Here is a 144179-nt window from a genome sequence, read left to right as displayed (position 1 = left end):
TGCAAAATGTGGAAGTGAATTTCATACATTATTTTGTAATGTGAAGGAAGGAAGCTTTAAGCTGTCATAGCCTATGACAGGTATTTAAAACTTCTGTTGCTAGTTCTCAATCTATTATAAATATATTTAATAAAAGCTGACATTTCTGAACTCACTATTTTCCTGATTTCAGCTCCCAAGAATATTTATTGAATTTTTTTTCTTTTTTCTTTTCTTCTTTTTTTTTTTTTTGAGACAGGGTGTCAACTCTGTCACACAGCCTGGAGTGGAGAGGCACGATCTCGGCTCACTGCAACCTCTACCTCTCAGGTTCAAGCAATTCTTTGGCTCAGCCACCTGAGTAGCTGGGATTGCAGGCTCCGGCCAGCACGCTCAGCTAATTTTTGTATTTTTAGTAGAGACAGGATTTCATCATCTTTGCAAGGCTGGTCTTGAACTCCTGACCTCATGATCCACCTGCCTCGGCCTCCCAAAGTGCTGGGATTACAGGCATGAGCCACCACGCCTGGCCAATATTTCTTTTGTTATTTTTATTTTTATTTGAGACAGAGTCTTGCTCACTCGCCCAGGCTGGAGTGCAGTGGCACGATCTCCACTCACTGCAAGCTCTGCCTCCCAGGTTCACACCATTCTTCTGCCTCAGTCTCCGGAGTAGCTGGGACTACAGGCGCCCGCCACCATGCCTGGCTAATTTTTTGTATTTTTAGTAGAGAGGGAGTTTCACCGTGTTAGCCAGGATGATCTTGATCTCCTGACCTCATGATCTGCCCGCCTCGGCCTCCCAAAGTGCTGAGATTACAGGCGTGAGCCACCGCATCCAGCCAATATTTTTTCTTTATTGAATACAAATGTATACTGAAATTGAAATGACTAGAAAAAGTAACTTCTTCAATTGATGTAGTATAATTTAATTTAAATACCAAAAAATGCTTTTTATTTAGTATAATTGGGCAATGCCTAATTTTCAGGATAATAATTTAAAACATAAATCAGCCAGCCCTTCCCTCTAGCTCCAAATAATTGACCCATTGCCAATTTGAAATATTAACAATAGGTAAATTGGCCTATTGTTAGATCTAATATAATGTTGCTTTATGCAAAACAGCATCAATGTCCTCTGTTTGTGTTTTGTGTAGACAGAATTTAGAAAACTTTGATTACAAAATTACATACATAGACATTGGCCTATAAATCGAATGTATATGTTAATTTTAATAGTAATTTTTTTTTTTTTTTTTTTTTTTGAGACAGTCTCACTCTGTAGCCCAGGCTGGAGTGCAGTGGTGCAAGCTCGGGCTCACTGCACTCCACCTCCCAGGTGCCAGTTAAAGCAATTCTCCTGCCTCAGTCTCCTGAGTAGCTGAGATTACAGGCACGTGCCACCATGCCCAGTTAATTTTTGTATTTTTAGTAGAGACGGGGTTTCACCGTGTTGGCCAGGCTGGTCTTGAACTCCTGATCTTGTGATCCACCAGCCTCGGACTTCCAAAGTGCTGGGATTACAGGCATGAGCCACCGCGCCTGGCCAAAAGTGAATTTTTATAAGAAACATTTTAATTCAATATTCGCAAAAGTGTTGTACAACAGTAGAACAAAAGACAAAATTCTAAGAAGCAAAACAGAAAAATCTAATGATTTCAATTAAATAGTTTTAATGACATAATTTATGTTAAAATCTTTGAAGTCATAGCCTAGTTACTCACCCACGTATTTTATTATACTCCAAATGAATCACATAAAACATATAATATTACTATATAATCATATGTACTATATACAATTATATAATGTATGAAATATGCAGTTTAAAATATATAATAGTTAAATAATAAAATATTATAACAAAAACTTTTTTTCAACTTTTATTTTAGGTACAGATTATGCATGTGCAGGTTTGATACATAAGTATTATATATTAGAACCAGGTAGTGAACATAGTGCCTAATGCTATAGTATAAGGTAATTTTTCAACCCATACTCGCCTGTCTCCCTCCTCCTTATAGTAGACCACAGTGTCTATTATTCCCATGTTTATGTCCATGTGTACTGAATGTTTCGTTTCCACTTATAAGTGAGAACATTCAGTATTTGTTTTTCTGTTCCTGCGTTAATTCACTTAGGATAATGGCCTTCTCCTCCAACCATGTTACTGCAAAAAACATAATTTCATTCTTTTTTATGGCTGTGTAGTATTCTGTAATGTATGTGCACACCATTTTCTTTATTCAGTCCAGTTCTGATGGGCACCTAGGTTGATTTCATGTTGTTGCTCTTGTGAATAGTGTGGTGACGAACATATAAGCATATGTGTCTTTTGACTTAATGATCTACTTTTCTTTGGGTATATACCTAGTAATAGGATTACTGTGTCAAATGGTACCTCTTTTTTAATTTATTTGAGAAATCTCCAAACTGCTTTTCACAGAGGCTCAACTAATTTAAATTCCCACCAACAGTGTATAAGCATTCCCTTTGCTCCACGGTCTTGCCCGTATCTGTTTTTGTTTGACACTTTTTGATAATAGCCATTTTGACTGGTATGAGATGGTATCACATTGTAGTTTTGATTTGCATTTCTCTGATGATTAGTAAAAAATGTGCATTTTTTCATGTTTGTTGGCCACTTGTATGTCTTTTTTTGAGAAGTGTCTGTTCATGTCCTTTGCCCATTTTTTAATGGGGTTCTATGGTTTTTGCTTGTTAATTTAAGTTCCGTATGGATCCTGGATGTTAGATTTTTTTCAGATGCATAGTTTTAGAATATTTTCTCCCATTCTATAGGTTGTCTGTTTATTAATAGTTTATTTTGCCATACAGAAGCTCTGAAATTTAATTATGTCCCCTTGCCTTTTTTTTTTTTTTTTTTCTGTTGCAATTTCTTTTGGAGAACTAGCCAAAAGTTCTTTGCCAGGGCCAATGTCAAGAAGGGTATTTCTTAGGTTTTCTTCTAGAATTTAGATAACTTAAGGTCTTACATTTAAATCTTCATTTTGTCTTCAGTTAATTTTTATATGGTGAAAGGTAAGGGTCTAGTTTCATTCTTCTGCATACGGTTAGCCAGTTATCGCAGCACAATTGATCAAATAAGGTGTTCTTTCCCCATTGCATATTTTTATCAGACTTGTCAAAGATCAGTTGATGGTAAGTGTATGGCTTTATTTCTGAGTTTCCTAATCTGTTAAATTGGTTTAGATGGCTGTTTTTGTACCAATACCATGCTTTTTTGGTTACCGTAGCCTTACAATATAGTTTGAAGTTGAATAGTTTGATGTGTCCAGCTTTGTTCTTTTGGGTTACAATTGCTTTGACTATTCAGCCTCTTTTATGGTTCCATTTAAATTTTAGAACAGTTTTTTTTAAAACTCTATGACGAATGGCATTGCTTATTTGATAGGAATAACTTTGAGTCTGTAAATTGCTTTGGACAGTTGGCCAGTTTGATAATATTGCTTCTTTTAATCCATGAACATGGAATGTTTTTCCATTTACTTTTGTTGTCTCTGGTTTTTCTGTTTCCTCTTTCTTTTGAGCTGGAAGTTCTTGGTGACATTTATTGACCGCAGTCTATACACTTGTTTTCTTCTCATGATTTATTTCAGCAATGTTTTATAGTTCTCCTTATAGAGACCTTTCACTTACCTTGGTAGCTGTATTCCTAGGTATTTCATTTTCTTTAAGGCTATTGTAAGTGGGATTGTATTCTTGATTCAACTCTCAGCTTGAACATTATTAAGGTATAGAATTTTTGTACAATTTAAGTAAGATATCCTGAAACCTTACTAAAATTGTTTATCAGTTCTAGAAGTCTTTTGATAATTGTTTAGGGTTTTCTAGATATGGAATCATAACATCAGTGAAGAGAGATAATTTGACTTTTTCTAATCCTATTTGGATGCCTTTTATTTGTTTCTCTTGCCTGATTGCCCTGGCTACAACTTTCAGTAACATGTTAAATAGGAGTCCTGAGAATGTTTTAGTTCTCAAAGGAAACGGTTCCAGCATCTACCTGTTCAATATGATGTTGGCTGTGGGTTTGACATAGATGGCTCTTATAATTTTGAGGTATATTTCTTCAATGCCTACTCTGTTGAGGGTTTTTAATCATAAAAGGATATTGGATTTTATTGTAAGTTTTTGCTGCATCTTTTGAAATAATCATATGGTTTTTGTTTTTAATTCTCTTTCTGTGGCAAATCACATTTATTGATTTGCATATGTTGAACCAGGCTTGCATCCCAGAAGTAAAACCTACGTTATCATGGTGTATTAACTTGATGTGTTGCTGGATTCGGTTTGCTGGTATCTTGTTGAGGATTTTTGCATCTATGTTCTTCAGAAATATTGGCCTGAGATTTTCTCTTTTTATTGTCTCTGCAAGATTTTTGTATTAGGTTGATACTGGCTTCATAAAATGAGTTAAAAAGCTCTTCCTCCTCACCTTATTTTGAATGATTTCAGTAGGATTGGTATAAGTTCTTCTTTCTATATGTAATAGAATTCAGCTGTGAATCCATCTGGTCCAGGGCTTTTTGTGTGTTATCAGGTTTTTTATTACTTATTCAACTTCAGAGATCAATTTTGGTCTTTTCAAGTTTTCAATCTCTTTCTGATTCAATCTTGGTAGTTTGTATGTTTCTAGAAATGTATTTATTTCCTCTAGATTTCTAACTTGTGCACATAGACTTGTTCATAGTAGTTTCTGAGAATCTTCTGTATTTCTGAGGAATAGACTGTACTATCATCTTTGTCATTTCTGATCATACTTATTTGGATTTTCTTTTTTTCTTTGTTAATATAGCTAGCAGTCTATCAATTTTGTTTATTTTTTCAAATAATCAATTCATGATTTTATTGATCTTCTGTATGGATTTTTCATCTCAGTTTTATTCAGCTCCTCTCTAATTTTAGTTATTTCTTTTTTTCTCACAGATTTGAGATTGTATTCTTCTTTTCAATTTTTTCTAGTTCCTTGAGGTACAAAGGTAGATCGTTAATTTGAGATCTTTCTAACTTCATAATGAAGGCATTTGGTGCTAAAAAATTTCCTCTTAAGACTGCATTCCAAGGAGAATGGTATGAACCCAGGAGGCAGAGCTTGCAGTGAGCCGAGATTGTGCCACTGCACTCCAGCCTGAGCTGGAGAGCGAGACTCCTTCTCAAAAAAAAAAAAGACTGCATTCCAGAGATTGTCACAATTTGTGTCCCTATTTTCACTTATAAAATAATGATTTTATTTCTACCTTAATTTCAATGTTGACTTAGCAGTTATTCAGGATCAAGTTAATTTCCATGTATTTGGGGAGTTTTGAGAGATCTGGTATGGATTTCTATTTCTAATTGTATTGTGATCCAAGAGTGTGCTTGATATGATTTTAACTTTTTGAGTGTATTGACATTTGATTTATGGCCGTGCATGTGGTTAATCTTGAAATATGTTCCATGTGCAGATGATAAGAATGTATATTCTGTGGTTCTTGGGTAGAGAATTCTGTAAATGTATATTTGGTCTAATTGGACAAGTCTCAAATTTAAATCCAAATTTTCTTTGTTAGCGTTCTGCCTCAATGATCTGTCCAATGCTGGCAACAGGACGTTGAAGTCTCCCACTATTATTGGTTATCTAAGTCTTTTTGTACACTGAGAAGCATTTGTATTATGAATCTGGGCACGCCGATGTTGGGTGCATACGTATTTAAAATAGTTAAGTCTTTTTGTTGGACTATATCTTTTATCATTATGTAATGTCTTTCTTGAATTTTACTTCTTTAAAATCTGTTTTTCCTGATATAAGAATAGCTACTGCTGCTTTTTTTTTTTTTTTTTTTGATGGAGTCTCACTCTGTCACCAGGATGGAGTGCAGTGGCAAGATCTCAGCTCAATGCAACCTCCACCTCCAGGGTCCATGCAATTCTCCTGCCTCAGCCTCCCAAGTAGCTGGCACTACAGGCACGTGCCACCATGCCTGGATAATATTTTTGTATTTTTAGTAGAGACGGGGTTTCACCATGTTGGCCAAGATTGTCTTGATCTCTTGACTTCATGATCTGCTTGCCTCAGCCTCCCAGAGTGCTGAGATTACAGGTGGCCTCTGAGTATCATTAAATGTGAAATGGACCTCTTGAAGACAGCAGATTGAGACTGATTGGGTCTTTGTCTCAATCCAACGTGCCACTCTGTGCCTTTTAAGAGGGGTGTTTAGCCCATTTACATCCAGGATTAGTATTGATATTTGAGATTTGCTCTTATAATTGTGTTGTTAGCTGGCTGTTATGTAGATTTGATTGTGTCATTGCTTTATAGTGCCTGTGGGCTGTGCTTAATGGTAACAGATGTCATTCTTTTGGTTCCATATTTAGCATTCATTTAAGGACATCTTATAAGGCTGGTCTAGTGGAAATGTATTCCCTCAGCATTGGCTTGTCTGAGGATTTTATTTCTCCCTCGTTTAATGAAGTTAGTTAGTCAGGACATAAAATTTTGGTTGGAATTTCTTTTCTTTAAGGGTGCTGAAAATAGACTCTCAATCTCTCCTGGCTTTAAGGTTTTTCTTTTGTTAACCTTGGTGAATCTAATGACTATATGCCTTGGGGATGGGGTTCTTGTATAATATCTAGCTGGATTTCTCTGTATTTCTTGGATTTGTAAGTCTATCTCGCTAGCAAGATTAGAAAAATTTTCATGAACTATATCCCATTTATTCTCTCTTTTTCTCGCTCAGGAATGCCAATAAGGTATATATTTAGTCTCTTTACGTTATCCCTTATATTTAGAAGTTTGCTCATTTTTAAAAATTCGTTTAAATCTGTTTTTATATGACTGAGTTGATTTGAAGAACTAATCTTCAAAGTCAGAGATTCTTTCCTCAGCGTGGCCTATTCTGCTTTTAATATTTACAATTGTATTCTATAATTCTGCAGTGAATATTTTAGCTCTAGAAGTTTAGCTTGGTTCTTTCTTAAAAAGACTCTTCCATCTTTCAGTTCTTGGATGGCTTTACTGGATTCCTTGGATTCCTTGAGATGGGTTTCAACTTTCTCCTGAATCTCAATGTTTCCTTGCCATCCGTCCAGACTCTGAATTCTGTATTTGTCCTTTCTGTCACTTCAGACTGGTTAAGAACCTTTGCTATGGAGCTAGTATACTCGTATGAAGGTAAAGGGACACTCTGGCTTTTTGAATTGCCAGAGTTCTTGTGCTGGTTCTTTTTCATCTGACATGATTTGTGTTTATTTAACAGTGGTGTAATTTGAGTATAGTCAATTGGCTTCATGTCTAGATGTTTTCACAAGGCCAAGGTTCTGTGCAGGGCTTTTATTTGTGGCTAAATTTGTGTCCTTGGTTTCACAGGGATGTATATTAGCAAGGTATGTTTGGTGCTTTAAAAAAATTAAATATAATAAAATTATTCAAATTTATTTTACTAACTTGTAAAAATAAATGTCAGTTTTCAAACTTGTATGTATTTGCCAGTTTGAAACAACAGTTGCCTGATTTAATGACTTTGAGTAGTGGTGATGATTCACTGCCTTTCCATACAATTACCAAGATAATGTGGGTTGTTTCTGGCTCCCAACGAATAAAAAAACTTATACTCTTTCAAGAAGTATATTTTTTAAATCCCCACCCAAATTTATTATTACTTCTTCTGTAGAAATACATCAGAAAATCAAGAATATGGAAAAATATTCAGATTTAAAAAGGCAGACCCAGAAAAAAAAATATGGGAAAGGTAAACTATTCCCTAAATAGCAAGTATAGAAGACAAGTAATATGTTGAAAAACTTATAAAAGAAGCAGCAATCATTCTTAAACACGACAAGGGCACCTTCTAATAGGCCAGTGCTAGGCATAGATGCCTATGGAAAAGAGAACACATATACTATCCAGGTAGCATTTCTGATGGAGAGTTCCAACGTGTACTCAAATTAAATAAATCCTTCACAAGAATGACAGCACCGTGAAAAAAAAATTTTATTTTGTTTTTCATAATCATATTCCCAGCACCTGGCACCCCACTTGGCATTATAGTTAGCACTGATAAATACTAAATGAATGGACAAATGAATGAACTACTTGAATAGAAGCCACTAATAATTTACACAATGTGGTAAAAATAAAAATTCCATCAGGACAAAGTCATATCCTAAATTTGCGTGATTTAAAGGTACAAATTTTATGAAGTGGTATTCAAAGTGATATTTTTAAAAAGCATGTAAATCACAAAAGAATTCTAGGTTTCCTTGGAGATATAACAGATTCTAGGTCTGGTAGAACAGTACAAGATATGCCTGAAACATTTTTTCAAATAATAATGTAAAGGACCTAATAATATACATTTTTAGTAAAAAATATAAGGGGACAAAATAAAGATTACCACTGATAAATACTGAAATATTTAAAGATAATATAATATAATGTAATATCTACAATGGGCTTCAACATAATCTATTGGGTGTGGGTATAAGGTAGGATTTAGAGATGAAACACAATTGATTCTGAGCTGATAAATGAGAATTAGGTGGTGGGTCCAAGATGGTCCATTATACCAGACACTAGATTTTTGCATATGTAAACTTTCCTTTTATAAAGTTCACCAGTGTACTTGATATGTGATGTATCCTGATGTACAGGTAGCCTTTTTCAAAGATGAAATTTTGTTTTAAATGGTACCTTGTTTCTTCAGGCTGTATATGCTTGATATTCAAGTAAATGTTTAAAAATTAAATAAAATAGGAAAATAAATGTATAGTACACATATTATTTATCCCTTTCTGGCACCTTGGCCAATCTTTTTCTTATAAAATGACCTGTCTTGCTTAGACATAGGTAGGCAAGTCAAGCCAAGTAGACAACTCCTCTGGAATGTTATTCCACAGTTTTGAATAAGCTTAAGCTTAACACTTGTTATTGTCCTTGAAAAGTTAAGATGTATAAGATACCAGTGGCCATGATGTCCGGCAATTAGTAATAACCTGTCCAGGAGATGCAGAGATTAACAGGAATCAGAACAGTCTTTTGAGCATTTGAATTCAGCCATACCTAAATGCCTGTGTGAAAATAAGTGTTGCTTATTTTTTCAATTATTTTAATATTGGATTCTTTAGCCTTTGATCTAAATATATATATGAATAAATATAGGAATAATGAAGCTTAATCACACAGTCAATGGATAAATTATTTGAGATAGTTCATGTAAATAGACTAGTCTCCATACTGTATGTGGAAGGGGCTAGACAAATAGTACATATTTAATCTGATGCAGGAAGGTGAAGATTTAAGCCAAAATGAGGAACAGGCCCAAAACAATTGGCTTAATGGATTAACAAGAATACTGTCAGTGAGTGGACCAGCTGTTTAAGGGAACAAGGTCAAAAGGATAGCCAGGATTACCTTTAGTGCAATGTATATGCAAATACCTTAGATATGTTAAAATTATTGAGCAAGTAAAGTTTTAAAAAATGGGCTCTGAGACACAAAAGAGAAGTAAGGCAGAAAAATCAGAATAATGGTAAGTAGAAAGTGGAAAGAAAACTCCCAGTCATAATTAATATATATTTTTAAGCCAGACTCGCAAATACTTGTCCTCAATTCTGCAGTAAGAAGGAGGTAAAAGTTTAACATCAGAATCACAGTTTAATGTATGAGTAACTATAAATAAATAATAGTATAAAGAAATTTATAATTTTAGAGCATATTCAACCTCAACTTTTTTAAAAGATTAGTTTTATGGAGATAATTTACTTACTTTTTCTCTTCATGTTTTTAATGTCTAGTTTATAAACAATATAAAACTAAACTTCCTGGTCAGTTTTATACACTAAAAAACGTATGAATTTTGAGGCTTTTATATCATTATTGAAGAGCGAGAATTTTCATACTGAGATGAGGTAAAACCATGCACATACACATTAAGGAACAATGCCTTATTAAGCTTCGTTTCTGTTAGTTATGCTATGAAATATAGTAAACATAAAATTCATTGCTAATTATTCTAGAAGGCAATGAATAATTTTTGGAATAAGTAATATTTTAAACTGTAAATGACTGTGTTGCTCTGTTAATATTTTGTTTTACTCTAATAGTATTCAATGTTTGGTTAGAAAAATATAAACAAAAGTTTCAAATAAAATAGTGTTTCCAAGTATAAATTTGTCAACAGAAATGCATTTCCATTTCAAATATAAATGTATGTATATTCTACTTATTTTTATATTCATGGAAATTCTCATTTCCATTTGTACAGATAAGCAAAGCTTAACTTCATTCAATTTTCTATATTTCCCACCTATTTAAAAAAAAAACAGGCTAAAATGTTTTTATTGTTTTCTTTAAAATTGTTAAAAATTACCATAGCAAAATTTTGTGGCTATCTTTCTAACAGTCTCATTTTAATGGATTAATCTATATGGATACTGAAGGACTTAAGGACATAATAACCCCAATATGCCACGACCTGGCGTATAGATTATTTGGAGTTGAAAGCACTTAGGAAGCAGCAGTTGTAGAAAGAGCCATCTGAACTGCCTTTGCTTATCTATAGCAAGCCATAAAAATCCCTGCGAGAAAGCTGCCTTCCCTGCAATAACACTAGAAGATAACCCTTATTGCCAGTGAGACTGAGAATTGATGCTGCAATGGAGCTGTATAAATAAACTTACTAAAATATCCCTTATCTCCCACTAGCTTTACACCTTTCCATGTATCTCTCAATGAATCCCCTGGAATTTATTGCCCCTAGCTCTGACCTCTCTTTCTTGTCATTTCTTCACAAAATTCATCATTTTTTGATGAAAAAGTGTAAAAGCTTTCTGTTTTGGCCATTGCTTTGGATCTCCACTCTGTGAAAATCCCCATGTACTTGTGAAATTAATAAAATGTGTGTTCTAATCCTATCACTCTATCTTTTGTCAATGTAGCTCCTAGACCCAAATGAAGATCTCGCTTAAGAACCAAGATGAGTAAATAGGGATCCTTACAATACTTCACCAATATTTAACATAGTTCCACAGGAAAATTCAAGAAATTAAAACCTTGATATTAATATTTGGAAACCCTCATGATAATGAATTTAAGTGCATAAATGTATGTCTGCTAATTTACAGAAGGACATAAATTTCTCTTCAGAAATTGTCTCTGCAGCTGTTGTCTAATTTTCAAGGAAAGACTTAAATTGAAGACATCTCAGTATGCCTTTGGGAGGTTTTAAATGATTTCTCTGATGGTAATCAAATCAGATAATTAATTACTTAACATACAGAGGTGAAAATCACTTAGGAAACTTTATAAGGCATTGTCTTTAATCGTGTTTTTATTCATTATTTTATTTATTTGACAACTATTTACAAAAGTTTATTACGTGCCTAACCCTTTTGGGTTCCATGTACATGGTAGTGAAAGCAACAGATATAATCTCTCTCCTCTCCTCATATGGGGTTGGAAAAAAAGTCAAAGTCCTAAAATTTATAGAAATTATAAATGCACAGATAACTGCAAAATGTAAAGTGCAGATGGAGGAAACTTACTGGAGGCTATTATAGAGGATTGTGGGAAGTGCACATTCAAAGGTATCACACAAAGGTTAACTGAGGAGATGATATGTAAAGTGAAACCTCCAGAATGATTTATCACCATAGAAGTGCACTCCAGACAGATGACCAGCCTGTCTGATGGCCTTAATGCTGAAAAGTTATTTGTATAGTCATTGAACTATATAAAGGCCATGGTGACATTGGCTGTTGGGGAACAAGTGTTAGAACATCACAAGACTTGGCTGGGTGCTACAGCCCCAGACCAAAGAAAACCCTGTATGCCAGACTAGAAAGTGTAGATTTTATTCTGAATGGAAAATCTCTGCAATATAAAGCAGATGTTTGGGGTGGGGTTGGAAGTGTTTCCTGGTGTTGCTGTTACTTATGCTGTAAAACTATCACTTACATATGTATGAAGAATGCACTGGAGTCTAGAAGTCTAGTGATTATATGTTGGGTATTCCACCTATAAAAATACAATATGGAGAGGTGTGGTGGTTCTCACCTGTAATCCTAACACCAGAAAGTCAAGATGGAAGGATCAGTTGAGCCCAGGAGCTTGAGAATTTCAACACTTTGCCCAGCCCCAGCAACGTAGACTCCGTATAGAAAAAAATTATTTAAAAAATTAAAAATTAGCCTGGTGTGGTGGCACATACCCGTTTTTGCAGCTGCTGGGGAGGGTAAGGCAAGAGGATCATTTGAGCCCAGGAGGTACAGAATGCAGTAAGCCATGATTGCTCTACTGCACTCCAGCCTCACTGACAGAGTAAGAGGCTGTCTCAAAAAAATAAAAATAAAAATAAGAAAAAACATTGGAAGCTCATACAAATAAGTGAGCATTTTCTGTGTATAAACAGAATTATATATAATTATTTGAAGTGACACTTCCAACTTAGGTGAAAATTCTGATATTCAAATGTGTCATTTCTCTGAAAAACTATATACTGAGCTACAGATGAAAACGCGTTTTAACATACTGCAGTTGACACTTCGGGAGCTTGAACCCAGGAGTTTAAGGCTGCAGTGAACTATGACTGTGCCACTGGGCAGCAAAATGAGACCCTGTCTCAAAATTGCATTACATTAAAAAATAAAATAAAAACACTGCATTCTAATCTCTCCTACTACTATTTTTATGTATGTAGTTATTTTTATTCTTGTAAATACATACTTCTGAATTTATTTGTTACATGGGTGGGTGTTCTGTCTCAAGAATAAAGTGGGAGCTAAATATCACATAATGAACAAAGCAACCCACCACAACAAAGGACATTTCAGCCTCAAATCGTGTCAAGTTTGAGAAAGGCTGATATACCAAGACCATGTAAGTAACATAAAATGAGAACAATAAAACATAGGATGTTTTTCTTCCAAAATCTATATATTTTATAATCAAAGATACATTCACAATGATGAATGTCAAGGGTCAATGGTCTTTATTTCAGACTGTCAAAGGGAATGGTATAACTCAGGTATAGACTGTAGTGTACTTGCTCCGATTACGATGGCCCTTCACTTTTAGTCCATTATTTAGGCACACTTAGGCATTTTAGAAATAACAAAAATATAATTGCGATGTCTTAATTTTTAAATGTTGCCAGTAAAACCACATTTGTTTTTAAAGTTGATATGAATTGGCTAAACATGGGACAAACTTCAGGCTTAATTCAGCAGAATTTGGTAATATGGTGGTATTTGATGCTTTTTTATTTTTTTGAGAACTATTTCAGTGTTATATTGGGACTAAAACCTAACTGAAATTGTCTGGGAAGACACAGGGGAGGTGAGGATGCAGATTAACTTTGTATAGATATGGTTTTTGAAAATTTTGCTCTGAAAAGAAATCAGTAATGAGTTTATAGCTAAAAAAAAAAGGCATGGGTTCAAGTTTGAAATATTGTTTAAATTTGCATATATTTTTTATTTTGTGTTGGGAATTTTAGAGCATGTCTGTTTGCTAATAAGTATGATTCAGTAGAGAGTTACCAACTGAAAGCATGAGAGAAAATCAATAATTTCAATAATCAGTCTTGAAAAGATAAAAATAGAATCCAGAGCAAAATGGAAGGCTTGATTCTATAAAGAGAGATTATAAATTCACACTAATAGGGAAGCAAATAAAGATAAGGTAGCTAGTACAGAAAGGATCAGACATTTGGAGGTGAGATTAAAACAAAATCTATTTCTTTTTAGGTTATAGCAGCGTATACTGGCTAAATGTTATTTAAGTATATATACCTGGAATTTCACCTGGCTGTATATTCTGATAATAGCAGTAAATATCTAAAGAAATAAACATTTGATGTGCATTGAATTTCTCTGTATTATACGTGTCCTACTAATACAATTGGTATAATGTCTACAACTTATTTCCATAATCTTTAAAAAATGTGTAGTAGTCTTTGGACATGTTTGTCAATAATTTTTCAAGCAGTCTGATTCACTACAAATCCAGTTATTAATTTTGCATGCATAACTATGCTTCATTATGGTTGACCCCAAAATTGTTGTTCACATGAGAGAAAAATCTCCTAATGGATACAAATACATGAGATATGTTTACACACACATACATATGCATATGTTTATGTCACTCATTTGAAAAAGAACCTATTTAAGAAAAAGAGGGAAAATTAATCCTGAAAGGAATACATAATATTGAGTTAGAAATGTAGACTTAATTGTCAAGTTAATATTGTAGGTAGCAGCATACAACAGCATTTTATTTCTGAATAATTATTTAAATAAAAAAGAAAACCCTGTAATATTTTACTCTTTTCCTTAGCAGTTGCCTTTGCACAGCTGCATGCCATTAGTGTTTTAATCTGCTGATCAACCAAAATGATAACTTGACACAGAAATACTTGCTTCCAGTTATCAACAGTAATAGGATTGATATTGATTCTAATATGTGACAATTTCATAGTCACAATAGTCATATATATGATGTATATATATCATTTGAAATACATATATATGATATATATGTATATATGATATATATATGTGTATATATATGATATATATATGTGTATATATATATATCAGTTGAGAAGCACTACTGGTTTAATGAGTAATAGCACAATATTTTAGTTGCTTTCCAGCATTCATTCTGAAAGTGAGGTTCTTAGGCCACCAGCATAAATTTCACAGAGAAGTTGTTAAATATGTATATTTTGGGGTTTCATTCCAGACCTACTGAATCAGAGTACACACACACACACACACATATATATATATATATACACACACATATATATATACATATATACACATATATACATATATACACATATATATATGCATATATACACATATATATGCATATATACACATATATATACATATATATAACTATTGTGACTATGAAATTGTCATATATATATATGTGGGTTCAGGGTCATACTAATGTCTATCAATATGTTAAAAATTCTTTTTCAAAATGCTTCCATTTGCAATAAATTTGAGTAGTGTTAATATTGTTACCTTTCTAGACATTATTAGTTCAACTTAGTATATTAAAATATGATAAATGTTGCAGTAAATAAAATTCAAATGTTTACCACATTGTCTTGAAATATATTTAGTCACAAAAAATTTATTTGCCCTCAAAGATAACCTACTAACATTCCCTGAGAAATTAGGCACTACTGTTTCAGTCATCAAAGAACAAAATGATGTTTTGGGAAATTTGCCATGCCTTCATGTTTAAGGGGAAGAAAAACTGCCTCTGTAAATACATATACTGATTGATGGCAAAGTTGTGTGTGTGTGTGTGTGTGTGTGTGTGTTTATTTTAATGATGTCCCCTCTATCCTGTTGAGCCAACATTATAGCCAGGAATAAAATAAAAACCCTCTGACAACCTTTAATATAAAATGTCTTTTTATAAAATCAATTCCGCCACTCCTCCATAAATTTATGTCCCCTCAGTCTCCAAGAATCAGAAACTTTCCTCCCTCACTATTCTGTGATTGGATTTGCTAAAGAAGAAGGGGACTTTTTAACAAATTCCAGCAGCCAGGACATGGAAGATTCAGGAGAATTGTGGATTGCATAAGAGAACATTTTAATAGTACTCTTTCATCCTGGATAGTATGCATTTAACTCATAGAAAATTGAATACAAAATGTTAGTGACAACAACTATAGAAAAGCATATTTTATTGTGGCCTGGTTGGCAATAGAGTTGCTTATACCCAGTCATAACTCAGTTAAGCATTTTGTAAAATCACCCGGTGCAGTGCTGAGGCTGGCTCATACCAGCTTACATCAGGTGCATCTCTTCCCAAATTCATGCTCAATGACATCATATGGGTAGCCTGAAATCAGCAATAGCCATCTGCAGCACTAAAATTAGAAACTTTTTTTTCTAGAAAGCCAGTTGAGAAGCACTACTGGTTTAATGAGTAATAGCACAATATTTTAGTTGCTTACCAGCATTCATTCTGAAAGTGAGGTTCTTAGGCCACCAGCATAAATTTCACAGAGAAGTTGTTAAATATGTATATTTTGGGGTTTCATTCCAGACCTACTGAATCAGAGTACATGCAAAGAGCCCAGCAATCTGTTTTATCAAGCCTTTGGGGTGATTGTGATGCACACTAAATACTGTAAACTCCTCTAAGAGGACAAAGTGTGTATGTGAGTGTGAGTATGTGTGTGAATATGCACATGGGTGGTGGGGAAGGAAAAGAGAGAGTATATTGAATGATGAATGAGAAGCCATTTTCTAGATCCAGAACAGGAATTCATCACTGCTTAAAATTTCTGAGGAATTTTTTATGTCACTTTAGAGTGCTTTAGGATAGGAATTAGTATACTACGTCACATGTGTATGTTTAGGTGGCCTTTGTTCCTATCACAGGCATGTCTCACATGAACTTGGGTCAGTTCTTGATTTTAGATCTTTTAGGGAGATTTACTACTGCAACAGGCACTAGGACAAATGGTGATTGAGGTATATGAATTTTACTTTTCTGAATTAGGTCTATGCCTTGATGTTTAGATTCCCTACTGGAGGGGAAATGAACTAGAACTCTTCGTTTGGAGATGGAAGACAGGACTTCATAAAAGCTTTACGGAATAGTGGAGAAACTCCTGGACCTCCACAGTCCTTAGCTTTTACAACTGTAAAATACATTATGAATTAAGAATAAAATAACAAACATTTTGACTGTTTTGTTTGGAAATCACCTTAAAATGAGCTGTAAATGTGCTGAGATTTTTCCAGATACACTTCAAAACACAAAATATGAAAGCAAAAGTAATTCTGTCTTCTAAAAATAATTAATATAAAGAATGTGTTTCATTGCATTGTAATGTTCAAACAAACCACATCTATAATCAATATTATATAGGTGACTGGCCACTAAGTATTATTTTCTCCTTTAAAAATATCCATTTCTAAATAGTAGGATTCCCTTTCTTTTTTCAGTCAGATTTCAGATCTATCTTTCCAAAAGATGAAAGCTAAGAGAGCTGATCTCCTCATTTAACACTAAATTATTCACAATTAATTAGTTATCACATATGTTATCAATTTGTATTTATATTTTATAAGTTTGAATTATGATTTGCTGCATGTAACTTGTTAAATATTAGAACATTTTTTCCTGGATATCCTAAAATATATCTGTAAAGGAAAAATGTTTTACTACTTCCTATAACAACTTGACTCTTCTAGGCAGCGACAACACCCTTTTAGCCCAGGATTTGATACTACGGCATCGCCCAACTTCAGATTGAATCCTGATTCCACCTCTTACTAGCCATGTTTCTATGCCTCAATTTTATTATCTTTAAAGTTGATATGATCATAATACTTACCTCAGAATAATGTTATGAGAATTAAATATAAAAATTCTCAAGATAATGTCTGAATATGTTAAAAGATTCAGTAAATATCATCTATTCATTCTTACATTATCCATCTACTTTGAACTTCACAATGTAATTCACCATACTAACCAACTTAGAGAAGACATATCACATAGAATCTTCATAGAAGTAGAAAAAACTTTTGATAAAATTTAATAACAATTTATGGTTAAAAAATCATCAAACAGAATGTAAAGGAAATTTTTCAACCTTATTAAAGTTTTCTGTTTATTTAAAAGCTAACATCATATTTAATGATGAAAGACTGAATGTTTTCCCCTAACATCAGGAAAAAAAGAAGAATGTGTACTCTCTTCAGTTCTACTGGCATTTTACTAAAAGGTGTAGTCAATATAATTAGTATAGATAACAACAATAATGACATTCAAATTGCAACGAAAAAAGTAGAACTCTGCCCACAGAGAATTTTGGTGAAGACCAATTGATCAGGGTTTCTCTAGAAATAAAATAGATGGGCAGCCTATTGAGTACTGTTTTACCTATGTAAAAAGTCTAGTAGCCAAAAATTTGACTTCAGTCTCTATGCTGAAGAATCATACTTTTTCTCAACTTCCCAGAATGATATACTTTGGCTGTTTCCCCACTCAAATTTTATGTCAAGTAGTAATTTCCAGTGTTGGGGGAGGGACCAATGGAAGGTGATTAGATCATAGAGTGATTTCCTCCTTGCTGCATTCATGACAATGAGTGAGTTCTATAAAGATACCTGAAAATGGTAAAGCAACTTTGGAAATGGATAATTGGCAGAGGTTGGAACAGTTTGGAAAGCTTAGAAGAAGACAGGAAGATGTGGGAAAGTTTGAAACGTCCTAGACACTTGTTGAATGGTTGTGACCAAAATGCTGATATGAACAATGAAGTCCAGACTGAAGTGATCTCAGATGGAGACGAGGAACTTATCAGGAACTGCAGCAAAGTTCATTCTTGTATGCTTTAGCAAAGAGACTGGTGGCATTTTGCCACTGTCCTAAAGATCCAGGGAACTTTGACCTTGAGACAGATGATTTAGGGTATCTGGCAGAAGAAATTTCTAAGCAGCAAAGCATTCAACATGTGACCTGGTTATTTTGGAAAGTGTATACTCATATGCATGAACATAGAGATATCTGAAACTGGAAGGGAAGCAGAGCATAAAAGTTAGGAAAATTTGCTGCCCAGTCATGTGGTAGAAAAGAAAAACCCATTTTCTGGTGAGATATTCAAACCTGCTTCAGAAATTTTCATAAGTAAAGAGGAACCAAATATTGTTAGCCAAGACAATGGGGAAAATGTCTTCATGGAGGGGCTGGGGTCAGAATGATATGGTTTGGCTCTGTGTCCCAACCCAAATCTCATGTCGAATTGTAATCCCCATGTCTTGGAGAGAGGGACCTGGTGGGAGGTGATTGGATCATGAGAGCAGATTGTCGCCATGCTGTTCTCATGATAATGAGTGACTTTTCACAGGATCTAGTTGTTTAAAAGTATGTAGCACTTCCTCCTTCATGCTCTGTCTCTTCTGCTCTGTCATGGTAAGATGTGCTTGTTTCCCTTCTTCTTCTGCCATAATTGTAAGTTTCCTGAGGCCTCCTGGTCATGCTTCCTATGAAGCCAGTGGAACTGTGAGTCAATTGAATAAATCTCTTTTATTCATCAATTACCCAGTTTCGGGTAGTTTTTATAGTAGTATGGAAACAGACTAATACACAGACCTAAGTCAATTCACAGACAAATTGATTCAAGAGAAGGCCTACTTACCCTGAGAAAGGACTTTGTGTTATTACAAGTACAGGTGTCCAAAAGTACCCACCAGAAATATTTCACCAAATATTCAACTGAGATTTGAGGCCATTTATTAAATGGATTTGTTGTTGGGGAGCAGAAAATAATCAGAAGTTTGGAGAATTATTAGATATCAGCTCCGAATGACACTGATTCTTGTAACCTACCACTTTAAGTAGGGCCTTAAAGTGGTCAGCTGATAGATGAGATCTTAACTGAAGTTAACTGAAAATGAATTAACTAGTCAGTCCATTAGCTGAGTTGGAAATTATTGTCCCTAGTTCCAGAAGGTAACATTTTAATAGACATACTTGAAAACTTGAAGAATGAGTTCTGCCAGTTAGTTAATTGAGTTGGATCTCTGAAACATGAGGTATAGATCATTACGGAAAACTAAATGGAAATTCCTGGAACATCCCCTCCCCATAAAGATAGTAAAATTCTGAGAAAATTTTATCAAATAATGCTTCCACCAAAGACTTGAAAGAATAAAAAAGATAAAATAATAACCCCCACATTTAATTCACCAATTTGACCTGAGCAGAAGTGAAATAGGTCTTGGAGAATGACCATTGACTATCATAAACTTAAGCAAGTGGTGACTGCAATTTCAGTTACTTTCCTGATTGTAGTACCTCTACTGGAGCAAAATCAACATTATTCTTGCTACAGTATATGTAACTATTGACCGGACAAATGTCTTTTTAACCAAAAATTTGTAAGGACTATCAGAAGCAATTCACTTTGAGAAAAAACAGTGTACTGTGACAGTGTTGCCTAAGAGTTATTTCAATTCTTATGTTCTTTGCCATAATATATTCTTCAGAGATCTTAAATGTCTTGAGGTTCCACAAACATTATATTGATCCAATAAATTGATAAAATTATGTTAATTATGAGAAAGGAGTAACAAGCAATATAAATGTCTTAGTAAGACCTATGCAAACTACAGGATGGAAAGTAAACCCCATAAAAATTTTGGGCCTGCAACCAAAAAGAAGTCTCTAAAGATTTAATAGTGTTGACAATGTTGAGATATCCCAGCAATATGAAAGTCAAGTTGTTACACTCTATATTATGTATCACGTACAGGAATCACGATTGTTGGAAGAACTTTTTGGATTCTGGAGGCAACATATCACCTTTGAGTGTTTCAATTTGACTTATTTAAAGATCACTGATAAAGCTGCCAGCTTTGAGTGGGGACCTGAGCAAGACAATGCTTTATAGCAAGTTTCTGCTGTAGCACAAAACACTCTACTGGCCCTTATGAATCAGGAAATTTAATTATACCTAAAGTGTTCATTGCAAATAGGTTGCTATAGAACCCTCTGGAAGGAACTAATTGGAAAAATCACGGTACATAAGTCTGGGATTTTGGAGTAAATCTATGTCATCTCCTTCAGATAAGCCATTTCCTTTTGATAAATAGAATCAGGTCTACTAATAAGCTTTGGTAGATAGTAGACACCTAATTATGAGACACTAGGTGACCAAGAAGCCTGACCTTTGCAACATGAAATTCTCTAAGTTAACAGAACTATGTGCTGTGAACCTGGTTAAACACTTGGTTCCAATAGAAAATTGGCCCTAAATCCATTTCTTCTAGATTTTCTAGTTTATTTGCATAGAGCTGTTTCTAGTATTCTCTGATGGTAGTTTGTATTTCTGTGGGATCTGTGGTGATATCTCCTTTATCATTTTTTACTGCATCTATTTGATTCTTCTTTCTTTTCTTCTTTATTAGTCTTGCTAGCAGTCTATCAATTTTGTTGATCTTTTCAAAACACCAGCTCCTGGATTCATTGATTTTTGAAGGGTTTTTTGGATAAATTCCTTGACACATACACCCTCCAAGACTAAACCAGGAAGAAGTTGAATCTCTGAATAGACCAATAACAGGCTCTGAAATTGAGGCAATAATTAATAGCCTACCAACCAAAAAAAGTCCAGGACCAGATGGATTCACAGCCAAATTCTACCAGAGATACAAGGAGGAGCTGGTACCATTCCTTCTGAAACTATTCCAATCGATAGAAAAAGAGGGAATCTTCCCTAACTCATTTTATGAGGCCAGCATCATCCTGATACCAAAGCCTGGCAGAGACACAACAAAAAAAGAGAATTATAGGCCAATATCCCTGATGAACATCGATGCAAAAATCCTCAATAAAATCCTGGCAAACCGAATCCAGCAGCACCTCAAAAAGCTTATCCACCATGGTCAAAGGGGCTTCATCCCTGAGATGCAAGGCTGGTTCAACATATGCAAATCAATAAACGTAATCCAGCATATAAACAGAACCACACGATTATCTCAGCAGATGCAGAAAAGACCTTTGACAAAATTCAACAGCGCTTCATGCTAAAAACTCTCAATAAATTAGGTATTGATGGGATATATCTCAAAATAATAAGAGCTGTCTATGACAAACCCACAGCCAATATCATACTGAATGGGCAAAAACTGGAAGCATTCCCTTTGAAAACTGGCACAAGACACAGATGCCCTCTCTCACCACTCCTATTCAACATAGTGTTGGAACTTCTGGCCAGGCCAATCAGGCAGGAGAAAGAAATAAAGGGTATTCAGTCAGGAAAAGAGGAAGTCAAATTGTCCCTGTTTGCAGATGACATGATTGTATATCTAGAAAACCCCATCATCTCAGCCCAAAATCTCCTTAAGCTGATAATCAACTTCAGCAAAGTCTCAGGATACAAAATCAATGTGCAAAAATCACAAGCATTCTTATACACCAATAACAGACAAACAGGGAGCCAAATCATGAGTGAACTCCCATTCACAGTTGCTTCAAAGAGAATAAAATACCTAGGAATCCAACTTACAAGGGATGTAAAGGACCTCTTCCAGGAGAACCACAAACCACTGCTCAACTAAATAAAAGAGGATGGTCGGGCGCGGTGGCTCGTGTCTATAATCCCTGCACTTTGGGAGGCGGAGGTGGGCCGATCATGAGGTCAGGAGATCGAGACCATACTGGCTAACACAGTGAAACCCCATCTCTACTAAAAATACAAAAAATTAGCCAGGCGTGGTGGCAGGGATCTGTAATCCCAGCTACTTGGGAGGCTGAGACAAGAGAATGGCATGAACCTCGGAGGCGGAGCTTGCAGTGGACCAAGATCACACCACTGCACTCCAGCCTGGGTGACAGAGTGAGACTCCATTGCAAAAAAAAAAAAAAGAAATAAATAAAAGAGGACACAAACAAATGGAAGAACATTCCATGCTCATGGATAGGAAGAATCAATATCGTAAAAATGGCCATACTGCCGAAGGTAATTTATAGATTCAATGCCATCCCCATCAAGCTACCAATGACTTTCTTCACAGAATTGAAAAAAAACTACTTTAAAGTTCACATGGAACCAAAAAGGAGCCTGAATTCCAAGTCAATCCTAAGCCAAAAGACTAAAGCTGGAGGCATCATGCTACCTGACTTCCAACTATACTACAAGGCTACAGTAACCAAAACAGCATGGTACTGGTACCAAAACAGAGATATAGACCATTGGAACACAACAGAGCCCTCAGAAATAATACCATACATCTACAACCACCTGATCTTTGACAAACCTGACAAAAACAAGAAATGGGGAAAGGATTCCCTATTTAATAAATGGTGCTGGGAAAACTGGCTAGCCGTATGTAGAAAGCTGAAACTGGATCCTTTCCTTACACCTTATACAAAAGTTAATTCAAGATGGGTTAAAGACTTAAATGTCAGACCTAAAATCATAAAAACCCTAGAAGAAAACCTAGGCAATCCATTCAGAACATAGGCATAGGCAAGGACTTCATGTCTAAAACACCAAAAGCAATGGCAACAAAAGTCAAAATTGACAAATGGTATCTATTTAAACCAAAGAGCTTCTGCACAGCAAAAGAAACTACCATCAGAGTGAACAGGCAACCTACAGAATGGGGGAAAATTTTTGCAACCTACTCATCTGACAAAGGGCTAATATCCAGAATCTACAATGAACTCAAACAAATTTACAAGAAAAAAACAACCCCATCAAAAAGTGAATGAAGGATATGAACAGACACTTCTCAAAGAACACATTTATGCAGCCAACAGACACATGAAAAAATGCTCATCATCATTGGCCATCAGAGAAATGCAAATCAAAACCATGATGAGATATCATCTCACACCAGTTAGAATGGCAATCATTAAAAAGTCAGGAAACAACAGGTGCTGGAGAGGATGTGGAGAAATAGGAACACTTTTACACTGTTGGTGGGACTGTAAACTAGTTCAACCATTGTGGAAGATAGTGTGGCGATTCCTCAAGGATCTAGAAGTAGAAATACCATTTGACCCAGCCATCCCATTACTGGGTATATACCCAAAGGATTATAAATCATGCTGCTATAAAGACATATGCACATGTATGTTTATTGTGGCACTATTCACAATAGCAAAGACTTGGAACCAACCCAAATGTCCATCAATGATAGACTGAATTAAGAAAATGTGGCACATATACACCGTGGAATACTATGCAGCCATAAAAAAGGATGAATTCACGTCCTTTGTAGGGACATGGATGAAGCTGGAAACCATCATTCTCAGCAAACTATCGCAAGGACAAAAAACCAAACACCGCACATTCTCACTCGTAGATGGGAACTGAACAATGAGAATACTTGGACACAGGAAGGGGAACATCACACACTGGGGCCTGTTGTGGGGTGGGGGAAGCGGGGATAGCATCAGTAGATATACCTAATGTAAATGACGAGTTAATGGGTGCAGCATAGAAAAATGGCACATGTGTACATATGTAACAAACCTGCACATTGTGCACATGTACCCTAGAACTTAAAGTACAGTAAAATAAACATATATATAAAGAAATATACATATATACATACACAGACACACACACACACATATATATATAAAGAAAATTGGCCCTGAATAAGAAGATACACAGTTTCACAGAATGGTTAGTTGGAATCCTGGAAGAAAAAAGATTAGAACATATGGACAAAAAGCTATGGGGAGGAATCAGGTGGATGGACATATGAGAGTAAGCAAAGCATGAAGAATTTTTAGTTGCATATTAGTTTTCAAAAGAGATCATCCTCATAGATGCACTAAAAACAAACAACAACAAAAGAACAGCAAGTAGACAGACTAACTCAACCTGTTAATATTAACCAGCTTCTGTGTTTTCGCCCCTGTCTTTGCCTCCATCGTACCCATGTTGGTAAGATGAAGACATAAATACATTAATTATGAAGGGATGAAGGGTAAATAATATGCAGGAGCTCAAGTACATGGAATCCCCATCACCAACAATGATTTTTTCTCTGGCTGCTACTGAATATTAAATCTATTAGCAGAAGCAACATTAAGCCCCAATGCAACACTATTACTTGAAGCAACCAATGAGTCACTGATTAGCAAATTAATTATTTTAGAGCCCATCTGTGAAGCATAGCTAATAATATTGATTGGAATTAATACAAATTCAAACTATGGAAATTTTATTTATTATTATGTTTATTATTTTGCTTACTAGCCAGTAGCCATCACTAACATCCAAGGGCGTAAAATGCATTTGATATGCTCTCATAAAATACTGATTAACATAGCCTCCCTAACAAGAAGTCCACTTGTTACCAAAGGAAATGTTGAATGGGCCAATCTATTGGTCTTATCATTGTACCCAGAAAGTGCCTGGCTGATAAAACATTGAAATCGCCATTTCTTATGTGCAGCTTAGGAGCTAGCTTGAGTTTATGCACTGGAGTGAGGGGATGTCCATCATATCAAAAAATGTGACGTAAAGTCTAAATCAAAAGCCATCATATGATGTTGTGTCCTAAGCTGGCAGAATATTATCATTTGGGAAATGAGAGATAGAAATGAAATTATTCTCTCCATCACTTCCAGTAATTTAGTTGAACAAAATTTGTTCTCTCTCCATACTCATATATAATGGCTTTATAGGTCTGGAGTTCTTCCTTTCCAGTGGAGGAATGCTTATACATGGCCATATTAAGAATTCTATTAAACTTCAAGTTAAACTGTGACCCATTCATTCCTACCTCCATTTTTACCAAGAAACCAGGAGGCAAGGAAAAAAGTTGCAATCTTGGCATAGGTAATTAATTCCAATTATCAAGTGGTTGCAGAGCTGTTCTAATGTAATGCATACATAATTTGTCATTTCAAAGCCATGATTATTTCATAGAGTAACTATTGGTATTTTTTATAGAGCTTAAAGTAGACAGTAGCATAAATTAAAACTTATGAATGTGGAATCTTAAGTTCTTAATTTTGATGGTAAATTGACAGTGTAGCAGTGAAGAGGTGAGAGGGGTATAATAACCAGAGGCTTAGACACCACTTCATTAATTCTGATTCACCCCACCAGATAAGCAACCTAGAGTAGAGTTGCAAGAAAAAAGTGAGTGGATCATAAGATGGATGGTAAAAGAAGGAGGTGTTGAGTATCAGATAATGCCTCAAAACCAAATGCAGCCTTGGGAGCTATAGTTGTCCCACTGATTTTTCTGAGAAAAGTTTCACAGGAAAGGGAATAAACTAGAATCCCTAAGTAGTCATTACGAAACAGGGATAAACTTTTTCAATAAGTAGATGAATTTCAGCAACTCAAAAGGATTGTAGTTAACGTTGTGGGAAGCCACTAACATATGGCTTTAGGATGAAAGCATTTATTCCTCCATTTCCTGGAAGTGTAGACTGCTTATTGTTCACATCGGAGTCTTTCTTCAGGAACTGTCTCCAGCCAAAGGGAGTTTGGAAACACCACTCTTCCTGGGATCAGAACAGTCTTAACACTGGTTGCTGTGTAGTTATGAAGTTCATCTTCTTGCCTTAATTTGGACAACTCTACTAACTCTAGAAACTTCCATGTTATTAGCCAAATACATGATAGTTCAATCTCTCACTCTCTTGCTCTTTCTCTGATTTCCTCTTCTTATTTTCTCATCAGTATAGTTTTTAAGAACAATTCCTAATAAACTTTTAGCATACAAACTCCAGTTTGGAGTCTGTTGTTTGGAAAAATCTACATTGGAATTGTGGCTCATATTACTTACCTTAAAATAGTAGATTATAATTTGATTATAAATACACTAAAATAAAAATTTATTTGAAATTTGAATTTTAGAATATAAGATAGCAATATCTTCTATAACAAAAAGTTATTTGTGTTAGTTTTATATTGTGTAGCAAATTATGACAACCTCAGTGGCTTATAACAGTATTTGTGTATGATCTCACCGCTTCCACAAATCAGAAGTCCAAGTACAGGTTACTGAGTCTTCTCTTCAGGGTCGCACCAGGCTTTAGTCAAGTTGTTGGCCGGGGCTGTAATCTGATCAGAGGTTTTTAGTCATCTTTCAAGCTCCTGATTGTGGGTAGAGTTCAGTTCTTTGTGTTGTAAGAGAACTTTCCTTTTCTTGTTACTTATCAGTCAATACTACTTGTCAGCCTATGGAGGATGATACCAGGTTATTCCACATGACCCCTTTCATAGGTTCTCCTTCACTGTGATGGCTTACGTACTCAAGGTCCTCAGGTCAAAAGAATTCCTCTGAAGCTTCATCTTTTTTTTTTTTTTTAAGTGCTCTCCTGATTAGGTAAAGCCCACCCAGGAGAATCTTCCTTCTGATTCACTCAAGGCAACTGATGAATAACAAACAACTCACAGGAGAAATATCCCAACCTAGTCATAGTTTTTTTTTTGTTTTTGTTTTTTTGTTTTTGTTTTTTTTATACTCAAGGTGCAGGGAGTGTTTTACACAAGGGGAGAATAACAAAAGTATGAATCATTGGGTGCCAAAATTCTGCCTACCACAATATCTACGTATCTTCCCTTGATCTGATTATTTGATTTTGAAAATGTTGTCCATAATAAGTTAGAGGATATTAAATTTTACAATGAATCACAGAGAGCAAATGGAATGAAAGTGCTCGGCCATTGTTATTGCCATAATTGAACTGTAGGTAAATTTCTCTGAGAAAGAAAGAAAGTAACGGAGAGCAAGAGTGAGGCAGAAAGTAAACAAAGGTAAAGGAGAAAAGGAAGAGAGGAAAAAAGAAACAAAAACTGTTAGACTGAGTTATCTTCTGTAATGCTGTTGCAAAGTTTATTACTTTCCAAGATTGCTTACCCTAGAAAGACAAAAAGCTAGAAGTGGCAACATTTAAGTTTCCAGAAGCAATTTATGATATAGTATAATGTGTCATCCTTCCCATTTTCAGGGTTAATTTTGCAATGTAACAACCAGAGGAAATAAACTCAAACAATTTATTTTGTCTCTTGGTCCCTGCAGTTTATTCCTTACCATAGCATAGGAGTGATTTGACAAGTGAATGAGTTCTGCATAAGAAATTGTGCACGCTCCACCTGTCTCTTCTGGGCACTTGGTGCCAAATTTACCAGCAGGGAGGACATCCCCCTACTCTGATGTGCAGCCCATGAAGGTTTCTGTGTGGCAGGCCTACGGTTGTCCACTGCTCACTAGTTCTCAATTCGGAAAATAGAGACAAAAATACTCATCACTGGCTCCCTAAATTACCAAAACCATTAAAAAAGCATTTAGTGCATGTGCATATATAATTATAAAGGCCAAGTAGAAAATTCCTAGAAGATCAAGTCCACATGCTTTATAATTTTGAGAAAGGTTAATAGCCTTAAAATGTTGTGTCTTTCAATTTCTGAATTCTGTACAATTATTAAAGAGATGCATTTTAATCTTTTAATAGTTTTTTTTTTTTCAACTTTGTTAGTTATGCATGCTTTGCATCTGTTTCCACAGCTGTTAACCACTGTGTCCTCAGATTGCTTTTCTGGACTGCATTTTTTTTTTAAATTATTTTTCTGTGTTCCTCATTTAGTATTCTAATTTTGTGTCATGGAGTGAATTTCCACTTCTGAACTGATGATATGCTAATTTCCAAAGCCCTGGACATAATTTCCAAATCCCAAAGCCGTGAGACTTTTATTCAATGTCATATTTACTGTAAGGCATCAAAGTTTGACTATCAGGTAAATGATTATCTGTTAATATTGGATAAACTAAGTTGCTTTTAGAAGCTTTTTGACATAGCTACTATATCTATATCCTAATTCTATCAAATTCATAGAGAATAGCAAATTGATATCCCCATTGTGTTAACCACATTATTATTTATAGGATTCTATTATATCTCTTCATAAAAGTAACACTAGGTACAGTGATAAACGTGACATAACTATTATTATGCCTACGTAACTGAATATATGGTTAATGCATGGCTATTACAAATTTATATTTTAAAGCTATTTCATATTATTTTTGAATATTTGCAAAGCCTTATCATTACATCAGTTTTTAACAACATTCTAAGTAGCACTGCTTTTTAGAAATTAGTATTTCAAGGCAAAATTTTAGTTATCATCTAGGCTTAGAAAGTGAACCTAATATGGTTTCATACATTTCTCCTTGTTGTCTCATCTTGCTGCAATGATTTATTGATTAAAATACTTGATAGTCTTTGATCTCTTACAACCTCAATTTATTTGTGCTATATGGTTGATTACCTTTTCTCATCAAAGAGCTAGAGAGAGGCATGCTGTACTCGTAATGTATATAATTCCAAATGAAACTATAATGTGAAATTTATAAATAACCTAATAAGTATCTTATAAATTAACATGCTTTATGATATGTGGGTAGTTTACAATTCTAAAATATTTGCATTTAGTAAATTTAATGAAAATTAGGAATTTACTGCATTAATGTATCGTTCATTCAACAAATATATATATATATATATATATATTTTTTTTTTTTTTTGAGACGGAGTCTCGCTTTGTCGCCCAGGCTGGAGTGCAGTGGCGCGATCTCGGCTCACTGCAAGCTCTGCCTCCCAGGTTCACGCCATTCTCCTGCCTCAGCCTCTCCGAGTAGCTGGGACTACAGGCACCCGCCACCACTCCCGGCTATTTTTTTTTTTTTTTTGTATTTTTAGTAGAGACGGGGTTTCGCCGTGGTCTCTATCTGCTGACCTCAAGATCCACCCGCCTTGGCCTCCCGCAACAAATATTTTAACTGTATGTATGATGCTAAAACTGAGGTAAATTACAATACTACATTTCAAAAGTTTTTATATCAAGTGATTTATTCGTCATGCTTACTTTATAAAGATGTATGCTGGCCGGGCACGGTGGCTTACGCCTGCAATCCCAGCACTTTGGGAGGCCGAGGCAGGTGGATCACCTGAGGTCGAGAATTTGAGACCAGCCTGACCAACATGGAGAAACCCTGTCTCTACTAAAAACACAAAAATTAGCCAGGCATGGTGGTGCTTGCCTATAATCCCAGCTACTCCGGAGGCTGAGGCAGGAGAATCACTTGAACCCAAGAGGCGGAGTTTGCGGTGAGCCGAGATCATGCCATTGCACTACAGCCTGGGCAACAGAAGAGAAACACTGTCTCAAAAATAAATAAACAAACAAACAAACAAACAAATAAAATAAAAAATAAAGATGTATGCTCTAATGCACTGTTGTTACTATTTCTGGGTTAAATAAAGTTTTTACTGCATTAAAAAATTACAATTTATATAAAACTCACAACCCTGGAGTCCATGGCAAACTACTTTTGTTGATTCTCATCAAAAGCCCATTCGTTCATTAATGCATATTCATTCAACAAATATGAAGTTTTATTCTGTTCAAGGTATCCCACTAGACATAATGATACAACAGTGAACTACATAGCTGTGGTACTTAATTTCATGACATTTGCAGTAGCTAGTCAAAAAAACTATATTTTACAAATGTGGAACCGCGAGTTTATACTGTTGAAGCCATGTGTTCAATCTCCAAATCGAATACATCCTTTCTTATAATTTTATTTTATTGGCACTCCTAGTGCCATTGAGCAGACCGACCAATTGAGTATGTAATACTAACAGTAAAACTGTTATTTATTCTTCATTTTGTCCCTGAGTCTACTCCTCTATGAAGATATTCAGAGCAATTTCTTCTTTTTAACACATTTAGTCTATGCCCCATACTTCATACTGCTATAGCCTTGCTTATTAATTTACCCAGTTTTTCCATAGATGTGTACCTGGTATGCCTCTCTTTTCCTGCATTAAGACTCTACCTAACTCTCCCAGACAACACACTTCTTCAATCTGCTATCATCACATAAATAGGTATTTTTCTGTCCACGTAGGTAAAATCTACTTTGACCTATTTTTTTTCTCACCTTTTGTGGATTTTTTCTTTACATTTTTTAATCTGCCTGCAAGAAATGGCTTATAGTGTATTAATCAAGAAATAAGGCTTTTCAGGGAAAAAATAATTATAGGTAGTTATGGAAAAATTCATATCCCAATGTGTTTTTTATATATTTTTTATATATTTTTATTCATGCGGTTTATTGATTGTCAACTTACCATGTGAAATCTCAGCATATAAAAACTTTTTAAATCTTTATGTATATATTTATTTTATTTTCCTAATGTATTCATTTCAGAAAATGAGCTCCAATATAGTTGTGGCTTCAGTTATTTTCTTGAGAAAAATTTTCCATAATTCCTAACTCCATTTTGTATTCTAGAGACAAACCACTGGGGGCATACATAGGAATCAGAACCATTTTTTATATATTCAGAGTCAGACTTATAATAGACCTTCTAAGATTGTTTTCATATCAGCTTCCTCTTTGCCAATCCATTTCCATTTTTTCTATTTTGACTATTTGTTCTCATTCACGTCTGCGTAATACTCAGCACCAGCACTTGTCATTTCTTTCTTTATGCGTCTCACCTTATTTATAGCCATGTGTGAACATAAACAATGGATGTTCCACTTTACTAGACATATTTAATTCTAAAAATACATTTCCCCTTTCATAATTTGAATACTTATACTATTTGCTCATTAAACCAAACTCTTCTGGTAACTCTAAAGATACTTTTAAGTAGTTAATAACTCGGTTACTAAAAAGACAGGAGATAAATTAATAAATAATATTTCAAATTTACAGAATTAGATTGTTCTGATGAAAAAACTTACAAAGATAGAGATTAAAAAAACCTAATCATTTTCTTTCTCCTAACTTGAAGATTTTAAATATTTGCTTATGATTATTGAAATATCGTGTCTAATATCCATATAATGAATTTAATATGTTCTCTTTTGTTGTTTTTGGTCTCATTAATAAATACTGGAATAATCGGAAAAATGCATTAGTCTCTTGGATTTACCTAATAATATGTCAGTGATCTTCTGATCCTCTGATTTTCTAGGTTATATTTTGGAAATTTACTTGTAAGTTCAGTCACTGCTTACAGAAAGGGGAATGTATGAGACTTCGAGCCTGATTCCTCTTAAGAATAATGTCTAATTCTTTTTAAAATAATGGAGAAGACATAAACAAGAACATTATAATTTTTGAACAAAATAAATATTTCAATAAGATAGTGAAGAGTAGAATTCATCCTTGGTTGGTTGAATGCACCCTTCCTTTTTCATAGCAACACCATGGATCATTTTTAATTTGTAGATATAAAACAAAATCTTCAATCTAAATGGAAAGATAAAGTGGTTTGCTTAGTAATACGAAACGTTGACTATGGGCAACATTTTATATCTATAATCTGTAAGTTATTCATCTGAAATTTACAATTATGAATGTAGTATTCATTGAACTTGAAAATCATTGCTAATTCTGTGTGTGTGTTGTATGTATGCATTTATGCACTTTCACGGTTGCACAGACCTGTGTATGAGACTGTTTGGGTTCAAAAAATTTCCTGAAGGAGATTAAAAGCACAACTGAAAGAGAGTAAAACAGAAGTGGATATGGATCTTTACTACAAGCTGGTAAAGGAAAAAAAAGAATCTTGTCTTTGATTTTCAAGGTCTAGTGTGGAATCTATGATTAAAGTTCTCAAATATCTATTAGGTATTACACCACAGTGAATAATTATGTATTAATAAAAAAATGCTATTACTTGAATGGTTGTGTCCCCTTACAATGTATATGTTGAAATTCTAACCCCTAGCCGGAGATATTAGGAGGTTGGGCTTTGAGGAAGTGATTAGGTCATGAAGGCAGAGCCCCTTCGAATGGGATTAATGCCCTTATAAAAGAGGCCTAAGGGATCTTATTTGTTCCCTTTCACTATGTCAGGACACAGTGAGAAGGTCTCATTTATGAACCAGGAAACAAGTCTTAACCAGACATCTTGATCATGGACTTCCCAGCCTTCTGAACTCTGAGAATATTAGCACAAATGGAAGTTATGAAAACACATGGTAGTAGATAGAGGTACTCTTGGAAAAAATATATTAACATTATTTTCTGTTTATTATTTCATACTTTGTTATAATCTTAGACAATATAAACATACGTGGACCTTTCATAATATAACTTGACCGTGCTGTGTAGATAAAGTTATAGTAGTAAACTAATTTTATCATTAAAAAGTAAATCTAAGTTTAACTTTTTAAAAATTGATGTTATATATAAATATATGGAAGTTTATAAACTTGCATGTATTCAGTACTGAAAATAGTTTACATATATCATTATGTACATGTTAGATTACGTGTTTGTGCAAAATATAAAAAGTAATATTCTATTATTTCATAATAATGACATAATTTAGTTTACAATGAAAATTTTACAATATACATTCTGAACTACATAGAATCTTCTATTAAAAATAATGCAAAATATGCTTATTATCTCATTAATCCTTAACTTAAACTGATATATTAATATTTATTCAATCCCCTTCTTTTAGAAGTTCTTAAGTTAAAGGTGTATTACATTGTCAGCTAGGTGTGGTGGCTCATGCCTGTAATCCCAGCACTTTGGGAGGCCAGGGCAGGAGGATCATTTGATGTTAGGAGTTCCAGACCAGTCTGGGCAACATGGCGAAACCCCATCTCTACTAAAAATACAAAAATTAACTGGGCGTGGTGGCACATGCCTGTAATCCCAGCTACTTGAGAGGCTGAGGCTGGAGAATCGAATCGCTTGAACCCAGGAGGCAAAGATTGCAGTAAACCAATTATTGCAGCACTGCACTCCACCCTGGGCAACAGAGCAAGACTCTGTCTCAAAACAAAACTCCATCTCAAAAAAAAAGAAAAGATAAGAGAGAAAGACAAAGTATTGAATTCTCAAGTTTGAAAATGTGAATTGACTTACAAAATCAAATAAAAATATTTTGATTCGATATTAAAATCTTCAGTTAAAGCCATTTGAAGAAGATAGGGAATTAATGGAATTAGAAATATTTCAAAAGCAGAGTACTTTTAGAAATAAATTATTGTGATAAATAGTAATAGATAACATTCTCTGATTTTTATGGCAATCATATAAGCAATTTGCTTGTCTCTCTTTTAATTCTGTTTATACACTTTACCCCTCACGCCAATTTTAAAATAGAGATCAAACCTGCTTTTATTAATAATGTGAATGAATGCTTTTCAAAATCACTACACCACACAAAAGTTATGAACGACTGACAAATATTCATGAATTTGACACCATTTTATTACACAAAAAATTTATAGTGTATTCTGAAATTGTTACCATGAAAAGTGCTTTAGGGCCTTTTTTCTCTTATTGTCCATAGGAAAAAAATCTAATATTTAATATACTTATGTCAGGTTTTAAAAATAACAAATAAATTGAACATTAGTGAAATTACATAACTCATGTCTAAATTGTCAATATTGCAAACAATTTTTAATTATTTAAGCACATGTTTACTCTGTTCTTATACTAAAAAGGGTTTTCATTCTCTTGTTTCCATTAAAATAATTCTAATGTATTAAAATTATTTAATAATTTATATGACTTCAGTGTACTTCTATTTTTTAAATGATAAAGAAATATATTTGTCTATGTATAAGGTGGTCTAGATTCATTGGATTAGAATTAAAACACTACTATCATCAGATTCTCTTTCAATAAGCCTTGAAATAAGGCATGCAATGTTTTATAATCAAGTCATCTATTTTCCATAAAATTATGAATTATCAATATCTGAATTTATATCAATTTTAATATAGAACTAGTAGAAATATACTTTATTAAGTATAATAAAATATTCTAACAACAGTTTTGACATTTAATTGGTAATTTGACATAACAAAAAACTATTCAAGAAATACATAAAAATAATTTCAAATTCCCAGAGAGATTTGGAAAAATCAATTACTTACAAAGGACAATAAAAGCTGAATTGAAGGAACAAATGGGAAATAAAACTATTTAATATTATATGTTAAAATCCTGCAAATCATTATGGTTATAAAATCACTAACGAGGGTAGTATATCAGTGTATTGTAGTAAACACAAAGTTATAATTAAAAGTTGAAGAGATACACTATATTTTATCTCTCTGGGGTTTAACTTCGAGTTTTAAAAAATGACTCAGAGCAGCAAAGTTTTTTTGCAATTTTACTTTGTTGGTTGTCCTAAATAAATATCTTCTTTATTGTATACTTGAAGTTTGCTTGCAGAGTAGATTTTAAGTGTTCTCACCACAAAAATGGTGATTATGTAAGGAGATAGATATGTTAATTAACTTGGCTGTGCTAGTCATTCACCATGTATATGCATATCAAAGTAGCATACTGTATACCTTAAATAGATATAATTTCCATTAAAAAAGAAAGAAAAAATGCTCAGAAATAGTTTATTTAAAGAAAAGTATATTTATTAAGATATAAAACATGCAGATAAATATGGCCAAGAAATCTATAAACAAAGTGTTTAGTCAAGCTAAAATTTATGTCAAGTTAATGCTTTACTTGGCTTACATCAGAAAGTCTTAATAGATTTCAAGAAATCTTATTTTAAAAATGAAATGATTATAGAACTTAAATGCTTTAAGCCACTAGAATATTTTACATTATTTTTCAGTTGTGGGTTGTTTTAAATGACAGTTTTATTGAGAAATAATTGTCCCAACATAAAATCTATACTTTTAAACATACAATTCAATTTTGAAAATGTATTCAAAGAGTTGTGTAACCTTCAACACTATGTCACTCTATAAAAATTTTAACACCTGAAAACAAACCCTATACTCCTAGTTTTCCCCTATACCCGTGCCCCATAAATCACTAATCTACTTTCTGTTCCTATGGATTTTTCTATTCTGGACATTTAAATGTAATCATATAACATGAGGCATTTTGTGTCTAGATTATTTCCCTTAGCATAATGACATAATTTGGTTTTAGTTTAATTTAGTTTAAAGTATGGCTATGTTATAGCATGAATATTTCACTCATTTTAATAGACAGAATATTCCATTGTATGGACATACCACGCTTTATGCATAAGTCAGTTTAAAGATATTTGTGTTACTTACACTTTTTGACTATTACAAAGAGTGTGTATATTTTTCTTGGGTATATGCCCGGGGTAGAATTGCAGGGTCATATGGGAAATCTCTGATTAACTTTCATAGAATTTTCAGTTTTTCAAAGTGGCTGCATATTTTCAAAGTGGCTGCATATATCTAGCAGTGTATAATGGGTTCTATTTCTACCAACACTCCTCTACATTTTATTGTTTGTTTTATTTGTTTTAGCCATCCTAGTGTGTGTGAAGTGGTATTTTATTGTGATTTTGATAGTGATATTGAGCTCATTTTCATGGGCTAATGTGCCATTTGTTTGTCTTCTTTGGAATAATGTATATTATTGACATTTAATTGGCAATTTTATTTAACAAAAAACTAAACAAATCTTTTACCCTTCAGGTCATTTACCCAAAAATTGTTGTTGTTTAAGAATTATATATTTTGGAATTAAGTACCTTCGAAAACATTCTTTGTAAATATTTTATCCTATGCTTTGAGCCATCTTTTGATTGTGTAGACTTGTCCTATAAAGCACAAAAGTTGTTTTGCTTTTTTTTCTTAATTTTGGTTATGCCCATTTACCTGTTTTTCTTTTGTCACTTGTACTTTTGATGGCATACATTAAAAAAAAACCATTGCTTAATTCAAAGTCATGAAGATTCACTTTTTTTTTTTTTTTTTTTTGAAGCTTTTTTTAGTCTTAACTCTTACTCTCAGGTCAGTGTTTAACTTTCAGGTGATTTTTGTATATTGTGTGATATACATTGCACATTTAGTCTTTTGCTTGTGGATACTAGATTGTCCCATGATGGTTTGTACAAGATTTGTGCAGAGTGTATTAAAGTATCATACAAATAAATTGGAGAAAACAGAAATAAATGAAAAACTCACAAGATTCATGAATTGGAAAAATTGATATCATTAAGTTGGCAATACTTCTCTAATTGATCTACAAAGTCAAAGCAATTTCTACCAAAATCTCAGATAGTTTGGCAGAAACTGATAAATTAATCACAAATTAGGAAACTCGGGGAACACTAAATATCAAAAATTGACCAAATAACCCTTTAATAAACAAAAATTAGAGTGCTCACACTTCACAAATTCAGAATTTACTTTATGGTTACACTGATTAGGATAGTATGGCACTGAAATTTGGATGGATATATAGAACAATAGAATAGAATTAAGATTCTATTTCTTCTTAGGTCAGTTTTGGCACTAGGTATCTTTGTATAGGTTATTCATATCTTTTAGGTTACCTAATTTGTTAGTATAAAATTGTTCATAAAAATACTGTATAACTTTTTTTATATCTGTAATGTCAGTCGTGATGCCTCCTGTTTTAATCCTGATTGTCTTTCTTTTTTCTTGATCAGTCCAGCTAAAGATTTATTAATTTTCTTGATTTTCCAAAGAATAAAATTTTATTGATTTTTTCTATTATGTATTACTTTCTCTTTTATTTATATGTTTATATTTATACTTTCTTTTTTTCTTGCTTTGTTTTTTTTCTAGTTTCTTAAGTAGGAAGAGTAGAAAGCCACATTTCTTATCATCATTTTAGCTCTATTCTTTAAGTTTTGGTGCATTGTGGTTGTATTCTCATTTATCTCAAAGTATTTTTGAGTTTTACTACTGATTTCTTCTTCGACTCATTTGTTACTTAGTAATATGTTAATTTGTACATTTTTATAAATTTCCAAATGTCTATCTATAATTGATGTCTAATTTCATTTCACTGTGGTTCAAAAACATGCTTTGTATAATGTTAATCCTTTACAATTTTTAATTTATTGAGACCCTTTCTAGTGATTTAACATATGGTCTATGGCAAATATTTCCTGTGCCCTTAAGTGAATGTTTATAACTCTTTTACTGACTGAAACAAAATAAGCCAATTAAGTTTCATTGGTTTATATTGTATCTTAATCTATGTGTGTTGCTGTAAAAGAATATCTGAGGCTGGGTGATTTATATATAAAAGAGGTTTATTTTGCTCACCATTATCTAGGCTGTACAGGAAGGATGGTGATGGCATCTGAATCTGGTGAGAGACTCAGGCTGTTTCTACTCATGGCAGAAGGTGAAGGGGAGCCAGTGTGTGCAAATCATATGGCAAAAGATGAAGCAAGAGCGACAGAGTGGAGATGTCAGACTCTTTTTAACAATTGACTCTCAAGAGAACTAGCATAGTGAGAGCTCACTTACCTCCCACCCCAGGGAAGGAATTAATTTATGAGAATCCAACCCCCCCATAACTCAGACACCTCCCATTAGGCCCCATCTCCAACCTCGAGGAATCAAATTTCAACCTGAGGTTTGGGAAAACAAACATCCAAAATATAGCATATTGCTTTTCGAATCTTGTTTTTCCTCTTTTCTTCCACCTAGTAATTTTTCAAAGTGCATTAGTTAAGCTTCTGTTATGGTTTGTCTGTGTCCCCACCCAAATCTCATCTTGATTTGTACTCCCACAATTCCTACATATTGTGGGAGGGAGCTGGTGGAAGATAATTTGAATCATGGGGACGGTTTCCCCCATATTGTTCTTGTGGTAGTGAATAAGTGTCACGAGATCTGATGGTTTTATCAGGGGTTTCTGCTTTTGCATCTTCCTCGTTTCTCTTGCTGCTGCCATGTAAGAAGTGCCTTTAACCTCCCGCCATGACTCTGAGGCCTCCCCAGCCACGTGGAACTTTAAATCTAATTAAACCTCTTTTTCTTCCTAGTCTCAGGTATGTCTTTATCAGTAGTGTGAAAACAGACTAATACATCCTCCAACTATTACTGTCAAATTGTTTATTTCTCCAATCAATTCTGTCCATTTTTGCTTCATGTATTTTAAGCTTCTGTGGCTAAGTGCATATATCTTCATAATTATAAATTAGAAACTGCTAGTGAATTGACTCCTTGTGATTTGATGCTTTCATCATTTTAAATTTCCTTCTTGGTCTCTAAAACAATAAAACAATGTTTTCCTTAAATGTTACATTTTTCTTGATATTACCATTATTACTCCAGCTCTTTTTTTGTATGTTCCACAGTCTATGATTTTTCAGTTCTTTCATTTTCAACCTATTGAATCTAAAGTTTGTCTCCTGTAGAAAACATATACTTGGGTTATTTTTTCTGATTCTTCCAATCCCTATCTTTCAATTGAAATGTTTAGTTCAATTACATTTAACATAACTATTATTTTGCTATTTGTTTTTTGTATGTCTGATGAATTTTTAAGTGTTATTCCTCCATTACTTCTCTTTTCTTGTGTTAAATAAATATTTATTTTCTAAAATACAATTTTAGTTTCCTTCTTCTTCTTTTACATTTTTGTGAGCTATTTATTTAGTGGCTTTCTTGATAATTAAAATTACCAACTTAGTTTAATCCAATTTCAATTAACACAAACTTAATTTCAAATTATACAAAAAATTGCAGTAGTATAGCTCTATTTCCTCTCTTCTATCATATCATTGTCATGCAAATTATATATTTATGCATTATCAACCTTTCAGCTTAGTTTTATACTTATTACTTTATTATTGTTTTTTAATACAAATAGCAAGATAAATTAGTTACAAACAAAAATACGTTAATATAGTGTTTTATATTTATCTGTGTAATTATACTTTCCAATGCCATTTATGTCTTCATAAAAATTTGAGTTATAGTCTACTGTCCTTTCATTTCAGGAAAAACTGTTTTTAGTATTTCTTGCAGGATGTGTCTTCTAGTGATAGAATCTCTCGGTTTTGTTTATATGGAAATCTTTCTCTCTCTCTCTCTCTCCTCTGTGTGTGTGTGTGTGTGTTATTTTTAAGGATAGTTTCAATGAATAAAGAATTGCTGGTTGGCAGTCTTTTATCATGTGGAATATGTCATCCACTGCATTAGAAAACTGACTGGTTTCTAAAGAAAAGTCAACTGATGACCTAATTGAATTGATAATCTCTTTTAAATGATGAGTTACTTTCTTCAAGTTTTTCTTTTTGTCTTGGCATTTAGCAGCTGACTATGATCTGTATATGTATGGATCTGTTTGTGTTGATCCTATTTGGGGCATCCTGAGCTTCTTTGGTGTACAAATTAATGTATTTTTTTTAATTTGTGAAGAAGTACTGTTATTTTTTTTAAATATTCTTTATCTCCCTTTTTCTCTATCCTCTCCTTTTAAAATTCCCATGATGCCTATGTTAGAACTATTGTTGTTGTCCCAAAGTTCTTGGGCTTGTGTTTTATTATTATTATTCATTCTATTTTTTTTCTCTCCTGTGCATTAAACAAAGTCAATGGACATATTTTGAATATACTGATTCTCTGTTATGTCAATTAGAGTATGCTGTTAGGCCCTTTATTTTCAGTTATTTTACTTTTGACTTCCAATATTTTTATTTGTTTCATCTTTATAACTTCTATCTCTTGATGTTCTGTGTTTGGACAGACATTATTGTCATGCTGTTCTTCATTCCTTAGGCACAGTTTCCTTTCTTACATATGTTTTAATAACTGACTTAAAGAATTTCTTTAGTATTCCTAACACCTGGCCTTTCTTAGATAATTTTCTATTAATTGTTTTTATTTTCTTGAATGTTAGTTAGAATTTCCTATTTCTTTTCACATCTTGGAAGTTTTTGTTGAAAATTTTCATTTTAAATAATATATTGTGGCAATTCAGGAAATCAGATCTTGCTCCCTGCACCTTTAGGTTAAAAAATAGCTAAAATCCTTGAGCCAATTAGTTTCTCAGCATTTGCCAAAGGAGTGTGTGTGTGTGTGTGTGTGCGTGCACATGTGTGCACCTGTGCTTGCGTGTGTGTGTGTGTGTGTGTGTGTGTGTATGAGTCTGTGTCCTGATAATTATAATTTTGGCAACTATTTGTGTCCTCATTATGACAAACAGTTTTTGTTTGGCCAAACTTTAGTTAGGTTTCAGAAACTTCTAGGCTCATCTGTGTTCTTTGCAAAATTCAGTTTTAGGAGAGAACGCTGCTAAGTCAGTTATCAGGATTCCCCAAACTTTATATCTGATCGTCCTTAATATCTGATCAGATTCTTCATTTTCCACCATCTCTTAGGTGATATCTGATCACCAGGCCTATTTTCAGCAAGAATCCTCTTAAGTGAGTTTAGCCAGAATCTTCTTTCTTACTGATATTTCTTCATAGTAATGTTCTATTCACTGTGGTCCTTGGCTATAAATTTCCACTTGCCAATGCTGTGTTTAAAGTTGAGCCCTATGTCTTTTTCCCACTGCAAAACCCCACCGCAGTAGTCCCTATATCCATTGCAATGGACCTGAATAACGTCGTCTCACCATTTTTTAACAAGGATCAATGGATAATTATTTTTTAAAAATTGCTTTTGTGGAGGACCATATTTTTCTTACTTCGCTATTCCTGAAATGCTTCCAGCCTCCAAATTTGAGAAATATTTAATAGATATTCCTAAGTTTAAGAAAATGCTCAAGGGCAGGGCGCGGTGGCTCACGCCTGTAATCCCAGCACTTTGGAGGCCAAGGTGGGTGGATCACGAGGTGAGGAGATCAAGACCATCCTGGCTAACACAGTGAAACACCATCTCTACTAAAAATACAAAAAAGTTAGCCGGGCATGGTGGTGGGCACCTGTAGTCCTAGCTACTCAGAAGGCTGAGGCAGGAGAATCACTTGAACCTGGGAGGTGGAGCTTGCAGTGAGGCAAGATGGCACCACTGCACTCCAGCCTGGGCAACACAGCAAGACTCCATCAAAAAAAAAAAAAGCTCAAATATTTCATATGTCATAATGAATTTATCTAGGAGAGGATTCACAGGAAGAATATATTACTAAGATGATGAATTGCCCATTATTATAAGAATTTAGCAGCAGGTTCATTGTGTACAGCAATGATCTACAACCAAGTCATTATGTAGAGCCCAGTAGTGAATAATTTAGATTATTCTATGATTCTGGGTTTCTCAAATAACTTTTAATCTCTAAGTAATTGCCAAAATATTTTCTGAAGTATTATAAAAATGGTGATGTAATGAAGATGGCAGCTGGTTAAATTAAAAATATGTATATTTTCCTCAAAGTCTTTACTTTGTGGAAAAGAAACAGTATAAGACAAATGCTCAAGCATTTTCCTGGATTGGTTGTAACATTTTGAAGACAACAAAGCAAACCAATAGTAACAAGAAAATATTTTGAAATCAAAAATGATAGAGAATGTTATGCTAGGGAGAAAAATATTCATTTAATAGAAGTTAGTGTACTTCATTAAACAACAGTGATCTTCATAACTAAAAATTAGTCTAGCACATAAATAATTAAACCCTTTTATTTAGAAAGCAATTTTGAGTTCCTCTTTTTGTAAAGCATTTTACTTAGCCACATACCCTACTTTGGAGGATTGCTTATTCTGCATGAAAACCAATCATGAAAGCAAAAAACAATAACTGAAATTCGAGTAACAAGTAACCAGTTCAATTGGCTTCTGTGAAAGTCCTCAAAAATAAATAGAATTTTCCTAAGCAAATTACTTGGAGAATATTGAGAAAGAGTACATTGTAATCAAAAGCACAGATATGTAGAAGAACACGGCATGTTGAGGACATATAAAGGATGGTCAGGTGTGAACCTAACCAAAGGCTGTGCTGAAGGAGATAAAGCTAGGATGGTAGGTAACGGCTAAAATATAAAAAAGTCTTACAAACAAAAATTCTTCCACCTACTTCTCCAATCATATTTATTATGTGTCTGCATTATATAATTTCACACAGTGGCTTATTCTCAAATAATAAAAACTTCAAACTTAGAATATCACATTTACATTTAGAAATGACAAGGAAACTGGAAGGGATTTTATAGGGCACAATCATAGATATTAGGCTATGGTGTGTTACATTTTCTGTAATGTTTGCATTAATTTTATGTAAAAATTGGTTCCTTCTGAGATATTTACAAAATCATATCAGGAAAGTCAATAACTAAGGCTTTCTATCTTCAGAGTTAATGAAATATTGTTACTATGTGCTGGCTGCAATTTAAAACAATTCCTTCAAAATACCCCTTTAAATATATTTATGGTTAATTATATACATAAATATAGAATACAGGGTCAATGTGAAAAAATAAAATAACAATATGAATTAAATGTTGAGGTGCATATAATCTCTTTTTTAGTAGTTTTATATTCTGTGAAACAAATTACCAGAAGTTTAATAGATTAAAACAAAAAAAAAATATCTCACATCTTCCATGGGTTAGGCATCTGGTATATTTCAAATAAATCTTCTGCTCAGTGCCTCCATATTGCAAATGTATTAAATTTGTCTATATATTATGATAGTTTGACATATTAAAAAGCCTTTCTGACTGGGGAGAATCTGCCCTTTAAGATTGGTCAGTTCTTAAAGATAACAAGGGGCCCAGTAAGGAGTATGTCTTTGATAATCAAACTAACAAAGCTGAATCCATACACCCCCTATCTGTCCCATATACTGCAGGAGACAATATTCCTCTGCTTTAATCATCCTAGGCCCTTGTACATGCACCACCCCTACCACCCAAAACCTGCCCATACGATTCAAAATAGCCAATCTCAAACTGTTCAACCTGTGCTGCCTTACCTTTCCCTGGAAAATTCCATTTAAGGCAATGGCCTAAAACTTCCCCTAGCTCTTGTTTTCTGCCTTCTGCCTCCACCCAGGCATCTTTCTTATGTGGCCCTGCATGACATGCCTCTAGGACCTGTGAGTATAACACACTTTTTTTTTTTTTTTGCCTCTTCTCTGTCTCCTTTTGTGACTGCATCCGACTCACCATCTCATAAAAAAATACATATATAAAACAGTCTCACAGCCTGGAATCGTGGTATGAGTTGGCTGGGTCCTCGTCTGGCCGTACTAGGGAAAGATCTGGTCCATGCTCCCTCAGGTTGTTGGCAGAATTTATTTTCTTGAAGCTGCAGGCCTCATGTCTCATTATCTATTATCTGTGAACTGAGTACTACTCTCTATTTCTAGAGACCACTTTCAGTTTTTCCCATGTTATCCCCTCCATAGGTCGTCTCACAACCTGGCAACTTACCAGTAGCAGAATTTCTCTTATGCTTCAAATCTTCTTTCAGGCTGGACATTGTCCATTTTAAGGATATAACTGATTAGATAGGGCAACATTTTGATTAACTCAGCTTAACTGGTTTGGACCACAACCCTGGGCATGATATCTCATCATATGTACAGGTTTTGCTAAATTCAAGAGGAGGGTATTATATAGAGGGTCTGCATGAGGGAGAGGAACATTAAGGATAATCAGAATTTTGCCACTCACATCTCTTATTCTACCCAGATATAACTAATGTTATCTATCTATCTCTCTATCCATCTATCTATCATCTATCCATCATCTATTTCTTTCTCTAAATACAGTAGTATTCCTTCATCCTTTATCCATGTGGAATACTTTCCAAGACCACCCAAACTCACAAAAATTAGTAATTACACTGGGAAATTGTGGAGCGAATATTGCCTGGAAAAGACTGGCCTTTTCACTCAAGGTCTTGACCTTTACACACCAATTTAATGACTGATTTATCACCGTATCAGTCAGTAATAGTGCTTCCTAATAGCAAAATAGCTTTATAGGAACATGAAGTACCAACATCATTATGTATCAAAATTTTAAAAACTTAATGAAGGTGTTTAATGAATGAGATACCTTCTGGAGTGTTACTTTATGTTATTTTTTTGACAGATGTTTCAAACAATCTGGAGCATCTAAGTGCTTTCAATGACAAACTGAAAAATTTATGCCTAAGACCACATTAGTGAACTAAACAAAAATCTCATCATAAAAAGTAAAACTTTGGTTAATTAAAACTAAAGATAGAAGAAAATGCTAATTTTATTTTTTTCTCAATCAGAAAGGGTAGCATATTCAAAAAATAAACTTTTAATCATACAAAAGAATACACTGATCCATACACTGTTGGGTCAGGATAGACACCAGATATCATAAGTCTTATAGCATCAAATGGTATAAAGAAAAAAATAATGGAAACATGTAATAGTATAACTCATTGCTTTCTAAACAGCATAATTACTCTGTAATTATGCTTTTATGTAATTATGTTTAATATGGAATTACTCTGTTTTAGTGTTATATAACTTTGAGAGATATAATTAAAGAGATATTTTCATATATACTGAACTTTGGGATATATCTTGTGAATGGAAAAGTGTTTTAAAACCAATTTTTAGCAAACATAAGTAGATACTGCTGTGTGTTTCCCAAATCCCCTCTTGCGAATGGAGGCATTCAATCCTGGAGCATTACTTCCTATGGACTCAAAACTTCTTACCCTGGAAATTGCCATTGGTGGAATAAAGCAGCCTCACTCAAGTATGTCACCTTGGAGGCATACCACATTCGGGTCACTGACTGATAGGTAGTAATAAAGGTAAGTTCCCCTTGGCTTAATTGGGACAGTTCAGAGAGGCCTTCTAGCTGATCGATTTTCTGGAAGTTAGCTGAGGACTATTTATTTACAGATATAACAAAGGTCAACTTGTGGCTCTTTCCATCCTGCTTCCTTCGCTTGGTCGTGGATATTGCTGCTAATAGAATTGTTCCATAAACTTTCTGCATGCAAATCTCTTTCTTTTACTTTGTTTCCGGAGCACCTAGCCTTGGAGACAGAACATGTAGAATTAACCTGAGAGGAAAAGTAAGAAACTCTGCGAGTAGCTAAAACAATGTTTTCTATAAAACCAAGCTTAATTTGTTAGACTGTGAAAGTATATCAGTCCTAGAAAACATATTTCAATTACTTACTTTCATATTTGCTTTCACATTTCAATTATCTTCAGTGTAGTGTAGTGGTTGAGGGCTCTGGCTCTGAAGGTAGACTTGGGTGTGAATGTAGAATATAGCACTCACTAAATCTGTACCTAGACATTTGCAGCTTCATAAGAATATGATGGCAAGAGAAATGTATATAAAGCTCTCAGCATAGCACTCAATAAAAATAATAAAAACAAAATCATTGTCAGATACAATTGCTATTATTAATAATTATAATATGGATGTAACAAATTATGCATAATTTTAACAATATATTAATGGACATAGAATCTTTCACAGACTAGACCTATCCTTTATTCATAATGTATAAGATATTTGCCTAAAACAGTAAATATGCTTTATTTAAAGTTGAAATTTCCATAATTATGAATAGGCTATTTTAATATCGTTTTAATTTGAAAACACTTCTCTGTACTGTTGGGATAGAAGATAGGCATTAAAAGTATTCATGGTAGCAATATATAGGTTTTCTCTTAGCCCTTAATTGCAATTAAAGGCTATGCTTTAATAAAAGTCTATTCCTATTAGGTTTTAATATCAAAATGTAATGTCTAAACTGTTATACATGGCTCGTTTGATAAACTTTTTAGCTTAGATTATAGCATTAAGGCATTAAGCTTTAGTATACCGTAATCTTCCCTTTAATCCAAATAATAAAATATGAGTTAAAATCCACAAACAGTAAAGAAGGCTTATCCAGAAACAAAAAACTAAGTAAAAGTTCGTAAGGAACAAATCAATGGCAAGGGAAGTTGCTTAGAATAATAAGATGGTGTATTCAGACCCTCAAATGCTTTTGTTTTCCTAATGGTGCCATGAAGAACCAGTTAAAGAGTAAACACTCACCACTACTTTAATTAAGTTTTCACCTTAATTGAAGAAATGCAGCCCTATTATATTTCTTTAACCAAATTATGACATACTAAGTAAAGCGACAGTACCATTTTCCTCAGCCATCATCACGAATATTGGGGAAACAATTTAGTCATTTATTGGGGTAGTTGTTCTTTGTTACGTATCTCTAGTATTGAACCAGCGTTTGGAGTATTATCAGAGAGTTCTTAAAAGAAACTTCTTATGCTTGCCTGGGCTGATGGAGGAGGAAGATATATACCAGTCTATTTCATTAGCGCGTTAGTGCAGAAGAACAGTAGTCAGAAAACACTTCTCAACCCTCAAAGGCCCCTCAGCCCCTTTTCTAATAACTTTGAACCAGAGGTATAAATGAGCAAGGAATTCACCAACTTTACAGTATTTTTGTGATTGTTTATAATGTTTATTTGTTCCCTTCTTTAAAAAAAGTAATGGAAGTCCTAAATAAGAATTTTAAAAAATGGGTAAGGGAGCCGGGTGCAGTGGCTCACGCCTGTAATCCCAGCAATTTGAGAGGCCGAGGCGGGCGGCTCACCTGAGGTCAGGAGTTCGAGACTAGCCTGGCTAACATGGGGAAAACCCGTGTAGTAAAAAATACAAAAAAAATTAGCTGGGTGTGGTGGCGGGCACCTGTAATCCCAGCTACTCGGGATGCTGAGGCAGGAGAATCGCTTGAACCCAGGAGGTGGAGGTTGCAGTGAGCTGAGATTGCACCATTGCCCTCCAGCCTGGGCAACAAGAGCGAAACTCCGTCTCAGTGAAAAAAGAAATGAAAAAGAAAAAGTGGCTAAGGGAGGGAGATGGAGAGGACAATTTATAAACAAAAACTTCTGAGAAAACCTATAATAAACATGAGTGGCATCTAGCTTACTATCAGGAAACTGCTTATTTTACAGAGACATAGACAAGCACCATCAATGTGTGGGCAAAAAGACCATGCAAAGTAACTCTTCCCCGATTCTTACTGCTTTCAAAGTCCATCTACACTACTCAATGTCTCAGAATCCCTCTTCCTGTTCAATCCTTTTCCTTTCCCATTGAAAAGACTGAAGAGCAACTTATGTCAAAATAGGAAAAGTCTCAAAATGATGTGCCATTTTTCAATTAATTTAAATATTGTTTGAGTTATGATTATGCCTACTTGGTGACAGAAATTGGTATTTATTTTTTAATCAATAAACATTTGGATTATTCTGGTTATGCAATAAATTTTCAAAATCATTTATTTCTATTGAAATGATTCTGACTATGAAATAATAAATAATGCATGCAATTGTGTAAGTTTAATCATAGTATGACTAGACATTCAGTTGTATTACAAACATGAGTAAAAGTAAGTTGTGTTTTATACTGACTTTAAATATTTTACACTTTTCTATTTTTTTCTAAGTTTTTCATCTTATTCTTTTACTTTTAATCACTTGTATCATTTTCTAACTTTTTTATTCTGTCCTTTTAATTTCAAACAATATTTTCAAAATTGCTTATTTTTAAACATTGTCAATAAATAAAGGGACAAAAATATGGAAAATGCCACAAAAGATGTCCTTATTTCTTCTAAATTGACCATTTTAATTATAATATCTCAATTATAATTAATCAGTAATATATTGTGTTATACCAGATATATAAGAAACTGGAGATACATATGAAAACCAAAATGTAGGTAATTTGAAAAAAAATTGAGATTTTTAACTGTCATTTTTACAAGTAGAAATACTAGCAGAAGTAATCATTATTTATTCAATATTTAAATATTCTTGCATGATTTCTGTAATTCTGATGATCCATTATTTGACTGTTACATTATTTTGCTATAATGTTGGAAATCTCAATGTATCCTGAATAGAAACATATTCACCTGAATCTGAGATTAGTTATTAGTACACTTCATGCCATGACATGCTCTAAATAATGTGAAGAAAATTTAGCCAATGTAAATTTGCCTACTTGCAGATTAGGAAATATGAAATACATGATTATATCTACTAAACATTATGAAACAAATATAAAAAGATTATATTGTATATAGATAGATATAAGTGCTGGAGTCTCATGAGCAACTCTAAGTTAAGTTCAGGGCAGATAGTATTTATCATTTTTTCAATTGTATTTTAATTTGGTGCTTAATTTTTTAAAATTAAACCTCTGCATTTTAGTGTAAGATGGTAGAAAGGATCTAGCAAAACTTTCCAAAGTGATTATGAAATTAAATAATTTTAATGTTAAGTAAATTATTTATTCCTAGAAAGCCTTTAATATAACAGCAATATAGGGCTATCTTAATTAAATTAAGTACATTTATTTTATTAAATCAGTGTATTTCAACCACCTTGAAATTTAGGCTGGGCCATTTGATGTCCGTTGGAGTTTCCAATAATTTCAGATTCTCTCCAGTTGTTAAAGATCTACATAAGGGTCAGATTTTTGCTTTTATTTCTAATTCACACTTTATATAATAATATCTTAAGATGTTATTTTCTTTGCATTATGTCGTGCATTAGTTGGCTAAACTTTTGATCTTGTTGTCACACGGATTATCTGGTTGGCCAATCTTGACATTAATAAGACATATTTTAAAAGTTAATATAATAAAAATAAACAAATAATATAAAGCTTACTCTTTTATGACACACTTAAGTCATAAAAACTTTTTTCTTTTTTTTGAGACTGAGATTTGCTCTTGTCACACAGGCTGGAGTGCGATGGCATGATCTTAGCCCCCTGCAACCTTGGCCTCCCAGGTTCAAGTGATTCTCTTGCCTCAGCCTCCCAAGTAGCTGGGATTAGAGGCATGCACCACCATGCCTGGCTAATTTTGTACGTAAAATATTTTAATAACTGGAATTAATTTAAACTTTCATGGTTTCATTGTTTGCAACAAAATTAACAAAAATATTTTTAACCCACAATTTCTCTACACTATTCTCTATATTATTGAAGATAATCTGACTCCTGATATTTGTGTCATGCCTCACGTAAGTGAGATATTTCTTTATACTTACTTCCTTTGATTTGTTTCTACTTAAGTTGGTTCTCTCGTAAAACTGCATTTGTTCATACATTTTTCTTAGTTCTACTTAATTATTTCAAACAAGATAATTAATAAACCTACTATTCTAAAAGTTTGCAAATTCTCTTAATTTGCATATAAACATAAAGCATCACCTATAAATTTTTATTCCTTTTTCTTTTATGATGCAGCGTTTTTATCTCATAATGGGATTTCCTATTGACAAGCAAACAGCATATCAGAGAAGAAGGTGAATTTATTCACTGAAAATTAATTCTAACTAGATAGATCCCAAATATGCAAACAAGGTTAATGTTAGGCACTGCAGTGAATGACTGATAGAGATCAAACAAATTTTCACATATTCATTTTTAGAGTGCTTCTGCTTAAAAATATTGGACCCAACTCCTTAAAAATTTTAAAGTGGCAAAGTTTTTACAAATATTTTCCAACTGTGATAGATAAATTATGAAAATATGAACATACTCCTTGAAAAGAAAAAGAGCTTGATTTTTTATTTTGATTTCTTTTTAAGAAAACATTTGCTTTCAATTTTTTTTTGAAAAGAATTTTGGTAAAAAGCAGTAAACAATGATAAAAGGCCAAATGTTACCTTATTTTGCATGTATTATTAGTTTTACATTTTTATTGGTGTGAAAATTGAATATCATTAACAGCAATATCTCGTGATCTTTTAGTATACATTATATTTTCCAAATTGTAAACTTTATTGTAGAATTCCAAGGTAATTTTCACAATATTGTTATTTGTTAGGATTTAAGAGTCTTGACATCTGTTGCCACTTTTATCCAAATTAAGTTTAGTGGAGCTCATGAAATGTGTTTAGCTACCAAGAATTCTGCTGTTTTTGCTTAAAGTTAATTTTAAAATGTGTTTAATCAATCACATTTGTTCAATCATTTTAATGAAAGTAACTGAGAACTACAAAGAAATTTAAGTATATATGTTAGTTTTGGCCCAGTGATGGCTAACAAACACCATGGCTTGTTTTGTTTTGTTTGTAATTATCCATACCTCCTGGTTATGAATGAGGAAATCACTGTAACTTAAAAGGAACACAGATGCAGAAGAGGTGGTTTTACATAGCATGTGTTACATCTGTCATAGTGATTCTACTTTATGAATGTAACATCATATTTAGCACAACGGCATTCATCACATGAATATAATGGTATTAATTTAATATTTTGCATTATTAGTACTGATTTTGAATTTTTTATGGATTTTGTGTTGATTTACGTCTACCTTTTTGTCTATATTTAAATGTTTACAGTTGTAAATAATACGGTAAGGAAATATAATTTTAAGACCATATTAGTGCCTAGAATTCTACTTACCATGTAAAGGTTTCTGTAAATTACTCAATTTATTGTCAACATTTGAAGTACCAGCTTTGTCAATTTAGAGGACTTAATACTTTTAGCCTAAAGGAATTACCCTTGTCTAATCTTAGAAATTGGGTGTAATAGGATGTTATCCACTTTCTTCATACATGTAAGTAGGAATAAGTATAAAACATAGATTAAAAAAATGGCAGGAAGATCTATTTTGTAAATATTCTAACTAGAGCAGAGTATAAACAGAGAAGACTTGTCATTTTTTCAATACATTTCTTATTCCTGCTTGCCATCTCTATTGACATGAAATAGATTTATTGAAATTTTCCATGGGATTTTGTACTCAAAACCAGTCATTTATCACAGAAAGATATTATAGTAAAAACTTGCATGTAGCACCTCTAGTGTAGTACTTCTAAATTTCGTTCTGAGACAGGTGATTTTATATCAATAAGGGTTTGCAGGCATATGAGCACTCTAAAAGATAACTGAATGAAAAGCAATAATCTCTTTTTAGGATTTTTGTTGTTGGCATGCCTTTTTTTTTTTTTTTTTAACTCCTCTGTGTGTTTATCTCACGGGATGAGATTTCAGCCAAAGTCAAGGCACTGTCATTATAACAACTTCAATGCTTTCATGACCTTTTTCTCCATTTTGTCAATGAGAGACACGTAAGTAGTCTCTTTCCCCTAACACTTTATATTTTCCCTTGGAATTTTTTGCTCTGTATATGATACCTACACAGCATATATATTTAATATTTATGAATTATACCAAGAAAAATAAGAGGAGCCAAAGATAAGAATGAAAGCTTGAAAGGTAAGGGTTAAGATAATTTGATTCCATTCAAGAACTTTTATGTTGAAATTCAGAGGAGTACTTCAGACATTCACGCAAACAAAAAGCACAATACTTGGATTATTCTGCTAGGGCTGCCATAACAAAATATTACAGACTGCACGGCTTAAACAACAGAAATTTACTTCTCAAAATTTTGGAGCCTGGATGTCCGAGATAGAGGTGCCAGCTGGTTGGTTATTCTTGAGGCCTCTCCTTGGCTTCCGGATGGTTATCTTCTCATTGTCTCCACGTTGCCTTTCCTCCGCCTTGTCTCCATGTGCACATCCTCATGTCTTTCTCTTCTTATGAGGATAGCAATTATATTAAACTAGAGCCCTACTCTTATGAACTCATTTAACCTTAATAGCCTCTTCAAAGACCTGTCTCCAAATATTCTCACGTTGAGGGTTAGGGTTTCAACATAGGAATTTCAGGGGAGTGTAATTCAGTCTACCACAATACTCCAAGTAAATGTGTTAATTGGTTTAAAAGAGGAGGAAATATTGAGATAATATTTCCAATCATGCAAATTTTTTTTCTATGTAGGATGTGGTCAGGATAGACAAGATGCTCAGAGGTTCTTAGAGGACTGTAGGGTCCATGTCCCCATCTCCTTGACAACAAGTATGTTCTGAGAGAGGTTCAATAAGCCTGGGTAGTAGAGATGTATATTACTGTGGGTAGGCCGAGAGATCTTCCTTTCTTGATGTCTTTGTTTGTAGACCAGATCAAAGCAGTATCATCATTGTATAACTTTTAAAAATCCAAAAAGATGGAGATATCGCAAGAAGGAAGGCACGAGGATCTCTGATTTTTTTTTTTAAATTGGACTATCGTTGAGAAATCGTCAGCGATTATTCATTAAGATTATGTATCTCTAGCCATTTACCTGTATTGATTTACAGGCACTTTAATGTTACATACACAGAAGGAAAAAAATGAAATAAAGTATAACTATGAATAAGTACACTGACTCAGGGAATTGTCAAAACTGTCATGCTGTGTAAGAGAAGAAAACAATATGTACACAGCCTGAATTGATATAAGGAAAAAGTTTTATAGCTGTGTGGCATTTTTCCTTTATGTATATATCTGAGAAAATCTCTTTTTCCTGAAGCAGCATAACTACTTTACAGAGTTCCTAACAAAGTGTGACCCCTAATTACTTGCTGGCTCTTCCCCAGTATGCACGTCGGCTTTGTCAGGCACTAAAATAAAGAAAACCTCTATCCATTTTTGCATCATAATGCTCATGCCGGAAAAAACGTAGAAATTTATTGTCCCTTCAATTTCTAGAATATGAGAAGGTATAAGAGTCCAGGGGAAGGGGTGTCATGTACTGAGATGGTAGTGAGGGCAAGTGAGGTGGGGGGTATAGATGCAAGTACTTCACAAATGAAATGAAAAAACTGTTAAGCCCCATGGGAGACTTACTTCTTGCCATGGCGAATATGGCAGAATGAGTAGATCTTCCAGGGCTCTTTCTCTTCTCCCTGTCTTTATGAAATGAACCAGCCATCTTTTATATTCTGGAGTCTTCATATAAAAATCATGAACCTGGCTGGGCGTGGTGGCTCACACCTATAATCCCAGCACTTTGGGAGGCCGAGGCAGGCGGATCATGAGGTCAGGAGTTCGAGACCAGCCTGGCTAATATGGTGAAAGTTCGTCTCTACTAAAAATACAAAAATTAGATGGGCATGGTGGCATGTGCCTGTAATCCCAGCTACTAGAGAGGCTGGGGCAGAAGAATCGCGTGAACCTGGGAGGCAGAGGTTGCAGTGAGCCCCAGCCTGGGAGACAGTGAGACTCCATCTCAAACAAAAAAAAGAATTTCTGTCTCCTTATTGCAAAAAACACATATGAAGCTTTCCTATAAACTTACTTTTCATCTGTTATTCTATGGCACTTGGGTGGGCCTTTAGGTTTTCCTATCTTCTTCAATAATCTAAGACAGGAGAGAGATGAAAAAACAGTTGTATATCCATCCTTACTTGGTTCAATGTGAAGGGAAGACAGAAAATAAAAAAAAACTCTTGATCAACCTCTCACTTAGCCAAGCTCACAAAATATAGATCTTTCTTTTGACATTCTGATGTCATATTATATGGGCTGAATCTAGTACTGAATTTAGAGTTAAAGATTTTCAGTTTGTTCACTTTACGATAAGCACAGGACTATGTATTGCAACTCCATGGCACTTTAAGACATGGAGATGCTAACTGCCTTCTTTCCCTAATGTTGTGGCTTTAGCTGAAATTCTGAGATAAGGAAAAACATTTGCCTTTATTTTTTGTTCAATGTATTTGATCTCTCACAGGACTGCCAATTATGTCTACAACAATTTGAAGGATCAGATATTATCTTTAAGATTCTGCTTACATGACATTTCTGTTTTTGTTATTTTTTTCTTTTTTTTTGCTTTATCTTTGATTATATGCTTTTGCAGATTTTTTTGTTCGCCTGTTTTTGGTTTAGGTTTAGTGCCATGAGAGACATGGTTAGTTGGTTTGCTGTTCCAATGAACAATGGATAATTTATTTAAATCTCTGCCTTCTTAGTTACAAAACAAAGATAATATTGACATTACAGTATTTGTGTAAAGGGAGTATAAATAAACTATTTACAGTCTGTGCACATTCGTACAAATTTCTACAAGAGAAGACTCCTTAACAGGATTTACTTGGTCACAGTTGCCCTTTTCCCTCATCATCTGACAAAGTGCCTACTCAGGCTAGGTGATCCATTAAAATCTGAAAAATTAATGAATGAATAAATGATTCAGTGATGTTTTATTGGAAAGCATTATATATCTTAGAAAAGTTCCACTTAATAGCCTAGGTAACAATTCACTTTCTAGACAATGTTAAAGAGAACAAGTAAGTTTCAGGGAGAAAATCTCTGGATCAGTTACTGCCAGAACATAAAACAATGTGTGCTGCTGAGGATTATGTGCATCCCAGGATATAGAAACATTTTGAAAACACCAGCGTATGTGGTGAAACAATTAAAAGTCAGGAATCAATTAGAGTACAAGTATGCATAAAACATCATCCTTTTAGTTTTCATTTTTCCTTTGGATAGAATGAAGCATGCAGATATCATTGCTAAGTTTACAGTGAGGAGGTAGAAGCACTGGAAATTCAAATGCTTTGTTAGTGGTACTGTCAAATATTAAAAGTGGTCATTTTAAAATATTAAAAGTGGCCATTTTAACTTAACAGGGAGTAGATAGAAGCACTGAAAAGTCTAATGCTTTCTCAGTGTTACTGTCAAATATTAAAAGTGGTCATTTTAAAACTGAATGTGGCACTCTTGTGAGTGGGTCCCTAGCAATTTGGTGCTACTTTACATCCAGCAGCGTTGTCATCTGAAGTTCTTAAAACTCACCTGACTTTTATCTAATATCCAAAGAAAGTCATTCAAATCTATTAAGAACATACGTGTCAAAAGCAGCAACTATTTCTGTGCTACACCCAGCATTTCAATACTAATGTTTCTCAGAAGATTGAATATTGTTAAGAGTCTGAAGTAGCAGTTCACAAAAGCTTTACCTTTATGACCTTATCTTTTCAATTTAATTAGATGAAACGAGAATATGAATACGTGTTAAGGCAAATTTATCAAATTATCTCACCTACAAACACTGGAAGGCAGTGACTGTTACTGCTGAAATAACGTGATGGTGTTAGTATGAACTCACTTTTCTTCTTTCAAAGTTATCCCTGGATTGTACTTAAATTGAATTTTGTTCTTGTGGATCAGTAAAGATATAAGTGCAAGAGCATTTTAATGTTATCTAACTTGTGGTTTTGATTGTTTTGAGAAATTTCTATTTCACTGTCCTGGTTACCTAGGAAACAATCGTGAGAGAGCCAGACTTCTATAATCTGGGTCTTATTTGATTGTCTTATATTTGTTTTGTATTTTCTAAGACAGTTGGCTATTACTAGTTTGCTCCAAAACTCATATCAAAAAATGGTTTAATGGGCTTTGTGATGCTTGTATGTGCTCTGGCTATTCATAGGTGTCCCAGAGTTCCCATGTATTTAGCTTATTTTTATATAGCACTACTCCCTATTGATTTGCATCAAAGAAGGGTTTATTATGCAGGAGTATGGTTTATTATGTTGCTGATGCATCATATTTAAGCAGCTATGAAAATTAACTGCAGTGCATGCTCAGCAGCTAATTTTCAAACTCATAGCTTTTGGGGATATGCTGGACACCCATATATTTAAAAGGCAAAAAGATTTAGGCAGTTTATTGCCGGCCTTTAATGATATTTTGTGAATGTTTTTATGATGCCATTAAACTAGTTTGTAAATAGTAGATTTAATGCTGAAACTCTGTTGGCTGCACCTTCAGGGCAGAGAAAAACACATTATATATAGAGTGAGGAGCTGAGACTAACAAAATGCCACTGGTGCACGATCACCTTTCAGACATCACAGAGTCAGAAGAAAGTGTAGATACTTGCAAATATGTAGAAGTATTTAGAGATACAGGCATTTTTGATTTGAACATACATATCTCTGCAGTTTAGTAATGTATGATGCTTCAAGCAGAACACATAACTGTCTCTCCAGGATCTGTCTGTCCAGTTTTCCTCTTTACTGCTTTTCCTTGTCTTCACCACACCTATTTTATAATGAGGTTAACTAACTACCCAATGAGGTGACAGAGCACTAGTTTAATGCAGAGACCAACTGTTTCAGACTTGCTGACTTCTATAATTCATGTAATAAGTTAGTTATTTCCACATTATTTTAAAATGTCATTTGTTAATTGCCTTTACACAAACATGGCAGTTTGGAAGTTAGTTAGAAAATGGCTTGCAAAACATGGAAACATCATTAATTATTTGAGTGTAATGAGTACTCAAATATTGAGTCGTATGAGTAGTATGGTGTATAAGTTGCCATCTACTTAGTTTCTTTTCTTTTTTTTTTTTTTTTTTTTTTTTTTTGAGACGAAGTCTCGCTCTGTTGCCCAGGCTGGAGTGCAGTGGCGCGATCTCGGCTCACTGCAAGCTCTGCCTCCTGGGTTCACGCCATTCTTCTGCCTCAGCCTTCCGAGTAGCTGGGACTACAGGTTCCTGCCACCAGGCCGGCTAATTTTTTGTATATTTTTTAGTAGAGATGGGGTTTCACCTTGTTAGCCAGGATGGTCTCGATCTCCTGACCTCATGATCCGCCCGTCTCGGCCTCCCAAAGTGCTGGGATTACAGGCATGAGCCACCGCGCCTGGCCCTTCTCTTCAGATCGAATAAATCTTTTGCCATCTACTTAGTTTCTAGCCGACAGATGTTAAATTGAAATCTTGGTGTTCAAAACTTGAACATTCTTCTTTTCTATGGTTCCTGACCTGACTACTAATAATCAATTGTTAACCAAAAAAACTAGAGGGATGATAAATTGATATACTGAAAGCAAGCATGCTGGGAGCACCTTCCATTATTAACTAAGCAAGTCTATTTGCTTCCTCTGTGCTCGCTGCCTTTCATCAAAGGCAAGTTTAGACTAAATTTTATAACTCTATCACATGGCTTACTTTTAACTATCTTTGGAGAAATCTTTAGAAATATGGATTTACATGTATATGTTCATTAATGTCTTTATGTATAACTTCAATTAATTAGTAGGTATCTTAAAATACCTTTATCTGATATTCTGATTATACTGCAAAGTTAGTATTATTTTTATTCTGAATTGTATATGCAACCAATACTGAGTATTCTTAAAATGTCCATTTAGAATTGTGGCAATTAAGTGGAAAATACTTTGTTTAAACAGATACAACAAACTGTTCCTGGCAGTGATATGACATAACACACACCTAGTAGCATTTTGTTATCTTTTAGCTGATCTGAGACTAAAGAAGTATTGCTAACTTCAATGAATTTTGACCCTGATTTTGCACCAGTAGTGGATATAGTTGTGGTTGTTGTTTCACAAGCAAATCTATATAGTCCCCACGTGCAAGAGATGCTAAGTGAAGAGGCAGAACCAAACATCTCTCTGTATATTAAGCTCCACATGTGTCTAACAGACTAAGGTTAAAAACTGTAGCAGTGGATATCCCTGTCCCTCAAGGAGTTAAAATAACTTGAGAATACCATGATATTTAACCAGAAATACAAAGTATGCTTATTGTCTGAGTTCTCTACAAAGACATAATGTAACATTTGATTCAGAACAGAACTTTTTGTTAACAGTCAGGCATGACTTGACCTGTGAACCTAAACATAAAATGAATAAATAAACAATCTAACGCAATAAAATAACATTTTACCTTTATGCATACCTAATATAGGCAAACATGTTGGGAAAAAGATACATTTGTTCCTTATTGTATAAATAATCATTGTTTTCTCTTGAAAACAATCTGAAACTCTTCTGCTAAGAGATACTTAGTTGAAACTTGGCATGGCTTAGATAATGACACAATGAGGGTGCTCCTTATATTTTAGACATAAATTACAAACTTTGGTAATTTGTCCTTTAAAAAATTATTCAAGTAACATTTCACGTTAAGCTTTACTGTGACATGGCTAAACCTGAAATTAAGAGGCTAGGAAGTGCATTATCACTATCAGAAAGCCATAGAAAAGAGGGCGAATTAAAATAATGAGGGCAATATTTCAATCCACTAAAGTTATCAATTTCAGAATGATTAATAGATTTTAAGAAATACAATGCAAATATAATTTTAAAAATAAATACTAATGATCCACTAGCTATTTTATGTATAGCATATATTAACTGCGTGTTTCTGAGCTAGAAATTACTAGTGAACTATCAAAATTTATATGTAGATTGCTCTGATACTTCTAGAATAGCAAAGTGGACTAAGTGCTAAATACGAAGACCATACTTTTATAGCCTTGCCTCTAAGTGATATAATGCTATTTTATACTGGGCATATATTTAAGTGTGGTGATGATTTTTAGATGATGTTTAGATTTACATGATGTACTGCAGGTATGCAGCAACTCCTCTAACTGATGAATCTTATTTATAAGTTGAAATATTTCTTACAGATAAATCTGAATTTACCTGAATCCACACAGTGCTTCAGCCAGTCAGCATCAACTATTTGGATGTGGCTTGGACAATGAAAACTATTTGTAATTTAAGATGAGATTATTCTTAAAATCCCTTCCATTTGTAATATCCTGGGATTTCTAAGTGTCCTTTGATGCCTAAAAACCTCTTCTCCAATCTTGTATAGGTTCCAGTTTTGAAGGGTGAATCATTAATCTTGGCCCGGATTTGGATATTTTAATTTGAATGGCATTATATACTAGCACTGTTGTCACCTATTCTTATCAGATCCTCAGTTTCATGGCAAAACATATAATTTTTTTTTACATACTGGAGCAAAACTATCTTGTGATTCAAGAGAAACTGAATGTTTAAAGTGCTCATCTTTTTTTCTCTTCTTCAATACAACCAGTCTTATCTGCCTAGTGGCTCCTGATCCAACCTCCCAATTCCTCAGGGTTGGGTTATCTAAAGAGACCATTCAATGCAATAGCAGGACAGTAAACTCACTCCTGACCTTCCAGGAGACTTTTCTAGCATAAATTCTTCATAAAAGTCTGGCCATTTCACTGAATGAATATTTTTTAAATTACAAAAACCCTCTTTTTTTAGTTTAAAAAATTGTTGAGGTAATTTCCTTGTAGTTGATCAGACTGAAATGAGTTATTAAATTTAAGAAAGAGAGTGCAGCTAAGATAGCACAGGAGGGGCTAGAACAAAAATATGAGCCATGAAGTTTCTTAGAACTTCCTCAGCACCCCAGAAGGGCCCCAAACATTACTTAAATTACAGTACTTTAAGAATGTTTATGTAATTTTCTAAATAAATAGCTTATTTCAATAGTTTTTGTTTCAACATATCTAATGCAGATTGTACAAAACGAAGAAACTTTGAGCCTACATCCCACTTCTAAACAAATCTGGAGATAATTTTAAAATGTTCATATTATAGCAGACTCTATGACATATATCACTGGTGTTGGATACTCTTAAGCAATTAAGTATAATCTTTCTGGCAGCATATATTCTTGCTGAGTAACAAATTATCTTAATTTAAAGGGAATACATGATCTCTGCTCAATTTAACAATTTAAAATAAAAAAAGTTTTTTATAGGAATGCAACGGATTTTTATTTGTTGATTTTGTATTCTACAATTTAATTGAATTTGTATATTACCTCTAACAATTTTTGATGAAGTTCCCCGGCTATCACTATTCAATATTTTGTTAAAAATCTAGAAATAAAATATTAAACAAAAATAGTTTCACAGCTAATAAACTGTCTACCATAGCTTAAAAATCTATTGTTATCATTAGCAGTGCTTTTGAGGTTTTCCTCTGGTTAAGGTGACTCTGCTACATATTTTTTCACAAGCGTGGAAGTTAAACCACGAGTCTAAAGATAAGTTTTTCAAATGGAAGTTCTACAAAGTGAATTTTGTCTCAGTTCACAAAAATATCAAAGACAGGAAAACAGATAAAAGCAAGAAGGATGTAACTGGTTCTCACCAAATATCATTTTTAATAAATGGCATTTTATATAATATATTATAATGTATAAGGTATATATGTGCATATAAGACTATCTAAATGATCGTCTGTGAGTATCATGCTAAAATACTTTCTCCATAATGAATATCACTTTATTGTTTGGTAACTAATAGAGACAACAATTCAGCGGTCATTTTCAAAAATTTCCTTCATCCTGGTTTGTTATACTGCTTCTTCTTATTATAAAGCAGAAATATTTCTGTGAAAACTTTAAGATAATTTTGATAGATGAAATTTGATAGTGTTAACATTCATAACATGTCATTATTTTGGACTACCCTTCCATATTAGGTCCCAACTGACCAGATCAAATGAAGCCAATTATGCTTAGTGCCATTTGATCAAACTGAACTTGAAAATGGGTCACTTTTTCTACAAAAACAGAAAATTTTAGTCACTCTGAGTTAGCATAGTAAGGAAGTCTCCTCTGTTTTAAGCCTGTAAAGCAAGTAACTTTTAAATAACCAATCCATTTTTTATTCTTTGATTTTGCTTTCTTTAGCCCTTTTCTGCCTATAAAACCAAACTTCTCTGTTCAGTTTATCAGGATACTCATGTCATTTTATAGTAAGAGGTGTTGCCTAATTCTAAAATTATAAATAAAAGCCAACTCAATCTTTAAATTAAATTTTTCTGTAATTTTGTCTTGTAACAATGGGTTTACATGTATATTGTAGAGACATATTTTAAATAATGATAATATTTGTGACTGTACATGTATGAGCACTTTGGAAATACATACAATCTTATATGTGTTTTAAAAATTATATGTACTGCATAGAGTACATACATTTTGAAAACATGACTTGAGTAAAATTTGTTCACTTTTTATAGAAAATGTAATTCCAGCTCCATCTTGTGGTTTATAATTTGTTTTCTAAAATGATGCATTATTATGATTACATTTTATTCTGATTGCTGTATCTATTCATTAATTGAATGTCTAATGGATACTTGCAGTTCTATGTACTTAAGTTATATACCTTTTTCTCTATAACATATTAAATATACTTTTAACTTTAAAAGCATCACAAAATATTTACTATTTAAAATATTTACACAAATTATCTACAAACATATACAAAAGTAAAACAAATATTCATGTTATACTAATCAATACTGTAAGCCCCCTTGAAGTATAGCCTGAAATGTCTAACCAACATAGAACTTAAATTTATTTAGAACTTTTAAAAGTACAATATCAGTATAACATTACTTCTTTCAAAAATATTTTTATTTGTTTTCTGAATCGCAATACCTATATCACATATCCTAAAAAAATTAGAGACTACTTTACCTGAATAGTCTAGGTAAATTAAGAGTATTACATTTCAAATATGCACTCTGTTTTTTTTTGTGCTCTGCAATGAAACACATTTAATGTGGCATAGCTATTTGATAGTGTGGTTAGTCATTCCCAACTGTATTAATCTTCAAGCAATTTTGAAATTAGCCAGTATTTATGAAGTGCCTATTTTAGTAAAAATATAAATTATGCTTCTTTAGATATTAATTTAATATTTACACTGATTTCAGGTCTAAAATCTCATGAGTTTTTTAATGATGCAATTTAGTATGTCTTATTTGAATTTCAACCTATTTATTTCACTAATTTCATTAGTGAAACTGTATGCCTAGACAATAAATAGCCAATCAGAACCCAAGATTAGTCCTGCAACTGTACTCTTGAATTCAGAAGAGACAATATATGATTCATGAAACACTTTTATTTAGTTTTAATAATTTATACACAGTCATACAGTCTGGCTGTAATAATCAGAAGTAAAAATGGAGTATGACAGAATCAATCTATGAACTGTTGTGTTTGTCATGAAAATAATTGACATATGGGATAAATATAACAATAATCTAAGATCTATTTTCTCTTTCATCCACAGTTTTTTCCATGTAGTATGTTATACTTCTTGTATGTACAATGATAAATTATTTCTAACTTTATGACAGTTTAAATACCAATGAAAGTGAAAGAATAATTTGCATCTAACCAAATAAATTTTAAGATAAATTCAGTTATCCAACCATAAACAGAACAGGGCTTTACAAGTTAAATGTAAATATACATGTACAAATGCAAAAATAAGAAAATATTCTCTAATAAGTCAAAAAAAAGTCAACTTAATCAACTCCTAAAGTATTTTAGAAGAAAACATATGAGAGATTAGGAAGCTTATTTTAGCTCTTTCTTGAGATGTTTTTTGATATCGTTGTCAGAGAAAAGGCATCCTGGCTCATAAAAACTTTTGGTTAAATAAAACTTACTTGATATAGATTATTGATTCTCAAAAATGTACAATAAATTAAAGCATAATGATATATAATAACATTTATATAGACTATAATAAATATAAACAGAATTTTCTTCCTGGCCTAGATTATTTTCTGGCACCAGTCTTTTGATCCCCACCTCATTTCCTCGTCTCATGACTTTCAGCAAGAAGGCCTTATTACATAAATTGCCCTTAAGCCAGAGGTTTTGGTCTGATATACAATATACTACAAAACTGGACAAACTAATCTTATGTTTCTTTATTATTATGGATTGGAATAAAGAGTATGACCTGGGTTCCTTTCCTAGCTGAAAGATAATTATGGAAAATCATAGAGTTGCTTGGATCCATGTTTCTTGCGTTGTATATTAAAGTAGCATAGGAAAAACATCTCTGTTGGAGGCAGTAAAGAATGGACGGGAACAGAAGAAATGAATAAAGTCCTCAGGCCATGGAAGTTCCCATTTCTAGTTTTTACTGAGACCCAACAATTGGAAGTTCCCATTTCTACTTTTTACTGAGACCTAACAATATATCTACACTTGCATTTGATAAAAAATTGCTATATTTTCACAATGGTGGTTCCTTTTTGCTTATGCCAATTTAAATTGCATTTTAGTCAAATCCAAAGTCACCTAACTTTTAAACAAAGCTAAATTATATTTAATGAAATATTTCAGAAGGCTTCAAGGCTGCAAAGTGTTAAACCATCATTAACCGAAGTTTTGAAAATGCAATGTGTACATCATATTCAGATACTAGAATTTTTTTCATAATTTACCATTTTATATTAAACTTCTTACTCAATATTGATATATAATCCCCTCAGAAGCACAGTGTGCCATATTTGAGAAGTTTGTAACTACACATACAGGCACACACACATAAATATGAATGTATGTGCATAATGGCTCAGAAAATGGTAAGAATAAACAGTTATTACTCTATCAGTGTTTTCAGTCCTCAAAGTGATGTTACATTTCTTACATAGAAAATATATTATGAAATTTTAAAGTCAACATAAAGGGGTCAGGAACATAAACATGATAAAATATTTGCCAAGATATAAGGCACAATTTTTGTTTACTCATTAATGTGATCAAAATTTAGATGTTAATATTTGGAAGGTCCATATTTGTCAAAAATATTTTGATTAATGCAAGTTTTGAATCTGTAGACGCATGCCTTCACTTGTCTATGAGCATCTCCCCTCATTCTCAGCATAAGAAATAAACCAATTCCTCATCTGTAAATTTCCATCACTGATCATAATGTAACACACGAGATATTGCATACTCCAGCACTATGCGTTTTGAAGTAAAACAGACATGAAGTGAAATCTTGGATAGACCATATATCTGATGTGTGCATTTGTACAACTTATTTATCGCCAAACCTCTTCTATTTTTTCATCTATAAAATATCAATAAACTCTACTTTTATGCTAAAATTAAAGACTTGATATAAAGCCTTCAATTCATTGTCTAGTTCATAATAGACGTTGAATTTAAAAGGGGTAGCTTTCAGTGTTTTTTTATTTTTAATAATTATGTTCAATGTTTCTATAAATGAAATTGTGAAGTAGTTTTAGAAATAAAAAGTATGAAAAAGATTTATATGACTTCCGTTGAATTTAATTAAGCTAAATACTTGCAAGCAGTTTTAAAAGCAAAAGAAAAAAATGCTTATTTAAATTATAAAAATTTCAATAGTATTATCTAATCTCATAATTGGGGACTTTATCAGGTTTTTGTACTAACAAAAGTAATTTTAACATCTTTCTCTAAGGATAACCATATTCAAACTAACTTTCTAAGCTATTTAGTATGTAAATAGAAAATACATGCACAAATTCAATTTCAGAAAATAGCAATGAATAAAATCATTTCCTGCCTTTTATGATTCTATCTGCTTCACTTTTATCCTACGTCATCTACCCCACAGAATGGCAAAGATCACTCTCTAAGAATTCTTTGAAACTGATAATGTACCAAATTCTGTAATTGGTTGAAAAGGTGGGAATTTCAAAAAACACAGTACATAGACTATATGGTTAATAGTTTTTATGTTATGACACTCCTAATTCTTACATCTTCATATATTATCTTTGTGTGTGTATTTTCCTTTAATAATGACAAATATTATGGCTTTTTTTAAATTCTCAGACTTGCAAATCTAGTTCCATCATATTTGCATCATATGCTTCAAAAACAGTTGCTTACTCTTTTTGTCAGTCAAATCTTAACTAAATGTCATCTTTTCAAAGGGCACTCCTCCAAAACCTCAGCCTCCCAAGATCTTGTTATCATTATGTTGCTAATTGCCTATGACCCTTTCTTAATTCTCTGCATCATAGTTACTAGTATATGTGTTTATTTATTTGACTGAAATGCACATTCCTTTTATTAATCAAATATTTAAGGCCAGGAATATTAACAGATATGTCAATGAACGTATGAATGAATGAAAGAATTTGCACAAGTTTTAGATTTTTTTAAATGTTATCCAATTCCAACACAAATAAATATAAAAATTTTGCTTTGTACCTATGTGTCTGACTACAAAATGTGAACATTCTTCTAACTTATTTGTTATCTCATTTTAACACTCTAGTCAACATTGCATACCACTGCTATTTTTCAGAAAATGTGATCTGATTATGACTAGCCTAATTTAAAACACTGATTTTGATATTTTTCTGCCCCCATGTTGCTTATTTAATAAAGTTAAAGTAACTTAGAATGGCTTATCAAGAACATTTACAATCTAAAATCCAGTCACATTTCTAACCATAACTCATAATGTAACTTTAGGCTGTATTTTTACATGGCTATTCCTTGATTTCTGAAAATAAATACGTACCTACTTAATTAATTTATTTCTACATTATATTAATCTTGTAGGAAATGCTCTTTTCTTTATTGTCTTAGTCATTTTGTCCACTTAATGAGCTCTTCTTATTTTTCAAGAGTGACGGAACAAACATTCCTCGACCACCTACTCAGGAATACTTTCTCGTCTCCATCTAATAGTTCCATGTATAATTAACAGGACAATAGACATTGTGAAATAATTTTCTACAGTTGACAAAGAAAAGAATGCTCCCAATTCAACAAATATTTAGTGAATCAAAATGAATTTTCTAGTCCTTCTACCTGAAGTAAAATAAAATTTTTCCTAAGAGATAACATGAAGAAACAGGATTTATGTTTTTTATGCTTTACTTATATGCTTATATTTCTAAGCATATCAATTTATGCTTAGACAACAAGTATGTATTGAAGATTACCTTTTACAAATTTAACTTTTATTTTAAGTTTGGGGTACAAGTGCAGGTTTGTTATACAGGTAAACTTATGTCATGGGTGTTTGTTTTACAGATTATTTCATCACCCAGGTATTAAGCCTAGTACCTATTAGTTTTTGTTTGTGATCCTCTCCCTTCTCCCATCCTCCAACCAACCTCCAATATTCTGCAGTGTGTGTTGTTTCTCTCTGTGTATCCACGTGTTCTCATCATTTAGCTCCTACGTTAAAGTGAGAACATGTGGGCTGGGCACGGTGGCACACGCCTGTAATCCCAGCACTTTGGGAGGCCAAGACAGGTGGATCAGGAGGTCAGGAGATCGAGACCATCCTGGCTAACACGGTGAAACCCCGTCCCTACTAAAAAAAAGAAAAAAAAAATACAAAAATTTGCCGGGGGTGTTGGAGGGCGCCTGTAGTCGCAGCTATTTGGGAGGCTGAGGCAGGAGAATGGCATGAACCCGGGAGGTAGAGCTTGCAGTGAGCTGAGATGGCACCACTGCACTCCAGCCTGGAGGACAGAGTGAGACTCTGTCTCAAAAAAAAAAAAAAAAAAAAAAAAAAAAAGGTGAGAACATGTGGTATTTGGTTTTCTATTCCTGAGTTAGGTTGCTAAGGATAATGGCCTCCAGCTCCATCCATGTTCCTGTAAAGAACATAATCTTGTTACTTTTTATGGCTGCATAGTATTCCATGGTGTATATGTACCATATTTTCTCTACTCAATCTATAATTGATGAGCATTTAGGCTTATTCCATGTCTTTGCTATTGCAAATTGTGCCGCAGTGAACATACACATGTATGTGTCTTTACGATAGAATGATTGATATTCTTTTGGGTATATACCTAGTAATGGAATTGCTGGGTAAAGTGATATTTATGTTTTAATGTCTTTGAGAAATTGCCTACACTATCTTCCACAATAGTTCTGCAAATTAATCTCACCAGTATCTATTATTTTTTCTCAGTATTTAATAATAGCCATTCTGACTGATGTGACATCATATCTCATTTTGCTCTTGATTTGAATTTTTCTTTATTTTATTTTATTTTTATTATTTTTTTTTAGACGGAGTCTCACTCTGTCGCCCAGGCTGTGGTGTAGTGGTGTGATCTTGGCTCATTGCAACGTCCACCTCCCTGGTTCAAGCAATTCCCCTACCTCAGCCTACTGAGTAGCTGGGATTACAGTAGATGCTGAGTAGCATCTGCCTCCAAGCCCGGCTAATTTTTTCTTTCTTTTTTTTTTTTTTTGTATTTTTAGTAGAGACGGGGTTTCACCATGTTGGCCAGACTGGTCTCGAACTGGTCTCGAACTCCTGACCTCAGGCAATCTACCTGCCTCAGCCTCCCAAAATTCAGGGATTACAGGTGTGAGCCACTGCAGCTGTCCAATTTGAATTTTTCTAATTATCAGTGATGTTGAGCTTTTTTTACATATGATTATTGGCTACATGTACGTATTATTTTGAAAAATGTCTGTTCATGTACTTTGACTGCTTTTTAATTGGGTCGTTTTTCTCTTGTAAATTTGTTTAGGTTTCTTTTAGATGCTGGATATTAGACCTTTGTCAGGTGCATAGTTTGCAAAAATTATCTTCTGTGCTGTAGGTTTTTCTGTTCACTCTGTTGATAGTTTCTTTTGCTGAGCAGAAGATCTTTAATTTACTTAGATCCCATTTGTCAATTTTTGTTTTTGTTGCAATTACTGTGGCATCTTAGTCACAAAATCTTTGACCATTCCTATGGCCAGAATGATATTGCCTAGGTTGTTTGCCCAGGTTTTTATAGTTTGGGGTTTTACATTTAAGTCCTTAATCCATCTTTAAATCCAGTTATTTTTTTTAACATATTGTAAGGAAGGGGTCCAGTTCCAATATTCTGCACATGGCTAGCCAGTTATCCCAGAACCATTTATTCAATAGGAAGTCCATTCTCCATTGCTTTTTTTGTTTTTGTCAGATTTGTTTAAGATCAGATGGTTGTAGGTGAGGAGCCTATTTCTAGGTTCTCTATTCTGTTCCATTAGTCTAAGTGTGTGTTTTTGTACCAGTACTCTGCTGTTTTAATTACTGTAGCCCTGTAGTACAGTTTGAAGTCAAGTAGTATGATCTTATTGCTTATGATTGCCTTAGTTATTTGGGCTCTTCTTTGGTTCCATATGCATTTTAAAATAGTGTTTTCTGGTTTTGTGAAGAACGTCATTGCTAGTTTAATAAGAATAACATTGAATCTATAAATTGCTTTGGGAAGTATGGCCATTTTAATGATATTGACTCTTTCTATCCATGAGCATGGAAAGTTTTTCCATTTCTATATGTCATCCAATTTCTTTGAGCAGTGTTTTATATTTTCCCTTGAAGAGTTATTTCACCTCCCTGATAAGCTATATTCCTAGGTATTTTATTCTTCTTGTGGCAATTGTGAATGGGACTGCATTCCTGATTTGGCTTTCCACTTGACTGTTGTTCGGTTATAGGAATGCTAGCAATTTTTGCACATTGATTTTGTATCCTGAGACTGCTTAAGTTGTTTATCAGCTCAAGGAGCTTTTGGGTCAAAACTATGGGGTTTTCTAAATATAGAATTATGTTGTCTGAAAACAGAGAGAGTTTCACTTCCTCTCTTCCTATATGGATGACATTTATTTATTTATTTTGCCTTATTGCTCTGGCCAGAACTTCCAATACTTTGTTGGATAGGAATGGTGCAACACTGCATCCTTGTCGTGTGCCTTTTTTCAAGAGGAATGCTTCCAGCTTTTTTCCATTCAGTATAATGTTGGCATTGAGTTTGACAGAGATGGACCTTATTATTTTGCAGTATGTTCTTTCAATACCAAGTTTATTGAGAGTTTTTAACATGAAAGGGAGTTGAATTTTATTGAAAGCCTTTCCTGAGTTAATTGAGATAACCATGTGGTTTTTGTCTTTAGTTCTGTTTATGTGGTGAATCACATTTATATATTTGCATATGTTGAATCAACCTTGCATCCCAGGGATAAAACCTACTTTATCATGGTGCTTTTTTGATGTGCTGCTGGATTTGGTTTGCCAGTATTATGTTGAGGAATTTTGCATCTATGTTCTTTAAGGGTATTGATCTTAAGTTTTCTTTTTTGTTGTGTCTCTGCCAGGCTTGGGCATCAGAATGATGCTGGCCTCATAGAATGAATTAGGGAGGGGTCTTTCTTCCTCATTTTTTTTGAGGAAGGCTTGGTATCAGGTCTTCTTTGTATATCTGGTAGAACTCAACTATGAATTCATCTGGTCCTAGGCTTTTGTTTTTTATTTATATTTTTTGGTTGGTAGGCTATTTATTACTGACTCAATTTCGGAGCCCATTATTGATCTGTTCAGGGATTCAATGTCTTCCTGGTTCAGTTTGGGAGGGTATATGTGTCCAGGAATTTATCCCTTTCTTCTAGATTTTCTAGTTTATTAGCATAGAGGTGTTCATAATTCTCTGATGGCTGTATTTCTGTGGTGTCAGTGGTAATATACCCTTTGTCTTATTGTGCTTATTTAGATCGTCTCTCTTCTTCATTAGTCTAATAAAGGCGGGTCTGGTGGTAATGAATTCCCTCAGCAGTTGCTTATCTGCAAAAGATTTTATCTCTCCTTAGCTTATGAAGCTTAGTTTGGCTGGATATGATATTCTGGATTGAAATTTTTTTTCTTTAAGAATATTAAATGTTGGCTCTCAATCTCCTCTCACTTCTTGGGTTTCTGCTGAGAGGTTCACTGTTAATCTGATGGACTTCCCTTTGTAGGTGACCTAACCTTTCTATCTGCCTTTAACATTTTTTCTTTCATTTCAACGTTGGAGATTCTGATGATTATGTGTCTTGAGTATAATCTTTTTGTGAATATCTTACTAGGGTTCTCTGCATTTTCTGAATTTGAATGTTGGCATCTCTAGATAGGTTAGGGAAGTTCTCATGAATCATATTCTGAAATATGTTTTCCAAGTTGGTTCCATTCTCCCTATCTCTTTCAGGGACACCAATGAGTCATAGATTTGTTCTCTTTACATAATCCCATATTTCTCAGAGGTTTTGTTTGTTTCTTTTCATTCTTCTCTATTCTTGTCTGTCTTATTTTAGAATGATAGTCTTCAAGCTCTGAGATTCTTTCCTCTGCTCGGCCTATTCTGCTATTAATACTTGTGATTGCATTTGAAATTCTTGTACTTTGTTTTTCAGCTCTATCTGGTTGCTTACATTCTTTTCTGTACTGGCTATTTTGTCTGTCCACTCCTGCATTGTTTTATCTTGCTTTTTAAGATTCTTTGGATTAGGTTTCAATGTATTTTTGTAGCTCAAAGATCTTCAAAAAGATCCTATCCGTATTCTGAATTCTATTTCTGTCATTTCAGTCACTAAGCTCCATTCAGAAATCTTACTGGGGAGGTGATGCAGTCATTTGGAGGGAAGAAGGCACTCTGGATTTTGTCAGAGTTCTTGTGCCGGTTTTTTCTTATCTTTATGGGATAATATTCCTTTAATCTTTGCAGTTGCTGACCTTTGGAAATTTATTTTTTTAATCTTATTTGGTGACCACGAGGGTTTGATTGTAGTATATGGTAGAATCAGCTGAGTCACATCATTTCTGGGAGATGCTATGGGGCAATGCTTAGCTCCCAACTCCAGGACTAAATTCTCTAACTTGTGGAGACTTCCATTGGGCCCAGCTTTGTTCTCTAGCTCCTTGAGGTTAGGAATCCACTTCATTGTGGGAAGCTAAGTTGCTCCTGGAGCACCACTAATAGCTGGTGTCACCCAAGCTTTTCACAGTGTGGGGACAGTGGGATTTGTCCTCCTTCACATATGCCAGCAGCAGCCACAGTGGTAGTGCTGTGGGGTGCACGCTTGTTGGCTGTGGCAAGGTGTTAGTAGGTGCCAGGGTACCTGCTTCCCTGCAGGCATTAATCACAGTGGGGGAGGCTGGGAAGTTAGGGGGAGGAGATAGTCGGGGGAGGAGGGTCTTTGCTGGTGACTGTGTTCTGGTTGCACGGGTGCTGGTGTTGGCTCTGGGGTGGAGCACTGGTAGAGCTGGGTTTGTGTACCTTCTCTGTGCATCACAAACAGGCACTCAGGGCGGGGGAGGATTCTTTGTTCTCTATGCCTAGTTTCACTCCTGTGGTAGTGTTAGTGCAAGGGTGGGCTGGCTGACTCTGTGCCCTCCAAGTCTCCATCTGCAGTTGCCAGGGGTTAAGGGGATGGACTGTATTCACCTGGCAGCAGTGTCCACAGGCAGGGCAGGTTGCACTCACATTTACTTACTGGTGGAGCAAGGAAGGCAAAACCCGCCTGTTCAGACACAACACCAGCAAAGTAATGTGGGGAGCTGCGATGGGTCCAAGGGAAGCTGCAGTGAGGGGAGGGAGCATGTAGGCTGGTGGGTGGCCATGGGGGCTGCCCATCTGAAGCTCTCCACTGGTAAGGCAGGGTCCTGCTAGCACAGAAGCTATGATACAGATCTTCAGAGCACTGAGGCTGCCATGCAAGTAGGCGTGACCAGGCTGGGGCTGCTGGAGAGGACAGCAGACCAAGGGGTGCTAAGGTCAGACAGGCCCCATCTGATGGGCAAGACCACCCTGCATAGTTCAGGACCTGCAGTTTCCCTAGGGTTAAAGTCTGGTATGGTAGCAAGTCGGATGGCCTTTTCTATCCATGCATCCTACAGAGGCTCCTACACCAAACCCTCTGGGCTCCATTTCAGTTGGTGTGCTGCCCCTACCACTTCTTTAAGCAGATATCCCTGCCAATTCCAGTCTCCCTGGTGATTGAGGGATCTCCTCTTGCCAGAGTTCCAGAGGTCCCGTGGCGAGAGCTGGTTGCTCCTTGCCAGTTCAACTAGCCCATGCCCCTGGAGTCACTGGGGGCCAGGAATGAGTCCAGGTGCTCAGTAGCACCGTGTAGGGTTCCAGCTTTCTCCCCATTCACCCTTGCTTCTGTATGTTTCCCTACCCCCGAGGGAAGATCTGTGAGAAGTACAGCCGTCATCTGGGTCCCTGGATGGCAGCAGTTCCACCTGGCTGTGTCTAGTCGGCCATCTTGCCCTCCGAAAACCCGAGATTAACTCTTTAATGCTAGTTCAGTTGCCTAAGCATTAGCCTTCATGAAAATGTGATATGCAAAAACAGCCTTGAAAAGGGTAACTGGAATTTAAAATAGGAGAAAAATCCTGAAAGAAAAGCCAGTAAAATAATCTGTAAGTTCAAATTGTATTATATAATGTGTAATTTGAGTACTTACACACTAATTCATTAAAAAATAAATATATGTATAATATTTAAAAAATATATCACAGATGAATAAATATAATGCATGTTTGTATTTTTCATGTATGTATATTTCATATACATTTAACAAAATGTATACATAAGACAATATTTTTTGGGTGTATATATGTATATGTTTTATATTCTGTCATTTGCTTAGAAAATTAGAAAATATTAGAAGATTCAAATCCAAACAAGTTTGCATAAATAAATGTTTGAATATTTCAAAATATATTTTTTTACTAAATGTAGAATAAGATCATCATAGGTTTTTATCTTTATTATAAGTTTTGTTTCTATTTAAATATGAAGTTCTTAGAACTATATTGAAGAGGAAATATTTTAATAATCCTGATTGTAGCTTTTTGATTGACAAATATATGTTAAAATATTTTATAATAAATATTCTATAAATGATTATTATTAGTATTAATTAAGAAATTATACTTTGACAATTTTAAGGTTTTATATATGAAAATTAATAGTTGAATCTGAGAAATAACATTATAACGAGGAAACTAAAGTGGACATTCATTAAATGTGATCATTGGATATGCCAAAAGTTTTATATAGTTTGGCTCTGAAATCTCAAATTAAGAAACACTGTACAAGTATAAAATGTCATGACTAAGTTATGGCTTTAATGAGACAAATTATGATAGATATAAAGAAAATATTTTGTTCTTCCTTTAGGGATAGCTAGCCTTTCAGTTAGATTTTCATATATTCAGTGTGACCAATTAGAAGTAAATGTCTGTGGACTCTGTTAAAATGAGCTATTATATTACACGGACAGAATCTCTCTGCTTTACAGTGAGCCCCAGAGGGGTGATTGACAGTCCGTATAAACCAATTTATAAGGATTACAGAAATACTAATTTTGGATATGACAGAAGGTAGGACATTTCAACAAAGCAGCAAATCTCAGTCCTGGTGTCGTAGCATTTAGGCAGTTAAATGTATGCAATTTGAGTTCAACCCTGCTTTTAACACGATGAATATGCAGAAACCAAATTCTGGAGTCACAGTATAAGCGACTGGAAAAATATGAACTAATATAATGAAAAACTGCATTTGTCTAGAAACAAAGTAAATTTATATTCTTAAAAGAAGTACATTAGGTGACATATGTCTTACAGGTTTTTATGATATCTCTAAATATTTATTGTATGGTATATTTCATATTATCACATTCCTCTTTTTGAGCTCTTTTATTTAAATTCCAAAATAACCAGTAACAGAGAGGGTATTATAAAAAGCTTTATCAGAAATATCAATTGCATTTTTATACCAATTGGAATTAGTAATATTGACAATAGCCGCTAAATTCCTAGGTGACTTGATGAGCAATTCTCATTTAGCTACCTAAAAATCTTGCACTCTTTTTGTTTCTCTGTTTATCATTCCTGGATTTAAACAGTAAGTAAAATTATCTTTTTTCATTAGAATTCCTCTAAGGATAGAAGTCAGTTGTAAAACAAAGAAGCACAAAAGAGAAAACCAAACAAAATCAAAAGAAAAACCTTTTATCTTATCCCAGTTGCAAATCTTTCCTTTGTCTAGACCTTACTGTATTCTACCTTTTCTTCCCCTTCCTTCCTAACATCTGAGAAGCTGCAATACTGAAAACTTATTACCTCTTTACACTTTTTGTGGAAGAGGAGGAGAAGGAGACAAATTATTTACAAAACAGTCACAGATATTAATACTAGGGAGAAAAACTCTTCTTCTCAAGTGAACCCGTATCATTTCTTATGTCTTATTTTTTAATGAATTGACCTTAGAGACATCTCTTATTTCACACTAGAAAAAAAGTGTGGTGCTTTTAAATAATAAATAGATATAATAAAATGCTCACAACTGGCTTTTCTGTCCAGAAATGCTGATTCAGTTGGTTTGGGGTGGACCTTCAGCATCAGCATTTTTTTTTAAAATCCCCAAATACTTCTAATGGGTGAATACATTTAATAATCATTTCTTAATTGTTCATGCAAAACATATTTTTTAACTTCAACCTGCCCACACCCAACTCTCTTGTGCTTCTGTATATAGTTTGTCCTCAAAATGTTACTACTGTATCCCCTAAAAGCTTCTGAGAAAACAAGTTATCTTATCCTTTTCTTTATAAAAAGTATACTTTTATTTTAAAAGAGAGTAAATAATTTAACTTGCCGTTAAATACTTTAATATTTTAATAATGCATATTTAGCAGTAAAATTTTAATATAAACTAGTGCCTCGTTTTTCAATGAATCCAGTGCTATCTAAACAAGATGATTTGATGTGCACTAACATTCAATGAAAAATACAATTTACAAACAATCTCTAATTTAATCCTTTTCAATTATACTTCACTAATAGATTACATCATGATGACATACTGAAATACTGAAAGTCTTTCCTTGTACATTTTTTATATTTGTTATTATATCTATGTAAATTTTAAATATAGATTTTTAAAGCCTGAATATTTGTGTCCCACAAAATGTATATGTTGAAACTAATCCCCAGGATGAAGATATTAAGACATGAGGCCTTTGGGAAAGTGATTAGATTGGGAAAGTGGAGGTTTTTATGAATGGGACTAGGGCCCTTATAAAAGATGCCTCAAAGAGCCTGGGCCTCCGAGAGCCTAATCCCTTCCACCATATGAGGACACAGTGAGAAAGGCACCATCTGTAAATCAGGAAACATGCTCTTAGCAGACATCAAATCTGACAGCACCCTGAACTTGGATTTCCAAGCCTCATGAACTGTGACAAATACATTTATGTTGTTTAGAAGTTTCCCAATCAATGGTATTTCGTTACAGCAGTCTGAACAAAGAAATATATGTTTAAATTTTAAAAATAATTTTTCATGTTAGAGCTTATTATGACTTAATTATTCAACATATGATTACTGTAAATTTAACCAAAATTATACAGATACTTAAAATTTTTTATAATTATTTTGTAAATAGTATTTAATTAGATATACTCCTCTTAGTGAGATTACTATAACTAACACAAAATTGGTTGTTGTGCTCATGGATAAATATTACTTATACTGATTCAAGGAGGCAAAATTTATTATTTTTTTGTTCCTCATTTTTTTTTTTTTTTTTTTTTGAGACAGAGTCTCACTCTGTCACCCAGGCCAGAGTGCAGTGGCATGATCTTGGCTCATGGCAACCTCCACCTCCTGGGTACAAGAGATTCTCCTGCCTCAGCTTCTTGAGTGGCTGGGATTACAGGCGTGCACCACAATGCATGGCTGATGTTTGTATTTTTAGTAGAGACAGGGTTTTCCCATGTTGGCCAGGCTCAGGCTGGTCTCAAACGCCTGATCTCAAGGTATCCACCCGCCTCAGCCTCCCAAAGTGCCGGGATTACAGGTATGAGCCACTGCACCTGGCCTGTTTCTCATTTTTTTATACATGTAACTGTTGAAGAAACCTTTCACATAAATATTTATGTAGAAATAGGAAATTATAGCAATAAAACTCAGTTTTTAAAAATTCCTTGTAAAGTATACAACTTAATCTCATATTTCTGCATCATCAGAATTAATTTGAATCATTCATTACTTAAAAAATTAATTTGAATCTCCCTTATTTTATTAAAAACAGATAATTACAAGCACCTACATGCAAAAAGAACTTTTGAGCCATTTTAGAGTCATTCACTTTTACAGTAGATGCATCAATTATTGCCAATTGTTCCTGACAGTTTTTTGTACCCCTGAGCAGGTAAGAGTTTGAATGGGTAAATGTTTGCCTTTCTAACATAAAGTAGAAGAAGGAAGATTACAAACATGCAATTTGAATTGGTGTCATAAAGCCAGAACAACATATGCACAGTCTCAGGAAGATACATTTTAGGAAATAGTGCAAAAAGAATTTGAGTTCCGGAAATTAATTGCATTAATACTATCCAATCTTTTGGTCACCTTGGAAACATCTCTTGTATCCCAATGGTAATCCAATAGCAAGACTGCTATTCAATGTTTGCCTATAAAACCCTTCTATTATAGTTTTTTAACAAGCATAAACCAGGATAACTTATCCAGAAATATAATTATTCTTTCTTCAGGAAAATATATGTATATGTGGTGTATAACAAGAAAACCAACTGTAAAATTTGAAATTCAAAATATATTAACTCTTTTGTGGTTAGTTCCTATTGTTACAGAAAATATGCTAATCAACAATATCAACACAGATTTTTTTTTTAGGATTAGACATGTTGAATTCTCATTTTGTAAATTATCTATGTCTTTACTTTCTATATTTTCATAATTGTTATTTTTTTCATAATCCTTATAATCCTTTTTCTTTTTTTGATGGTGTAATAGAAAATATCTATTTAATACGAAAGAAGTTAGTTAATGGCAGAATATGCAAACAAAAAGGAAATAAGGCATATGGAAATGAAATAGCAAAATGACAAATGTAAATTCTACCTTATCAACAATTACATTAAATGTAAGTGCTTTAAGCACTACAATTTAAAGGCAGAGATTGACAAAATAGATTTTAAAAACGGTAAACCAATTCCATACTGTTTACAACAGGCATACACTTTAGAGTTAGACACAAATAGGTTGAAAGTATAAAGGATTAAAAAATAAACAGTAAGCAAAAGAGAGCTAGAATGGATATACTAATATCAGGCAAAATACACTTTAAGATAAAAATTATTACTGAAACAAAGAAGGATATTTTATTTTATTTTTATTATATTTCTTAAATTTTATTTTATTTTAGATTCTGGGATATATGTGCAGAATGTGCAGGTTTGTTACATAGGTAAACGTGTGCCATGGTTATAATCCTTTCTTAATGTGTTCTGGCATTTCCAAACAGCCACTTGTTTAATTATTCTTCATTTTTTTAATGCTTCTTTATATTTAGTGTCATTTTATACTTTTTTCACTATGTATTACACATATAACATAAAAATTATTTTCTTTTTAAAAAATAATTTTCTGTTTAGTGTATAAAACATATAAGAAAATGAAGAAAAATGTTGCTAATTACTACTAATACAGAGATAGTTACAATCAATAATTTGGCACATAGATTAAATGTTCTTTTTTGATGTTATTTTAAAATTATTAATATTTACTGGTAAATCATGGAAGTCTGAATTAGTGTGTATTTTTCTTTCCAGCTTATCAATTTGCAAACTTTTCATTAGTTCCAGTAAGTTTTCATTTCTCCTAATGGCATTTCCATGAAATATAATCATACTGTCTTGAAAATAGTAATTTTCTTTTACTTTCCATTGGTAAACCGATTATATTTTTCGGTTTCAAAACCATATCTTGTTTATTAGCAATAACTACTATACATATGGCTACTATATTAATATTTATAATGCTTATCTGCCCACAGACTTCTATAATTGAATGATCTACTCTCTGTATCCTCTTTTAGTTCTTCAAATGAACTTTTCATATCCTTGTTGTTCCTTGTGTCTGACTGGATTTCAGATTAATAGTATCTCTTTAGCCCAATCTCCCATTTCTTAGTCTTTCATCTACTTCACTCTTCATGTAATTAGTTGCCATATCCACTGATCATATCGCTGTAATACTTGCACCCTACTTGCATTTTTAGTGTCATACCTTAAGTGAGCTCCCACTTCCCTCTCAAAATCAATGAATTCAATATATTTTATTTGATTATCAATTTAAATTGCTTGTCAAGAAAATGTATGCACGCAATTAAAAATTCAACTGTTATACAGAAAAGCTGACAACAAAAATAAGCCCTCTGCCTCATCCCTCAGCAGATGTTTTATTCTTCTGGTTGATAGGAATATTTTATGTATTTTATACATTTTTTAATATGTAACTATATATATTTCTATATCAAATATATACATATTTATATGCTTTTAATATTTTATATATGTGGTTAATAGAAATAGTCTTTATTGAGAATAAAGAAAACTATGTTATCACTTAAAGAAAGCTAGGCATATAGAGGTCTAACTTACTTGTAACATTACCTATCTCTGCTTTGTCTCTTTTTCCTATTGTTACATAATACTTCAATGTTGAATGACATTCTAAATTTCTTTTTCTTTTTTAGCAAGTATACGCAATATTTTTTGACATAGTACTTTATGAGATGGGGATGCTTGCACTCCCAAAATCTCACTACCATTTCTCTGCTATCTGTTTTCATAGGCGTTGTCATGGGAACATCCACTTTTATAGTAAAGATAATAATAGGTATGTTTTGCTCTGGAACCAAAAGTATACTCTATGTGATTTGTGTATAAAAGTTTAATCTAAGGTTGAAAAACAGTACATAATTTTTTTTCTGTATGTCACAAAATAAATATCATTTACCACAGGTCCAAGTAATATACAAAGGACTTAAAATACTTGAGTTATCAAATCTATATGAGCAAATCTAGTCAACTCTTTTTTAAGTGCTCACATAATCTGTGGGTCACATAATCTGTGGGTCAGGAATTCGGATGAAAAATGATTTGTTCTGCTCTGCTTATGGCCACAATTGGGAAGACTTTCACCCCTAAGCATAATTAAAATGACCAGGAGCTGAAAACATTGGACAGTTTCTTTTTTCAAAAGTGTGATGCTTGTGCTGTGCTGAAACAAAGACTGGGCTCAACTGGAACTGCCAACCAGATCTGCTTCACATGGCTTCCCATGTACCCATGTGGTTTGAGCTTCCTCATACCATGGATGCTTCAGAATAGCTGAACTTCTTGCATAGTGGCTAAAAGATCAATGAAAACAACAGAGATGTTACACGATCTTTTATGACCCAGTCTCAGAAATTACAAAATATCACTTTCACTGTTTATTGGTGAAAGAAGTCATTAATAAGGAAACTTGAACTCTTAATAGGTGACATGTCAAAGAATTTTGAGTATGTATTAAAAATAACATAATATTCACGTATTCAAAGTGTTATCTGAAGACATTATATGTAAGCAAAATAGGATATTTTAGCATTCTAACTCTACAGCATATTTTAGTTTGCAAATTTAATGAAATTCCGTACTTCAACTTTGGAAAACTGTAATGCCACATGATCCTGAAGCAGCTTTGTCATCTGGGGTAAATACCCAGGATTCGTTGTCTCATGCCAAGAAAATTTAGGACATGTACACCCATGAGGACTTTAGAAGTGGAAATTTAATATGCAAAAGAAAGAAAAAGGAGACGGCTGTCTCTGTAGTGACAGAGAGGAACTTCTGAAAGGAAAGACTGGCTAGCAGTGGAGTTTGTAGGATTTTATAGACAGGCTTGAGGAGGTGGTGTATGATTTATGTAGAGCCCACAGATTGGTTTGATCAGGTGTGACGTTTACATAGTGCACAAGAAGGCTGGCCACCCCACCCTAATCTTATTATGCAAATATAATTTCCAGTTGACTGGCACCATCTTGTCTGCTCTTCATTGTACACGTGGCTGACAAAGGGAAGGGAAGATGAAGCCTCCAGTTTGAACATATCTAGTCTCAGGCAGTTCCCTCCTGCTGGCATTCACCATTGTAAGCCTCCAGCTTGCTTGTCTGTATCCACAGCTCGATTTTACAGGCTGCTCTTTGTTAGAAAATGATTTGGGGCTGCTTTTCATTAAAAAGGAAAACCATACCTAGGACTCCGCTACCCTCACTATCAGCCTAAGTAATTTCTTTTTAACTCCTATATCAATCCTAAATGTGGAAGAAAATTATAAGAATATTCATGGACTGGATATTATAGTTACCTGATATATGATATGTTCAAACATTGCCTATGTCTTCTCTGAATACCAGCAAAATTGACAAAGATTAGGAAGCAGTGATAGCCACAGAGCTTAGGAGTCAGTTTCCTTCTAACTTAGATAAGTACTTTTCAGTACCTGAAAATATCTATAACATTTTTGACAGTGTCAAAACTAAGACAATCCTATTAGTTCAGACTATAGTAATGACTACAAATTGATTTATGTTTATATATTATGTAAGTTTTTCAAATCCAATTTATATCAGAAGGATGCTTCAATTTGAATCTGTTGATTATTAACAATATGTCAAGTAAAAATGCTGCAATAATTTAATTAATTCTGAAATATATATTTTTGGAGCACGTATCAAAGGCATATCAAGGGTTATGCCTTCATCATAGTTGGGTTATAAAGAAATACGACAAGCCAACAGCATATTTCCATATAAAAACCACATAATACCTTAGAATGTTTCAAAAATTAAATTAAAAACTTGTGAAATAGCATTATTGTTTTCATTTTGTTGATTGCAAAGTTGGTCTTCCTGCAGGGGATATTGGAAAAATTTGTGGTTTTAACCTTTAGTTTAGAATTAATGTTATTGCAGAGCTTTGGGATTACAAATAGCTATCTATTCCCAACATAACTACAGACAACCTTTACAAATCCATTAAATAAATACTGTCTTTGCTAGGAAATAAAAAAAGTTTATTGTGTGACAGCTATTGACAAAGGGCAGAGAATCTAATGAAGAATGGTTACAATATTAACAGAGGAAAAAAAGCAACTTTACTTCTATTGATACTTTCTATCCAAAGGGCAATAATACAGCTAAATTTTCTAGCAAAGATCATTTTTTAAAAAAAATTTCTGAAAACGTATGCTGCCTAGACTGCATTTTATTTAACAAAATTAAAAACCACTTGTATACATTCCTAAAAGCAGGAAATAACAATTCTTATGTTAACTAGGGGATATTTTGAAATACATCTTAATATTCAATTTATATATTTTATTTTGCATATGAAGAAGTAATAATTAAGCCAAAAAATTATCTTCAAGTGTTTTAATAATCTAAACTAAAATTTTATAAATATATAAAATTAAGCTTTGGGATAGTATTTTTTAAATTCCTTATCATTTCATGCCATTCCCTGACTAGTATATTTTCATTATACAGTTACATCTGTAATTCCAGCATAATATATTGTTTTTATCTTTTGTTTGTAGTAGAATACTGAAAATACCCTGGTAAACTATTGTCTGTATCCGTATGTGTCACTTTTTTTTTTCTGGTGTCTGACCAAAAATTTTGTAAAATTAGCTATTTTAATATGGAGTGCATTGCATATTATTTTCTTTAGGCAGTCTTTTGGCTCAATAATGCACAAATAATAATGTCTGAGTTCAAGGATTAAGGATGAGCTTCTTAATAAAGATATAATTAGCTCTCTGATTGTGTGATCACTGGATGTGCAGTTTGTGGAAAGTGACACAAGGGCGCTAAACACAGAACACAAGGCAGAGCATGAATATCCTTCACTGTGTCCAATGTGATTTATTGTTTAAGATTACCACAATTGGCCGGGCATGGTAGCTTATGTGTGTAATCCCAGCACTTTGGGAGGCTGAGGGGAGCATATCACCTGATGTCAGGAGTTTGAGACCAGCCTCTCCAACATGGTGAAACGCCATCTCTAATAAAAATACAAAAAAAAAAAAAAAAAAAAAAATTAGCCAAACACAGTGACACATGCCTGTAGTCCCAGCTACTTGGGAGGCTGAGGCTGGAGAATCACTTAAACCTGGGAGGAGGAGGTTGCAGTGAGCTGAGATCATGTCACTGCACTCCAGCCTGGGTGACAGAGGGAGACTGTCTCAAAAAAAAAAAAAAGATTAGCACAATTACGCTCATTTTGTCATCTACATAAATTTAGGTTTTATTATTTTTAAAGAAATGAGATTTGCAAATAAGTCTATAAATTTCTTATTCAGAACAAAACACAGGAAGAAATATATGGAAACATATATTAGTGCATGTTATTTTACTTTGTTATGTTCCATATTATGGAAAACTCTTTAGTTAAAAAGCAGCTCAGTCAGTAGCAACATTTCAAGATATAATTTAATATTATGGTATTAGGTAAATATGCTAATAAAAAGTGTTTTTTCTCTTTATTCCTTTCATTAATATTGTTCAGACACTTGGTAAGTTTTTCCAGTGTCATTCAAAGGAAAAAGTCTAAGTAAAGCTTAGTTCCAAATTAAATAGAACAGACCAATCAAACAGTGAGGCGATGTGGCTTATAGTGAGTTTTATTTGTTTTTGCGTTTGATTGTTTATTTATTGTATACATGCTATATATGTACGTTTGTATATATATATATGATAAATATATATACACAGATACACATACTATATTGTACTTATATTTTAAAGTTTTACAAGGTATATATATGAATCATGTTATCATTTAAGGTAAAATAGTGAATTACACATAATTTATAAATTTTATTTTTAAGAATACTGTTACCCATTTTGGGTGCAAGTACTAATTGGAGAGAAAAAAATACATTTAAAAAAAGTTGTAATGACACAAGTTACAATAAATGACAGCACTTTGCCTTTCTTGACACAAATAATGTTTTTGCCTAACTTTAAAACAATAGAGTATTTCATGTAAACCACATTATTTTTCAATTCTTGTTACGACTGCATTTGTTTTCAAATGTTAAACAAAGTTCAATGTTGCTGTAAGACAAAGTGTACAGAAAAAAACATTTCAAAATGTAGTATGAACATAAATTCATACACACTTGACAATGTGAATGAAGCCTAATTTTTTTTTTTTTTTTTGAGACAGTTTCACTCTTGTTGTCCAGGCTGAAGTGCAATTGTGCCATCTCAGCTCACTGCAACTTCCACCTTCCGGGTTCAAGAGATTCTCCTGTCTCAGCCTCCTGAGTAGGTGTGATTACAGGCGCCCACTACTACGCCTGGCTAATTTTTGGTATTTTTAGTAGAGACGGGGGTTTCACCATGTTGGCCAGGCTGGTCTTGAACTTCTGACCTCAGGTGATCTGCCCAGCTCAGTCTCCCAAAGTGCTGGGATTACAGGCGTGAGCCACCACGCCAATCCATGAAGCCTAAAATTTTTATAATTTTTAGTTTGCAAATGTTTCCCCATAGAGCAGGCAGAAGACTACTGAAGAGTTCAAGAATTGGCAGAAATAATCTTACAACATAATTTACATAAAGGGGCAATGGGTTTTTAGGTAACTAAATATGAATTAATTATATATACACTGACAACTAAAGTTCAAGTTTGCTTTTAATTACAGTTCTTTTAGCATAAACTTTATACTGCGTTTCTACTTGCTTCAATGTATTATAAATTCCAGTAATTTTTCTCAGAAATGGTACAACTAAGAAAGAACCTAAATTTTTTGTCCTTCAATTAGGGATGTGGGGATGGCTAATGGGTACAAAAATAATAGTTACTAAGAATGAATAGGGTTTAGTATTTGCTAGCAAAATGGGGTTACTATTGTAAAAATAATTTAATTGTACATTTTAAAATAACTAAAAGAGTACAATTAAATTGTAACATAAAGGATAAATACTTGAGGTAATAAATAACCATTTTACCCCAATGTAATTATTATACATTGCATGCCATATCAAAATATCTCATGTAACCTCAAAAATATATATACCTACTCTGTACCAACACATTTTCTTAAAAAGATGAAAATACTTGTGTGGATAATGTGCTTGATCCTGTGGATAATCCAAAAGGCAAGAGAATGGTGGCACAATATAGTATTTGATTATTTATAACTGTCAAGTACAATCAACTGATCAGAGTAAGGAGTGAGCATTATATGCTGGCTTTTTGTTTGAAAACTTCACCATGATAAGACTTTAAATAGTTTCTAAGTAAAAAATGCTCATTTCAGAATGTGAAAACGTGTGTTGGGAAAACACAAGACCCAGGGAGCAAACAGAAGTAAATATAGTATGAAGTGAATACAGAGTTCTAAATAAGAATAAGAATATAGAATATGCATATTAAAGCCTGAAAACAAACAACCCCTTGAGGGGAGTAGAAAAATGAAGTGAAAATTTTTAAGAGGTATTTCGGGAAATAAATTTTCTAAATTTCTTTAACTGAGAGTTTCCCATGCTTAATTGACCACCACACACAATATTTCTTATTTTTTCTACGTAACTTTTGATGTCTGGACAAACTTATGTTTTACAGAACAATGTTGGGAAAACGCGGATATAAATAATTGATTTTGAGACTGAGTTTTGATGTCATTCAATAGTAAAAAGAAATGACTGAATATTTTTTCAGTTGATGAAATGATTGAAAATATGTATCGGGTGAACGGGTTTGGCAACATTATGTAAAATGGACGGGAAATGGCAGCCCATCTTATGTGTATGCAAATAATGTCTCAATGTTTGATCACATCTTTGACTCATTTGTGGAAGCCAAGATTACATTAGCTGACGTGGAAAAGCCAATCTAATTCTAAATGCATGATGCTAATTCTGGACTTAAAAAAACAAGGGAGCCGGGTGAGGTGGCTCTTGCCTGTAATACCAGCCCTTTGGGAGGCCGAGGCAGGTGGATCACGAGGTCAAGAGATCGAGACCATCCTGGCCAACATGGTGAAACCCCATCTCTACTAAAAATACAAAAATCATCTGGGCGTTGTGGTGCACGCCTGTAATCCCAGCTACTCAGGATGCTGAGGCAGGAGAATCTCTTGAACTCCAGCCTGGCCACGGAGTGAGACCAAGTACAAAAACAAGGGGAAGGATTAGGATCTGATACATTTCAGAGAAAGAATTTTTAAGGAATAATGTCAGTTTTCAGATAAAAATGAAAAGGAATTAAATTAATACAGATTATAAATATAAGAACAGAGCAGAAAGAATTTATAATAAATCAAAAATGAAAGTTCAATCGTTTAAGCTATTTTTTTTATCAAGAGGCAATTGGAAGAATTTGTGGAGATTTCTTGTTTGTTTTGTTTTGATGTGTGTGTGTGCGCATGTGTGTGTGAACATATTAGATTTATAGATGTTTCAAAGAACTCCAAAATGAAGTAAATATTGCTCCAGAAGAATAATATAATAATGATGCATCTAAGATTGTGTATTAATTAAGAAGACTTTATCTGTAAGGAAGATTTTGTGGAGGGATCAATGGTGGGGAGAGAAGGGCCTGACAATGCCAGGCAAGGGGAAGAGAGAAGAAAAAAAAAGAAGTGAAGGCAAGGCAAAGGAAGGAAAGGGAAATAAAAAGGAAATGACAGTACCAGGCTGGGTGCAGTGGCTCAAGCCTGTAATCTCAGCACTTTGGGAGGCCGAGGTGGGTGAATCACCTGAGGTCAGGAGTTCAAGACCAGCCTGGCCAACACGGTGAAACCCCCATCTCTACTAAAAATGCAACAATTAGCCAGGCATAGTCTCAGCTACTCAGGAGGCTGAGACAAGAGAATTGCTTGAACCTGGAGAGGCAGAGGTTGTCGAGATGGCACCACTGCACTCCAGCCTGGGCAACAGAGTGAGACTCCACCTCAAAAAAAAAAAAAAAAAAGACATTACCCAAATTCAGAATATCAGGACTACTATCTTAATTTTTTTAAATATATTGTTGTTAAAAATTCCATTCATTTCAAAAGATTGTAATGGAGCTGAAAAGTTTCTAGTGCCTAGTGACACCACAGTTGTCATAATTTTGTAGCACATTTAAAAAAAAAATCTAGTGTAGCCTAAGTCTACAGTGTTTAGAAAGTCTATAGTAGTGTACAGCATGTCCTATGCCTTCACATTCACTCACCACTCACTCACAGACTCCTCGAGAATAACTTTCAGCCTTGCAGATTTTATTTATGATAAATGTCCTATACAGGGGTACCACTTTTTATCTCGTAAAACATGTTTACTATGCCTTTTCTATGTTTAGATGCACAAATACTTATTATTGTGTTACAATTGCCTACAGCATTCAGTACAGCAACATACTGTACAGGTTTGTAACCTATGAGCAATAGGTTATACCATATAGGTATGTAGAAGGCTATACCATATAGGCGTGTGTAAGTACACTGTATGATGTTTGTACGAAGACAAAATTATCTAATAATGCAATTACCTAAAGGCGCGTTTCTCAGAGCTTATACCTGTCTTTAAGCTACGCATGACTGTATATTGAAATAGCTGTATGAACAAGAGTCTGAAAAATTAAAGCTTTGGAAATATTTTCTAACTAACTGATATTGACATAATATTTCTAAAATATGGGTTCAAATGTAGGACTTTTAATATACAGAAATATAACTAAAACCATGAACGTAGATATTATTAATAAAATACTGTGCAATAATATAATTTGTAAAGTTTATTACGATAATAATAACTTATGTAAATGTACGGTACATTTTTATGCTTTTGAATTAAATATTATTCTCAAATAAAATTACGTCATTGCAAATATGTTCTGTAGTGTCTGATAGTAATTATTTTATGCCTTTCAGGCCAAAAAGACAAAATAGAGAATATGATGTATGGACTTATATAACAAGAAATAACATGCTTCCTCAAAATTGTATTTTCATAATTTGAAGAATAATAACAATAGAATATTTTTATAATACAGGTATACCAATAAAAGTAATATATTTGGGAAGGATAATAACATTTCACTTAAACGAGATTCAAAGTGAGTACTCCATATCATCAAAATTGATTGCAAGTATTCATCTAACATATAAGGCTGAAGTGTAGTGAGATTTGCATATTTCATTTTTCAAAAGTCTTTTTACTTTTTATACATATAGGAACTTCCAAATAATGCTATCAATCCATGATTTGTTGGAAGATACTTATTGAATGTTATTTGATTTTTCTCTTCATGGTGCCCTTTTAACATGTCTTAATATTCAAAATTAATCACTTCTAATTGAAGATTATATAAAATCTCAATTGCACAGTTAAACAGATTTTAAAATGTGGACACTTTCTTTGGACTTGCATTGAGTCCTAAAAAACACTGCTAGAACTGTAATGAGTTCACCAAATATATCTGCTTCAAATTTGTTGGGGGTATAGGATTCTTGATTTTTATTTTAACTTTGCAGCATGTCTGAAAAGGTTTTAACTTTAACCATATATAAATCAAATTGTTAGTATCTGTGATCCTAGTGATATAAGCAGTTGTTCAGATTTTTACAATACGCGTTAAAAAGATAAGTACTATTTTGCTTTGTAATTTCACTAAAAAAATCATTAAGAACTTTATGAGGTCTGCAGCAAAAGTTATTTTCCAATGCTATTTAATGTTCAACATTAGTGGTTGAGGGTGGTACTGTTTCAGAAAAAAAAAAAATGTATGCCCTCAACTAACACAATCACAATGAAACTTCATTATTTTAAAGTCATAAAACTTATTTGTGGTAAAGCAAGCCAGAATATTCAGCTTCTATTCTGGCAAAAACTCATGAATTGGCAATAATTAAGTTCATGAGAAGAAATGAAGCTTACCATTGACACTACTGGCACAATTACACATGATAGGTTTAAATATTTCCTACAAAGTATTTGCTCGAAAATAATGTATTGGATAACTATAAGCTTTAAAGCCTTGCATTTTTACAAGCTTTGTGAGTTTATTTAAATGTCTTTTTCTGCTCTATACTTTTTTTCCACAATCAGCCATAAAACATCTCAGCAGATTCCACTACAAGTTGTACTGCATTACTGCCTCCTCAATTTCTTTAAAAATCTTGTCACCTATAGTTGTTTCATGCGAAATATTTTGTAGGAACTTCTTTTGCTGTCACTTCAGACTTGGCATTGTCTCTTCAAACAACCGCTTTGCAGTATCAGTAACATCTGTGAACATACCAAGAAAACGGCAAACCTCTTGAGTAATTTTTCTTGTTTTTTAAGTGAATATTGAGTTTATTCCTAATGTCCTGAACTCTTCTAGCAACTGTTCTTGCCAAAGTCTAATAATCTTAAAAAGTTTATTTTATTTGAATAATTTTCTCTGGCTACTGCAATAAAAAAATATTTAAAGAATTCATCATAAGCAAAAATGTCCCTTAGCAAAAAATGAGCCGCCTAGACTTGCTTTGGCTCTGTTTTTATTTACTTTTTAAAATTTTTGTTAAAAAATTCTGAGAAGACAAAGTATCCCTTTTTAAATTTTCTTTTTTTATTTTTTATTGTACTTTAAGTTCTGGGATACAAGTGCAGAATGTGTAGGTTTGTTACATAGGTATACATGTGCCATTTTGTTCTGCTGCACCTATCAACGGTCATCTGGGTTTTAAACCCCACATGCATTAGCTACTTGTCGTAATGCACTCTCTCCCCTTGTCCCCCATCCCCAAACTGCGCCCGGTATGTGTTGTTCCCCTCCCTGTGTCTGTGTGTTCTCACTGTTCAACTCCCACTTGTGAGTGAGAACATGTGGTGTTTGGTTTTGTGTTCCTGTTTGCTGAGGATGGTGGCTTCCAGCTTCATCCATGTCCTTGCAAACGACATGATCTCATTCCTTTTTATGACTGCATAGTTTTCCATGATGTATATGTAGCATATTTTCTTTATCCAGTCTATCATGGATGGGCATTTGGATTGGTTCCATGTCTTTGCTATTGTAAATAGTGCTGCAATAAACATGTGTGCATCTGTCTTTATAGAATAATTGTCGATATTCCTTTGGGTATATACCCAGTAATGGGATTGCTGGGTCAAATGGTACATCTGGTTCTAGATCCTTAAGAAATTGCTACATTATCTTCCACAATAATTGAACTAATTTACATTCCCACCAACAGTGTAAAAGCATTCCCATTTCTCCATAGCCTCGTTTCTTGACATTTTAACAATCGTCATTCTGACTGGCATGAGATGGTATCTCATTGTGGTTTTGATATGCATTTCTGTAATGATCAGTGATGCTGAGCTTTTTTTCATATGTTTGTTGGCCACATAAATGTCTTTTGAGAAGTGTCTGTGCATATCCTTTGTGCACTTTTTGTTGGGGTTGTTTGCTTTTTTTCTTGCAAATTTGTTTAAGTTCCTTGAAGGCTCTGGATACTAGACCTTTGTCATATGGGTAAACTGCAAAAATTTTCTCCCATTCTGTACATTGCCTGTTCACTCTGATGATAGTTTCTTTTATTGCACAGAAGCGTTTTAGTTTGATTAGATCCCATTTGTGAATTTTGGCTTTTTTTGCAATTGCTTTTGACATTTTTTGTCATGAAGTCTTTGCCCATGCCTATGTCCTGAATGGTATTGCCTAGGTTTTCTTCTAGAATTTTTATGATTTTTTGTTTTACATCTAAGTCTTTAAACCATCTTGAGCTAATTTTTGTATAAGGTGTAAGGAAGGGGTCCAGTTTCAGTTCTGTGCATATGGCTAGCCAGTTTTCCCAGCATCATTTATTAAATAAGGAATCCTTTCCTCATTGCTTGTTTTGTCCCCATTGCTTGTTATTTCTGAGGTCTCTGTTCTGTCCCATTCATCTAAATGTCTGTTTTGGTACCAATACCATGCTTTTTGGTTATGATAGCTTTGTAGTATAAAGTCAGGTAGCATAATGCCTCCAGCTTTTTTTTTGCTTAGGATTGTCTTGGCGACTCAGACAGTTTTTTGGTTCTACATGAAATTTTAAGTAGCTTTTTTCTAATTCTGTGAAGAATGTCAATGGTAGTTTAATGGGAATAGCATTGAATCTGTAAATTGCTTTGGGCAGTATGGCCATTTTCACGATGTTGATTCTTCCTATCCATGAGGATGGAATGTTTTCGCATTTGTTTGTGTCCTCTCTTATTTCTTGAGCAATGGGTTGTAGTTATCTTTGAAGAGGTCCTTCACATCCCTTGTTAGCTGTATTTCTAGGTATTTTATTCTCTTTGTAGCAACTGTGAATGGGAGTTCATTTGTGATTTGGCTCTCTGCTTGTCTATTGTTGGTGTATAGGAATGCTTGTGATTTTTGCACATTGATTCTGTATCCTGAGACTTTGCTGAAGTTTTTTATCAGGTGAAGGAGTTTTGGGGCTGAGATGCTGGGGTTTTCTAAATATGGAATCATGTCATCTGCAAATAGAGACAATTTGACTTTCTCTATTCCTATTTGAATACCCTTTATTTCTTCCTCTTGCTTGATTGCCCTGGCCAGAACTTCCAATATTATGTTAAATAGGAGAGGTGAGAGAGGACATCTTTGTCTTGTGCTGGTTTTCAAAGGGAATGTTTCCAGCTTTTGCCCATTCAGTATGATATTGGCTGTGGGTTTGTCATAAATAGCTCTTATTATTTTGAGATATGTTCCATTGATATCTAGTTTATTGAGAGTTTTTAACATGAAGGGATGTTAAATTTTATCAAAATTTTATTGAGATAATCATGTGGTTTTTGTCATTGGTTCTATTTACATGATGGATTATGTTTATTTGTTTCCATAAGCTGAACCAGCCTTGCATCACTGGGATGAACCCAACTTGATCACGATGGATAAACTTTTTGATGTGCTACTGGATTCAGTTAGCCAGTATTTTATTGAGGATTTTCACATTGATATTCATCAGGGATATTGGCCTGAAGGGTTTATTTTCTTTTTATCTCTGCCAGGTTTTGGTACCAGGATGATGCTGGCCTTATAAAATGAGTTAGAGAGGAGTCCCTCCTTTTCAATTGTTTGGAGTAGTTTCAGAAGGAATGATACCAGCTCCTTTTTGTATCTCTTTTTGTAATTTGTACAGTTAGATACAATTATTACAGTGATCCTGAGGTGACGTACATCCTCAGCTTACGAAGACAACAGGATTAAGAGATTAAAGTAAGACAGGCATAAGAAATTATAAAAGTATTAATTTTGGGAACTGATATATGTCCATAATAAAATGAAATCTTCACAATTTATGTTCCTCTGCCGCGACTCCAGCCAGTCCCTCCGTTCAGGGTCCCTGGCTTCCTGCAACATCTCTCCCTTTCTTTTTATATAAATGTGCCATGGCGATGAAGGCTTGTTTGTTCTCTCAATTTTGACGCAGGATTCTTTGACTGGTCTGGCACACTAAAAACAAGCCAATTAAACAGAGAAACATAATTCCAAAATTTACTACAGTGGAGCCCCCAGTAGACTTAATCCAAGTCATGGGGTTTAGTCCAGAAAGACTTTCTGCCACCTGATCTAATGCCTCAGCTCCAGGCACAATGGATAAATGAGCTTGAGAAGCTTCAAAAAAAAAATTTTTTTTAATCTGGTTATGTCCAAGGATAAATTATCTTCCCCACCCAGAAGGTGTCCTTTGACCATTTCCCATGAATGATCAGTCTCGTTGTGGGAATATGGTGTGATACAGAAATCAGAAGTATTCCAACTGGACTGCATTTGCATGCAATGTTTGAGACTCATAAGCCGATCCCCAAGCCAAATAACAGACTATCTTAAATCATTAATTTGATTAGCCAATTTTTGATCAATTCCTTGTTGAGAATTCCACATTTGGGTGGAATTGGCTTGCCAATCATTAACAAAATGAGCCGTTTGATGGAAGTGGTGGCCAGTGCAGTGACTGTAATTAGGCCCATGATCACAGCGATTAAAATGAAAACAAATCTCTTCGATCTTTGAGAATCCCTTGTAACACTTCATTAATTAAATGTACTGAGGGGGAGCATTCCCAAGGTCTGGGCAAAGTTACCGGTATCCAGATTCCTTCTCGAGCTCGAACCAACATTACATTTTTCCTGGAGTCAAAACAGGAGTTAACACAGTGTATAAATGACAATCAATGCATTGGACAATTTGATTGTTCATCCAAATCTTGATGTTTCCCACTAACAGCATGTAAGGAGGCTTAACACAACTCTGTATAGGAATAATTAGGTTGGAGGTAAACAAAGCAGAATGTCTGAATCTATGTTGATACTGAGGGAGAGGAGTGGCGGTGGCCACACCTGATGTTCTCTACTGTAAAGAAGCAATCTGAGGCACCCTGGGATGCCAAAGAGGTAGAGGGGCATACCTGGGTTGAGAAGCATTATTATAATGCCAATTGTAGTCCCATAAAGGAAGATTGGCTTCAAAAAGAGGAAAAGGGTCAAAAGAGGATTTATCATGGGGTTCAGAATCACAGATGCGAGAGGCGGTAGTGGGGATAACAGACAGAAAAGTTTCCCCTTCCCATACTCACAGTCCGGACGTGGCAATAACCAATTTCCAAAGTTCTGGGTGTTCGGGGCTCAGAATGGGGAGTATATACGAGGGCTTGGGGGGGTAATGCCCTTATCTTCCCATTTTAAGGGAAAGAATGAGCTGAACCTCCTATGCAAAGTAGGATGATAATCCTTGTCCTCCCAATAAGAAATAAAATAAGTAGCCTCCAGGCATTCCTTTCCACCACAGGAGCAATTGTTTTTTAAATAGCCCTTTGGTGCCCAGTCTATTACTAAACCATATGAGTCATTTTTTAATACTACTTCATGTGAGTTAACACAATCTTCCCAAATTAAAGTTTTAGATGGGCCCTCAAAATTTTTGGGACATGGTTTTCCTGCAGATTTATATTGAAAAATATGGAGTATCTCCTATTACTCCCCCTTTCATTTGTCTTAAAGGAGAAAGGAAGAGGCCAGAGACCAAATGTCCTGGTTCCTCTGTAGCTAATCTCTCTGGAAGATAAGCAGCCCAGACTTGAGTTTCTAGATGGATACAACCAGGTGCATGTCTGAGGCACAGAGGGTGGTATTTATAACCCATAGTAACATTAAATGCAGTGCCTTCTTCTCCTGGTTGAGCGGGGCAATGGTCATCTGTAGCTCCAGGCATCCACACACTATCATTAGTATGGATTTCCTCAGGAGCATCCACCCAGGTGAGAGGTCAAATAAGTGGAGGAAAAGGCAAATAAGCCCAGTAAGAATAATTTTGTGTAACAGGTAAATCAGTGTGAGGGGAAACTGGTGAGACAGAAAGTATATGGAGGAGAATCATTAAATAAAACCTATTGTAAGCGAGATCCAGTGCTGAAGGAGGAAGCTAAGAACAGAGGGATGTTATTTTCAGGCTAATAGAAATGGTGAGATTTTTAGGTTTGTAAGGAGAAAAAGAAAGGTAATTAAGAGAAGTGGGATTAGTTAGAGGGGTCTCCATTGCCATGAGGGAGGATTGAACCAGACCCATTTTGATTTGGTGTGCCAGTTTCTGAGGAGTCGGCACAGATCTCACCATGTACGAGGACAGTCTCTGACATGGATGTCTTTTCCCTGTGGTTTTCATTGTCAGTATTCACACGAAGTTTAAGTCTTCTAGTGGGCACCCCGACAGGGGATTGATGATCTGCTGGTGACATACAAGCATACCCTCTCCCCCATGTTATAATTGTTCCAGGTTCCCAGGTATTGGTTTGGGAGTTTTTCCATAACAATGGCTTGCCTTCGCTTAGGGAGAATTTTTTGCCTATATAATGGCATTCAGCTGAAGTCAGAGTATTGTCTTTAGGAACATTTAGAAAGTTTAAAATAAACAATGCTAAATGTAATTGGGAGTGGGGAGTAGCCAAATTATGCTTTTGTTTTCAGACTGTTGGACAATTGAGTTTTTAAGGTGTGATTGGCCCGTTCCACCACAGCCTGTCCCAGAGGATTGTAAGGGATTCTGGTAGTGTGGGAAATTCCCCATTGTTGCATAGATAAATCAAAAGCCTTACTAACATATCCAGAGGTATTGTCTGTTTTTATCTGATATGGAAGCCCCATAACTGTAAACAAGAATACAGATTTTTTTTTACATGAGCCGTGCCTTCCCCTGTTTGGCAAGTAGCCCAGATAAAACCTGAGATGGTATCTACAGAAACATGTACATATGAAAGTCTGCCAAAGGAGCTAACATGAGTTACATCCACTTGCCATAAATCATTAGGAGTTAGGCCTCTGGGATTAATGCCAGGTTCCTGATTTGGAAGTACAAAGACCTGACACTGAGGGCAGATGTGAACAATTAGCTTAGCCTCCTTCCAGGTGAGAGCAAATTTATTTTTTAATCCAGCAGCATTGACATGAGTGAGATTATGGAACTCCTGAGCTTCTTGGGTTGCAAAAGAGACCAAACTGTCAACCTTTTGGTTACCAGCAGATATGAGTCCCGGTAAAGTGGTATGAGATCTAATATGTGTAATATAGAAAGGGTGTCTACATTGGCAAACCACCTGTTGTAACCTTGAAAATAAGCCAATTCAGAATTATCAACATGTTTGATAGTAGCGGTTTCTATATTTTTAGTGGCATGTACAACACAAGCAGAATCAGAGACAATATTTAAAGTTTGAGGAAATCCTGTGAGGCAGTAATTACAGCAATTAACTCTGCCTTTTGAGCAGAGGCATAAGGGGTAGAAATAAGCTTGTCTGTAGGACCCACATAACCAGAATTTCTGTCATTGGAACCATCAGTGAACACTGTAACAGCCTCAAGGATGGGCTGATCTTTGGTCAATTGAGGGACCCCCCAAGAAGTCATTTTTATAAAATCAAACAATTTGTTTTTTGGATAATGATTGTCAATAACACCAATAAAATCAGCCAAGTGAATTTGCCACAGTATGGAATGTTGAAAAGCAGCTTGAACTTTGAGCCAATTTAAAGGAACCACAATTAAATTCAGATCAAATTCTGGAAAATTTAAGTATTCTACACCAAGCTTGTCCAATTAGGGTGGTCATTTGGTCCAGATAAACAGACAAAGTTTTTGACACAGAATGAGGAAGAAAACACCACTCCACTAAATCATTATGTTGAATTATTAGCCTGGTAGGGGAGTGCAATGAAGCAAAAACCAGAAGCTGAAAAGGCTGAGACAGCTGTACTCTAGACAGCTGAGCAGTCTGGATTCTTTCTTCCATGAATTCCAGTTCCAGTAAAGCCTCAGGGGTCAAAGTCCTGGGACTGTGGAGATTGGAATCTCCACGCAGCATAGAAAACAAGTTAGACAGAGCGTATGTTGGAATGCCTAAAGTAGGTCTTAAGTAATTAATGTTACCCAAAAGTTTATGGTCTTGGGCTGTCCAAGTCAGGGCTGCAGGAGCGACAAGTATCGGCTCTTCATGAAAAGAAATAAGATCATCAGGGGATGATGGTAAGTAAAAGTCACCAGAGTTAGATATTGAATTCTCAACATTGTCAGGTGGGGGAGGAGTAGGCGAAGGGAGAGGCTGATCAGATAACAAAGTCCAAGCAGGAGAGGAAAGCTGAGGAAGAGGTAGAGGGTTGCCAGATTTAGAAAATTGTGGTAACTGCAGGGGGTCACGGGATTGGTATGTCATTGGGATGCCATGTACCGTGGGCCGATCACCCCAAATAGTGACAGGAACGTAATTTCCTGTCAGGACCAGTTCCTGGAATTTTGCACAAACATGATCCCTTACTTCCACATCTAAGGTTCCTTTTTCAGGAAACCAAAGACAGTGTTCTTCCACTGCCCTGAATAGAGTGACCATATTTTCCATGGACACTCGAACTCCCTCCTGTTTTAACAGGAGTTTAATATAGCAGAGATAAGCATACTGTTTAGACTCCACATGACCCATAGTTGACCCGGACAATTCACAGACAACTCACCAATCGTCAGGGAACCCAACACGCGTTTCTGTGAACCTACCAAAGGGAATCAGGTTCTCACATGCACTTAAGAAAAAGAAAAACCATGCTGGCGCTCCAGATATCAGGGGAACAAGCCCCTAATATGTCAGTGTAGGTTCTTTCTATTTTCCCTAAGTGTCAGCCGGCTGAGAAATAAAGAGAAAGAGTACAAAGAGAGGAATTTTACAGCTGGGCCTCCAGGGGTGACATCACATATCAGTAGGACCATGAGGCCCACCTGAGCCACAAAACCAGCAAGTTTTTATTAAGGATTTCAAAAGGGGAGGGGGTGTACAAACAGGGAGTAGGTCACAAAGATCACATGCTTCAAAGGGCAAAAGGGAGAACCAAGATCACATGCTTCTGAGGAAAGAGGGAAACGACAAAAGCAAAGATCACAAGGCAAAGGGCAAAATTAGAATTACTGATGAGGGTCTATGTTCAGCTGTGCACGTATTGTCTTGATAAACATCTTAAACAACAGAAAACAGGGCTCGAGGGCAGAGAACTGGTCCGACCTCAAATTAACCAGGGTGGGGTTTCTTCCCCACCCTAATAAGCCTGAGGGTACTGCAGGAGACCAGGGGGTATTTCAGTCCTTACCTCAACCGCATAAGACAGGCACTCCCAGAGCAGCCATTTATAGACCTCCCCCCAGGAATGCATTCCTTTCCCAGGATCTTAATTATTAATATTCCTTGCGAGGAAAAGAATTCAGCGATATCTTCCCTATTTGCATGTCCATTTATAGGCTGTCTGCAAGAAGAACAATATGGCTGTATTCTGCCCAACCCCACAAGCAGTCAGACCTTATGGTTGTCTTCCCTTGTTCCCTGAAAATCATTGCTATTCTGTTCTTTTTCAAGGTGCACTGATTTCATACTGTTCAAAGACACGTTCTTTACAATCGATTTGTACAGTTAGATACAATTATCACAGTGATCCTGAAGTGATGTACATCCTCAGTTTACGAAGATAACAGGATTAAGAGATTAAAGTAAGATAGTCATAAGAAATTATAAAAGTATTAATTTTGGGAACTGATATATGTCCATATTAAAATGAAATCTTCACAATTTATGTTCCTCTGCCGTGGCTCCAGCCGGTCTCTCCATTCAGGGTCCCTGACTTCCCGCAACACAACAGAACAAGAACTTGTCTCAAAAAAAAAAAAAAAAAAAAAAAAAAAAGATTAAACCAGGGGGGTGATAAAGCAACCATAATTTTACTAGCACATTTATACTACTAGATAGATACATGTATACATATTATTTTAAGTCAGTTTAATTAGATTTTAGTGACTGATTTATTATTACAAGATAATAACTACTACAATAATTGGCATTTATTAATTCCTGAATTTGACCTGTTCAAACTAGCAAATTCATCGGCTTAGATATTTTCATAAATTTACTTCATGTTGCTTATAGTGCAGTAGATATTTGAAGACGTGGCTTTTCAGCCTTGTCTTTTATTGTTATTATTATTTTTTTTTATTTTTTATTTTTGTTTTTTTAGACAGAGTCTTTCTCTGTCGCCCAGGCTGGAGTTTAGTGGCACAATCTCAGCTCACTGCAACCTCTGCCTCCTGGATTCAAGCAATTCTTCTGCCTCAGCCTCCCGAGTAGCTGGGATTATAGGTGCATGCTACAACACCCAGATAATTTTGTATTTTTAGTAGAGATGGGGTTTCGCCATGTTGGCCAGGCTGGTTTCAAACTCCTGACCTCCGGTGATCCATCCACCTCGGCCCCCAAAGTGCTGGGATTATAGGTGTGAGCCACTGTGCCTGGCCCAGCCTTTTCTTTTTAAGCACAGAGTGCCTTTTAAACATTAATATATTAACTTTACATTTACAAGTATATTACTATACACCTTTTTTATACAAAGCCATAAGATGCCAAGCATAATAATGCAGATAAGCTGCCCATAAAAACTAGTAGCATATAGAATTCAAACTGAAAGATGACATTTCTAGAAAAGATATCTTTTTATTTCTCTGAAAAATTATAATTTAGTAATTCTACACAAGTGTAATGCCATATTGGTATATTTTCTTAACACATGGGTTTCCTATCATTACAAGAAAACACCCATATTAAATCATCTTTTTGTTGGTATAATGATAGCTTTGAACAGTGCTTTACAATTTCAAAGAGTATCTTCATACATTACTCCTTCTATTTTTCAAAATAACTCTGTCAGAATGTAGATAACTTGTATTCTTAAAAAAAAAAACAAAAGGGAAATTGTGGTTTAAAGATTTATAATGTTGCTATAGCAACTTAGTAACAGACTTGATCTTGAAACCATGTCATATAACTCTTAGCCCAATGTTCTGATCACTAAACTACATAGAAGACAAATGTGAAAAATGAAAAATCAAGTCATCAAGTATCATAACAAATTAGACTGTATTTAGATGACACCAATCATTTGGCTAAAAGAGGGCTTATTTGACTACAGATTAAACATTTACAAACATCTGATATTTCAAATCAGACAGCTCCAACTTTGGCTAGTTTCTTAGAAAAGAAAGTTACAGAACAATAAAGACAATTCACCTAATTAGATCCCAAATACCATTTGCCTGAATTCAGTTAACAGTGAGTCATATGTGACACATAATTATCTTTGTTTCAAAAGACTACACTTTCAAAGTAGAATTCACTAATGATGTAGTCTATATGCTGGAAAAATCCATATTTTTCTTAATGATTCTTAGAGCTGTTCACTGTTGGAACTGATTTTGCAGTTCAAAAGGATGCAAATAATAGAAAGGCTTCTATGAAAATGCGGCAAGTTTCAGGCACAATGAATATTCAGATGCAGCCAAATGATCCTGCTCCTTCTCTCTCCTTCGGTGGAAAGGAAATCCCGTGCCATGCCTGCCTACTACACCAGTTTTCAGAGAAAAGCATCTTACTCATTCACGCTAATCTGTTGCTGCTCTTGGAAGATTCTTAGGAGGCTCCATGTCAGGAATAGGTGCTGGGCATTTCTTCTGACCAGAACTGTCTTCCCTGATCTATCACCATAACATGTTTTCCTGCCTCTGTTAGTTCCCTGATCAAACATCACCTTCCTTAAGAATATATCCTAGATCACTTTATGTAAAAAAGCAGCTTTAGTTCCTCATGACATTCTTATATTAACTTTATTATCTCTGTTAAGCATTTATCCTTAAAGTCAAAATAAAATTATTAATTTGTTAGTTTCATTCCTATCTTTCCCCCTATAATGTAAGTGTAATTAGGAAGGGGCTGGGCTGCTTTTACATCACTACTGTATCAGCAATACCTAGAAGAGTAGCTTGCAGGTGGGAGCTGATAATTAGTTTATATCACTGTCATTTTGCTCATGGAGATTCAATATTCTATTATTGCTACCATAAGATTGGAATTAATATACTATAATACCAATGACTGGATATTTCCAAGTTCAGACTTGGCCAAATAAATGCTGTCCATCACACTTGTATTGAGCTGTTATACAGAAATCTTCAGCAACTAAGATGGTGTAGTAAATGCTGATATCCTTATTAAAATTTTGGATTAAATTATTTTAATATCTTCATTTACCAATTTATTGATTGACTAAAGATTTAGTAAATGTATTTTATTTTTTGTGGTTCATTAACAGTAATGAGAAACTGAAGAGTATTTTGATTAGTGCCTACTATAGAATTTGCTAGAGAATATCTTTTATTTCAAAAGCTTCCAATCAAAACTGAATCTGGGAAAATATTATCATTATTTGATACTATATTTGTATACTAAAAAGCAATGAAAGAGATGTATTATTAGAATCAGCATTTTCATGAACGTATTTAAAGATCTTAACTAAATACGTAGCTCATTCAAACTTGGAAAAGGCTATGTATTTAGCTGAGAACCCAAATAATTACATTATTAGAGTATGTTGCTGATGCTCAAACACATTGTTAAGTGCGGAAAGAGCTATTATTTGCATTTTTCATTGTTACATATTTTTCTATGAACATCTTTTATTAATAAAAATAAAGCACTTCTTTTATTTACAAACTTCAAACTTACATTACTAAACTTAACTTCAGCTAATGTAATATTTAAATAGGCTTTTGCCAGCTGAGAGATCATTAGCATGGTACTTTGCTGAAAACAAAAGTCATTTATATTCCAATCAAAACCAGATGCTGCAGATGTTCATTAAAGCCAAAATCAGATTCAAAACTTCACTCATAAATGGAATTATTTTACTAATAATGTTAATAAGTTTTTACCTCATAAGCCAAATTGTTGACTGCATAATATGTGTGCCGTTTTACAGGAAAAGACACTCACTTGAGTGAAGATGCTCGTAAGTTAGGGCTGATATAGAATCAAAACGCAGTAAGCTGAGACTGACAAATATGAGGTCATAGGTCATTCTGAGGTCATTGATCAGTTTTCAAATCTCTTAACCTACTTGAATATTTGATGGTTTTCTTTTCACTTTTGCGGAGGCAAATACCATTGTTTTTTGTTCATCACAAGTTGATTCAAATAAAATGGTGCTACGTTAGACCTGTGCCTGACTATGTATTATTACAATAATTATAGTGTTTATAGCAAGTCTGGTAAATTTCCAAAACATATATTAACTCAAGCCACTTTTATAATAACCTTCTGCAAAGTTAAATAATTTGCCCAAGGTCACATTACTTGGAAACAACAAGGCTAGAATATTAACTCAGTACATCTGGCTCAGAGAATCTCTCCTTAGTTTAACCATTGTTCAAGACTCTCCAGGAGTTTGTTGGAGTCACTACTTAAGTTTTAAAGACATAGAAAGAATAAAGTTGTTGTAACCCACATCCTTCCTTTCACACTATTGATTCTTTCTTGTTAAAGAATATTTCATATGGAAGTCAAATTTGGTATCTTGAGCAAAACAATTTGGTCTCTCAGACATTAGCATATGTGTCAGAGGATTTCCTGTCTATGGGAAAGCAGTAGGTGCATCTCTTTAAACAGTACTGTGAATATTCTGAAGTACTCCAGTTATACTTTATTTACTAGTTAATTATTGAATTAAACCACTTCAAATATCCTTCCCCTAGAGGAAAATTAGAAATGAAAATTACTGTTCTACATTTATGTCTCATAGCATTTTGTCATAAATATTCTCAAAATGAGACCCAAATCACTGTTGAAACTTTCCACATGTCTACCAATTTATAATAAATATGTCTATTCAACTCTGGAGTGTATTTAAGTGTTTTGCAATTGTTATTCATTTGTTTTCTAGATTGGATTGTATTGATTTACATCTCCACCAACAAAATGCCTCTCTCATTACACATTGCCAGCCACAAGTATTATTCTTTAAAATATTGTTGAAGTAGTATTTCTCTATTTTAGTTAGTATTCTTTCAATGAATAGACATAATGGGCACTTGCTACATATATGGAGACATTTATATATCTTATATTACAAATTGTTCCCTTTATTTTTATTAATATGTCAGTTATTTACTCATTTGTTTATAAATACCTTAGTGTAGAATGGGCTCCAAGTCTTGTTCATTATGTAAGTTATTAACAAGTAGTCCAATTAGATCCTGCTCAAATCTCCGTCTCCCATACAAATCAGCATAACTGTTTAATGTATACAAAATTAAATTATTTCCTAATATGCATAAAAGCTTCAATCTTCAAGCTGATTTTACATCAGAATTACTTACAGAGCTTAAAATATGAAATATCTATTTAATATTGGTGTTCTATTACCATATTTTTAAAAAATCCCACAGATGATTCTACTGTACAGTGAAGGTAGAGAACCACTATGGATCCAGAAGTCTAACATCTGATTCAGTTCTACTAGAGTAAGTCTCGCTTTCCTACTTCCAGCGAGGTGAAGGTTGGAAAAATATAGAATTGCATGATCCTCATTGTGTATTATTAACAGAGTCCTTCATGTCTCTGTACTCTTTTATGTCTGCTTGATTTTTGTCAATTCTGTTTCTAGAATACATTGTACTACCATCAAGCCCACCACGCCTCCAATATTTTTGCATTTTTTTTCCTTTTGTGAAACTTGCAGTCAAAAAGAGATTTTAATAAAATAGTTAAAAAACTTGGTGTAGATGAAGCAAACATAATTTTAGCTTATACAATAGCAACAGCAGCCACCTACTGTAAATGTTCAGAAACACAGTTCTTTTATGTATGTGTGCTTTGCTCTTTCTGAATGAAACTCATGATAAGGGGAGAAGGTCAAGGAATTTCTGACTACTCAAAGCCTTTTGCATTTTTTGTTTCAGCTTTGTTAGATCAATGGAACATCATCTCAATCTACTAATACTTGTATGTTCCCAATCATTTCACTGGATATATACTTTGACTGGTAACATCAATCAGCTTATGTAAAATATTTTCTTTTCTACTTTGAAATACAAAATTTAACTTATTTTTCTCATAAATGTTTTATATATCAACAGTGTGTAGTGAAAAAAAAAAAGTACATTGTCCATATGCTCTGTTTGCAACTGGCTAAAGTCAGGACTGTCTAATACACGGTTGGGGTAGACAAAATTAGGAAATAGTAAGTTTTATTTATTTTTCTAGTATGTAGATGACATAAAATTTAAAACATATTAAATTTAAGAAAATGTTTTTATTTTTTTCTTCTACAGATGAGTGGTTGAATATATTTAAAGTCTTTAAATCAGAAACCTCAAATGCAATTTGGTGAATTCTAATTAAATTGAAATATAATGACCATACTATAAATATAAGATCTATGAGTAATCTTAAGTCAAATGATTTAAGACAAAACCAAACAGTAGGAAATGAGAGATATATACTGAGTAATTTATAGAACACTTTATTCAAATTGATGGTTCCAGCAAGATAAAATAAACATGTGTCCATAATGTGTTAATGATTCATTTACTATGTTAATTACTCAGTTTGCAATTAAGCTTCTAGTTGTACTCATTATTCTAATAGAAAGAAAATATTTTTGTACAAGTATTATGCTTGAATCAGTAAGTTTACATTGTATTAATTTTGGGCACAAAATGAACAAAGAAAGAATTTTGGTTGACTAGGATTAATTTGAGTTTCTCTTTCTATTCTGATGTTCTTATTCTTTATGCTCAGTGACACATAATTATCAATTAACTCAGTCAAAAACCAAACTAATAACATTGCTTCTTTTTCTGGCAATCTTTAAGGGAGTTCAGTAAGAACATTCCAAGCCAATAAAAAGAAGCAAATTAAAGCATTCAGTGTCACTTGAGATCCTCTCTTACAATGCCTTTTCATTTAATGTCTTTCTAACAGCTAAAGTCTCTGTTGATTTTTTCAGATAAAGTGGCTTTTAGTAATTAAAACCAAAGTCAAGCCAAATCTAATGACAAAGAATACTGTTAACATAAAAAATTAATCCTAAACCACAGGCACGACTAAAATGCTACACATATATTGAACAATAGTAAACAAAACAGGATGTTGCTGTGTCAGATATTTCATATATTTGTATAATTACCTAATTTTTAAAGATAAAGATATAAATTATTCAAAATAAAGTGTTAAATTTTTCAAAGGACTAGACTTTCAATTTATCTATTTATTCTACTATTTTTTCTATTTCCTTGTAATTGTTTTTATCTAATAAATTATTTGTTACAGACTTTAGCTTTTTGTGTTGGAAATATATATTTTAGTTGTTTGTGCTCATTAATAATAGCATTTAAGTTATAAATGTCTTCTACTTGTTTCTCTCCATTTTGCTAATCTCCTTGTCAAAATATTAGCTATATTCATTGGTTACATTGATAATAGTATTTTCATTTTTATTGTAAATTGTGTTTTAGTCATAAAGCATTTTTCTTTATAACATCAAATAATTTATGATTTATATATATCCTTTTCTAATAATTATTGCTCATTACATTTGTTCTTCACTTTTGTTTTAGAGTCTTAAAGTCATTTGGCTTTAGATGTGTTTCTTATATACAACATTAAGTTGAATTCTGCTTTATACACCAATATATAATGCAGTTGCTTTGTAAACAGGTGGTTAAAACTTATGAACAATTACTGACATGATGGACATACAGGGTCACAATTACATCAGTACAATTTTATGTTTTATTTATGGTGAATTATATATTGCTATGCTTGTGTTGTGCATTGTCTATTTTCTTTGCTCTTCTTTTAGATATTAATGTCTTAAATATTTAGGAAGTTTTCTATAGTTTTTTCATGATTGTTTTTGTGCTGATAATTTTGTAATGTACTTCATAACTGTTAAACCTACTTTTACTGTATACTTTGTCAAATATGGATTAGTTAATTAAATTTTAAGTATCCCTAATATATAGAAATACAAACTATTTTGTATATTAACCTTGTATCCCACAATCTTTTCTGTCACATATTGTTTAGTAGTTTTTATTACTTTAAAATTATCTACATACATTATGTGCAAATAATGACAGATAATGTTTACTTCTTTTCTGATAACAGTGCCTGTTAATTTTATATTCTCTGGCATATTTCACCTACTTGAGTCTTTTTCACAATGTTTAATGGAATTGGTTAGATCAGATATACTTGCCTTGTTTCCAATCTTATGAACACAGAAATTTAAAGATATATACTAATATTTTATTTTATTATTGTGTTTTATTTTTACTATATCATTTGCTGCAGTTTAAGTCCTTATTATCACATAAAAGAGGTTGTGTTTTATATGTGAGAGTTAACTTTTTCATGATTTTTCTCCATGAATTAAAATAATCATTTATTTTTTCTTTTGTTGATTTTTGAATGTAAAAAAAAAAATTCCTGAAATATAGAAATTTTCTCCTGTTAGTCTTGATGAGTTCAGAGAGAAGATTTCAATACGACACATTGACTTACTAAAGTTCAACTCAAAATAGTACTTTTAGCACTTGGTTAACAATGAAAAGACATTTTAACAATTTAATGAAGTATATTTTCTTTTTTTTTTTATTATACTTTAGGGTTTTAGGGTACATGTGCACAATGTGCAGGTTTGTTACATAAGTATCCATGTGCCATGTTGATTTCCTGCACCCATTAACTCGTCATTTAGCATTAGGTATATCTCCTAATGCTGTCCCTCCCCCCTCCCCCAACCCCACAACAGTCTCCGGAGTGCGATGTTCCCCTTCCTGTGTCCATGAGTTCTCATTGTTCAATTCCCACCTATGAGTGAGAACATGCGGTGTTTGGTTTTTTGTCCCAAACAAGTATATTTTCTTTCCATGCCTTGTGCTATGATTTACATGAACTTCACTTCTACATATCTATCTACCCAGAAGACATTAGTATTGCTATTTTAAATATTCCACCAGGCACAGTGGCTCACACCTGTAATTCCAGCACTTTGAGAGGTCAAGGAAGGCAAATCCCCTGAGCCCAGAAGTTCAAGACCAGCCTAGGCAACATGGCAAAATCTACGTACATAAAATATTACCAAAAATTAGCTGGGCACAAAAGCATGTACCTGATCTCCCAGCTACTCAGGAAGCTGAGTTGGGAGGATCACTTGAGCCCCAGGGGTTTGAGGCTACAAGGACCTATGATCAGGCCACTGCACTCTAGCCCAGGCAACAAAGTGAGACTATCTATCTATCTAGTCTCACTTTGTTGAGACTATATATATATGTGTGTGTATGTATGTGTGTATATATATACACATACATACACACACACACATACACACACATATACATATATACAAACATATGTATATAGAAAGATCTATCTATCTATATGTATATATCAATATATTAAAAATGTTTTAAAAATTTAATGCTATTTTATATCTTCACAATTTTTGAAGAGGGAATAGGGAAGATGATTGACAACAAAGGCACACAAAAGAAATTTTTTACGTAATAAAATGCCATATATTTAGAAAATGGTGGTGGTTTTATGTACCAAAACATTTACTTTTACTCTATAAAGTAAAATGATGAATATTATTGTGGTGAATGCAATTCACTAAAGCTGATTTTCAAAAATACATTTATTAATTATACATATATATAAACTCCATATACATATTCTATATGTATGTATCTATAAATGCTATGTAGTAGAAATTTATGATATCACTTAAAGCATGGCTAATTTATTTTCTAGTTTGCCTTACTTACCCAGATATTAAGTTTTTTAATGTTTTATAAATATTGATCTCTGGAAAAATTGTAGCTTAATTTTTTAAGGCATAATGTATACAATTATTGATTAGCAATAGTTTTTAAGCTCATATTTCAGAAAGTCATTTTCTTAATTTTATGATATAGAGAAAACTCTTTTCAGATCTAGTGAGCTTATTATTTTAAAAACTATAGTATAATTAATAAAAAATATTTTGAAAAATTAGTAAAGCAGTTTGGTTATTATTTTTCCACTAATCCTTTATAATATCAGTATCATCCATCTATGCTTACTTTATAAGAATATTTTGGTTTTTGTTCACTATTGTGGATTAGTTTAGTGAAAATTAAAATATCCTATAGATCTATTTTTTGGTGAAAAATTTACACTGAAATGTGTCACCATACAATGAAAGCCAACAAATAAAGGGGAGTCCTCACATATTTTTCATGACATCTTATTGATTGGAACGAACTGTCTTCTGACATATGCAAACAAAAAATGTATTTCCATTCATTCTTCTCCATTCCTGCCATCAATTTTTTTCAATAAATATTTCAGCAATGTTCTTGAATCACTGTGTATTAGTATGTTCTCCCATTGCTATAAAGAACTACCTGAGACTGGGAAATACACACACACACACACACACACACACACACACATATATATGTGTGTTTAATAAACCATATATATAGTTTTATTTACCCATAGTTCCACAGGCTGTACAGGAGGCATGGCTGGAGAGAGAGGCTTTAGGAAGCTTACAATCATGGTGGAAGGCAAAAGGGCAGCAAGCATGTCTTAGCATCTTACCATGATGGAGCAGGATACAGAAAGAGAGCAAAGGGCAATGTGCTACACACTTTTAAACAACAAGATCTTGTGACAACTAACTACCAAGACAGCACTAGGGGATGTTGATAAACCATTAGAAGCTACCCGCATGATCCAATACCAGGCTCCACCTCCAACATTGAAGATCACAATTCAACATGAGATTTGGGTGGGGAGACACAGCCAAACCACATCATTTGACCCCTGGCCCCTGCCAAATTTCATGTTTTTATCACATTTCAGAACACAATAATGCCTTCTTAACAGCTTCCAAAATCTTAACTCATTTTGGCATTAACTCAAAACTCTCGGTCTAAAGTCTCATCTGAGACAAGTCTCCTCCACCAATGAGCCTCACAAATGAGCCTGTAAAACAAAAAAAGAGATACAGTGGGGCACTGTAATTGGGTAAATGCTTCCATTCAAAAAGGGAAAAATTGGCTAACACAAAAAGGATACAGGCCCCATGCAAGTCCAGAACCCAGCAGGTCAGTCATCAAATATTAAAGCTTCAAAATAATCACCTTTGACTTCATGTTTCACATTCAGGGCTTGCCAATGCAAGGAGTGGGCTCTCAAGGCCTTTCGGCTGCTCTGCCCCGTGGCTCTGCAGGGTACAGCCCATGTGGCTGCTTTCATGGGCTGGCATTGAGTGCCTTCAGCTTTTCCAGGTACACCGTGCAAGCTGTCAGTGGATCTACCATTCTGGGATCTGGAGGATGGTGGCCCTCTTTTCACAGCTCCATTAGGCAGTGCCCTAGTGGGGACTCTGTGTGGGGGCTCCAACCCTACCATTCCTTTCTGCAATGTCCTAGTAGAGGTTCCCCATGAGGGCTACAATCATGCAGAAGACTTCTTCTTGCACACAGAGGTGTTTTCATACATCCTCTGAAATCCAGGCAGAGACTCCTAAACCTCAACTGTTGCCATTGCAAGCCAGACACCACATGGAAGCTAACAAGGCTTGCAGCTTGCATCCTCTGAAGCAATGGCCTGAGCTATACCTTGGCTCCTTTTAGCCACGGCTGGAGTTGAAAGTGGCTGGGACACAGGGCACCATATCTTGAGGCTTCCAAGAGCAGCATGGCCCTGGGCCTGGCCTACAAAATCATGTTTTCCTTCTAGGCCTCAAGGTCTTTGATGGGAGGGGATGCCACCAAGGTCTCTGAAATGCCCTGGAGGCATATAACCCATTGTCTTGACTATTAACACACAGCTTCTCTTTACTAATGCAAATGTCAGCATTTGGCTTGAATTTCTCTTCAGAAAATGGGTTTTGCTTTTCTACCACATGGTACAGCTGCAAATTTTCCAAGCTTTTATGCTCTACTTTCCTTTTAGATATAAGTTCCGGTTTCAGATAATCTCTTTTTTATGCAAATGAGCATAGGCTTTTAGAAGCAGCCAGGCCACCTCTTGAATGCTTTCCTGATTAGAAAATTTTTCCATCAGATACCCTAAATCATCTCTTTCAAGGTCAAAGTTCCACAGATCTCTAGATCGGGGCAAAACGCTACCAGTCCCTTTTCTAAAGCACAGCAAGATGACTTTTACTTCAGTTCCCAATAAGTTTCTCATCTCCATTTGAGACCGCCTAAGCCTGGGCTTCATTGTCTATATCACTATCAGCATTTTGGTTACAAGCCTTCAACAATTCTCTAAGAAGTTGCAAACTTTTCCTCATCTTCCTGTCTTCTGTGGAGCTCAAACTGTTCCAACCTGTGCCCATTTCCCAGTTCCAAAGTCACTTCCTCATTTTCAGGTTTGTTTAAAGCAATGCCCTACTTCTCTACCAATTTTCTTTACTAGTCTGTTCTCACACTGCTATAAAGAACTCCTGAGACTGGGTAATTTATGAAGAAAAGAGGTTTAATTGACTCACAGTTCCATAGGCTGTACAGGATGCATGGCTGGGAGGCCTCAGGAAACATACAATCATGGCAGGAGGTGAGGGGACGCAAGCACGTCTTACCATGGCAGCACAAGAAAGAAAAAGAGTGAAGGAAGAAGTGCTACAGACTTTTAAACAACCAGATCTTGTGAGAATTCACTAACAAGACAGCACTAGGGGGATAGTGTTAAACCATTAGAAACCATCCCCATGATCCAACCACCTCCCACCAGTTGGTCCCACCTCCAACACTGGAGATCACAATTTAACATGAGATTTGGGTGTGGGCACAGTGCCAAACCATATGACACTGCTGTAGATAATGAGACATTTTGCTTATTAAGCAATTTTGATTCCAGATAATTCAATAGTTCTAAATTTACTATAAGTATCTGAGTAAAATGTAAATATAAGTCAGACACTCATATGAGATTTTACAATTAGAATTAGTTTGATTCAATTTTTAACCAAATGAAATAAGAAAACCGGGCAAAAACACACGTTCATTTGAGTTAAGCGTATAAGCATATTTTTTACCCAAAATGATAATTGTTTAACTGTAATTCAGAAAACTTTTAGATATAGCAGAAAAAAATGATTAAAATAGTTTAATTAAACCTTGATTAACATAACACCTAAAGAACTTCCCTGGACTTAGACTACGTCACAAATATAGAATAGACAAAGTACTTAATTTGGGGAGACTTATTTTCATGTTTATTTTATTCCTTTGTTGGCTTAATTTAATTACAGTAAATAATTGTTTAACCTGAAGAAAAAACAGTTGCAGGTGGCTTCTCTTTACATGCTGGAATGTGACAGTAAATGAAATAGAAAATAGAATGCTATTTTCTATTAGCATTAATAGAGATGCTATTTCTAGCATTTTGTATCTTTAACTATAAGCTTTGCTGTTTTATGTTTTCAACTTTCATTTTGATTTCATTGTTTGCTGTATTCATTGCTATTTTGTTTTGTTTTTGAGTGTCAGCAAAACTCTCTTTGGGATCTTGCTGACAAAAGCAGAATTAAGAAACCACACAAGCCACCTAGTTAAGCATTTAAAATCCAAGTATCAATGTTCCTAGGAACATAAGTTGCTAAATGAGCTAAAAAGACGTGTAAAAGAAGGTATCTTCTAAATTGCTGAACTTCTCATTTTCTCTACACAGACAACCACTAGGTGGCGTCTGCCCACTGATATTCTGATGTATCTTGCAGATACACAGGAAGCCAACACATGAATTGTTCCTTGAGAAGTGGATCAATAATGTGATGGTTTCGAGAGTCAAGTTTTTATATCTGCTATGAGCCTAGATGTTTCTAATGTACTTCACATTCTCTTGTTGCAAAATACACTATTTGGGTTCAATTATTACTCTGGAATATTCCCACAATCCCTGTGTTCTTATCTGTCCTATGCACTGTGGCAAAATGCTTATCCAGGTGACTAATATTTACTTTTCAGAGCATTAAAAAAATGTTAAAAGTCAAATAAATTTATTTTAAAACAATTTTCGTTTAAGGACAATGGCAAACATTAGTTAAAAGATCAGTTAAAAAGGTAAGAAATCCCTTATATATTTTAAAGTTTATATTCCAAAGTTCCCTAAAGTTTTGAAAAAAAAATAGGCCTTTTTCATATCTTGAAAATCATAGGTATCCAGGTGCTTAAATTTAATTAAACTTGAATTAAATAAAATTATTCTAATTACAAAGCATATTGTTTTGCATCAGTATTTATAACACATTACCTTATTTCTTTAATGATTAATGCTATCAAGACTTCCCTTGAATGAAGATCATATTGTTTCCCATATATCTATTTGTTTACATATCTATCTATCTACCTATTTCTCTATCTGTTCATTGGTTTCTATTTGCAGATAATAGGTTTATATATAAAAGCTAGAGTATTAAAATTAGTGATTTGTTTTTTAATTTTGTAAGCTTCGCATGCCTGTTTTATGAAATATCATATGTGGGCCGGATGCAGTGGCTCACACCTGTAATCCCAGCACTTTGGGAGGCCAGGCGGGCAGAGAATAGCCTCTGCCAACATGGTGAAACCCCATCTCCACTAAAAATAGAAAAATTAGCCAGTCACAGTGGCACGCGCCTGTAATCCCAGCTACTTGGGAGATTGAGGCAGGAGAATCACTTGATCTCGGGAGGTGGAGGTTGCAGTGAGCCAAGATCATGCCACTGCACTCCAGCCTGGGCAACAGAGAGACTCCGTCTCAAAAAAAAACATACCTGATATGGATTGGCTCTGTGTGGCCACCCAAATCTCATCTCAAATTGGAATTCCCACGTGTTCGGAGAGGAGCCTGGTGGGAGATGATTGAACCATGGAAATGGACTAACTTCTTGCTGTTTTTGTGATAGTGAATTCTCATGAGATCTGGTTGTTAGAAAATGTGTGGCAATCCCACCTTCGCTCTCTCTCTCCTGCTTTGCCGTGGTAAGGGGTGCTTGCTTCCCCTTCGCCTTCCACCGCTATTGTAACTTTCCTTAGGCTTCCCAGTCATGCTTCCTGTTAAGCCTGCAAAGCTGCAATTCAGTTAAATCTCTTTTCTTCATAAATTATCAGTCTCAGGTAGTTCTTTATAGCAGTGAGAAAACGGACTAATCCAATATGGTAGTTATTTTCAGAATTCAATGAATACTATCACTTTATTGAGAAAGAACTGATTATAAGGCCAGGACTTGGAGATATGTTACAGTCTAGATAAGGAAGTGTGATCACTTAACAAGTAGAAAGTATTTGAGCATCTGATATAATTTGGATGCCTCTTCCAAATCTCATGTTGAAATGTAATCCCGTGTTGGAGATGGGGCCCAGTAGGTTGTGTTTGGATTATGAGGGTAAATTCCTCATGAATGGCTCTTTAGGCCATCCCCTTGGTGATAAGTGAGCCCTTTCTCTGATTTTAAAGAAGATCTGGTCATTAAGCAGTGTGCGGTCCCTCCCCACCCATTCTCTGTCTTGCTCTATTCTCATTGTGTGATAGGTTTGCTCTGCCTTTGCTTTCTGCCACAATTGGAAGCTTCTTGAGGCCTCCCTAGAAGCAGATGCCACTATGCTTCTTGTACAACCTGCAAAACGATGAGCCAATTAAGCCTCTTTTCTTATAAATTACTTAGTCTCAGGTATTTCTTTATAACAATGCAAGAACGGCCTAACACATCATCTACATGAGAGTGTAAGTCAATGATCTTTAAATTTGGTCTTTTTTAACATCTTTTTTTTTTCAGTAATTCTACATCATTTTATATTGGTTATCATAATATTTCTTAAAATTAAGAAAATTAGACAATTTGATTACTGGCTGGTTTTGAGGCATGCTTTTTTATAGTTAGTAGCGTAGAATTATGAAAACCTGAAATGCAATTGCAATGACCTTGAAAAGGATGTGTGTTCTGTGATTTTTTTATGTATGTATGAATGTATATATGCATGGATGGATGAATGGAGAGATGAATGAAAAGACAGATAGTTAGATAAATGGATTTATTTTCTGAACTCCTTTATTAAAGAAGTCTTATTTAAAGAACTACAGAAATCTTTTTTGAAACAACACTTTTTCATACAAATCATTATGATTTTCCTAGGAATTTAGTTTATTCTGCTTTTTGTTATTTTGTGAACATTTGTGTGTGCAGAATTCTTTCCTCCTGTGTGATGTAAAGCATATATGCTGAAGTTTCAAGAGGTGATAAATGTATTGGCTATTAAATCAAGAATTTCTAATGTAATGCTTTAATAAATACTATAGTACATATACAGTTATGATTGGTTGCCCTAGATTTATGCTAAATGACTTGCTTTTATTATTCTTTATATGAAAGCAGATTTTCCTAAACCATGACTGCATGAAATAGAAAAAATATATATAGTGTTGTCATATAGTGTTTGTTTTGCAAATCTGAAATTGAAACAAAGTAGATTTAGGTATTATAAACACATACTTTTTAATCGATATTAAAAACTCACCTTTATTATTATTATTATTATTTTGCTATTTGAAAATTGGTGACTCGCTTTTTCTATTGTTTGCTAAATATAGATTGCTGATCTAATTTTATTAAATGCATATATTAAATATACATTTGCAGTATTAAACACACATTTGTAATTATAATATTTAGGGGACTATCATTTAACAAAAATGACAAAAAGTGAGGTAGATTTTATTTCCAGAGTTACAAAAACTACAATTAATTAAGTTGTATTGAGTGTTTATTATAGGCTTGAAAGTCCACAAAGTGTTTTTCAGTAAATTACTTTATAAAAAATATAATATTTGAAATACTTCGCATTATTACATCTACTTTATAAAAATGAAAATAGAAACCAAGAGATTTAAGGAAGCTGGCATCCCATTACTTATTTTGAGTGAGACTTGGATTTGATCTAAGGCATTTGGAAACCAGAGCCCCAAAGGCCTGACTCTCACAAGGAAGGGCTGGGAAACATCAAAAAATTAATTCTTCATCATCCTAGTCTAACTCTAACATTAAGAGTATGTGTCACTCCTCAAATTCTTGTTCTCAGACTGGAAGAAATTATTTCTGGCTGCTTTCTCTTATTCCCTGAACTATTTTTTTTTATTATTTGAATGCATAGTGAAGGTTCTTTGATGCTCTATTGTGAATCTAGAATTATTTTCCTTGGGATAATAATTATCAAAGCATGGGATATGTTAGTATTTAAAATTATGCTTTTCTTCCACAAAAGAAAATGAAGATGGGATTGGGTTAAGCAGGATATTTGAAGTCACAGTCTTGATCTATACAAAATCAAAACAATCAAAACCAGAAGTTTTGACAACACACACACACATACACACACACACGTGCACACATACTAACACAAACATACCTAAATCTACAGAAAACATATTGATTACATTCACCTTAGAATGCAGTTTTGCATTTATTCAGAATTTCCATAAAAAAAAATTTGTAAGAAGTGTCGAAATTATTATCATGTTGATGTATCTTTTGGCTAGGAAAAACAGATCAAAAATCTACTGTACAATTACAAAGGGAATTCATAAAGACATGCCCAGATGCTAATACAAAATACTATATTATTTAATAATCAACACTTAAATATACATGGTAGAAAAATGTGATTAATTAAAGAAGAAAATCTGGGTAAGTTAAACTTAAGACAGTTTAAGAATAGTAACTGCAATGAGGGTATGTGTGAAGGCATTGCTACAAGGTAATAGTAAGTCTGACAATAAATACTATAATTTATGGGAATAGAATTTGGAAGATCATATTTTACAAATCATATGCCCTATCATTTGTATTGCCATAATTCAACACCCAACAGCAGTGACTTTATTTTTCCACAAATCTACAAGTAGTAAGTTATTATACATACAACATGGAATGTTTATCTTAGACGACATTTTCCCTTGTATGTTTACACAGTACAGTGAAACAGAGCTATCTGCTTGTTTTTAAGCAACTCCTTTAGGTAACACAGAGATGTCTCATCGCATATGACCATCTTTCCGAACTAACAATGAGATAAATACCATGATCAATATTTGGCAATACACAAATGCAGCAAATGGAACTAGATTCTATGTTGCCAGCTGTCTGATGGCAAAAGAAACTATCTTTGTACCTACATTAAATACGGCATGAGAACTCGCGTTGTCATAATTTAGTTTGTATTATATTTTGACTGAAGCTTTTATTAAAATTTCTGATAGTTTTAACAAATGCTAATGGTGATGCATAGCTATATTCTGTTGTCATATAAGGAATTTTCCTCATAAGGGAAAATTTAGAATTGCAAATAGCATGCTTTATCAAATATCTACTTATTATGATCTTGAAGAGATTACTCATCTGGGAAGTTTTAGAATGAGATGAAATGACTTCATACTACGTTTAAAAGCTTGAGTTTCTGTCAGTTGGGGAAATACTCCCTTTTCTGGAGGTGTCTTTGAAAGCTAATCGAGTAGATATAATCGGTTAGAAACCCAAGATAGACAGTGCTACTGTTCTGCAAACTTCCAATGCCTACCTTTTCTTTCTTTTCTACTTGAAAATACAGTTTCAACTCCTCATGCACAAGTTTAGCTTAAAATATGTCAAACATATTTCAGTTGCACAACTATTTTAAATCCTGTCCTCCCATGGAGGCATGAGATCCCTTGTAAACAATTTAAATTCCTTTCCATAATTCCAACAGGGAGTAATGACTGGAGAAGGGCCTTATATATCCTCTTAACCAGTTGAAACAAGGAATTCCTTGCAAGAGAATTTTTATTACAGTTCATAGATTCTAGCACCTATTAGGAGAGTGAGTTGTCAAAAGTATTTGATATGATCTTATTCAGCAAGCATCGATGGAGGAGGTGTATGTCAGGTAGAAAGCAGTTCTAAGTTTGGGGTTGTTGATAATCTTATGAGGTACTTCCTGAGAAGGGGGTTTCAATCTTTAAAAGTGATACAGCTTAAGACACCTTATGAAGGCCTATTATTGGTAATTACTTGTATCTTCATTTTATCTAAATGTCATAGAGGAAGAAGCCAAGAACATTACGAGCCTATGTTATATTGGTTTTGTTTGTTTGTTAATAAATCCTGAATGCAGGTCAAGAGATAGAGACCATCCTGGCCAACATGGTGAAACCCCATCTCTACTAAAAATACAAAAAATTAGCTGGGTGTGATGGCATGCACCTGTAGTCTCCAGCTACTCGAGAGGCTGAGGCAGGAGAATCACTTAAATCCAGGAGTCAGAGGTTGCAGTGAGCTGAGATCACGCCACTGCATTCCAGCCCACGTGACACAGTGAGACTCCGTCTCTAAATAAATAAATAAATAAATAAATAAAATAAAATAAATAAAGCCTGAATGCAATTTTCTTGTTTGGGATTGACGATTGACTTTATACTCTTTATGGGAAAATGTAAGGTGTTATATTATTATTATTTTATGTTTTCACAGTTTTCACCTGATACGATTCTTAAAATCTCAACTCTTTTTACCCGTGGTTCACCACCTGACAGTGATGATCATTAAGAAAAACATACTGATTTATTTTCATATCTAAAGTATGCGATGGCAATAGAATTTACCATATATAATATAATGAAATCATTTAAATATGTTTAACTACTTTCCAATAGACTTATTCAAAGACTGACTTCTGGGTCAAAGTTTTTATTTTCAGACAGCAAATGCATACCCAGTAGTTTAAGCAGTAAAGGGTTTGTTGAGTAATGCTTGGAAGTTCACAGATTATTTGGATGAGCAGGAGCAACAAAATTTCTGGGAAGTTTTTACCGAAGAACATTAGGTGTCAGATGACCTGTGGTGAAAGAAAACTTAGGTTACCAAGCCCTTGGGTATACTTTATATTTGACACCAAAGAAACATTTTTTACCAGCATTGAACAAGCCTAAAGAAGCTGGTCTAAATCTGACTGCTTCTACAAGAAAGATACCATATCAGGCATGCTCTCCACCATAGGGCTCTTTTTCCCCCCTAGTTAACAAAGATCTGCTAGGTTCTTTGTTAAGTTGATCCCTGGGATAAATGAATAATCAACTACTAGCAAAGAGCTCTGAGAGTGTAGCTTTTTGGCTTGCCACTTCTGACCTGCTGTCTAATCTGACAAGCATACAATACCTTCTTGTATCTGTTTGCTAAGTGACTCTATCTGGCTTTACTCCATGCATTTGGGGGTCCATTGCGGAATCTCTCACTTCCATCCCTATCTTCTGCGGACATTTGATACAGAGGTTCTCCAGATTGTTGCCGTTTTCCTCACTAGTGCAATTTTCCTTTCCTTTCCTTTCCTTTCCTTTCCTTTCCTTTCCTTTCCTTTCCTTTCCTTTCCTTCTTTTCCTGAAGGGAATATTCTCAGACACATCTCCAGGGATATAATTGAAGAATAGTGAATGATTCACACATTTTTTCAACTTATGTATCTCCTGGCATTTGGATTACTTCTCTATATAATTTATCATAATTTATGACATCTCAAATATTTTAGAATAAGCCAACCTTGAGTACCAATCAACATTGTCTACCAATCAAATGAACAATTGCCATCATTCCCATCTGTTTCAGCTGTCTCTGGATATGGGTGTACATCTAGCATAAGTTTCTCTACTATAGATTTATTGTAATTCAGTTCTTTATAGGACCATAATCTTATTTCTTTCTACATCTTTTCATGGCTACAAACAAAAATGTAATTATTCCGAGGCAGTCTAGAGATTGCATGGTTCTTTGATTCTCCTTTTATACAAGAACATAAAATGGCAGGCTTGAAATTGTCTTTCTATAAGCTTTTCATAGCAGTTATATGTACTCAACCAGCTTATTCATTCTTATAATCTTTATGACCAGAGCCATAATTTATAACAGCAAATATTCATTCTACAAAATGGATTGCCTTGCTTTCAGTAGAAACATCAGGACGGATGATCCTTTACCTGTGAAAATTTAAAACAGATGGAAAAATACTTCACTTACTATGTGGTAAAAACTATAAGAATTATAACTTTTGATGCTAATTTGGATATAACTTCTTCCAAAATTAACCAGATTTCTACATTTCTCAAAGTCTTTTTGTCTGAAACCAGTCTTGGTACTTTTTATTTACCAACATAATTGGTTTCAGATACTAAAATTAGCTGTTTTAAACAGGAAGGAATTTTCTAAAATGAGATTAAACAAATTATAAACTAATTCACAAAACTTTTGGCAGAGCTTAAAGAAAGTACCTGGATGCATTTCTAGGGTGCCATTGGAGGTTAAGCTGTTGTTTAATGCTTGAGATATTTATAGACAGAATCACTTTGTCTTACCAGAGTCAGGAGGCTGCTGTTACTTCCGTTAATCAAGAACCATGCTTTTTCTATTGCTATTTGTGCAGTTACCCTATTTTTCATTTCTTATTGCTTCTGTCTGAAATAAAATCTCATACTGATACATATAATCATTTGTTTAAAAAGGTTTTGCATGGTAATGAATAGCAAATGCTCACTCTAACATCTATCCAAGAAATACATAAACAATACATATAATTGAATACTTATACAACCAATAATCATGCAATAGTTGTTTCCATTTACTCTGGCATGTCAAACATAACAACTATCTTTATGTCCAGGAAAGGAAACAGAGAGCTGTCCTGGTTGCCATAATGCTGTTTAACAGGCTTCACTGTGGGATCTATAGACATGACACATTAAAGCGTAGCAACAGTTTCTGTAAAATCTTGAGAAAAATAAGCTATTAAAAGGTGTGTCTGTGTGTATACTCCCTATATATTTCACTTCAGTGTCTGGTATCATGGTATTACCACAAGTTCACCCTCTTATGCTGAGGAAAAAGATGAAGTTTGAACATCTCTCCAACATTTCCTTTGAGTTTAGTGTAAAATGATTTTTTTCAAATGAGGTCATGGGTAACCTGGTACTGCATCCCTGGGAAAGATGGAAGTGGTTAGATTGGTTTCATGCATTTAACTTAAGCACAGCTAAAGATTGGAAAGAGAAGTTGTTGGATTATTTTTTATGGAAAAGGCTTTTTAAAGTGACCTGACTCCATAGGTAGGTGTTTTTACAGGCTATTTGCTTTTTCTCCTTTATCATGTGAATACAGAAAATAGGCCAGGAGCTGCGGTGATCATCTTGTACTCAAGAACAAGATATTACTATATGTTTAGAACGACAAGCTAAGAATGGGTGATAAATTGCTCAGGACATTGTTTGCACACAAGTTCCAGGTTGCTTAACCTTGAACTTATTTTAGAGAAATGAAAAAAAATCAATATATTTTTAAGCCAGAGATTTCCAGTTCTCTGCTGCTAAGCCTGAATTTTTATTTAAAGTAAATTTTTTAAAGAAGCATATAGGCCCAGGTGCGGTGGCTCATTCCTGTAATCCTAGCACTTTGGAAGGCGAAGGCTTGTGTGAGTCCAGGTGTTCGAGACCGTCCAGCAACGTGGCAAAACCAGTCTCTGCAAAAAATGCAAAAATTAGTCAGGTATGGTGATGATCCCCTGTAGTCCCAGCTACAAACAGTGCTGAGGTGGGAGGATCACCTGAGCCCGGGAGATTGAGGCTGGGGTGAGCCTGGATTGTGCCACTGCACTATGGCCTGAGTAACACAGTGAGACTGTCAAAAAAAAAAAAAAAAGCAATCTCCACCCTTAGAATGAAACCAGTAATTGTTTTGTAATTTTGTTTTATTTTATTCTCTTTCTTTTTTATTTTTCACTCTCATGTTGAAAGTGGAAGCTATGGAAGCACAGAGCATTTTTCATTTCATTTTCTCCTCCCCTTGCATCTTCAAGTTTACTTTAGTTCAGCACCTCAGGGTTATTAATCATTTTTTATTTCTTCTGTTTAAAAGATAATGAGAAGAGAAATATCTTTGGGCTTTTTTATTTCAATAATCAGCTAAGCTTTTGAACATATTGGAGCTTGAACTTTCCATAAAGTATTTAACTGAATTTAAATGGTCTAATTAAAGAGAGTTATTTGGCATTTTCCAGAGCAGATGAATTTCAGTTATACAAGTATTTCCAAGAAGTTTAGACTGTATGAAGTGCAAACCACATCTCTGTTGTTGTTTCTTTTTTCCTCCTTTTCATTCTTTCTTTTTTTTTTTTCAACCTTATCTACCTCTTTTCTTTTAACTTTTATTTTAGATTTGGAGGTAACTATGAAGCTGTGTTACATACATAAACTCATGTCACGGGGGTTTGTTGTACAGATTATCTCATTATCCAGGAATTAAGTCCAGTACCCAATAGTTATCTTTTCTGCTCTTCTCTCTCCTCCCACTCTCCACCCTCAAGTAGACTGCAATGTCTGTTGTTTCCTTCCTTTGTGTTTATAGATTCCTATCATTTAGCTCCCACTTATGAGAACATTCAGCATTTGATTTTCTGTTTCTGTGTTAGTTTGCTAAAGATGATAGCCTCCAGCTTTATCCACCTTCCCACGTTCCCATTCTGTAGGTTGTCTGTTTACTGTGTTGATAGTCTCGTTTACTGTGTAGAAATTCTTAAATTTAAAAGACATGATCTTGTTCTTTTAATTGCTGCATAGTATTCTATGGTATATATGTACTGTATTTTCCTTATCCAATCTGTTATTGGTGGACATTTGGGTTGATTCAATGTCATTGCTACTGTGAATAGTGCTGCAATGAACATTTGCATGCATGTGTCTTTATGACAGAATGATGTATGCTCCTCTGGGTATATATCCAGTAATGGGATTGCTGGGCCCAATGGCAGTTGTGCTCCCAGCTGTTTGAGGAATAGCCACTCTGCTTTCCACAATGATTGAACCAGTCAACACTTCCATCAACAGTGTATAAGTGTTCCTTTTTCTCTGCAACCTCACCAGCATCTGTTATTTTTTTACTTTTTACTACTATAATAGCAATCCTTACTGATGTGAGATGGTATCTCTCTGCAGTTTTAATTTGCAATTTTCTAATGATCAGTGATATTGAATATTTTTTCATATTCTTATTGGCCACATGTAAGTCTTCTTTTGAAAATTGTTTACTCATGATCTTTGCTTACTTATTAATGAGATTGTTTTTCTCTTGTGAATTTGTTTAAGTTCCTTATAGATGCTGGATATTAAACCTTTGTCAAATGCATAATTTGCAAATATTTTCTCCCATTCTGTAGGTTGTTTGTTTACTCCGTTGATAGTCTCTTTTACTGTGTAGAAATTCTTTTTTTTTTTTTGAGACGGAGTCTCACTTTGTCGCCCAAGCTGGAGTGCAGTGGCGCGATCTCGGCTCACTGCAAGCTCTGCCTCCTGGGTTCACACCATTCTCCTGCCTCAGCCTCCGGAGTAGCTGGGACTACAGGCACCTGCCACCACGCCCGGCTAATTTTTTGTATTTTTAGTAGAGACGGGGTTTCACCAGGTTAGCCAGGATGGTCTCGATCTCCTGAACTTGTGACCCGCCTGCCTCGGCTCCCAAAGTGCTAGGATTACAGGCATGAGCCACCGCGCCCGGCCAGAAATTCTTAAATTTAATTAGATCTCACTTGTCAATCTTTGCTTTTGTTGTGATTTCTCTTGGTATCTCTGTCATGAAATTTTTGCTCATTCCTATATCCAGGATGGTATTGCCTAGGTTGTCTTCTAGGGTTTTTATAGTTTATAGTTTTTATAGTTTTGGCTTCTACCTTTAAGTTTTTCATCCATCTTCAGTTCATTTTTCTATGAACTGAAGAAAGAAGGCATCCAGCTTCAGTCTTCTGTATATGGCAACTAGTTATCCTAGCACAATTTCTGAATAAGGAGTCATTTCCCCATTTCTTGTTTTTGTCAGCTTTGTCAAAGATCAGGTGGTCTCGACTGGCAACAATGACTAGGTAAAAAGTAAGAGTTCCTTTTTTTTCCCTTGGTGCATTTTTCTTACCCCACTGAGAACTTGTTTGTCTTTATTCAGTGATTTTTAAGATCTACAAGTAACAGAATTCTCCACGGAAAGTAGAGATGCTTCTACCTTATTTATTCAGCTTACATATTTTACCAGGATTTTTTAGTTATTCAGGTTAGTTGAACCAGTGTGATTTATTCTTCAAGACTAAAATGATTTGTTCACTTGAAGTACTTTAACAGTCAACACTGTTGAAGCAGAGCTATTTATTATACATAAATCAAATGAGTTTAGCCTATATTCTATAAACTACCAGAGTGCCTCATTAATCCAAATGAATATCAGTGTGAATCAACAGGATACTGATACTTTAAAAAACATGTTTTCATTAACAATTGGACTATATCATAGAGGATCCTGTCCCCAGGTATAGAGAAGATGTTTAAAATGTAAGTATTCAAATGCAAGCTGCAGAAAGCTACTCTATTCTCAGATTATGAGTATGTTTTTGAAAATGTAGAACTGCCAAGAAATGTCATTTTTTACATGACTCTGGATCATCAACCACACACTAAAACTTTATGCATTTTAACCAAGTAACAAACCTATCAGAAAAATGAGAATTTGCAAGGTATGTGCTCTTAGGAGTTAAAATTTTATGTAAACATCCTCAGATATAATTGGAAAAATTATGACTATTATTTTATTTATTTATTTATTTTTTGAGATGGAGTCTCACTCTGTCACCCAGGCTGGAGTGCAGTGATGCGGTCTCAGTTCACTACAACCTCCGCCTTTCAGGTTCAAGTGATTCTCCTGCCTCAGCCTCCCGAGTAGTTGGGATTACAGGCGTGCACCTCCATATCCAGCTAATTTTCATATTTTTAGTAGAGACGGGGTTTCTCCATGTTGGTAAGGCTGATCTCGAACCCCAGACCTCAGGTGATCCACCCACCTCGGCCTCCCAAAATGCTGGGATTACAGATGTGAGCCACCACGCCCGGCCAGACTTTTATTTTTAACATGCATGAAACTGTCACTAAATTACATGGGTACAAACACAGTCTTAAGTATGGATGTAAAATTATACCAAGAAATACCTCATCTGTGTTTGGATACACTCCAAAGCACAGAGAATACACATTTTTATTTATATTCTATACAATATCTATGTGCATAGATGTACAATGCATACACATCTATACTCATACACACGTGCATGTTTAGTCTTATACCTTACTTGTTTTCATATGGGATTTAGTGCAACTTATGATAATAGTGAAGATAAAATAAGACTTAAACATTGATAATGGTAGATAAGTATAACTAACATATATGCCTTATAAAACTTTTCCTCTTAAAAATATAAAAAATAAAAAAAGTTTATACCTCTAACTCTATACTATTATGCATATAAAAAGAGACTTAAATATAAACTGATGCCAGAATATCTAAGAATAACACAGAAGAGATAATTCTCATATTTTCCTTAAGAACACGAACGCTGGTTCTCTAATGAAAATTATATATACGGCCTATAATTATTTCTTTTTCAGTTATAGTTTAGCTTCTTTGAAGAGACTACATAGTTAAGTGTGGTGATTAATACTCTGCAATGGAGATTGTATTGCTTAGATAGAGTATCTTTATGGTCCCATGTAATTGTTTTAAAAGCTATAAACCTTAAATACGATTTTGAGTTTGTCTTATGTTGTGTTTTAGCAACTCAATACTACATTTTCCTTGCATGATTTTCCCAGTGTAGTAGAAGTTAGAAACCCGGAACATATATTTCTACATAATTCCCATCAGCAGAATTTTAGATTGTATTCCACCAAGAAGAAGCATTAACAAAAGCTTTGGATGGCATAACAGAAGTAAATGCCATTCTTGTTCATGTGGATGTGGCGAAAAATCACATAGGCCACGACATACATATGGCAGACGTAAGGTTCTGACAGTGACCGTGGGCATTGTCTATCAAAATATTCTCACTGGTGCTGCAGAAGTCTGAGAAAATCAATGGCTAATTCCCATATTAACTAAAAAATTTTGATCTCCCAAAAGCCACTGGCAAGTTTCCTTGACTTGTGCTTCCTCAGCTTTTCCAGTTGTTTTATAAGAGCTGTTTGTAAATTCCTTTCTTAAATATCTTTCTGTTAGATATAACCATAGTGCTCTCTGTCTTCATGATCATAGCAGACTTGTAGAGAAAAAATATGCAAATCATCTACCAATAATACAACATTTTTATAAACAGCAACTTTTAAAATAACATGCTAGATTTTAATTTCTCATTGGTCTCATCATTGATGCCATGTTCTACTTCACATCTCAAATATATTTAACTGGGCTATGAATCTATACACTTATAATTATTCTTTGAGCAAAAATAAAATCATTAGCTGAAGAGCATGAATTATTTTCACGTCTAGGAATCACTTACGGAATAATCATAACAGATTGTTAAAATAATTCTTAATTCACAAGTAGCCTTATTTAAGCATATTCTAACTTTCATGTTTGCAATGTGCTAAATAAACAAAATTTTATGTCATATTTTCTTTTTTTTTTTTTTCACTCTGTCGCCCAGGCTGGAGTGCAGTGGTGCAATCTTGGCTCACTGCAACTTCTGCCTCCAGGGTTCAAGCAGTTCTCCTGCCTCAGCCTCCTGAGTAGCTGGGATTACGGGCATGTGCCACCATGCCCAGCTAATTTTTGTATTTTTAGTAGAGACGGGGTTTCACCATGTTGGCCAGGCTGGTCTCAAACTTCTGATGATCCACCTGCCTTGGCCTTCCAGAGTGCTGGGATTACAGGCGTGAGCGACTGTGCCTAGCCTTTTTTTTTTTTTTTTTTTTTTTTGGAAACAACGTTTTGCTCTTCTTGCCCAGGCTGGGGTGCAATGGCACCATCTCAGCTGACCGCAACATCCACCTCCCAGGTTCAAGCGATTCTCCTGCCTCAGCCTTCCGAGTAGCTGGGATTACAGGCATGCACCACCACGCCTGGCTAATTTTGTGTTTTTAGTAGAGACGGGGTTTCTCCATGTTGGTCAGGCTGGTCTTGAACTTCCGACCTCAGGTGATCCACCTGCCTCGGCCTTCCAAAGTGCTGGGATTACAGACCTGAGCTGCTGTTCTCGGCCATGTCATGATTTTTGTACTTTCAGTGTGTAATACATATTTAATTTCCATAGTCGCTCTGTAACTGCATCATGGCAAACACAATATTTCTAAAAGTATATATTTGGCTCTAATATTATTTATTAAATTAAATATAGTTTTTAAAAGAAGTGCCTCTGATGGCGGTGGTGGCCCATCTAGAGTAGCCACTGCGGGGATGCCAGCTGCAGCGGGGGAGGCACAGCCAGTCCTGCACACTCCATGGAGCCAGCAGGAGGCAGGAACAGGTGGGAGCCCTGCCCCCTACTGAGTTGGTGTGGCAGGAGCGCCAGGCTCTGGGGCACAGCTGGATAGCTGCAGCTCCAGACCCAGGCATCCCTGCACTCTTGGGAGACCAGGAAACTCCCCTGGCCCCACTGGCTCAGATGTCTCTGCTCTTACTCCCTGGCCTCTCCCTTGATCCTGGTGCCTGCTCCAATTTTCAAGCAAAGTTGTGGCCAAGCCTGGGTGCCGTTGCAACCCAGCTGGTTGTGCATGCGCTCAGGAAGGCACTGACATACTATGCCCCGCCACCACCTCGGCCTCCCCAGACTTTGGGTGCCAGGGAGCACAAGAGGGATGCTGGAGTGGGCTAATGGCAGCTCAGCACAGGCCTGCAAGTGCTCCTCAGTGCAAACAGAGTGAGTGCCTTGGACTGCATGTAGATGGTGGGAGGCAGACAGGTTCCTGGGCAGAAAGGGGTGGGTCCCTGGTGAAACCCCACCTTCAAGCCAGGGATGGCCTGAAACCTGGGGATTGGGTGCCAGTTCCCGATGGAGTCTGTGGCCTAGAGTGCTTTTTTTGGGCTCACCTATGACCACCCATGGATCAATCAGCACACAGTTCCTCCCTTCTGAGCCCATAAAACCCCCAGACTTAGCGAGTCTCACACAGGCCTTGGGGCTACCAACTGCAGGAAGGAGCTACCCACTTCGGACCTCCAGCGAGCTGTTCTGTTGCTCAGTGGAGCTCCTCTCTGCCTTGCTCACCTTCCAGTTGTCCACACACCTCATTCTTCCTGGACATTGGACAATAACTCGGGACCTGCCAAATGATGAGACTGAAAGTGCTGTAACACAAACAAGGCTGAAACATGCCCCCGACTCTCCACTGGAAGGAGAGAAGAGAGAAGGAGAGAAGAGCTGCAGCACTTTCGGGAACCCAGACCTAGAAGCTCCCCAAGCCAGGGCTGTGACACTTCCTTGGGGCTCTGCGGTTCCTGGTGTCTCCAAGCTTCCAGGCACCACTGCATTCTCTGGAACCCACAACGGAAGCTACTTGTGATACACCTGGTCCAGCTGCAGCCTCGCAGGGAGCCGAAGCTTGTACCAGGGCCTAGAGCTGTCCACCCTGCCGCAGCCAGCATGCCTGGCTGTGAGCAGTGGCCAGACCCCACACTTGCTTACATACCCCTCACTGCTCCATGTCTTGCTCACCCTTGGCAGGCATGGAGTCCAAGCCAGTAGTGCCAGCCAAGCACGGCCTGCTGGGCCTAGTGGGTGGAACCAGCCCAGCAGCCTGAACAGAACTCAGGCAAAGGTGCCACTGGCCACAGATGAAAAAGTGGCTGGTTTTGAGCTGGAAAAGTGACATGCTAAGGATCTTGTGACCCTACCATCATATTTCCTACTTTGAACTCAAGGAAAAAATATGTAAAATTAAAAGCCCCATATTAAAGGTAACTGATTCTGCATTTCTATTAATATCCACAGTTGTTATTTAAAATCTGTTGTAAGTTTTTAAATTATTCCTTGACATTGTTCAATTTTATGTTTATAATTAGGGTATACTTTAAATTATTTACTTTGGATTTCGAGGAAATTTAAATATTACCCAGAAATATGACACTAATAAAAAATAAAGATGCTTTCAGAGAAGTTGGATTATTTAGGACATAGGACTATTTAATTATTCTGGTCTCCTAGTTAGCAGCTCAATGTATTTGTCGTGTCTTACTGCACCATTCTGTGACACATAAAATGTAAGAATTATGATATATTTTAAGTTGTTTTTTTAGCCAATTTTATTTCATTTGACATATTAATAAAAATCCGGGTTAGTATATACATGTTGATTATTTTAAACAACTTGAATATGTTACCGTTGTTAATATTTTTGTAAAATAATACATTATAAAGGTGTATAGTTCTCTATGTGAACAAGACATAAGTTCAACGTGAGCATTAAATGTCAAATTGTATCTCTATTTAACTCATATAAGTAAATTTCATGGTAAGGTGTTGAAGCATTATTTGAAGATAAATATTAAAATATTAATGAAACAATTTTCCTTGAAAAGTGTTTAAATACTTAAAAAATAGCATGCTCTTCTTGTCCATAAATGTGAACCTTAATAAAAATTAGCTAAGCAAAGAATAAATCAAGTTTGAAGTAGATATACTTTATGGTCCGATTCTTGTAAAAAATAAACATTTAAACAATTTTCACTCACACAGTTTGATCACTAAATTAAAGAAAGCACATTGACTGTCACTTGAAAAATTCCTTTTGAATATTTTGTACTTTAAAATAGAAAAATGGTAAAATAAGTTCATGTTAATAAAAGACCAGTATGTCAGGAGGATCGCTTGAACCTGGGAAATGGAGGTTGCCATGAGCCAAGATCCTGCCACTGCACTCCAACCTGGATGACAGAGCAAGACTCTCGTCTCAAAAGTTAAAAATAAATAAATAAATAAATAACATGATCAAAGATAATTAGTTCTATGTCTTAGAAATTTAAAAACTGAGCTGGACGCGGTTGCTCACGCCTGTAATCCCAGCACTCTGGGAAGCCAAGGAGGGCGGAACAAGGTCAGGAGATCGAGACCCCTGGCTAACACGGTGAAACCCCATCTCTACTAAAAATACAAAAAATTACTGGGCGTGGTGGTGGGCGCTTGTAGTCCCAGCTACTCGGGAGGCTGAGGCAGGAGAATGTTGTGAACCCAGGAGGCAGAGGTTGCAGTGAGCCAAGATCATGCCACTGCACTCCAGCCTGGGTGAGCGAGACTCCATCTCAAAAAAAAAAAAAAAAAAAAAAGAAGGAAATTTAAAAACCGAAACAGTTTTAAAGGTTGTTTCACTTTTAATGGCTATTTAGAATGTTCTACTGCTGAAATGAAAATAATATTAAATACAAAAAGATCTTTGTTCTGCTACTGACAGTAAACGTTTTGGTAAGTGTTTAAATGACAACAACAAATATACTTCTTTATATGGTTTAGTTTTTACAATTGGTTTGAAATCTATATATCATTCGTTCAATTATTTATTTTGCAATAATTATATACTATATACTTTTTAAGGTACTGGTAGTATAGCATAAACAAAACATGCTAAGTTCTCTATCCTGATTGGCTTATATTCAAGAAAGACAGAAACTAAGAAAAATAAACACATCAATTATATAGTTAATTGGATAATGTTAAGGGAAATAATAGAAAATAATAAGAAAGAGGAGTGAGGATTGACACATTAAATAAATCAGAGATGTCTTTAGAGAGAAAATGGCAATTGCTCAAAGATGTACAGTTGAGGAAGAATGAAAAATTAGATTTGGTCTAAATATCTTTCAGACAGGAAGTTCTGGAAATACTAAAATCTTATTCCAGGGCTGCATGCTATGTTCAAGAAAACCAAAAGTGCCAGTTTGACTGAAGCTAAAGAGAGGGAGAGGTATAAAATATGATGTCACAGAGGATGTTGACTGTGGTCTCTATTTGATTTCTAATTATTACAGTATCTTAGCACTGCTTCTCTTTTATTTCTATATGCATTTCCTAAGTGATCTCATCCAATATCATGCCCTTAAATACCATGTATATGCTACTAATTCTAAAACGTATTACTTGATTCTAACATTTCCACTAACTTCAAATGTTTACATCTGACTAATTTCTTTCTATCTTTATCTGTATATCTAATAGGTATCACAAATTTAACAAGATCAAACCAACACTACTAATTCTCCATCTCAAAAAATATTCTATCAAAACATTTTCCTAGTTAAATCATCCTTATATAATAAATGATGTCTTTCATTCATGAACCTAAAGCAAAAACAAAACAAGAAAAACAGTAAACATACAACATAAAAAGTCATTTTTGTTTCTTCTTTTCTTTTTAATTTTGCCTAGAAACAATGACATTCCAATAGTAATAAGAACCCTTTGCATTTTGACTTTGATTTTGCCACAAGAAATTGGAGACCGTGGAGAAATAAACAATTCTTGGGCTATGACAGGGAAAGTACTAGGTGAAACTGTAATATCTAGTGTCATAAAATAATAAATGCTAAAAAATAGGAGACCATTTTAAAAAAGAAGCTATCTTGCAAGGACTAGACAAATCTGGCACATTTTGAAGAACAAAAGAATAACATAGATAAAGTATTATATTCCATTGAATAGCATATGTATACACAGTCTGCAATTATAGAAAATAAAAAAGAAAGCATAAAAATAGGAAGAAAGGAAGGAAGGAGGAGAGAAGCAGTAAAATATCAAAATGTATAGTAGAATGACAACTAATGAATGCAGAAAAATGCTAGGTTTAGAAAATCAATAAAATTAGTAAAAAAGGAAGACTCAAGCAAGAATTATCAATTAATGCAAAAATATTGAGTGAAAAAATGAACAGCCTATTTGCAGAATTTCAAATTAGCTTCCTAATAAAATATTATAATTAATTACACAGGGAAAAAGTATAACTTTTCAGTGGAGAATTTTGGTAAACATCACCTCAGCCAAGTGCTCAAAATTAACATCACCAATAGTGGGATAAAGAGACATTATGTGTTTCCCAACATAATTCGTTGAGAAAGATAAAATGTCACTTATGTAATATTTCTGTCACATATAAATGATTTCAATTTAATCATGTCAAAACAGTAAGCAAATCTAGATAAAGGGTCATACTACAAAACATATCACCTGTCCTAGAAAATGTTAACCATGAAAGAAAAAGAAAGATATAAAATTTTCTAGACAGAAGAAAACAAGTGACAAGATAACTAAATGTGATGAATTATCCTGGATTGAATTCCAGATCAGAGGAACTATGGCTATACAATACATTTTTTGGGCACTTCATGAAACTAGAATATGGATTGTACACTAGATGATAATATTGTATCAATATTACATTTCCTGAAGTTGAAAATTTTGGAGATGTTGTGAATGAGACTGTCTTTTCGCTTAGAAATATAGTTGTGAAGCAGTTAGTGGTAAAGGGTCACGAAGTATGTAAATTATTCTTTTTTTTTTTTTTTGAGATTGAGCCTCCCACTGTCGTCTGGGCTGAAGTGTAGTGGCGCGATCTCAATTCGCTGCAACCTCTGCCTCCTGGGTTCACGCGATTCGCCTGCCTCAGCCTCCTGTTGTAGCTGGGATTACAGGCACACACCACCACATCCGTCTGATTTTTTGTATTTTTAGTAGAGACGGGGTTTCACTATGTTGGCCAGACTGGTCTCAAACTCCTGACTTCGTGACCTGCTTTCCTCAGCCTCCCAAAGTGCTGAGATTACAGGCGTGAGCCACCACACCTGTTCTTTGTTGATTCAGAAGTGTGTGAGTGTGTAAAGGAAAAAAAGACACAAAAATTATAAAATGTTAATAATAGCTGATTCTAGGTAAAGGGTATAGTTACTTAATTAGTAGTCCTTGGTAAAAGATATATGTGAATTTTTGTACTATTTTCAATGCTTCTGTAATTTGGAAGAAATCTCAAAATAAAAAAGTTATTTCATGTAAATGAGGATTCAAAACACAAAGGAACTAAATATACCTTTCACCTTAAACAACAGAAAAATTACAAACATGCTTTCCATATTGGATAACACACAAAGTAATAATTCCTGAGAGATAAAAAATGATATGAGCCCAAAGTTTGCTGTATCTTACTGTTGGGAAATAGTCTACAAGTTGCAGTGCCTGTAATTAGCTTCCCTGACACACTTAGTGTTTGAATCCTTTCAGGTTTTAGATCTCGGCTCAAAATTTACCTCCTCAGTGACATCTTCCTTGAACCTTGATTCATGACCATAGTATGGCATTAAATGTTCATAGCATTTATCATGCTCAGAAGTCATCTTATTAATTTCTTGATTAATATTTTCATTGTATGTATCCATCCAAATATTGTATTATTGACAGGAAAATTAGCTTTTAAGGCATTTAAGGCAACATATTTAATAATTTTTCAGTTTCCTCAATGTCTAGAAAATGCCATAACATAAAATAAATACTTAATAATCATACATGGAATGGAAATGCAATTAATAAATTCAAGTGATACAAAATCACATATAAATGTAGAGATGTTAAAAAGCATCTGAATGATTAATACTTAATATCCCACTTAATCTTCGCAATTACCAATGAGAGAGAGACAATTATCCTTCTCATTTTTCCTATGAAGAAACTAAAAAATAACTAGTTTAAATGTTATACAATGTCACTACTTACTTAGTAAATAGCAAAGGTACCTTGAATTCTGGTTTGAATCTCAGGTACTTAGCCATTATTTAGTACTATTTTACTATTATGTGTTTATAAATATGATGCATTTTTAAATTATCAAGTAAAGTTTGAGAGTACAAGGAGATATAAAAACATATTAAACAAAGGAAATTAAAGAAAAGTAAGGAATAACACTATTATGACAAGGCACAGGCAAATTCAGCCCCTATAGTTGAAAATGTTAAGATACAGAGGCTTTCGTAATAACAAAGGATATTAAAGACTCAACAGTCAATTGGACATTAAATACAATGCAACAAAATGTATAATCCATTAAACAAACATTACATGGACACAAGAGAGGCAAGCTGAAATGTAAGAGAGCTTTTCATTTCCTGTTAAATAACTCAAAAAAAAGTTAACGAGTAGTTACAACTGCCAAATATGGTGATGGCTTTTGAGTACTTGAAGATGAGTAGAGTCCTCTTTGTGATTTTAATCACTTTACAGAAAGATCAACTTCTTTGCTTTCCAATATATTGTTATGAGGATCTTAGATATTTTTTAAAAATAATCTAAGCCATTCAATCTGATAATATCACACGTCTACCTTTGGCTAATTAGATAATGTTCTAGAATGGGAAAGAACTAATTTGTAATAACAATTTTTATGGTTCCAAACTATTCCCATTCTTGAGGGGGAAATGTTGGTGGGTTATAGCCAGCTGGTGGTATGATTATGTATTTTATGCAGGAGGAAATATAATTGCATGTGGATATAAATGGGCATTGGATATTGAGGATGAAATTAAAAAGGGGATATTGAAGTAGCTTGAAATCTTTGCCAATGACAACACTAATTGAGTAAGGCTGTCTAATGCTAAATAACAAGTCAATTTTCATTTATTTGCCTTTGGCAATTACAGTAGTCTGAGGCTTCAAAAACGTAATGAGATTTTGAAGAATGTTTTCCAAGCATTTTTAGTAGACAAAGTATTATTTTGGCAGATTTATGTATCAAGAGTCAGAGAAAATATCTGAGGTATGTCAGGAGTTCTGCTCAAAACTGAACTGTTAAAGGAAAATTTATGTACATGTTTGCCCCAAGGTGTGAAACATAGTAGGATTATAATGATTCTTCTCCTGAAAAATAGGTTAGCAACAATCCCTCACATTCTGGATAAGGGAAGTTTGCTCTGGTCTTTCCGAGAGTGGTATTTTTTATATTTGTCTCTTAGTGGAAAGTGTTAGCACATAAAACAACCCACAGTAAAGAAAGAATAGCAGTGTTTTTTGTTGTTGTTATTGTTGTTGTTTCCACTCCTGTTTCTAGAAAACTTCCAGAGTTTAAAAATAAAAAAAGTATTTTATATCATCAGTCTGAGTATAAAGAACAAGGAGGTTCTTGGGGGGTATAATTACAGCAATTATTTAAAACTGTCTTGGAAAGCCTATTCCTTTATAATTAAGTTGACTTGCCTGGTGTGTCTTGGGAATCAGGTTGGCGAAAATGAGTCTCTCCAGTTGATAATGCTTTTTCTGATCAGATTATAATGCAAGAGCAGAATAGATGACATGTTTTAGCATACAGAAAAAAAGATGTGAATTTCTAAGCAGAATAAAGAGGAAGGTTTATCCTGAAACTTTATGAGCCATGATATATTCTGACCATTTTCTTTTTTCTCTCTCTTTTTTTTTTTTTTTTTGAGACGAAGTCTCGCACTGTCGCATGGGCTAGAATGCAATGTCATGATCTTGCTCACTGCAACCTTCGCCTCTCAGGTTCACGCTATTCTCCTACCTCAGCCTCCCGAGTACCTGGGATTACAGGTGCACACAACTGCACCTGGCTAATTTTTTGTATTTTTAGTAGAGATGGGGTTTTACTATGTTAGCCAGACTGTCTGATCATTTTCTATAATCTTCCATTTTTATTCTCAAATCAAGGGTAAAAATATAATGGCCCATTTATTTTAACAACTACTTTGTGCCAATAACCACATGGAGACTTTTCCACATGATATCCAGCAGGATGCTCTCAAAAGCATAAGAGAGGTTATGTTATTGGCCGGGCACGGTGGCTCACGCCTGTAATCCCAGCACTTTGGGAGGCCGAGGCGGGCAGATCACGAGGTCAGGAGATCGAGACCGTCCTGGCCAAATGGCAAAACCGCGTCTCTATTAAAAATACAAAAATTAGCTAGGTGTGGTGGCACACACCTGTAGTCCCAGCTACTCAGGAGGCTGAGACAGGAGAATAGCTTGAACCTGGGAGGCAGATGGCAGATGTTGCAGTGAGTCGAGATCATGGCACTGCACTGCACTCTAGCCTGACAACAGAGCGAGACACTGTCTCAAAAAAAAAAAAAAAAAAAAAAAAAACAGAAACTCGGGGGTGGAGCCAAGATGGCGGAATAGGAACAGCTCCGGTCTCCAGCTCCCAGCCCCAGCGACACAGAAGACTGGTGATTTCTGCATTTCTGCTTGAGGTACCGGTTTCATCTCACTAGGGAGTGCCTAACATTGGGTGCAGGACAGTCGGTGAAGTGCACTGTGCGCGAGCCGAAGCAGGGCGAGGCATTGCCTCACTCGGGAAGCGCAAGGGGTCAGGGAGTTCCCTTTCCTAGTCAAAGAAAGGGGAAACAGACGGCACCTGGAATATCGGGTCAGTCCCATCCTAATACTGCGCTTTTCCAACGGGCCTGGAAAACGGCACACTAGGAGATTGTGTCCCACACCTGGCTCGGAGGGTCCTATGCCCACGGAGTCTCGCTGATTGCTAGCACAGCAGTCTGAGATCAAGCTGCAAGGCGGCAGCGAGGCTGGGGGAGGGGCGCCCGCCATTGCCCAGGCTTGCTTAGGTAAACAAAGCAGCCAGGAAGCTCGAACTGGGTGGAGCCCACCACAGCTCAAGGAGGCCTGCCTGCCTCTGTAGGCTCCACCTCTGGGGGCAGGACACAGACAAACAAAAACCCAGCAAGAACCTCCACAGACTTAAATGTCCCTGTCTGACTGACAGCTTTGAAGAGAGTAGTGGTTCTCCCAGCACGCAGCTGGAGATCTGAGAACGGACAGACTGCCTCCTAAAGTGGGTCCCTCACCCCTGAGCAGCCTAACTGGGAGGCACCCCCCCAGTAGGGACAGACTGACACCTCACTCAACCGGGTACTCCTCTGAGACAAAACTTTCAGAGGAACTATCAGACAGCTGAATTTGTGGTCTCAGGAAAATCCGCTGTTCTGCAGCCACCGCTGCTGACACGCAGCCAAACAGGGTCTGGAGTGGACCTCTAGTAAACTCCAACAGACCTGCAGCTGAGGGTCCTATCTGGTAGAAGGAAAACTAACAAACAGAAAGGACATCCACACCAAAAATCCATCTGTACATCACCATCATCAAAGACAAAAAGTAGACTAAACCGCAAAGATGGGGAAAAAACAGACCAAAAAAACTGGAAACTCTAAAAAACAGAGCACCTCTCCTCCTCCAAAGGAACGCAGTTCCTCACCAGCAACGGAACAAAGCTGGATGGAGGATGACTTTGATGAGTTGAGAGAAGAAGGCTTCAGACGATCAAACTACTCTGAGCTACGAGAGGAAATTCAAAACAATAGCAAAAAAGTTAAAAACTTTGAAAAAAACTTAGAAGACTGGATAACTAGAATAACCAATGGAGAGAAGGGTTTAAAGGAGCTGATGGAGCTGAAAGCCAAGTTTCGAGAACTACGCGAAGATTGCAGAAGCCTCAGTAGCAGATGTGATCAACTGGAAGAAAGGGTATCGCTGATGGAAGATGAAATGAATGAAATGAAGAGAGAAGGAAAGTTTAGAGAAAAAAGAATAAAAAGAAATGAACAAAGCCTCCAAGAAATTTGGGACTATGTGAAAAGACCAAACCTACGTCTGATTGGTGTACCTGAAAATGATGGGGAGAATGGAACCAAGTTGGAAAACACTCTGCAAGATATTATCCAGGAGAACTTCCCCAATCTAGCAAGGCAGGCCAGCATTCAGATTCAGGAAATACAGAGAACGCCACAAAGATACTCCTCGAGAAGGGCAACTCCAAGACACATAATTGTCAGATTCACCAAAGTTGAAATGAAGGAAAAAATGTTAAGGGCAGCCAGAGAGAAAGGTCAGGTTACCCACAAAGGGAAGCCCATCAGACTAACAGCTGATCTCTCAGCAGAAACTCTACAAGCCAGAAGAGAGTGGGGGCCGATATTCAACATTCTTAAAGAAAAGAATTTTCAACCCAGAATTTCCTATCCCGCCAAACTAAGCTTCATAAGTGAAGGAGAAATAAAATACTTTACAGACAAGCAAACGCTGAGTGATTTTGTCACCACCAGGCCTGCCCTAAAAGAGCTCCTGAAGGAAGCACTAAACATGGAAAGGAACAACCGGTATCAGCCACTGCAAAAGCATGCCAAACTGTAAAGACCATCGAGGCTAGGAAGAAACTATAGCATCTAATGAGCAAAATAACCAACTAACATCATAATGACAGGATCAGATTCACACATAACAATATTCACGTTAAATGTAAATGGGCTAAATGCTCCAATCAAAAGACACAGACTGGCAAACTGGATAAGGAGTCAGGACCCATCAGTGTGCTGTATTCAGGAAACCCATCTCACGTGCAGAGACACACATAGACTCAAAATAAAGGGATGGAGGAAGATCTATCAAGCAACTGGAAAACAAAAAAAGGCAGGGGTTGCAATCCTAGTCTCTGATAAAACAGACTTTAAACCAACAAAGATCAAAAGAGACAAAGAAGGCCATTACATAATGGTAAAGGGATCAATTCAACAAGAAGAGCTAACTATCCTAAATATATATGCACCCAACACAGGAGCACCCAGATTCATAAAGCAAGTCCTCAGTGACCTACAAAGGGACTTAAACTCCCATACAATAATAATGGGAGATTTTAACACCCCACTGTCAGCATTAGACAGATCAACGAGACAGAAAGTTAACAAGGATATCCAGGAATTGAACTCAGCTCTACATAAAGTGGACCTAATAGACATCTACAGAACTCTCCACCCCAAGTCAACAGAATATACATTTTTTTCAGCACCACACCACACCTATTCCAAAATTGACCACATAGGTGGAAGTAAAGCTCTCCTCAGCAAATGTAAAAGAACAGAAATTATAACAAACTGTCTCTCAGATCACAGTGCAATCAAACTAGAACTCAGGTTTAAGAAACTCACTCAAAACCGCTCAACTACATGGAAACTGAACAACCTGCTCCTGAATGACTATTGGGTACATAATGAAATGAAGGCAGAAATAAAGATGTTCTTTGAAAGCAATGAGAACAAAGACACAACATACCAGAATCTCTGGGACACGTTCAAAGCAGTGTGTAGAGGGAAATTTATAGCACTAAATGCCCACAAGAGAAAGCAGGAAAGATCCAAAATTGACACCCTAACATCACAATTAAAAGAACTAGCAAAGCAAGAGCAAACACATTCAAAAGCTAGCAGAAGGCTAGAAATAACTAAAATCAGAGCAGAACTGAAGGAAATAGAGACACAAAAAACCCTTCAAAAAATTAATGAATCCAGGAGCTGGTTTTTTGAAAAGATCAACAAAATTGATGGACCGCTAGCAAGACTAATAAAGAAGAAAAGAGAGAAGAAACAAATAGATGCAATAAAAAATGAAAAAGGGGATATCACCACCGATCCCACAGAAATACAATCTACCATCAGAGAATACTACAAACACCTCTATGCAAATAAACTAGAAAATCTAGAAGAAATGGATAAATTCCTCGACAAATACACCCTCCCAAGACTAAACCAGGAAGAAGTTGAATCTCTGAATAGACCAATAACAGGTTCTGAAATTGTGGCAATAATCAATAGCTTACCAACCAAAAAGAGTCCAGGACCTGATGGATTCACAGCTGAATTCTACCAGAGGTACAAGGAGGAACTGGTACCATTCCTTCTGAAACTATTCCAATCGATAGAAAAAGAGGGAATCCTCCCTAACACATTTTACGAAGCCAGCATCGTCCTGATACCAAAACCTGGCAGAGACATAACCAAAAAAGAGAATTTTAGACCAATATCCTTGATGAACATTGAGGCAAAAATCCTCAATAAAATACTGGCAAACCGAATCCAGCAGCACATCAAAAAGCTTATCCACCATGATCAAGTGGGCTTCATCCCTGGGATGCAAGGCTGGTTCAACATACGCAAATCAATAAATGTAATCCAGCATATAAACAGAACCAAAGACAAAAACCACATGATTATCTCAATAGATGCAGAAAAGGCCTTTGACAAAATTCAACAACCCTTCATGCTAAAAACTCTCAATAAATTAGGTATTGATGGGACGTATCTCAAAATAATAAGAGCTATCTACGACAAACCCACAGCCAATATCATACTGAATGGGCAAAAACTGGAAGCATTCCCTCTGAAAACTGGCACAAGGCAGGGATGCCCTCTCTCACCGCTCCTATTCAACATAGTGCTGGAAGTTCTGGCCAGAGCAATCAGGCAGGAGAAGGAAATAAAGGGTATTCAATTAGGAAAAGAGGAAGTCAAATTGTCCCTGTTTGCAGATGATATGATTGTATATCTAGAAAACCCCATTGTCTCAGCCCAAAATCTCCTTAAGCTGATTAGCAACTTCAACAAAGTCTCAGGATACAAAATTAATGTACAAAAATCACAAGCATTCTTGTACACCAATAACAGACAAACAGAGAGCCAAATCATGAGTGAACTCCCATTCACAATTGCTTCAAAGAGAATAAAATACCTAGGAATCCAACTTACAAGGGATGTGAAGGACCTCTTCAAGGAGAACTACAAACCACTGCTCAATGAAATAAAAGAGGATACAAACAAATGGAAGAACATTCCATGCTCATGGGTTGGAAGAATCAATATCGTGAAAATGGCCATACTGCCCAAGGTAATTTATAGATTCAATGCCATCCCCATCAAGCTACCAGTGACTTTCTTCACAGAATTGGAAAAAACTACTTTAAAGTTCATATGGAACCAAAAAAGAGCCCGCATCGCCAAGTCAATCCTAAGCCAAAAGAACAAAGCTGGAGGCATCATGCTACCTGACTTTAAACTATACTACAAGGCTACAGTAGCCAAAACAGCATGGTACTGGTACCACAATAGAGACATAGATCAATGGAACAGAACAGAGCCCTCAGAAATGATGCCGCATAGCTACAACTATCTGATCTTTGACAAACCTGACAAAAACAAGAAATGGGGAAAGGATTCCCTATTTAATAAATGGTGCTGGGAAAACTGGCTAGCCATATGTAGAAAGCTGCAACTGGATCCCTTCCTTACACCTTATACAAAAATTAATTCAAGATGGATTAAAGACTTATATGTTAGACCTAAAACCATTAAAATCCTACAAGAAAACCTAGGCAATACCATTCAGGACATAGGTGTGGGCAAGGACTTCATGTCTAAAACACCAAAAGCAATGGCAACAAAAGCCAAAATCGACAAATGGGATCTCATTAAACTAAAGAGCTTCTGCACAGCAAAAGAAACTATCATCAGACTGAACAGGCAACCTACACAATGGGAGAAAATTTTTGCAACCTACTCATCTGACAAAGGGCTAATATCCAGAATCTACAATGAACTCAAACAAGTTTACAAGAAAAAAACAAACAACCCCATCAAAAAGTGGGCAGAGGACATGAACAGACACTTCTCAAAAGAAGACATTTATGCAGCCAAAAAACACATGAAGAAATGCTCCTCATCACTGGCCATCAGAGAAATGCAAATCAAAACCACAGTGAGATACCATCTCACACCAGTTAGAATGGCCATCATTAAAAAATCAGGAAACAACAGGTGCTGGAGAGGATGTGGAGAAATAGGAACACTTTTACACTGTTGGTGGGACTGTAAACTAGTTCAACCATTGTGGAAGTCAGTGTGGCGATTCCTCAGGGATCTCGAACTAGAAATACCATTTGACCCAGCCATCCCATTACTGGGTATATACCCAAAGGACTATAAATCATGCTGCTATAAAGACACATGCACACGTATGTTTATTGCGGCACTATTCACAATAGCAAAGACTTGGAACCAACCCAAATGTCCAACAACGATAGACTGGATTAAGAAAATGTGGCACATATACACTATGGAATACTATGCAGCCATAAAAAATGATGAGTTCGTGTCCTTTGTAGGGACATGGATGAAACTGGAAAACATCATTCTCAGTAAACTATCGCAAGGACAAAAAACCAAACACCGCATGTTCTCACTCATAGGTGGGAATTGAACAATGAGAACTCATGGACACAGAAAGGGGAACATCACACTCCGGGGACTGTTGTGGGGTGGGAGGAGGGGGGAGGGACAGCATTGGGAGATACACCTAATGCTAAATGACGAGTTAATGGGTGCAGGAAATCAACATGGCACATGGATACATATGTAACAAACCTGCACATTGTGCACATGTACCCTAAAACCCTAAAGTATAATTAAAATAGATAAATAAATAAATAAAACTGTTAAAAAAAAAAATAAAAAGAGGTTATGTCATTATCGCAATTTTCAATGTAAAGAGAGTAGTTCATGTAGAATAAGCAAATTGCTTCATAATTGTAGTAACACTATTAGAGTTTATACCTATTTCTAAGTTTTTTTTGGACACAGTGTCCATACAGTTTATTTTTTACAGCATTATGCTTCCTACAGTACATATAAAATGTAACATTGAGTTCTTGCAGAGCTTCAGAAAATGAAACTTTTATAATAGTATACATAATTTAAAATAATTAGAACACATTTATTTGATGCATTTATCACCACCTATTGAACTTAGTATTCAGAAAACTCTAAGATTGATCTAGGAAAGGGTATGTGTTCCTGTGACTAGTATTTAAAGGCTATGATTTTAACCACAGTAGTGAAGTCACCTTGTTTATGCCCAGGGATTACATTGTAATTAAGAAATCATGAAGAAAAGTTTGATATTTTAGCTTCAAGCTTTCAGTCAATTTTCTTGTTTGGAAGATCTTGAAAGTGGAAGTTTAGCAGGGGTCTGTGAGCTTTCTACTTATGTGTGCTTTTATTATGGCAAGTGGTATGGTTTGGATGTGTATTCTCTCTAAATCTAAATTAAATGTGACCTCTGATGTTTGGGGTGGGCCTAATGGAAGATAGCTGGGTCACGGGGGTAGATTCTTTATAAATGGCTTGTTGCCTGTATTAGTTCATTTTCATGCTGCTGATAAAGACATACCCAAGACTGGGCAACTCATACAGAGAAATGGGATTAATGGAATCATAGTTCTGCTTGGCTGGGGAGGTCTCACAATCATGGAAGAAGATGAAAGGCACATCTTACATGATGGCAGATGAGAGTCAAGTATCTCTTGAGCTCAAGAGATCTCATGAGACTTATTTACTACCATGAACTAAAAATACAAAAATTAGCTAGGGGTGGTGGTGCACACCTGTAGCTATTTGGGAGGCTGAGGCAGGAGAATCGAAAGTACCTTAAATTTTATTTAAATTATTACTTTTTATGTCATTATGTAACTCACATTATGACAATTGGGTGACTAAGATTTATATTTTTTATCTAAAATGGATGATTCATCATTTCTAGATGCTTTGTTTATAAGGTATCTATCATTAATTCACCCAAACTTTTATTTTAGCAGTGCAGATCCCCTCTCAATAAGTTAAATATGTTAAACAGACGTTTGTTTTCTCTTTCTCTACCCTTCCTCTCTCCCTTCCTTCCTTGCTTTCTTTCCCTTCTTTTCTATGTCTTCCTGTACAAATCTACTGCTGTTCTCAAGGATTTTTGCAGTTCTGTCATACTGTTTCTTTCATCATTATATCAGGAATTCTCTTTTTTTCACTTCAGGGTTAGTTTCACACTCCTTGTAATGCCTCTTCTTTGATGTGTTCCTTAGTTATGTGAAAACATATACTTTGGTAAATTCCTGAGAAAGAAAGTATGGGGGTTAAAAGATTTTGGTAACTTTTCATTATTTTTTATAATTAAGGAGATCTTTGTTCTCTTTTAACTCTCAATCAATAATGTGTAAAAAAGGATATCACTTTGCAGCATTTCTCCATTGTCTCTTTCTAGAATTATAAGAACATATTTGATGCTATACAAAATTCTATATGTTTTCTCCTCACTTTCTGTATTACAGCACCACAGACAAACAGAACAAAAAAGGTATAGGTGTATTGAAAGAGATTTTTTTATGAGGCATGAACTTAACACAATTATGGAGGCTGAGAAGTTAAAAGGATAATTTCATAATATGAATATGGTATGAGCTAACCACATTGAATAGTGTTTTGTCAGAGTCATTTGAACCAGAGCAACTCCATCTTGAATAAGAGCTGGGTAAAATGAGGCTGAGACCTACTGGGCTGCATTCTAAGTCATAGGATTAATAGGAGGTCTGCACAAGATACAGGTCATAAAGATCTTACTGATAAAACAGGCTGCAGTAAAGAAGCTGGCTAAAACCCATCAATTCACGCTAAGAGACACTCCCACCAACACAATGACAGTTTACATATGACAGTTACCATGGCGAGGTCAGGAAGTTAAGCTATATGGTCTTATATAACTGTCATGGCCATATGACAGTTACCATGGTGAGGTCAGGAAGTTAAGCTATATGGTCTAAAAAGGGAAGGAACCCACAGTTCCAAGAATTGCCTACCCTTTTCCTGGAAAATTCATGAATAGGCCAGGTGCGGTGACTCATGCCTACAATTCCAGCACTCTGGGAGGCTGAAGAGTGCATCACCTGAGGTCAGGAGTTCGAGACCAGCCTAGCCAACATGGTGAAACCCTGTCTGTACTAAAAATACAAAAATTAGCTGGGCATGGTGGCACATGCCTGTAATCCCAGCTACTCCGGAGGCTGAGTCAGGAGAATTGCTTGAACCTGGGAGGCGGAGGTTGCGGTGAGCTGAGATCATGCCACTGCACTCCAGCCTGGGTGACAGAGCAAGACTCTGTCACACACACAGACACACACACAGAGAGAGAAAAAAAAGAAAGAAAAGAAAAGAAAATTTATCATCCACCTTTTGTTTAGCATATAATCAGGAAATAATTATAAAAATGGGCAAGCAGCAGCCCTGGGAGCTGTTCTGCTTTTGGAGTAGCTGTTCTTTTATTCCGTTACTTTGTTAATAAACTTGCTTTCACTTTGTGGACTTGCCCCGAATTCTTTCTTGCTTGAGATCCAAAAACCCTCTCTTGGGGTCTGGATTGAGACCCCTTTCTGTTAAAAGTTTCACTGCTCAATTAATTACACAGATTACAGATTTACTTATACAGTATTCACTTTTTAAATAAAAAATGTGTATATATTTTAAATAATTATAATTATTTTATTTATCTTCTTTAATATATTTTTGCAATGTCAAGAACTTATAAATAAAAATAGATAAGAGAAATAATAAATTTTAAATGGACATTAAAAAAACTAGGTGTTCAAATGACAAAAAAAGTATTTTCTAGTTTATTTTATAATGTGGACTCATATTAACATAAAATTTACGTATTTTATATTTTAAGTATTCATGACTGTACTGCCAAGAAAAAGTTAAGGATGGAGTAATCTTGTTTACTAAGTTTACTAATCATAACAAAAATAATAATGAAAGCTTAACATTAACTTTACAAACTACCCAATGCATAAGGTCAGGCATTCATGTGTGACTTGCTTTTGTTTGGAGACTACTTTAAACCTCAAGATCTTATTTTTTATTTACCCTATTAGAATCTGATACTTTGCTTTTTCAGATAAATGTTGCATACCATGTTTTTATGCTTTCATTTGTAAACAATTCCTCTTTTCAATTTAAAAACAATTGGGCAAGATATCCAAATTCATAATTAGGCACTTATGTGTGTGTGGGTGTATATACATATATATGTATATAAATACATATATCTCCAAACTTTTTAGTCATTATTTTTATAATATTTAATTTAGTAGTAATATTTAAAGAGATAAAAGTATTTTAGAATTACCTAATCCATAGCCTCTGAACTATGGACTATGAAAAATGGCCAAATTATGTAACCCCACCAATTTTATCTAACTTATTTTAATACCTTAACATATTTTTGAAGTTTCACAAAATAACATTTGTGAAAAGAGTATTCCAAATGTGCACTTTTTGTTTATAACTGTAGGTTTGTTCTTTCATATGTTAACAATTTAATTACGTGTCTTCTATGTCTAATTATATATTACAAGTTGACTTTATAATCATTTATTTATAATAATAGCTGCAAATTAATGAGTTCCATAGCAATTTTACATGAATACCTAGAAAGATATTTACATGGAGTGTTTGCTTTAAATACATTGAATGTTGTTGTGTATACTTCCATGGCTATATTTTTTCACATTATTTTTCCCTGATGACATATTACAAATCTGTTAGTTAGTTGACCTTTTGTCACTTCTAAAATATTAAATTTTCTTTCAGCTTATGATTTATATAATTGCATATTAGTGACAATACGTCAGTATGAATTCCTTCTTGACACTAATAGTAGGCTAAATTCCTTGTTTAGTACTGCGTTTTGTCAAGAAAGAGTTGAGTAAGACAAAAAAAGTTGCTATAAAATTTAGTAGGTATCATTTCAATTTTTTCCACAGAAAAATTTTACTGTAACATTTGCAATCTTTTTCTAACCTAAATGAAAAAAAGTTTCCAAATAGTTACTTTTTAAATGATAATAATCATAGAAATTTAAGGAGCTTGATAGTGATTGAACAGTCATCACTGTTACTTGCGGTTACTGTCTCCTGGTGTTGCTGTCTACTTTTACATCTGCTGCATATTAATTAGCCACATGTTTCCTGGGTTTTTATCAAATTGAATGGAGGAGAATGGGATAATTGTTTTTCTCCAAGAGTGGTAATGCCATCTATTAGCACGATTAGAATCACACATAAATACATTATAACAATAAAGACAAAGAGATATCAGCAGAGACTTTACTGCTACCATAATTAGGTGCAGGCATGCATTTGTTTAACACATTGATTTTTTTTTTAATTCCCTAACATTTCTTTAAGAGGAATCTAAATGTGTATAATACACAAAACATTTTTCAGGCGTGAAGCTAATAATTCAATACAGTGACAAATGGACTCTTTTCACATGTGATTGCATTTTTGTTAGGGATTTCTAAATAAGTAAATAAAATTTCATCTAATTGTAAGAACTGCAGTTTGAATTATTGCCAATTCTTGGTTGAGTAACTCTTTTCAGAAGCAGACAGGTGTTTGAATACCTATTAATTAGCACTTAGCATCCTTTAATTTATATATTATTGTTAGTTCCTGCTTAGTTTTATCAAGCAATCTTTTAGAGTAAGATCTCCTTTTAAAAAAAGATTTGAATAAATAATTTCAAACATGTTAAATACATTTTCCTGTTTTCCTTTATTCCAACAATAGATATCATTACAGTATAACTAATTGCTTTGATCGTCATAACATATTCATCTCTTCTGTTTCGGTATTATGAAAATAAATATTTGAACCATGTAGAATACATGTGATTAATGCCTTTGTTATTTTCACACCATTAGTTCATTATTTGTTGCATTCAATCTTCATTCATGAAAATATAAAGGAATGATTCATATTGTGCTAAGATGTTAATAATATAATAATTTGATTTCTTTTAAAATATAAGAAGTCTGGCTGAATGATTATTTGATGGTGGCAATGCATTTCAGAACTAATATGGATAATATGCAAAAACAAAGAGTAAA

The sequence above is a fragment of the Symphalangus syndactylus genome, chromosome 10 (assembly GCF_028878055.3).
Source record: "Symphalangus syndactylus isolate Jambi chromosome 10, NHGRI_mSymSyn1-v2.1_pri, whole genome shotgun sequence".
NCBI lineage: Eukaryota > Metazoa > Chordata > Mammalia > Primates > Hylobatidae > Symphalangus > Symphalangus syndactylus.
This window is presented reverse-complemented; position numbering follows the sequence as displayed.